This window comes from Thalassophryne amazonica, chromosome 2 (genome assembly GCF_902500255.1).
Source record: "Thalassophryne amazonica chromosome 2, fThaAma1.1, whole genome shotgun sequence".
Lineage (NCBI taxonomy): Eukaryota > Metazoa > Chordata > Actinopteri > Batrachoidiformes > Batrachoididae > Thalassophryne > Thalassophryne amazonica.
The window spans coordinates 133865953-134010131 of NC_047104.1; the positions used below are offsets into that span (position 1 = coordinate 133865953).

At 41.3% G+C, this 144179-nt stretch overlaps 2 protein-coding genes across 3 annotated transcripts; one reads left to right on the forward strand and one right to left on the reverse strand.

The window, feature by feature from the left end:
- The first annotated feature begins 29277 nt into the window (after positions 1–29277).
- On the forward strand, positions 29278–74215 carry cdhr5a (cadherin-related family member 5a). Of its 2 annotated transcripts, none has more exons than XM_034193989.1 (15): positions 29278–29447; positions 43701–43873; positions 58722–58781; positions 58924–59013; positions 59201–59287; positions 61872–61976; positions 62064–62249; positions 64549–64639; positions 65955–66052; positions 66169–66375; positions 68745–68858; positions 68974–69040; positions 70674–70831; positions 73384–73980; positions 74021–74215. In XM_034193989.1, exons 1-14 carry the CDS (start codon positions 29357–29359, stop codon positions 73960–73962), a joined length of 2106 nt encoding a protein of 701 aa, XP_034049880.1. In that variant the 5' UTR covers positions 29278–29356; the 3' UTR covers positions 73963–73980; positions 74021–74215. The 2 variants fall into 2 exon arrangements, with proteins under 2 accessions (XP_034049880.1, XP_034049873.1); XM_034193982.1 differs by having other exon boundaries at positions 29282–29447; positions 70671–70831.
- Positions 74216–76244: 2029 nt separating this feature from the next.
- ctsd (cathepsin D) lies at positions 76245–102454 on the reverse strand. Its single transcript, XM_034193997.1, has 9 exons — positions 102320–102454; positions 97272–97428; positions 94645–94768; positions 91007–91125; positions 90696–90895; positions 81136–81258; positions 80182–80326; positions 76809–76907; positions 76245–76608 (listed from the first exon to the last, which is right to left on the reverse strand). Exons 1-9 carry the CDS (start codon positions 102379–102381, stop codon positions 76447–76449), a joined length of 1191 nt encoding a protein of 396 aa, XP_034049888.1. The 5' UTR covers positions 102382–102454; the 3' UTR covers positions 76245–76446.
- Between the last annotated feature and the right edge of the window lie 41725 nt (positions 102455–144179).

Sequence of the window (144179 nt, forward strand, 5' to 3'; positions counted from 1 at the left end):
CCGATACAGCGACCACATCACTGCAGATGCTGCACCGATCCTTCTGTCGATCTCACGCTCCATCCGTCCCTCACTCGTGAACAAGACCCCGAGATACTTAAACTCCTCATAGTGCCCATAGTGATGTTGCATGAGCCAACCCAATAAGATACTGTTAATAGCTTCTTTCATGTGTATTTCTGACACCTGAGCCCATTTAATTTTAGATGGCAGCTTGTTCCTAAAGGAGCGTTTGGTAGCTTTGTGTCCCTGCAGGCAGTGACTCACAGGCACAGATGGATAGATCATATATAATCCCCCTTATTGTTCGACTCTGGTGTGATGTTTAAAAAAAGGTAAAATCTCCTTGGAAGGAATTTTATTAAAAAAACAGAGAGGTACAGGTGATTGAAACAATGGGACTAATTACTGAAGAAGTGTGTGTGTGTGTGTGGAGGGGGACCACGAGTGGAGTGGAGTGGAAATGGGACTGATGTACAGGAAAACAAACCATCTGATTAATTTTAAACCACTTGCTTTGACCTCAGAGAGAAGAAAAACAGAGACAAGAAGGCGAGTGAAAGCACAAGAAATCAACCACATATATGCATGGCACTCAAGACTAAAAGCAATTTGGATGAAAGGACTTTATTCAGGTGCCTTTGAATGAGTTTCCCGAGGAGCTGCTGGCCAGGGCACCACCTCCCTATAAATAATAATCATAAAAACAAAACACTAACTCAGGTGGTTTCTCAGCAGCATTTTGACAAATTCAGGGTAAAATTGGCTCCACTATTATTTTCAGTGTACAGAATATCTCTGAAGCAGGACTTTTCCCTCATACTTTAAATGGCCACTATGTTTGCATGTCTACTCATGAAAAGAAAGATAAAGAGACAATTAGCAGCTCTTATAGACTTCTTTTTTTAGCTTCGTTCACACTTAGTCTGAAAGATGTCCTGCTGTTACGTGTTCATGAAATGGTGCAACTGATATAAAAATGTTGTTCTGTTTTCCTCTCCAATCCTGACTTACTAGACCATGTTTTACCAAACATTTTAGGCTATGCACCCCTGTCTGCATCCTGACTAAGTCAGCGTGATCTTTGTCACCATACAACCACCATAACAGTAATTAGTGTTGTGCAGAATAGCAGGTGTGAAAGCTGCCTTGTACCATGATCCAGACCAAAGGACCAAAATTTTGTACAACCAAGAGAGGTGGTCTCAGTTTGGATCAAACTGACCCATGGTCTGATGCTTTTGCAGTATGAAAACATGTTTCGGATAGTTCAGATTTTCAGACATATTAGTGAAAGTGTGCAGGTTACTACCACCCATTAAACAGCAGAGGAAAAGAAGCGGTCAATAATTTTATTAATTCACCTGATTAAAACCAGATGTCTGTCTGTGCCATTCACTCTTTTCTTCTGGTCAAAGATAAAACATCCATTTTGTATGGTGTTTCAGCACACAGCAGTTGAAAATATTTTTCTTTTGACAGTAAGTGCTATGAAATCGCTCAGTTTGCTCCAAAAAAGAAAACAAAACTTTTGACATCCAAGGGGGTGCGGCCCAGTGACAGCCATATCAGCCAGACAAAAAAACAAACAAATAAAAAAACGCTGAGCACAGTCGCTTGACCTGAATTTATGGAGGCTTATAGCAGGCAAAAAGTGATCATTGATCCAAAATCTGTTCATTAATTTTGTGTGTGTGTGTGCGTAACTCAGCCACATGGGGTGTGCAGCCAGTACATTCTGAATGCCGGTCCCAAGCCCGGATAAATGAGGAGGGTTGCGTCAGGAAGGGCATCCGGCGTAAAACAAGCCAACCCAACTATGCAGACTCAGAATCGAATTCCCATACCGGATCGGTCGCGGCCCGGGTTAACAACGTCCGCCACCGGTGCTATTGCCCAACAGGGTGCCGGTGGAAATTGGGCTACTGCTGGGTGAAGACGATGAAGAAGAGGAGGAAAACGTTGCCACGAACAGCGGGAGAAGAAGAAAACTAGAAGGGTGGAAATGAGAGTGGGGACTTTGAATGTTGGTAGTATGACTGGTAAAGGGAGAGAGCTGGCTGATATGATGGAGAGGAGAAAGGTAGACATATTGTGTGTGCAAGAGACCAAGTGGAAGGGAAGTAAGAGCAGGAGCATCGGCGGTGGGTACAAGTTGTTGTACCATGGTGAGGACAGGAAGAGAAATGGTGTTGGGGTCATTTTAAAGGAAGAGTATGTTAAAAGTGTGTTGGAGGTTAAGCGAGTGTCTGACAGGGTGATGAGTGTGAAGTTGGAAATTGAAGGGGTGATGATGAATATCATCAGTGCATATGCCCCACAGGTAGGTTGTGAGATGAAGGAAGATTTCTGGAGTGTGTTAGATGAGGTGGTGGAGAGTGTGCCCAAGCATGAAAGAGTGGTGATAGGAGCAGACTTCAACGGGCATGTTGGTGAAGGGAACAGAGGTGATGAGGAAGTAATGGGTAGATATGGTATCAAGGATAGGAATGGGGAAGGGCAGATGGTAGTTGATTTTGCAAAAAGGATGGAAATGGCTGTGGTGAATACCTACTTTAAGAAAAGGGAGGAGCACAGGGTAACACATAAGAGTGGAGGAAGGTGCACACAGGTGGATTACATTCTTTATAGGAGATGCAAGCTAAAAGAAATCACAGACTGTAAGGTGGTAGCAGGAGAGAGTGTCACTAGACAGCATAGGATGGTTGTTTGTAGGATGACTTTTGAGGTAAAGAAGAAGAAGAGAGTGAGAGCTCAACAAAGGATCAGATGGTGGAAGCTGAAGGAGGAAGACTGTTGTGTGAAATTTAGCGAGCAGGTGAGAGAAGCACTAGTTGGAGGGGAAGCAATTTTGGACAACTGGAAGAGTACTGCAGATGTGGTGAGGGAGACAGCTAGGGCAGTACTGGGTATGAAGGAAGACAAGGAGACTTGGTGGTGGAATGAAGAGGTCCAGGAAAGCATAAGGAGAAAGAGGTTGGCGAAAAAGTTTTGGGATAGTCGGAGAGATGAAGAAAGTAGACAGGAGTACAAGGAGATGCGGTGTAAGGCGAGAAGAGAAGTGGCAAAAGCAAAGGAAAAGGCATATTGCGAGCTGTACAAGAAGTTGAATAGTAAGGAAGGAGAAAAGGATTTGTACCGATTGGCCAGACAAAGGGACAGAGCTGGAAAGGATGTGCAGCAGGTTAGGGTGGTAAAAGATGCACATGGTAATGTGCTGACAAGTGAGGAGTGTGTGCTGAGAAGGTGGAGGGAATATTTCGAAGAGTTGATGAATAAAGATAATGAGCGAGAGAAAAGGCTGGATGATGTGGTGAGAGTAAATCAGGAAGTAAAAGAGATTAGCAAGGAAGAAGTGAGGGCTGCTATGAAGAGGATGAAGAGTGGAAAGGCAGTTGGTCCAGATGACATTCCAATGGAGGCATGGAAATGTCTAGGAGAGATGGCAGTAGAGTTTCTAACCAGATTGTTTAATAAAATCTTGGAAAGTGAGAGGATGCCTGAGGAGTGGAGACGAAGTGTGCTGGTTCCTATTTTCAAGAACAAGGGTGATGTGCAGAGCTGCAGTAACTACAGAGGCATAAAGCTGATCAGCCACAGCATGAAGTTATGGGAAAGAGTAGTAGAAGCTAGGCTTAGAAAACAGGTAAAGATCTGTGAGCAGCAATATGGTTTCATGCCGAGAAAGAGCACTACAGATGCAATGTTTGCTCTGGGAATACTGTTGGAAATGTACAGAGAAGGACAGAAAGAGTTACATTGTGAGTTTGTGGACTTAGAAAAAGCTTATGATAGGGTGCCAAGAGAAGAGTTGTGGCATTGTATGAGGAAGTCTGGAGTGGCAGAGAAGTATGTTAGGGTAGTGCAGGACATGTACAAGAATAGTGTGACAGCGGTGAGATGCGCAGTCGGAATGACAGACTCATTCAAGGTGGAAGTGGGATTACACCAAGGATCAGCTCTGAGTCCTTTCTTGTTTGCAGTGGTCATGGACAGGTTGACAGGTGAGATCAGACAGGCGTCCCCATGGACTATGATGTTTGCAGATGACATTGTGATCTGTAGTGAGAGTAGAGAGCAAGTTGAGTCTAGTCTGGAGAAGTGGAGATATGCTTTGGAGAGAAGGGGAATGAAAGTAGAAGCAAGACTGACTACATGTGTGTGAATGAGAGGGAGCCCAGTGGAATAGTGCAGTTACAAGGAGTAGAAGTGGTGAAAGTAGATGAGTTTAAATATTTGGGGTCAACTGTTCAAAGTAATGGAGAGTGTGGTAGAGACGTGAAGAAGAGAGTGCAGGCAGGGTGGAGTGGGTGGAGAAAGGTGGCAGGAGTGATTTGTGACAGAAGAATATCAGCAAGAGTGAAGGGGAAAGTTTACAAAACAGTAGTGAGACCAGCTATGTTGTATGGTTTAGAGACAGTGGCACTAACAAAAAGACAGGAGGCAGAGCTGGAGGTGGCAGAGCTGAAGATGTTGAGATTCTCTTTGGGAGTGACAAGAATGGACAAGATTAGGAATGAACATATCAGAGGGACAGCTCAGGTGGGACGGTTTGGAGACAAAGTCAGAGAGGCGAGATTGAGATGGTTTGGACATTTGCATAGGAGGGAGCCAGGGTATATAGGGAGAAGGATGCTGAGGATGGAGCCACCAGGCAGGAGGAGAAGAGGGAGACCAAAGAGGAGGTTCATGGATGTGCTGAGAGAGGACATGCAGGTGGTTGGTGTGACAGAGGAAGATACAGAGGACAGGGTGAGATGGAAACGATTGATCTGCTGTGGCGACCCCTAACGGGAACAGCCGAAAGACAAAGAAGAAGAAAAGAAGCGTGCGTGTGTGTGTGTGTGTGTGTGTGTGTGTAATTGTCACTGTACACCAAATTGAAAACACACCAATGTCAGATGCACACACACCGGCAAGCCCAGTATCCGACCTTTTTATTTTTTGCAAAAACCATATGGATTTGAATCACGTGTGATTGCATCAGCCAAGCTTGAACCTTCGTGCGCATGCGTGAGTTTTTTCATGCCTGCCGGTTGTGTCATTCGCTTGTGAGCAGGCTTTGTGTGAGCAGTGGTCCACCCCACTCGTCGGATTTTTATTGTGAATAAATGTCTGAACGATTTTGAGGTTTGCTGCATCAAATATTTCCAGAAATTGTGAGAGACCTCCAGGTGGACACCATTCGGAAAATTCAAATGGCTTTCAGGGACGATTTTATGGGGATTACACAGATTAAGGAGTGCTCCAGCCGGTTTAAAGACCACCCACAGCGTCAGAGAGTGCGCCGCACTCTGAGCGCCGATCGACAGGCTGAAACAACCAGATCATTTCCAGCGTGAAGGCTTTGTTGATCCGGGACGTCGTCTGACTTACACAAAAATGGCAGAAGACGTGGACATCAAGACTTTTTCGGCACATTCCACTGTTACAGGAGTTTTTTTCATGGAAAGAGAAGCGGAGGGATGTGCCACCATGCTGCTCATGGCGCGGCACAAAACCACCTCCGTGTTGTTCTCACAGAACGGCTTTCAAATGGCTTTCAGACGGCTTTCGGTGGCTTTTCAGTTGTGTGACTATCCGAGAAATTGTGCATGAGCTGGACATGCCAGAACATGTCCTGTGAGGGTTCATCACGGCGTTGCTTTGCGCCATGCGGCTCCACCGCGACACGTGGAATTCCTCCGCTCCTCTTTCCATGACAAAAACTCCTGTAACAGTGAAATGTGCCTTTATTTCCACACTGGACGCTGTGTTGATCCGGGACGTCATCTGACTTCCACAGGAATTGCGGAAGACGTGGACATCTGCACTTTTTCGGCACATTGAGACAGACGTGCGGAGGAATTCCGCGCGTCGCGGTGGAGCCGCATGGCGCAAAGCAACGCCGTGATGAAGCCTCACAGGACATGTTCTGGCATGTCCAGCTCATGCACAATTTCTTGGATAGTCACACGACTGAAAAGCCACCGAAAGCTGTCTGAAAGCCATCTGAAAGCTGTCCTGTGAGACCAACATGGAGGTGCTTTTGTCCCGCGCCATGAGCGGCATGGTGGCGCATCCCTCCGCTTCTCTTTCCATGAAAAAAACTCCTCTAACTGGAATGTGCCAAAAAAGACTTGATGTCCACGTCTTCTGCCATTTTTGTGGAAGTCAGACGACATCCCGGATCAACAAAGCCTTCACGTTGGAAATGATCTTGTTGTTTCAGCGGGGTGTCAGCCTGTCGATCGGCGCTCGGAGTGCGCCGCGCTCTCAGACGCTGTGGGCGGTCTTTAAACCAGCTGGAGCACTCCTTAATCTGTGTAATCCCCATAAAATCGTCCCTGAAAGCCATCTGAATTTTCCGAATGGTGTCCACCTGGAGGTCTCTCACAGTTTCTGGAAAAATTTGATGCAGCAAAGCTCCAAATCGTTCGGACATTTATTCGCAATGGCATGAAAAACTCACGCATGCGCACGAAGGTTCAAGTTTGGCTGATGCAATCACACGTGATTCAAATCCATATGGTTTTTGCAAAAAATAAAAAGGTCAGATACTGGGCTTGCCAGTGTGTGTGCATCTGACATTGGTGTGTTTTCAATTTGGTGTACAGTGACAATTAAACACACACACACACACACACACACACACACACACACACACACACACTTCTTTTCTTCTTCTTTGTCTTTCGGCTGTTCCCGTTAGGGGTCGCCACAGCAGATCAATCGTTTCCATCTCACCCTGTCCTCTGTATCTTCCTCTGTCACACCAACCACCTGCATGTCCTCTCTCAGCACATCCATGAACCTCCTCTTTGGTCTCCCTCTTCTCCTCCTGCCTGGTGGCTCCATCCTCAGCATCCTTCTCCCTATATACCCTGGGTCCCTCCTCTGCACATGTCCAAACCATCTCAATCTCGCCTCTCTGACTTTGTCTCCAAACCGTCCCACCTGAGCTGTCCCTCTGATATGTTCATTCCTAATCTTGTCCATTCTTGTCACTCCTAAAGAGAATCTCAACAACAGGCCTCGTATATAGCACTTTTCCATCTGCATCAGACGTTCAAATTGCTTTACAAATAATACCCCACATTCACAACGATGTGAGGGTGCTGCCATACAAGGCGCTCACTACACACCAGGAGTGTAGTGAGTGACTTAGTGATTTTCCAGTCAGGTTGGGATTTGAACTGAGGATCTTCTGGTCTCAAGCCCAACGCCTTAACTACTAGACCATCACCTCCCCTATGTCAAATGTGGGGAGATGCTCCCCTACCCCACTGGGGTCATGGATCGCAGCACCCTAGAGGTGTTTCTCCAGTTGCTCCTCCTCTGGTGCCCGGATGTGGTTACCTCCAAAGATGCCGTAAGAAACATTGAAATAGTCTTCTGGTCTGCAGGCTTTGTGTACTGCTTGCATACATCATGATTCATGATGTAAAAAAAGAGTCAGCTGAAGTTGTTATTGTTAAATTTCAAAGTGAAAATGGGGCTTTCACCAATAACATCGCTTTATTTTTGTCTCGCAGGTAAGCGGACCAACGACACGCAAGTCTCGCACATCGAAACATCACAACATGATGCCATCTCATGAGATTTTACAGGAAAACAATGGCACTGAAGAAAATGATGCCACACAGCTGCAAACCAACACATTTTGATACATTTAAACAAAATTATCCAGGAAAACTAAATTTGAAAAACAGCATGATGGCACTGAGATCGTAACATGATGGCACAACTTCATTAATCCATAGCTTAGGGAGATTCCTGAAACATGTACAAACAGAAACTTTGGTTCAGATTTTGTTCTGGACTTGTGTGAAACTATGTACATTTAGAGCTTCATACATGTATATTTTCCCACAACATTCCAACATTCCACACACACTCTCATCTTCAATCGCTTATCCAAGATCGGGATGCGAGGGGCTGGAGTCTATCCTAGCACCAGTGCTGGGCACAGTTCAGCTAATCTGATAACCGATAATTATCGAAGCTAAATGTGTGTTGGGGGGGTGTGGCTGGACATTTTGGTGTTCTTTTCTTTTATTTGCTCTCCAGGTGGTATGAAAACTGATTTGTCTGTGGAGAAGGTGCTGGCTGAAGAGTCCTTCACCCTCATCAGCGTTATGTGCAGCACCTGTGGATGGTGCTCAAGTGCAACCTTAAAGACTTTCAGCTGAAGCAGATAATGAGATGGCGTTCTGCATTTAAGCCATGTATGATTCAAGCAGAATGGCCGGGAACTCGACCTTGTGATGTTCGTTTGTGAGACGCTGAGGACCGCGCCTGGGTTTGACACATCGTGCCTGTGAAGGAGGACGGGTGAGGGACACATGCTGTCGGCACACATCTGAGGTGATTAATTGTTTGACTAATTGTTGATAGTAACTTGGTATTTTGTTACGCAGTAGATTTGAATTGTGATGAGAATTGTGCAGCTCGCTTCTCACTGCTGTGGCGTGCGGAGTGGTAATCCTCCACCTGTTGTGAGAAGCTGCTCATTTACATAAAGCTTAAATACAGACCTGAATGTGTTGCTGATAGTGTGTGCCTTTTGAAGGATATTGGTTGTAGCTGCTGACTTACCTCACCTTTTCTATCCTTCGCAGAGAGTCGGTTTGTCGTGTCCACCTGGGGGGTGTTTGGCGGTAAAGTGAGTCCAGAAGCGCCGGGCTTCGATCCTTTTAGGCGCTGGAGAGCGTGCCAGCCTTCACTCCACCAGACTGACGCATCTTTTGTTCATACACTTTGTTATGCACCAGAGGGTGGAAAAAATAAATTGTTTTGTTAAAATAACCAGAAAGCTGTTCCACGCTTTCTGGTTATTTTAGCGCTGGGTTCCGTCAGACGCAGGTCCGCTCCTCAACCCGCGTCGACACATAACACTAATGTTTTTAGTTTGTCTGTTGTGTGTTTGTGGCTGTTGCTTGCTGATGATGTCATCATTACGCACAAAACGTGATTGGCTGGTTGGCACAGGGAGCATTGTGGGTAGTGTAGTTCAGGTTCACTTTGCGCGTTATAGCGTCGTCCGCTCGACACAAACAAAACGGACTAATTTTAATATTATTTTACTTTATTTGTTTGTGGCTGACGGCATAATTTAATCACCAAGACTTGGTGGGAGAGAAGAGATCTTACGGCGCAGCTGTGTTACAGAGGGACTTTTCTTAGACACTGTTTTGGATAATCTGGGCGCTTTATGTGGATTATTTCTTCAGAATTTAATGAACCCCACTGAAACTAACAGGTAAGAATTTATATTTATTATGTGTCTTTTACTCTTTTACTGCCAATCAATGCATTAATGGACGTATTTCAGTTGTTTAAGCCGCAGGGTTCAAAGCATGCAAAAAAGCAGCAGGTTTTAGTTCGTAAATGACCTTGTATATAATACAGAGATAAACTGTGACTTCTAATACTGTGTTTTACTGCTTTTGAAAGATAATGACAGTTTGGGATTTTTTTTTTTTTTATTCATTCATTTTTCATGCATTCTTTTTGTGTTCGTGATCCTTGAATTTACCCAGCAGCCCCTGCGGCGCTTAAAGTGAGACTGGTTTATCAGAAGCCGACAGTGTAATCTGATGTGGCTGCGTCTGAATCAATGCTAAAAATTATCGGTTATCTGTAATAAAGATAAAATTTTAGCAGTTGATCGGTTTAGCGTCATAAAAGATAACTTTTCAGTTATCAGATTAATGGTTATCGAAGCTAACTTTTTGGTGGGCTGTGCCCACCACTGCCTAGCAGTCATTGGATGTGAGGCGGGGTCCACCCTGGACAGGACGCATGTCTGTCACAGGGCCACATATAGACAAACAAACACATTCACACCCGCATGCACAACTAGAGACAATTTAAAGTTCCAATTCACCTAATCTGCATGTCTTTGAATGTGGGAGGAAGCTGGAGCACCTGGAGAGAACCCACACAAACACAGAAAGAACATCCAAATTCACACAGAAAGGCCACAGGTGGGAATTGATCCTATGACCTTCTCGCTGTGAGGCAGCAGTGCTAACTGCAATTTAGTTACAATTTAGTTTATTTAATCTGCACTGTGTTTCAGGAAAAAACTATAGTGATGATGACCTGAACACGATCTGATTATTTCAGGCACTGGAGCTGTAATATGCATGAGCAGAGAGCTTGAATGTCAAATCTCGTCTGTTGCTGGGTTGACTGTCTTCTGTAAATGTATCCAGTTATATGTGTGAAAGTGACTTTTAACAGGGAATGTGATCAGCTGAAGTGCACCTTGCTGAAGTCTTGCCTCAGACAAGCAACCTGGATGTACAATGGCACACCAGTTGTTCTATGACATCCATACCCTTTTAAATCTAATTTATTCCAAATCTTCTGTCCAAAGCATAAAAACATTTGACAGGGTAGAATGGACCAATTTGTTCTCAGTCTGGAAAATTTAGACTGGTAATTAATTTATCTCTGTAATGATTCTGACAGGCATCTCAGTGCAAAGAACCAGTAAAAACAGTTTTTATTGCTCGAGCAATATAAATAATTGAGTATAGCAGCAGAACATCAGGCAAAAGAGATGGACAACATATAGGTCCGATCCGGTGTATGTTTGTCTAAAGTTCAACTCAGCTGTTGGAGAAGAAACACAGTAGATTGTTCAACATACAAAAAGGAGTTCAAAAACCCAGAATGAGTTCACGCTAGAGCCTGACCAATATATCAATTGGCCGAGAGCATTGACAGATATGAGCCTTTCGGTATCAGCATTACTTTTGCAGATATGAAACTTTTATTTTACCCAATAAATGGTGCAGAGAAACACTTTGGATGTGCAATTACCTAGTTTGTCCATTTGGCATTGCTTACAATGCTGTCAAGCGTGGCTGGAGCTTCCCGTCACCCACTGGACACATTAGCTACAAGAGACGGAGGCAAAACAATGAGCTGTCATCCATTTTCAGTCAGACTGGGCATTTTACAGTGCCAAGAGACAAGTGGTTGCTATGCTACAAGCTAGGCAGGGCCAATATAAATGAGACGTCTGTGCAGTTGCTGAGCGATGTGACAGGGTGACTGCTAATTCCATGAGGCAGCGTGACGGTAGTATGTCGTACATTGGCTGGTATTTATAGTATATATTTATAGTTGTTTATAATAAAGTTCATGTGTAAACTGTTAACCATCAAACCTCAGTTACATTTCTTTGTCATAAGGGTTTGTTAATGAAATTTTACTAATTATTGCCATTTTTAATCTATATATCAGCAGATATACTGGTATCATAAATTGTTTTATTTTCTGATATTGGTATCATCTCAGCCCCCCAAAATACATATTGGTCAGGCTCTAGTTTATACCACAGATTACAGGAGCCTGAAGTGGCAGCAGGAGTCAGTAACTGAAGCTCAGTAACACTGTAGTTAGTGCAAAAAACAGAAATCCCAGATGGTAGAAAGAGCCAGTAACACAGAATCAGGAATACGAACCTGAGTGAGCAGGATCAAACCTACGTATTACAATCTGGCAATTAGGAGACGTTATCACAGAATATTTAACGGACGTGGAATAATTAAGGCTGGAAGTGTGTGAACACGGAAGTCATCAAACCTAATGTCCCGGTTACACAGCACACCGCGATAGAAGGACAAAGGATAAAATGCCAAAAAGTCAAAATCAACTCAACTCAAACTTTATTTTGGAAGCACATTTAAAATGACAGCAGTCGACCAAAGTGCTGCACAGTAAAAATGGGCACCTTGTTACACTCATAAATGCGAGTTAAAAACAACAATAAAAATTACAGCAGACAATAAAAAGTAAAATAAAATAAAAATGGAATAAAAGAAAATAAAAATACTCATTTGGGAAATGCTGTAGAAAAGAGGTGAGTTTTTAAAGAAGATTTATAAGTCTCAAGGGTCAGGGATGATCCAGTATGAAAGGGGAGACTATTCCAAAGCCTGCAGACAGCCGCCACAACGGCCCTGTCACCTCTTGTCTTTAATCTAGTTTTGGCAGCAACAGTTGGTCAGAGGACCGGCTCTGTACCGGAGCAGAAGTTTGGAAAGATGTCAGACGAAGGCTGCTCCCGAAGGCACGCACATGCAGGCCAGCCACCAACAGTTGGAAAGTGCGTAAATAGTTAAAGTAGTCGATAAAACGCTATTGTTTCTGTATGAAAACGTTGATTTTTCATCCCAAAAATGAACGATTCATTAGCAGTACAAGATCGTTTTGTTCAGCTCATTGAAGCTTTAGTTATTGATCCGTTCAGATATCGTTGCGTTCATTCAATGCGTCGGACTTGGGAGGTTGAACGAAGTCGGCAAAAGTCAATCGAAATGCTGATGTTACAAAGACTAAGCAAAAGATAAGAAACCGTAAAGAATGAAAGCAAAATGAAATACGGATGATTTGAGGTTGTTAGCGGCATTCGTTCACATTTTTCAACAGTTTGAAATTTTCGATGACACACCAGCTGCAGGAACGAAACTGAACAAAGGTTTGATGCCTCTGAAAGTCAGATTTCTTGTTTCGTTTGGGCTTCGTTGTTCTTTGTCAGTGCCGTTTGACCGGGGCTTAACACAGAGAGGTTGTCGTAATAGGAGTACCAATGTAAACACACTGATGTAGCACAAAGGAAGAGTATTAATAAATAATTTTGAATGACAGTAAACTAGACAAGAACAGGAACACACAACTGGAGCCAAACATGGGAGCCACGAGAATCTAATGGATATCTCTTTGATACATATATCTCTTAAGCCAGCAACAACATCCATGGAATGTAATACAATCAAATTACTCATCATATTGAAAAGGCATATCATGCAGTCTCATCCTTTCACAATGTGTGAACACTGATGTGATCACAATAATACAAGAGCAAACAGAGATTTCTTACATCCACCAGTTCGGATCCAGATCTCTTCCAAAGTTTAATGGAGTCTTTCATGGCCTAATATGTATCTGTGGTGAAAATTCCATCAAAATCCTTGCAGTAGTTTTGACGTAATCCTGCTAATAGTGATCCTTCAAAGCCTATATAAATTGAAACTTGATCCAGAATCCGGATCCGGATCACTTCCAAAATTTAATGGAGTCTTCCATGGCCTAATATGTAGCTGACAAATACATAAATAAATGCCGGTGATTTTATTACGTCCTTGGCGGATGTAATAATAAAACAAGATGTATTATATCAAAACAAATACTGATTAGTCTCCCATTTCCTGCTGCTGAAAAACATCTCCACAGCATGATGTTGCCACCACGATGCTTCACTGTAGGGATGGTTACTGGTTTCCTCCAAACATTACACCTGGCATTCACACCAAAGAGTTTGATCTTTGTCTTATGAGACCAGAGAATTTTGTTTCTCATGATCTGAGAGTCCTTCAGGTGCCTCCTGGCAAACTCCAGGTGGGCTGCCATATGCTTTTTACTAAGGAGTGGCTTCCACCTGACCACTCTACCATACAGGCCTGATTGGTGGATTGCTTACTTTAGACTGGCAGCCAGGTAGATCTGAACTTCTTCCATTTATGGATGATGGAGGCTACTGTTCCAATTGTGACCTTCAAAGCAGCAGAAATGTTTCAGTATCATTCCCCAGATTTGTGGCTCAAGACAATCCTGTCTCTGAGGTCTACAGACAATTCCTTTGGCTTCATGCTTGGTTTGTACTCTTACATGCACTGTCAACTGTGGGACCTTATATCTAGACAGATGTGTCTAGACAACTGAATTTAACCCTGGTGGACTCCAATTAAGCTGTAGAAAAATCTCAAGGGTGATCAGTGGAAACAGGATGCACCTGAGCTGAATTTTGAGCTTCATGGCAAAGGCTGTGAATATTTATGTACGTGTGATTTCTTGTGTGTTTTTTTTTTTATGTTTAATAAATTAGCAAAAATCTCATAGTTTTTTCACATTGTCATTATAGGGTGTTGTGTGTAGAATTTTAAGAAAAAAAAATGAATTAATTCCATTTTGTAATAAGGCTGTAACATAAAACAATGTGGAAAAAGTGAAGCACTGTGAATACTTTCTGGATGCATTATGTCCCATAATATTCAGTACATAATGCCACAAGGGTAACAAGTGTTCAACCAGTCAATGTCTATCCCAACCTCCAGAGATGGGGCAAAGGGTTTAAGGAGGATTTCAATAAGAGTTTGTGGACGAACAGTTATGCCCCCAATGATCTTGACGTTTGCCCTAATAAACCCTTTAAGGACAATGCTGGGGTGAAGGTAAATGTACTTTTGATTGAAATTGGCACAAGTACCTCGAAAGAGTAGTGAAATGAACATTTCTCAAATTATAGAATGATTTACATTGTCGGCAGTGGAAGGAGTACTTCGAGGATCTCCTCAATCCCATCATCATGTCTTCCAAAGAGGAAGCAGAGACTGGGGACTCAGAGGCGGACTCATCCATTACCCAGGCCGAAGTCGCCGAGGTGGTTAGAAAGCTCCTCGGTGGCAAGGCTCCTGGGGTGGATGAAATTGGTCCTGAGTACCTTAAGTCTCTGGATGTTGTGGGACTGTCTTGGCTGACACGCCTCTGCAACATCGCGTGGCGATCGGGGACAGTGCCTCTGGATTGGCAGACCGGGGTGGTGGTCCCTCTGTTTAAGAAGGGGGACCGGAGGGTGTGTTCCAACTATAGGGGGATCACACTCCTCAGCCTCCCTGGTAAGGTCTATTCCAGAGTATTGGAGAGGAGAATTCAACCGATGGTCAAACCTCGGATTCAGAAGGAGCAGTGTGGTTTTCGTCCTGGTCGCGGCACACTGGACCAGCTCTACACGCTCCATCGGGTGCTCGAGGGTTCATGGGAGTTCACCCAACCAGTCCACATGTGTTTTGTGGATCTGGAGAAGGCGTTCGACCGTGTCCCTCGGGGCACCCTGTGGGGAGTGCTCCAGGAGTACGGGGTCCAGGGTCCTTTGCTAAGGGCTATCCGGTCCCTGTACGACCGCAGCAGGAGCTTGGCTCGCATTGCCAGTAGTAAGTCAAACCTGTTTCCAGTGCACGTTGGCCTCCGCCAGGGCTGCCCTTTGTCACCGGTTCTGTTCATTATTTTTATGGACAGAATTTCTAGGTGCAGCCAGGGTGTAGAGGGGGTCTGGTTTGGGAACCACAGAATCTCGTCTCTGCTGTTTGCGGACGATGTGGTTCTGTTGGCTTTGTCAAATCAGGAACTTCAGCGTGCACTGGGGCGGTTTAAGGCCGAGTGTGAAGCGTCCGGGATGAAAATCAGCACCTCCAAATCCAAGACCACAGTTCTCGACCAGAAAAAGGCGCTTTGCCCTCTTCAGGTCGGTGGAGTGTCCTGCCTCAAGTGGAGGAGTTTAAGTATCTCGGGGTCTTGTTCACGAGTGAGGGACGGATGGAGCGTGAGATCAATAGACGGATTGGTGCAGCATCTGCAGTGATGCGGTCGCTGTATCAGACCGTCGTGGTGAAGAGAGAGCTGAGTAGGGGGGCAAAGCTCTCGATTTACCGATCGATCTACGTTCCGATCCTCACCTATGGTCATGAGATTTGGCTCATGACCGAAAGAACGAGATCGCAAGTACAAGCGGCCGAAATGAGTGTCCTCCGCAGGGTGGCTGGGCGCTCCCTTAGAGATAGGGTGAGGAGCTTGGTCACTCGGGAGGAGCTCGGAGTCGAGCCGCTGCTCCTCCATGTCGAAAGGAGTCAGTTGAGGTGGCTCGGGCATCTTTTCCGGATGCCCCCTGGACGCCTCGCTGGAGAGGTGTTCCGGGCATGTCCCATTGGGAGGAGGCCCCGGGGAAGACCCAGGACACGCTGGAGGGACTACATCTCTTGGCTGGCTTGTGAACGCCTTGGGGTTCCCCCGGAGGAACTGGGGGAGGTGTGTGTGGATCGGGAGGTCTGGGCGGCTTTGCTTGAGCTGCTGCCCCCACGACCCGACTCCGGATAAAGCGGAAGAAAATGGATGGATGGATGGATTGAATGATTTATTTACTGGTATAGTAGAGAAGCTTGAATCTTCGACTGGACTGGGTTGCTTGTCGTGAGGACATTTTGCTTCAATTCGCAGAAGCTTCCTCAGCTAAATTTTTTGCTTTGGTAGTCTGACTTCTGTCTTGGCCTTTGTAGAGAACAAACAGGAGCCACAAAAGACCCCTCCTAACCAGACCCCTCCTACAGAGAGGCAGACTGCTATTGGCTAGTGACTAAACAATTGCTTTAATTAGCACCTATTGTGCTCTAGTTAGCACCCTCCTAATGACAGGGTAGCTGTCCCTCCTAACAATGGGACTGATGCCTCTCCTGATGCCTCTCCTGACGGCTCTCCTGATGATGTGAATGACTCATTACCATGAACAAACGACTGAAACTGCTTTGACCTGAGTATCCCATTGTAAACAGGGGACAAAGCGTGTCTCAGACCTCTTCCCCGGTTAAGGCTGGGTTTCAAGTGTTTCACATACAATGCCTCCTTCACCCCTCTCTCAAACCATTTCTTCTCTCTGGCTAAGATTTTAACTTCCTTGTCCTCAAACATTTGAGGACAAGAAGGACAAGGAAGGGCTTGTCCTCAAACCTTTGAGGGCAAGCAATATAATACAATATAATCAACAAAAAACATATTAACCATATTGGGGTTACAGGGATCTGTCTTGGCCCCCCTGCTTTTTCTCTGTATATAGCACTCCTTTGGCATGTACTGTGGCATTTTGGGATTGCCTTTTATTGCTATGCTGATGATGCTCAATTGTACATGCCAATAACTTCTGGTAATCTTAATTCCATAAAATCTCTAGAGGATTGCCTTGCATCAATGAGAGGCTGGATGGGATGTCTAGTAACCTCCTACTTTTCAATTCTGATAAGACTGAAATGATGGTTCTTGGTCCAGCAAGATATCGTCATCAATTTGACCAGCTTGCGCTTGGCCTGGGTCCATGTGTCATACATCATATGGGCAAGGTGAGGAACCTTGGGGTGATTTTTGATTCTGCGTTGTCCTTTGACCTCCACACTAGGGATATTACAATGAGTGCCTTCTTTCACCTGCAAAATATAACAAGGATTCATCCCATCGTGTCTATGGCTGATGCTTAGACCCTGATCCATGCTTTTGTTACTTCCAGATTGGATTATTGCAATGTCCTATTTTCAGGGTTACCACAGTCCAGCATTAGGGGTCTCCAATTGGTTCAGAATGCTGCTGCCAGACTTTCTGGCACAAAACAGAAAGTTTGACCACATTACACCTATTCCGGCATCTCTTCATTGGCTACTTGTCTCTGTAATATCAGATTTTAAGGTTCTGCTAATAGCTTATAAAACTGTTCATGGACTGGCACCTCCCTACTTAGCCAATCTAATTACACCCTATGTACCGGCCCAGGCTTTACATTTACAGGATGCAGGACTGCTCTGTGTTCCAAGGGTGAAGGAAAAAGTCTGTGGGTGAAAGAGCCTTCTCTCATCGTGCCCCTGTGTTGTGGAATGGTCTCCTAGCATCAATAAGACAGTCGGACTCTGTGGAGACATTCAAAACCAGACTTAAGACAAATCTATTCACTTTGTCCTATGGTTAGAATATTTTGCTAGCATTCCTTTGAATTTCTTTTAAATTTTTACTCTTTTATTGAGCTTGTTTAATCTTTTATTTGTGCTTTTATTCTTTTAACTCATGCTAAACTGTTTTTGAATTGTTTTGTGTGAGGCGCCTTGAGGCGATGCTGTCGTGAGTTGGCATCCTATAAAGTGAATAAATTGAATTGAAATTAACATCTTGCAACACATGACCTTATACTGTCTCCTCTGAGCTATCTGCTCATTTATGAGCTTCATTGACAATGGAATAAACAAATATTTATATCAGTTATATTTACAAAGAGGAACTCTGTACCTCCTTCCTGAGTTGAGTTAAGTAAAATATATCCAGAGTGCAGTACATGAGAAGCATCTGATAAAATATTGTCTGCAAGTCTGAGAATTGCCTGTTCAGTGAACTCTTAGGGACTTACAGGTACCACCATACCAATGATTTTGCCAGCTATTTTTGTCAGATTTACTACTTGAGTTTTTGATTTAACTGTTAAATTATGATTCTCACCAAATTTGCACCACAGATTCATATTATGTCATGGAAGACTCCATTAAATATTGAAGGTGATTCTGGATTCTGGATCAAGTTTCACTTTATATAGGCTTTGAAAGATTACATCAAAACTACTTCTAAGATTCTCACCAAATTTCCACCACAGATAGATATTAGGGCATGGAAGACTCCACTGAATTTTGGAGTTGATCCAGATCCGGATTGGCGGGCGTCAGTAATCTCTGATTGCTCTTCTTTCACTAAGCTTTAGTTACCTACTAACGTTTCATGGTAAAATAAAATAGTCATTTTCATAAAAAATAATTACAAAACTGATAAAGACATGTGACAAGAAAAAACAGAGCTTTGAAAATAAGAAGCTAATGCTTGTATTTGTAGTGGTAGTACCATCGCGTGGTGCCACTGGTAATGGGGACAACCATGATCAATAGTGACATTTTCTCGGCGCTTACATACATACATACATATATACATACATATATCTTCAACCACTTATCTGGGATTGGGTCGCAGGCAGTGCAAACAATACAGATGTTTTTACTCAAATGTTTTTACTATCAACCCGTGTACTTTTCCCTGTAGCAGGTGGGTGGAGCCAAGTGGACCTATAATACAGTAGTTGTCTTGGCAGCCATCACTGGTGACACCACTGCACCTTTTACCTGTCTGTCCAAAAAGAGAATTCACATTAGATTAAGTGGGTGAATTGAACAATGCTGTATGGTGCAAAAGGTGAGGTTTTACAAGCAGTAGGCTGGTCATGTCACAATTCAAATTATGACCATTTTAATGTATACCTAACGTGAGTATTTGTCGTTAATACCAGTCGACAGATGAGGGTTAAACCACGTCTCTCTGTGCTGGAATGTCATTAAGTAGCTCTCTAATGAGATTAGACCTGCTAAAACCCCATTAACCCCAAATTGCAGTTACATCACCGACACAGCAAAATAACTTCATACAACGGGTCAGTAAAAGGCCAAGATTAAATATTGGAATGATTATCGCAGAAGAATCCAGTGATATGTAAATACACATCAAATGAAAACAATACAATATGCATTATTTACTTATGTACTTGCATTTACTATATTTTCCTACAAAGCAGAGAAATGTTGATTAATGATGTTGATGTTGTGATTGATTAATAAAAAATGTCTCATTGCATGGAAGAAAAGACCAGCAATAATTTCTATTTATTTATATGGTATATTTATGCCATCCACAGTTTTAAAAGGTAAACTAGAGCACCACACTCGTAAAGCTCAAACGTCCGCCAACACAAGTTTCCAATTCAGCAAAATTTTACCTTGGAAAAAAATTTGCAAGGTCAAAGTCCTGTTAGAAGTGGCTTTTCATAAGCTAAATTAGATGTGATCAAATGCCAAGAGTGCACTTGAATCTAATTTTTTGTGGTGTGGTCAGGTTTTTTTTTTTTTTTTCTCACAGAATATGCACAATTTGTCATTGCTTTTTGACACTTGGTTTCCAGCTGATAACTGGAAGACAAACAGGCATAAAACTGGAACCTCCATCCAATTTTGGTGGTGTAGGTAAATAAAAATGAGAGTGATTGAGGCACTTTTGATTGAGATACAATGTAAAATGTACACCAAATGGGCTTTTCAATATTAAATTCTAATGTCCACAAAATCCACAATTCGGATCAGATCCGGATCAAACTTTGTCAGGTGATAGTGAGTGCCAGTCTGCACCTCACTTTCAAATATGAGAGTGATTCGGGCATGTTTGATTAAGATATAATGTAAAATATACATTAAATGGGGTTTTCAATGTTAAATTCAAATGTCCACAAAATCCAAAATCAGATCCATATCATGTCCACAAAATCCACAATCCAGATCAGATCCAGATCAAACTTTGTCAGGCAATAGCTAGTGCCAGTCTGCACCTCACTATCAAACATGAGAGTGATTGGGGCACGTTTGATTAAGATATAATTAGGGAATAACCCTGTTGTGTCTAATGATTTGCGGACATTCATGCTGGTTATAAGGTCGCAAATAGAGCTTTACCAGTAAAAAAGAGTTTTACGGTAAAAATGGCTATTTGCAGCCGTATATCAGCATGAACATCCACAAATCATCAGACACAAGGGGGTTATTCCCATTCTAATTCAGTTCCATCATTCGCACAGTTTGTTTTTCGATAGGTAATTCGGTCATCGAGGCTTACAGTCGAGCCGAGGCAGCGTCAGTTCAATAGCGGTCAGGGCGTGGAGTAATCCATCAAATGTGAAAATCCATCAAATGTGAAACGGTAATTCTGTCAGAATCAACATCAATACTTTTGTATGGTAGTTTCAATTCATCCATTTCGGCGGCAGCAGCGTCGGTACGCGACTTTCTCTTGCTCACAGCTAACAGCGCTAACAGCTAGCAGCGCGTACAGCCGGTGTTCTGTCGAACTATGTGCCTCGTCGCGTTAAATCGACAGTTCCCCATTCCGACAATATTGCGCATGCGTGCACATGTGCAGTTCCGCGGAGAACAGGAACGACATCTCTTCAGAATACCAGTCAGGGCGCGGAGTATTACATCCAAATGTGAAACATTCGAATCTTTTGCCACCATTACCCCGATACTATACGGTCTGAAATCTCCCACGCTTAACCAATCAGATTCACTGAAAAAATGTAATTAGAATGTAAAATATACATTAAATGGTTTTTTCCATGTTAAATTCAAATGTCCACAAAATCCACAATCTGGATCAGATCCAGATCAAACTTCGTCAGGTGAGAGTGAATGCCAGTCTGCACCTCACTTTCAAATATGAGAGTGATTGGGGCAGGTTTGAGTAAGATATAATGTAAAATATACATTAAATGAGGTTTTCAATGTTAACTTTAAATGACCACAAAATCTGTAATCTGGATCAGATCCAGATCAAACTTTGTCAGGTGATAGTGAGTGCCAGTCTGCACCCTAGTTTCAAATATGGGAATGATTGGGGCATGTTTGATTAAGATATAATGTAAAATATAAATTAAATGGGGTTTTCAATGTTAAGTTTAAATTACCACAAACTCTGTAATCTGCATCAGATCCAGATCAAACTTAGTCAGTCGATAAAGGATACCATACTAAATAACATTCTCAAATATGAAAGAAATGTAATCTTTTTTGATAGTTATGAATTTTTGAATATTCGTTCAATGTTAAAGATAGGGATTTTTACAATTTTCCAAGATTTTTCCTGACTTTGACCTAAAAGAGCTTGAAAATTTAATCAGTTCTTGGCCTTCACGATATGAATCTTCAGTAAAAATTTCCTAATGATATGTGAAAAATTGTGGGCTCTAGTCTGTTCACAAACAAACAGACTAACAAACAGCTTATTGGCTGAGGTAATTATCATTGTGTTTGTTGCCATTATTCTATCAGCACCTCATCCCAGTGTGCATGATGACGTTGTATCAACGTTCTTTATCGGCTGTATGACATTTTGACATCAGTCAGCATGATTTCAACGTGACATCTACGTCGATCTTTTGATGTTGCAACAACGTCAAAATGTGACGATGTTGAAAGATGGTTAGTTTGAACCAGCGTCATTTTGTCTGCTGGGACACCAATTCTCTGTAACCATGGATTCCTTCTGACACGGTAAGTTCAAAAGTCAAAGACACAAACAAAGAAATCGGAAACATACAGTGTCCATTCAAAGTATGAGCTTTGAATTATTTATATTTAATTATTTATATTTCCCCACTTAACAAATAATGTATTTCCTGTGACCTCGAGGCAAACTGCTGCAACGGGGAAGAAAGCTGACTTTTACTGATCAGATGAAAGTCTGAGATCTGAGGTCCCGAGTCTCCTCCCAGTGGTCAGAGGAAACAGTGATTATTTAAAGGTCAAGTCTGACTGACCAATGAGCGTAATTAAGAAATGATTTGGAGAAAGAAAATCATTCACGAAGGTACAAAGCAGAAACAATTAGTCCATGGTTTCCTGGTTCTCTCCCTCAGCCCCAACCAGTCCCAGCAGAAGACTGCCCCTCCCTGAGCCTGGTTCTGCTGGAGGTTTCTTCCTGTTAAAAGGGAGTTTTTCCTTCCCACTGTCACCAAGTGTTTGCTCACAGGGGGTCGTTTTGACCGTTGGGGTTTTTACGTAATTATTGTATGGCCTTGCCTTACAATATAAAGCGCCTTGGGGCAACTGTTTGTTGTGATTTGGCGCTATATAAATAAAATTGATTGATTGATTGATTGATTAACTGAATTTTCATAATTTAAAAAATCCAGTTTGATTTGTTCATGTTTTTAAAATAAGGATTTGTTCAGATTCTGTCTTTTTATGTCATTGTTTCAAGACAAAACAACAACAACTTTTATTTGAGGCTGTTGCTTTGTGCATCGGAAATGTAATTAATAAAATACTCATTATATTAAGTCATAATAAAATGAATGAATTTCTGGCAAAGAGGGAAACAATTAAATAGAAGCTACAACCTAAAAGATATCACAATATCACTACAAGTAGACATGAGAATTGTATCTTCTAATAGGAGAAGCAGAGGGCATTAATAGAGAGCTGATTAATAAATAGTCAACTAATTTCACAATCTTTGTTCTTTTGATGCAAGAACACTGTCTGTATCCTGAACAGATAAATTATCAGCAGAAACAGCTAAAGGCTGTCAGCAGTCTCCAGTGATTGACAGCCAGCTCTGAATGTTCCGTTATTGAGGAGCATCTCTGCATGGAAACACAATGCAGGAGCTTCATGTGACAACAACACACCACTGTGGGCTTCTTGTTCCCACACAGACTAGTATGGGGGGAGGGCGTTACACTGTCAGCATCCATACTACAGTGCAGACGAGAGTGTATGTAAGGCCATTATGTCTTCCAGTCATCCTGCTGGTTCTGCCTTATTTTAAACATGGTTATTTTCTTTTATTCATTTCTTTTATTTTTTTTATTTTCAGCTGCACATATTCCTTGGCTTTGGAAAAGAGACATAGATGAGTCCACACCCTCAAATTTAACACAATACCTCTAAAAAACAGATAAAAGCTATCATCTCATAACTTATCAAAATAAAACGGCATAATGTAGACAAAATCTTGTGAACTTTAATGCACCAGATCAACTCAAAAACCAATCTAGTTTTGCTTATGCAATATCCCATAGACATGTCTGACACCTGCTGGATGGTTTGGGGATGCTGGCTTGAGGATGGATTAGGATCAGGTGTGGTTGTCAGTCAAAGACCATTTCCACAGAGAAGTGTATTAATTCAGATGTAAAACCGTTTCTGATTTGGCTTCAGGACACCAGACGGAAGCAGAGGACAGAAAGAGTAACACAACAGAGAGACACTGACCGATGGTGGTACTCAGTGTATTTCTTGTTGTTTTTTGTCATGCCACTGCTGTGATCACACACAAGCACCTCCATTTCTATTTCATTTCAGAATTTATTCTTTTTTTTGTTTGTTTTGTTTTTCTTGCTCTTCCTATCGGTTGCCATCATAAATACATATTTTGAGTTTCATGAGATGTTTTGCATTGACCATTTGTGGTTGAATGTGGGAGGAAAATTAGGCAGATTAATCTGCACAAAATTCAAATTAGTTTGTGATTTATAGATGTTTTTACTTGCAGGAGTGCATAGAAATGGTTTTATTTGTCAGATTTATTTTTATTATTTTTTTTTTTTTACCTCCACCAACGAAGTTACCCCTGTTTGTTAGCCTGTTTGTCTGATTGTGAACAGTCTGGAGCCCACAATTCTTCATATATTATTATGAAATTGTTACTGAAGATTCATATCCTGAAAGGCAAGAACTGATTCAATTTTCAAGCTCATAGGTCAAAGTCAGGAAAATCTCAGAAAATGGGAATAATCCCTATCTTTAACATTGTACCGATTTTCAAAAATTCATAGCTCTGTCAAAAAAGATCAGTCATATTCATATCATATTCATATTTGACAGCATTATGTAGTATGGTATCCTTTATATCCTGACAAACTTTGATCTGGATCTGATACAGATTACAGATTTTGTGGCCATTTAAATTTAACATTGAAAACTCCATTTAATGTATATTTTACATTATATCTTAATCAAACTTCCTCTGTGAGGTGCAGACTGGCACTCACTATCACCTGGATCTGATCTGGATTGTGGAATTTGTGGACATTTAAATTTAACATTGAAAACCCCGTTTAATGTATATTTTACAACCCCAATTCCAATGAAGTTGGGATGTTGTGTAAAATGTAAATAAAAACAGAATACAGTGATTTGCAAATCCTCTTCAACCAATTGAATACACCACAAAGACAAGATATTTAATGTTCAAACTGATAAACGTTGATGTTTTGGTGCAAATATTTGCTCATTTTGAAATGGATGCCTGCAACACATTTCAAAAAAGCTGGGACAGTGGTATGTTTACCACTGTGTTACATCACCTTTCCTTCTAACAACACTCAATAAGCATTTGGGAACTGAGGACACTAATTGTTGAAGCTTTGTAGGTGGAATTCTTTCCCATTCTTGCTTGATATACAACTTCAGTTGTTCAACAGTCCGGGGTTTCCGTTGTCGTATTTTGCACTTCATAATGCGCCACACATTTTCAATGGGCGACAGGTCTGGACTGCAGGCAGGCCAGTCTAGTACCCGCACTCTTTTACTATGAAGCCACACTGTTGTAACACGTGCAGAATGTGGCTTGGCATTGTCTTGCTGAAATAAGCAGTGACGTCCCTGAAAAAGACGTTGCTTGGATGACAGCATGTGTTGCTCCAAAACCTGGATGTGCCTTTTAGCATTGATGGTGCCATCACAGATGTGTAAGTTGCCCATGCCCTGGGCACTAACACACCCCCATACCATCACAGATGCTGGCTTTTGAACTTTGTGCTGGTAACAATCTGGATGGTCTTTTTCCTCTTTTGTCCAGAGGACACGACGTCCATGATTTCCAAAAACAATTTGAAATGTGGTCTCATCAGACCACAGCACACTTTTCCACTTTGCGTCTTTCAAATGAGCTCAGGTCCAGAGAAGATGGCTGCGTTTCTGGATGTTGTTGATGTATGGCTTTCACTTTGCATGGTAGAGTTTTAATTTGCACTTGTAGATGTAGCGACGAACTGTGTTAACTGACAATGCTTTTCTGAAGTGTTCCTGAGCCCATGCGGTAAGATCCTTTACACAATGATGTCAGTTTTTAATGCAGTGCCAGTCACGGGCATTCAATATTAGTTTTCAGCTTTGCTACTTACGTGTAGAAAGTTTTCCAGATTCTCTGAATCTTCTGTTTATATTATGGACTGTAGATGTTGGAATCCCTAAATTCCTTGTAATTGAACGTTGAGAAACATTGTTCTTAAACTGTTGGACTATTTTTTTTCACACAGTTGTTCACAAAGTGGTGATCCTCGCCCCATCTTTGCTTGTGAATGACTGAGCCTTTTGGGGATGCTCCTTTTACAAGGTCTGTTAGAAAAGTAACAGACCTTTTTATTTTATGCAAAAAATATATGGATTTGATTCATATGTTTTTACGTCAGCCAAGCTTGAACCTTTGTGCGCATGCTTGAGTTTTTTCACACCTGTCGGTTGCGTCATTCGCCTGTGGGCAGGCTTTGAGTGAGCACTGGTCCACCCCCAGCTCTCCACAATTTCTCTTATACTCACTCGACTGGTAAGCCACTGAAAGCCGAGCTAGGCATGTCCCAACTTGTCCTCTGACACTCCAAAACGGAGGTGTTCTTTGTGTCGCTCCATTAGCGGCTCCATCATGACGCGCGAAGCCTCCACGCGGCTTTCCATGACAAAATCTCTTGTTAAAAGTGAAATCTGCCGGAAAATGGCTGATGTCCAGCTCTTGTGATAACCAGAGAAATTGCACACAATGGTCCCGGAGCCATACAGCCATCCGTTTAGAAATGAAATGGTCGTTTCTGCCTGTCGATCTCAGCTCGGAGCGCGGCGCGCCGTGTGCCATTGTGGGCCGTCCTTAAAGTGGTAGTAACACTCCTTAATCTCTGTGAAGCCCAAAAAAAGCCAAATGAATTTTCCGAATGGTTTCCAGCTGCCTGTCTCTAACAGTTTCTGAAAAAAGTCTGATGGAGCAAAGCCCAAATCATTCCGCCATTTCCCTGACAATAAAAATCCGACGAGATGAAATGAAACGACGACGAGAGGGGTGGACCAGTGCTCACTCAAAGCCTGCCCACAGGTGAATGACGCAACCAACAGGCATGAAAAAACTCACGCAGTTCAAGCTTGGCTGACATAAAAACATATGAATCAAATCCATATATTTTTTTGCATAAAATAAAAAGGTTCGTTACTTTTCTAACAGACCTCGTATACCCAATCATGACACTCACTTGTTTTCAATTAACATGTTCAACTGTGGAATGTTCCAAACAGGTGTTCTTTGAGCATTGTGGCCACTGTCCCAGCTTTTTTGAAACGTATTGCAGGCATCCATTTCAAAATGAGCAAATATTTGCACAAAAACAATAAAGCTCATCAGTTTGAACAATAAATATGTTGTCTTTGTGGTGTATTCAATTGAATATAGGTTGAAGAGGATTTGCAAATCATTGTATTCTGTTTTTATTTACATTTTACACAACGTCCCAACTTCATTGGAATTGGGGTTGTACATTATGTTTTAATCAAGCGTACCCCGAGCACTCTCATTTGGTTCTGCTCCTTCTGCCCCAGCCTTGTTTTATTAATTGTTACTTTCATCATGTGTTTATTCTATGTTCTATTTTTGCTTTGTTACTTTCCTTTTTTGTTACTTTTATACTTCGGTCATGTTTCAGTTCTGTTCTGGTTTTGTTCAATCAGTCTGCATTTTTATGGTTTATCATTTAGTTATCATCTGCCTATTTTTGCTGTTCTGTTATAGGTAGTACTTTAGTGTCAGGTTTTGTTATCACAGTCTGTTTTATTTTTAGTTTGTTTTTCTACTCTGTTTTCTTAGTCAGTTCCAGTTAAGTGTTGTCTTGTTATTTATTTTATTTCAGTTCTCATGTTCATGCCTGATTTGTTGTAGCATTATATCCTGCCCTTGATTTCCGTTTTAGTTCTGTTTTTATCATTTGTTGCCACTCCGCACCTCCCATCATGTCTTCGTTCCTCGTCTCATGCCCAGTTATTTATTATCACTTCACGCCCTGCACCTGCCATTATGTTTTTTCCTCACTGTGATTCTGTGTTTCTATTTCGCTCCTGCTCTCACACCTGCTCACGTGTCTTTGTCTACTCGTATTTCATCACTCCACTTTGCTCACTCCCTTCCTCATGCTCTTGCCCGTCATACTCTTTAGCCAGAAGCCACACCCCCTTCTAGATTGTTCCTCACGTGCATCTCATTAACACCACCTGTTCCTCATCTCACATCCTAATTAGTCCACGTGTTTAAACCTCACAGTCCTTCACTTCTCTGCCAGATTGTTGTCTTAGTACACTTTCCAGCGCCCTTCACAGTCCTGTTTTTGTCTAGCCGTGTTCTGTGTCCTTGCTCTATTTATCTCGACCATGCCTTTTGCTTCATCCCGGATGTCTGAGTTTGCTTGTGCCTCTGAACCCTGCTCGTTTGCGAGTGCGTCTCAGCCTGATCCTGTTTGTACCTCTGCCACGCTGACTGATTACATGTGTACTGAAACCAAGCCTGGAATAAAGACCATAACTTCTCCAACACCAAAGCCTAGTCTGGGAGTTTGCATTGTGGGTCCAGCTGCTCCTGGTGATGGGCTCCCGCCCGTCCTGACACTCATATTTGAAAGTGAGGTGCAGACTGGCACTCACTATCGCATGACAAAGTTTGATCTGGATCTGATCCGGATTGTGGATTTTTTGGACATTTGAATTTAATACTGAAAAGCCCATTTGGTGTACATTTTGCATTATATCTCAATCAAAAGTGCCTCAGTTACTCTCATTTTTCTGTTATGGATTTACCCACACCACTAAAATTGAATGGAGGTTCTAAATTTTATGCCTGTTTGTTTGTCTTCCAGTTGTCAGTCAGAAACCAACTGGTGCCAAAAAGCAATGACAGATTGTGCAAAGCAGAGATAACAAATGTTCTGTGAAAATTATCTGGAAAAGAATTCAGAAATAGAAAAAGTAAAAAAAAAAAAAAAACCCTGACAACACCATAAAAAACTTTAAGTATATGAACTAAATACATACTCCTGACATTTTATCACATCTAATTTAGCTTATAAAAAAGTCACTTTTAACAATACTTTGACATTGAAAATTTTTTCCAAGGTGAAATTTTTGTGGAATTGGAAACTTAAGTTGGCGGAGGTTTGCACTCTATGAGCACTATGAGTACTATTTTATGGTCTATGCAATGATGTATAAATGAGGCCCCAGGAGAACAAAAACAAACACAGTCAAACAGACGACAGGAGACAGACAGACAGATTTACCATACAGTACCTTACTCTTATATATTTCATAATGATTGATGTAAATAAAGTCAAAGACATAATCAGTGGCTTTTAGAATTATTCATACATTCATCCCCTGACTTGTCTAAAGAAAACAAGCTGGAAAAGTGATAATTTGTATTAACAATAAATCTTAATATTTACAGCAGTTTTTGCAATTACTTACGGCCTCTGAAAATGGAGCAACCGTATATATAAATGGATGTAATTCTTAAATTATTAATGAGATATTTTAGTTAAATCTCACGAATTAAAGCTACAAGCGTGTCTTCCTTGTTCAGTTTCCACTTTGTTGAAGTGGCGAACACAAGCAAAATTACAAAATTGTGCCACTGTCCAAATACTTATGGTCCTGACTGAATATGTTATGTTGTGTTGTGTACGTGTGCCACGGTACGGTGTGATGTAAATCTACAGCTGTCGAGTGTTTGTCATTAACAGACTAACTCAGCTCCGAGCAGGTCGGTTAAACCTGCCGAGTATCCGGACACGTGAGAAAAGTTTCCTGCTGCCAACATTCCTCTGGTGGATTGTACCCAGATTGCAGCACGGCCACCGATACAGAATGACCCGTCCAGCTAAAACAGATGCAAGTATTTTTTTTGTAGGAGGCTGCAAGTCCTCTGCTGGCAACCGCTTAATGCAATATATGCCCCTAAGATGAAGTCACAAACATGGCAACTGTAGTCGACTCCCACTCTCCAGGCAGCACAGACAGGCCATTATGTGGCTGAGTACCAGCTGGTACCACGGGCTCCTCATCCTGCTCAGGACTTCATTTGTTGCTGCGTCTGAAATCGGGACATGGAACTGAAGTGGAGGAGAAAACCACTGCACGTTCTGTGTGGATGCATCCTCACTGTGTGCTTCAGCACCATTTGTCGGACTCAGAGACGTGAGTAAGATTCTGGGTTCTGTTTGTGAGGATGTGATGCTGCTGAGGGTGTGAAAGGAGGTGTGGATGATGATGCTGGCACACAATGTGTGAATGTAATTATACATGCTGTGAAGAAAGAAGTGCGTCTCCGCAGTCACTTATGGCAACAAACTAAGTATGTGAGGATTCAACAAAAGGAGGGTTCCCCATGCGATGATATTTAACTTGTGTGGTCAGTACCTCAGTACTTCTGTGGTGACTCAGTGTACTGTATGACAATGCAATATGTGGTCAAATCTTTGAGGTTTCATAGTTTAAAGGCACAGCTTAGCAATTCTTGCATCAGAAAATGCAATTAAAGGCAGTTCACGGATCGTCCTTTTTTCAATATCAGTTGTTACAGAAGAACAAGTACGTCTGACATTGGCCCCGAGGCCCACTGACGCAGGTGGTTATCACTGATTCTGTCGCTTTAAGTGGATGAGAGCCTACTGGATGGGATCCCCAGTCCAACACAGGTTACTTCCCAAGCCCGTTACCTTCACATTTGAAACTAGTTGGATTGGGGCAATGCCCATGAAGTATCTTGTCCAAGGACACAGACGTGGAAATCAAACCCAGGCCTACATGTTGATAGCCCAACTTTTATCCCCCTCAAAATCGTGCTATGATCTACAAAATATCTGTAGTAACTCCTATCCACTGTGCTGCCTAATCTATGTTGTTACATTTACAACATGGTTAACTTTTATCCATAACTTGCTTTCTGTTTGCTTTCACAATTTGAGTTTTAACATTCAAATTAGATTTTATTTGACAAGGTCAGCTAAGAAACGTCACTGTCTTTTTTATAGCCCCGTCTTCAATTTTTAGATTCAGAACTCCTTTAATAAAACAATTTACCAGAAATTAAACTACAGTGATGTGATTTTTTTTTTTTAAGAATTATTCAGTTTTCAGAGGATTAACTGCTGCTTTTTGACAGTTTTCATGGCTATGAGATGTTTTCTGCTTTGTCATTTTCCTCCATGTATTATCTTACATCCTTGTGTGTACTTACGTTTGTCACTGACAGTTCAGTCCCTGACACCACTGTCATGAGTTTTCATTTTGTGCATAAAGCACAGTGAATATGATATTCAGCAGTCAAGATATGAATTAAATGGAGGCTTTCAGTTTCAGTTTGAGGATGTTTTGCACCCAAACTGAGTTCAAGGTACAGCAATTACAATCTGCTTTATATACAACAGCTTCCATCTGCATCAGAATCTCAAAGCACTTTACAATTATGCCTCACATTCACGCATTCACACAGAAAACACACTGATGTCAGGGTGCTGCCATGCAAGGCGCTCACTACACCGGGAACAACTTGCTGAGTAAGGACCTTGCCCAAGGGCCCTTAGTGATTTTCCGGTCTAGCTGGGTTTCGAACTGAAGATCCTCTGGTTTGAAGCCCAACACAACCACTAGACCATCACTGTGTAATTACACTGGATAGAATATTTCCGTCAGTGGGCGTCTTTATTATTTGGTTGCACAAACGTTTGAGTCAAAAGCCTTCTTCAGATGGGATTAATTTGATATGGGAGGTGACGTACTGTGGACATGAGGCTTTTCCCTTCTGAAAATGATCTGTAGGTTTCTCTGGAGTCATTTAAGTCCTGATTAAAGACCCATCTCTTTTCCCTTTCATCCGTCTTATTTGTGTCATTAACAGCAGAGCAGGTCTCAGCCTCTTTATATCTAAATTGTGGGTCTGTTAGTGAAGCTAAGGGCTAGTTGCCGGCGGGGACATTCGTAACCTCTGTCTTACTCTGTTGGTTATTGCTGGGAATTAGTGCCCTTAGTTCTGGCTGATTTGAGTCTGCTTTCTTTCTCTATTACATGTGCTGTTACCGCAAATGGCGTCTTATGTTTAGCGCCACTTGCTGGACCCCAGTTGAGGATGTAACTTATTTACCTGTGACTCCGTCATTCAGGATAATGACATGGATAATTACAGCAATCTGTAATTGGACTTTTTATTCCTAAATCCATAACAGAAAAATTAGAGTGATTGAGGCACTTTTGTTTGAGATATAATGCAAAATATCGACCAAATGGGCTTTTAAATGTTAAATTCAAATGTCCACAAAATCCACAATCTGGATCAAACTTTGTCAGGCAATAGTATGTACCTCTCTCTCAAATATGAGAGTGACTGGGTCATGTTTGATTAAGATATAATATAATATATACATTAAATGAGGTTTTCAATGTTAAATTAAATGGCCACAAAATCTGTAATCTGGACTTTCTCAGTGAACAAAGGACACCATCCTACAAAATGATCTCACATATGAAATAAATGTGATCTTTTCTGACAGTTATGAATTTTCGAAAATTCGTTCAATGTTAAAGATCAGGATTTTTCCAATAATTTTCCTTACTTTGACCTTTGACCATGAAAAGTGAATCAGTTCTTGCTTATCAGGATATGAATCGTCAGTAAAAATTTCATAATGATATATGAAAACTAGTGGACTCCAGGTTGTTCACAAACAGACAAACAAACAAACGGGGGCGAGAACATAACCTCCAACTTTATTGGCGGAGGTAACAAACAAGCAAACAAAACAATAAATGTAAAGCAGAGAGGTAACTAGACAGAAGTCAGACAATAGAAAATGGACTTTAGAGACAAACTGTTGTATTCAACAAAGTTTTTCTTCCCTTTTTGTAATAGCCATACATAGGGTCTGTTTATTAAGTAGCCCATCCCATCTCTGTCATTTATATGGAGTCTTCTTATTCCATGCAAAGTGACCATAAATATTACAGATGTTTGTGGTAACATTACATCGCTTCACTTCCCCATATAAAATTAACCCCATCTGAATATGGCTAAAGACTGACTGAATTCTAGAGCTCACAGACATTAATTGTAATGAAAGTCCTTCCAGCGAGTTTTATAGAGTTTGACTGAATGTGAACAGAAAATTATGTACTTTAGATTTCACGCTGTTGATTTTGTTAATTTTTATTTTGTTATTTAACTTTAGAATTTTCAAGCGGCTCTGATTAAAGGTAAAATATTAGCAAATTCTGTAACAATATTTTGTCACTGTAGAATTGCATAGTTTAAATCAGTGGTTCTCAACCTTTTTTTCTGGGAGAACACTATTCTAACAAAAGCACACAGCAACATTTAACACAAAAAGGTTTGAGAGGACGATGAAGAAATTTGTTGAGCAGATTCGGGATCCAGAAGAGATTTTTTGAGCAATAGGTGGTGTTGTAAGAAGATGCGCTCTCGGACGGCCTTCTACACTGTGCGAGCAATTATTAGGCAAGTTCTGTTCCCGATGATTAGTTTTATTGTGAACAAATACAGTGCTCTCAGTCAATACTTGATATTAATGAACCTTAAACCTGAATGTTTTCCAAGGAAAAGTGAGTTTTGTCTTTCTCAGTGTGCACAATGATTGAGTACTTGGATGAATGTGATGGATCACTGTCCTGCATAAATATCATGGCCTTCTTGAATCATGCAGACTTTTTCTGTCCCACTGCTTGAAAAAAGTATCTTCTAAAAAATTGGCATTAAGTTTGTGAGCTAAGTCCATCTTCAACCTGAAAGCATCCAGCAAGATCATAGTTAATAATAGCGGCACATACCAGTCCATGCCAGTACCCCTCCTCCACCTTGCTCTAGTCTGACTCAAAGAAGTGCTGTGTGGTCATTGGTAATCCAGCCACGGGACCATCCATTTGGTCCATCAAGTATCACTGTCATTTCATCTGTCCCAAAAAAAACCACTGAAAAATTTGTCTTCAGATATTTCTTGAAGTTTCTTCAATTTGCAAGACTTATTCTGTGGTGGTCATGTTTCAACCTTGCTTACCTTAGCCATGTCTCTGAGCACTCAACATCTTGCACTTCTGGACACTCCAGGTTGGGTGCAGTTCTGGAATATGGTGGCACTAAAGGATTATGTGCTCCTGGTAGTGTCACGTTTAATTCTTCTGACATTTTTTGCAGTTAACTTGCATCTTTTCTTCTTTACACGTTTCTTGTGACCCTGTTGCAACAAAAACCTATATTCGCAACAAAATGTTTGATTGTTGGGTGTTATGGTGGCTTAGTGGTTAGCTCTGTTGCCTCACAGCAAGAAGGTCCTAGATTTGCTTCCGACATGGTCCTTTCTGTGTGAAGTTTGCATGTTCTCCCCGTGTTCACCTCTCCGGGTGCTGCGGCTTCCTCCTACTATCAAAGACACGTGGGTTAGGTGACTTGGAAACGTTCAGTTGACCATATGTATGTGAATGAGTTTGTCTGTCTACATGTGTCTCCAGCATAGACTGGCATCCTGTCTATGGTGTACCCCTCCTCTCACCCTATGATTGAGGGGGTAGGATCCGTACCGGATTACCCTTGATTGGAGTAAGTGGGTGTAGAAAATGAATGAATGTTGCATCCCTCTGCATGAGGCAAAGAAGCTGCCTCATAGTTATGCACACCTTGATATGTGGTGCCAATCACTTTAAGCCACACACTCCCTCACAAATTGCACAAATACATATCACCTGAGACTTCAATCCAATAAGTATTCAGGTTTATATTGCTTTGAGTTGGAAATTCAATTCAATTTATCACAACAAAGCAGCCACAAGGTGCTTCACATGAGTAAGGTCTAAAACTTACCAACCCCTGGAGCAAGCACACAGGCAACACTGGTAAGGAAAAACTCCCTCTGATGATTTGAGGAAGAAACCTCAAGCAGACCAGACACAAAGGGGTGACCCACTGCTTAGGCCATTCTACCAGTTACACGGTTTTTACAAATGATCAAATATTTGCACAAAAACAGTAAAGTCTATCAGTTTGAACATTAAATATCTTGTGTTTGTGGTGTATTCAATTGAATATAGGTTGAAGAGGATTTACAAATCATTGTATTCTGTTTTTAATTTACATTTCACACAACGTCCCAACTTCATTGGAATTGGGATTGTAAATATAGAACTCTTCAATTGCCAAAAAAAAAAAAAAAGCAATCTAGCTTTACCTTGCCTTAAGAGCTATTACCAAGCTGCTCAGTTGAAGGTCCTGCTGGGTTTATGTGATCCAGAATATGTTGCGAAATGGAAAGACATTGAGGGGAAAACTGCCCCACCAGTACAAGCTTTAATGTGTGATGTGCAATTACAGAAAATCTGTAGACAAAATCAATCAATCAATCAATCAATCAATTTTTTTATATAGCGCCAAATCACAACAAACAGTTGCCCCAAGGTGCTTTATATTGTAAGGCAAGGCCATACAATAATTATGTAAAACCCCAACGGTCAAAACGACCCCCTGTGAGCAAGCACTTGGCTACAGTGGGAAGGAAAAACTCCCTTTTAACAGGAAGAAACCTCCAGCAGAACCAGGCTCAGGGAGGGGCAGTCTTCTGCTGGGACTGGTTGGGCTGAGGGAGAGAACCAAGAAAAAGACATGCTGTGGAGGGGAGCAGAGATCGATCACTAATGATTAAATGCAGAGTGGTGCATACAGAGCAAAAAGAGAAAGAAACAGTGCATCATGGGAAACCCCCCAGCAGTCTACGTCTATAGCAGCATAACTAAGGGATGGTTCAGGGTCACCTGATCCAGCCCTAACTATAAGCTTTAGCAAAAAGGAAAGTTTTAAGCCTAATCTTAAAAGTAGAGAGGGTGTCTGTCTCCCTGATCTGAATTGGGAGCTGGTTCCACAGGAGAGGAGCCTGAAAGCTGAAGGCTCTGCCTCCCATTCTACTCTTACAAACCCTAGGAACTACAAGTAAGCCTGCAGTCTGAGAGCGAAGCGCTCTATTGGGGTGATATGGTACTACGAGGTCCCTAAGATAAGATGGGACCTGATTATTCAAAACCTTATAAGTAAGAAGAAGAATTTTAAATTCTATTCTAGAATTAACAGGAAGCCAATGAAGAGAGGCCAATATGGGTGAGATATGCTCTCTCCTTCTAGTCCCCGTCAGTACTCTAGCTGCAGCATTTTGAATTAACTGAAGGCTTTTTAGGGAACTTTTAGGACAACCTGATAATAATGAATTACAATAGTCCAGCCTAGAGGAAATAAATGCATGAATTAGTTTTTCAGCATCACTCTGAGACAAGACCTTTCTGATTTTAGAGATATTGCGTAAATGCAAAAAAGCAGTCCTACATATTTGTTTAATATGCGCTTTGAATGACATATCCTGATTAAAAATGACTCCAAGATTTCTCACAGTATTACTAGAGGTCAGGGTAATGCCATCCAGAGTAAGGATCTGGTTAGACACCATGTTTCTAAGATTTGTGGGGCCAAGTACAATAACTTCAGTTTCATCTGAGTTTAAAAGCAGGAAATTAGAGGTCATCCATGTCTTTATGTCTGTAAGACAATCCTGCAGTTTAGCTAATTGGTGTGTGTCCTCTGGCTTCATGGATAGATAAAGCTGGGTATCATCTGCGTAACAATGAAAATTTAAGCAATACCGTCTAATAATACTGCCTAAGGGAAGCATGTATAAAGTAAATAAAATTGGTCCTAGCACAGAACCTTGTGGAACTCCATAATTAACTTTAGTCTGTGAAGAAGATTCCCCATTTACATGAACAAATTGTAATCTATTAGACAAATATGATTCAAACCACCGCAGCGCAGTGCCTTTAATACCTATGGCATACTCTAATCTCTGTAATAAAATTTTATGGTCAACAGTATCAAAAGCAGCACTGAGGTCTAACAGAACAAGCACAGAGATGAGTCCACTGTCCGAGGCCATAAGAAGATCATTTGTAACCTTCACTAATGCTGTTTCTGTACTATGATGAATTCTAAAACCTGACTGAAACTCTTCAAATAGACCATTCCTCTGCAGATGATCAGTTAGCTGTTTTACAACTACCCTTTCAAGAATTTGAAAATGTGAATCCTTGGCTGTGGGTATGTTTGAGGTTGTCGTCCAAAATCCTGAAAAACTACAACTTGATAGAAAAATGCAGGCTATTGAGATGGATCGCGTATGATACTGATTTTGCACCAAATGCAGTGGACAGCACCTTTAAAATGTGGGAAAATGGTCCAAAAATGTATTGGGAGATAATTAAAAGATGAGTTTTCAGCAAGTAAAAGAATTTTTGGGTCTCGGCAATTGGGATTTTCATAGATGCCTACAGCTAAGGTATTGTATACAACAAAAAATAAAAAATAGGAATGTTAATATTTCTCAATTGAACATACTTAAAATTGTTCTATAAATCAGACTTAAGTAGTAAAGTTATTTCAAAATTATATGCAGCTCTAGGGGAGTTAAAAGGGGATGCCACAGGATATGTAAAAGAAAGGTGGGAGAGGGAAACAAACATTGAAACTTTGGAAGGGGATTGGGAACAAATGATTTCATATCAATGGAAAATAACTAGTTGCTTGTTTTGGAGAGAATATGGGTGGGAAAATGTAATGTTTTTCATTACTCCTGTGCAAAGAAAATATTCGGATACTAAGTGTTGGAGGTTCTGTGGTGAGGATAAAGCAGATCACTTCCACATCTTCTGTGGTTGACCCTTAATAATTCAATATTGGACTGAAATTAATAAATTATAGATGAAGTACTAAATTAAAATTCTATTAAGGTTTGAAATTGTGTATTTGGGTAAAATTGAAATGTTGAACTTAAGAAGAAAAGATTACAAAATTATGAGAATCATGCTCTTGGCTAGCAAAAGGGCAATCACCAGAAGATGGTGAACAGATCTGGTCCCCAAGGTGGAAGAAAGAGTTGATGTCATGTTGAATATATACACTATGGAGAAAGTGACCGCATCTGTTAAACTAGAGGTAGATAAATTCAATAATACTAGGAAGGGATGGCTACAATACATTAGGCAATACAGGTCAGATTTTGTATAGGACTCTACCGCACATGTCAGGAATATTTCTATATATAATTTTTCCCCCTCTTTCTTCTGCTTTGAGTGGACTTTAATGTGACGTTAAGTGGACTTTTGGATACATAAATACTTTGAATGATGATTCTGGTTCAAAGCTACAGTGTTCTTGTTTTTAGGCTGAATAAAATATAAATTTAAAAAAACAAAACATGACCTAATAACAAAAAAACATGTATTTGATGACAAGCCAAGCAGGTGGTTATGCCACTGGCAGGAGTCATCCAGCATTTCTATGCATGGAAAACATGTATAGAAATGCTGGCAAGGTTAGAATAATCACTTGCTTAATAATTGTGCACACAATGTAGTTTTCTTCATTATATTCACGGGGAATCAGTTTTGTTTGACCAAAGCGCTATACATTAGGATTAACTGTCATATTTTTGATATTGCATGTCATGTTTTGGTATGTACCTTCTACAAATTCAAAATATAACTGTTCAGACAGCTGTTTATATCATGATTTGGTTTGTAGTTGTCTGAGATCAAAACTCTGATCCAGGATTTCAGGGAATACCTGGATTCGTTCATCAGGAGTGTAGTACCTCTGTAGAGACAGTCACTTATCTTGGTATTGTCTCTGGGTGAAAATCATAACAGAAAATCATCTTTGACATGGCTCAGCCATTGAGATCAAGAGATGCCTGGGAAGAGATTACTGTATGAAGTCATGAGGTCGCTAGACGGAGGTGTTTGGTGATGTTGATATCTTTGGAGGATAACAAAGATCCAAGTTTTTAGAGTCCTTGTGCTTCCTGTCTTGGATGGTAACCAGTGATCGAATGGATGTCTTTAGCACTAGGTCTCCATGGAAGACCCTGTGCCACTGCTGGAATGACTATGAGTCAAATGAACATAGACTTAGGTGAGGCGTATCAGCTACAGTATCAGCGTGATGGTCAGCTACCACATTTTGGACATGTGGCACATTTCAGTTTCTGTGATCCAGCATGTAGGTGTTTCAGTGTTGAGGGCCCCAGTTGGTGTAGAAGGCCAAAGAGATAACCATGTTTCACATGGCTGTGGCAGGTAGATAGTTACCTCCAAGAGGTGGTGATGGATTTATTTTCTGACTGGGTGGTTGCCACACAGGACCGAAGAGATTTCCACAGTGTGGTGGATACATCAACACCCAGCCTCCCTCTTCTGGTAGGAGATGATAACTCAAAAGCAGTAAATGTTGTCGTCTTCTAACTCCCCAAATTAAAAAAGAGCACATAAGGATGAACCACTTAGTTTGTGGTGAACTTTGATGCACGCAATCAAAATCCAAAAACCATCTCTGCTTTGCCTTTATAATATCCCATATTTGGGATTGAATATGGGCAGATTTGCCAGCTAACAAGCCTGCAAATATTCGAAGAAAGATGATGCCCACTGTGTAGTCAAATATGTGATGAAGTATTGAAAAGAACTGGAAAATAAAACCAAAATTAAAGAATGCAGAGAATGTGTGGCTGGAAATGATACCAGACCTTTTTGTTGATACTCCACATGAGTGATGGTCAACTAGAAACATTGAACGGAACATTTTGGAATGTTTGCAACAGCTGTTTTCAAAACCTTGTTATAGAATTGATTTAAAAATGACGACACCAATGGTGCTCATGGTTCAAAATATTTGATTGATTTGTCCCCTCTGGTACTCAAACACACTCATCTTTAACCGCTTAGTCCAATTGAGGGTTGCGGGGGGCTGGAGCCTATCCCAACAGTCATAGAACGCGAGGTGGAGTACACCCTGGACAGGACACCAGTCTGTCGCAGGGCCACACATAGACAAACAAAATCCACACCCGCATACACACCTATGGACAATTTAACGTTTCCAATCCACCTAACCTTTGTGTCTTTGGCTGTGGGAGGAAGCCGGAGCACCCGGAGAGAACCCATGAAAACATACAAACTCCACACAGAAAGGCCACAGGCAGGAATCGAACCCATGACCTTCTCGCTGTGAGGCAACAGTGCTAACCACTAAGTCACCCTGCTGCCCCCCGTGGTACTGAAACATCATAATTTAACACAAGTAAATGAAATAATAATGTTCATTATTTTTGGCGAGGTTACTGTCAGTGCACATTGTTTATTTCTCAGGAAACTAAGCCATGCAAAGTAGATTCATAGTTTGGCAGCGAGCTAACACAATTAGTTATCTATGAAGTGGACAATAAGGAGATCGCAATTTCTTCATCTGTATTATGGAAGCACTGGATGAGATAAATGAACAATGATCCTGCTCTGACAGAACCATTCATTCATTCATTCATTGTCTAATACCCACTTACTCCAGTCAAAGTGTCACAGGACCTGACAGAATACATTTAAATTTTCTAACTCTAACATCGAGTGAACCTTTTCTCCATTCAGTCACAATGTATTTATTTATCCCGTGAAAATTTTAGATCCAAGGTAAAACCATGTTTCTTTGACTTGTTCAGATTGTATAAGTTTAATGTTGTCATCATTGTTGAATTATCAGTTTTAATCTATTATATCTTCTGTCTCACCTTTAGTGAACAACTTATTTATTGTTTGACACTGATTTTAACTCTTTATTTAAGATGGAACTAAGTTCATTGTTAGTAAATTGATGAGTCATCAGCAAACATTGAGCTTTCTTTAAGAACAGTGAAGATTCATTGGTAAAGACAAAATACAATCATTTGCCTAAGCAGCTACCTTGACATGTTAAGGTAGCTTTTCTTCACACATATGTGAGGTGGAGATGTTTTCACTGTTCATACAGCAGAAAGTACAACCACATTACACCCATTTTCGCATCTTCACTGGCTTCCTGTCCCAGTGAGATCAGATTTTAAGGTTCTGCTACTAACCTAGAAAATTGTTCATGGACTGGCATCTCCCTACCTAGCTGACCTAATTAAACCTTACGTACCGGCCCGGGCTTTACGTTCTCAGGGTGCAGGACTACTTTGTGTCCCTAGGGTGAATAAGAATTCTGCGGGTCACAGTGCTTTCTTTTATCATGCCCCTGTTCTCTGGAATGATCTCCCTGCGTCAATAAAACAGTCAGATTCTGTGGAGATTTTCAAGTCCAGACTTAAGACACACTTATTTTCCCTTTCATATGGCTAGCATACTGGTACAGTTTTGTTTTATGCTTTTTACTCTTTTAATTCATTTTATTAGTAATTGGAGCGGGCTGCGGCCTCAACTTTACCTAAATTCTGGGTCTTTTAGTGAAATTTAGGGCTAGCGGCCGGCGATCACCTTAGTATTTCTCTGTTTTTCTTGTTGTTTAATGCTGGCAAATTATACAGTATTTTTTTGTCTTTCTGATGCCTGATTCTGTTTTTCTTTTTCTCTCTGTTTAAGGCGTTGTATTCATGTTGGCGATCCTCTTGTCCTGTGCGCCAATAGCATTTCTTGTATATTCGTCCGTGAATTGTTCTGTGAATTGTTCTGTAATTTATGTTTGTAGCATGGCCCAAGCAGAGGGTCACCCCTTTGAGTCTGGTCTGCTTGAGGTTTCTTCCTCAGAGGGAGTTTTTCCTTACCACTGTTGCTCTGGGGGTTGGTAAGGTTAGACCTTACCTGTGTGAAGCACTTTGAGGCAACTCTGTTGTGATTTGGTGCTATATAAATGAAAATAAATTGAAATTGAAAAATACCATGAATGGGAGCAACCCAAAGAAAGAAGAAAGAAAAACTTTGCACCCATTAATGCTGTAAATTACCTTTGCCAAGGACACGGACACAAAAGGAATCCATTTCTTAAAAAAAGGTCTCAAATACTGAAGTGTCTGACCACACACACACACACACATTTTCACTGAGTGTTAGTAACAACACTGTGTGTTAACCCAGAAGCCTCCGAACCCAAAGACGGTGATGCCACTTCTGTACAAGGTTAACACAACTACTTGTTTTTGCACAGCGATGATTTAAGTGGCATTTGTGGAGGCAACTCCATTTTGTAGTACTTGACAAAGGTTTCCCAAAGTAATCCCTTACCAGTGTGGTTATATCAGCTATTGATGAATGATAGCTCTTGATGCAGTGCCACCGGAGGGATCAGAGATCATGGGTGTTTAGCTTGGGTTTGTTCTCTTGCCCCTTGATTACTGAAATTCCTTCATATTCCTTGAATTGTTTGATAATATTATATATGGTGGAGAAAGAAATGTGAAAATCCTTTCCAATCCTTCTTTAAAGCTAGAGGGGCACCAAAAATTCACAAAACTGACAACATTTAGTTTCTACTGAAATACAAGTATTATGATGTAGGTTTGTTTTGGAAATGTCTTATAAAACTGCAGATCATTTTAATCAAGAGAACATATTTATCTGGGGGGAATTCCATAATAAATATTTTATTTAGGCATCTGCAGGAGGGCATCCGTGTGCGCATGCATGAGCTTTTAAAAAGACCAGAGGTTGCATTTGTCCAGATGTCTTGGAAATCCCTTCAGAGATGTTATCAAGGTTACAAGTGCAGCGTTTTTAGTTTTACAAGTGTTTCATTTCCTGCTAACTTTTACATATGAGAAACATTTACACAGATTTACACAGAAACGCAGCGGTTTCGTAGTGTTTCTCGTCATGTTGGATTAGCAGCCAGAGAGAGACCAGCCAGTGATGTCATGATGCCTCTCTACTCTGATTGGATGTAACCATGTCCATCCCAGAATACCTTGCGCAAGTCTAGGGAAGCACCTGCGAGATCTGTGATGTCACTGACATCGACTGTGTTGGTCTGAACCATCTCTGCCGTCAGCAGTTTAAGGCCGTCTGTTTTTTTTAAATTTGGAACTTTGTATTAATTTTTTTCGAGACAATGCAAATTTTAATTTCATTGGTCATGTCAGATTATGAATCCCCTACTTAACAGCGAATAAATAAAATTATAGTGGTGCCAAAGAAAATTATTTTAATGCCTTAAATCTTAAAAAGCTTAGTGCCGCTATTCTTTTAATGATTATTGGTTTTAAACATTTCTGTATAACTTTCTAATGTATTTGTTGATAAACTGGATATCCTCTGCCATCTTTGCCCCTCAGACTCGGCCTCTCATGGATACTGCTATAACAAATCATGGTTCCAATCAGCTGTTGACATGATAATATCATTATTCATTGTTTTTTACCTCATAACTAGCGCTAAATTGCCATGTCCCATTTTAATTTTTTGGTTGTTATTGTTGTTGTCATTTTTAAAGTGTGTTGCAGGCCTTAAATATAGAAATGGATCTGTAGTAATATTTCATACTGACTGTAATGAAATAGAAGTCAAAATAAATGGAAGTAAATCACTGCGTGTTTTATGCATTCATGTATGTAAGTATGTATTTATTTGCATTTTCCATACTGACCAAACCTTTTTCTGATTTGGGATTGTAAATGATAATTGCACTGTATTGTGTTGATGCGGGGGACACTTTACATTGTTGCGGTACTACTTTACGCCAGTGTGGTACTACTATACATTGATGCAGCACTTTTTGCTTTGATGTAGCACTGTGTTACGCTGATGTGTTACTGTGTTACTTTGATGTGGCACTGTGTTACGCTGATGCATTACTGCGTTACTTTGATGTGGCACTGCATTACTTTGATGTGGCACTGTGTTACTTTGATGCGGCACTGCATTACTTTGATGCGGCACTGCGTTACATTTATGTGGCACTGCATTTCTTTGATGCGGTGTTGTGTTACATTGATGTGGCACTGGTGTTACATTGATGATGTGCTGCTTTCTGTTGATGTGGCACTGCGTTACTTTGATGTGGCACTGGTGTTATGCTGATGTGGCACTGCATTACTTTGATGTGTCACTGGTGTTATGTTGATGTGGCACTGCATTACTTTGATGTGGCACTGGTGTTATGTTGATGCTGTGCTGCTTTCTGTTGATGTGGCACTGTGTTACTTTGATGTGGCACTGGTGTTATGTTGATGTGGCACTGCATTACTTTGATGTGGCACTGGTGTTATGTTGATGATGTGCTGCTTTCTGTTGATGTGGCACTGCGTTACTTTGATGTGGCACTGGTTTTATGTTGATGTGGCACTGCGTTACTTTGATGTGGCACTGGTGTTATGTTGATGCTGTGCTGCTTTCTGTTGATGTGGCACTGTGTTACTTTGTAATTTCAAGGTAAATGATAGTCTACAGTCCTTTTGCACTCTGCAGTTTTGGATACCTTGCACTTGTAGTATTAAGATTGTTTTTTTCCGGCAGTGCAGATCTGTTTTCGGTTTGTCTTTTTCTTAACTCTAAACACTTCAAATATTTATCGACCTGTCATGAACTATTTGTTTTGTTGACTCTTGCCTTCCTCAGTGTGCACAGTCCCAAGCGGTCCTGTATCAGTACCAGAAAATAACACCGCTGATGTCCCCGTGGTCAAAATCGCCTCCAGCGGTGATGTGAAACTGACCGTCGTGGTCAACCCTGAAGATCTGTTCTTCCTTAAGGGGAATGTCCTGATGATAAAGAGAGGACTGGACTATGAGGTGATGCCTTTTCATCACACACAAAAACTAAACTTGTTGTTCTATGTTGTGAATGTTGTCACTGACTGAGGCTCAGAATGTGCTTCGTACTGTGTGCTGCCGTGAGTCACGTACAGTTTCTAAAACGTGAAGTCTGCTGTCAGAATAAATAAGACGAAAGCCGCACTGAGCTGAAACAGTTTGGCCGACAGCAGTAGCTCCTTTGATTTGTCTGTCGTAAACACGCTGAAAGGAACATTTGAAATTCTTTTAATTGGACTGGACAGTGATCAAAGCAGCTGTCCAGTCTAGTCGCTATGGTTTAAAACATTTTGAAGAATTTTTTTTTACGTATCGTATCCATTCAAGTGACATCTCATTTAAAAATAGCCTTCATTTCTGTAATTATGTTTTATAAGTGCATGATGAATTGAATCATTATAGCACAAGGCGTTTAAAATATTGTGGTTGTTGTTGGGAAAGTGTAGTGACACGGACCCACAACAAGGGGCGTTAATGAATGGACAATGGATAAGCCAAAAAGTAACAATTTAATGTTGTGAATTGCACAACGGAATACAGACAATTGTAGTTGAGGAGTACAGTCAATCGTACACAAGGTGACATGTGGGCAGGCTCGAGGATAGAAGACGTCAGTCCAGAGAAGAGCCGGATCCCACACGGCTTCCACCGCCAACAGATCTGAAGAACACCGGAGCCGCCAAGTCCTGCATCCCCAGGTGGCCACCGTCTCCAGCTGTCAGACCTGGTACTGCTGGCAGAAACAGAAACAGTTAATGGTGGGTACTCAGTATTCAGTTCCTCCAGGAGGGTGAACCTCCACCTCCAAAATAGGAACACCCGTGCAGCTCCTGTCAGTCGCTTCTCTGGATGGAGTGAGAGGCGAAGACGTCGCAAACCCACACTATGCGCCAATCCAGCAGAAGACTGTATCCACAGGAACAACGGCTGCACACAGAACAATATTCAGTCACGGTAAGGCACAGCAGAGAAGGTTACCTGTGTGGTAGCTGATTTCTCGGCGGGGAGGTGGAGTTGCAGTCCGGCTTTTATGGTGATGTGGATGATGATAGTTGAATGAGTGACAGCTGGTGCTGTTAATGAGTGACAGCTGTCACTCTCTGTTGCTCCGACGCCCTCTCGTGCTTGAAGCCCACACTTCAAGCAGGGCGCCCTCTGGTGGTGGATGGCCAGCAGTACCTCTTCTTCAGCGGCCCACACAACAGGACCCCCCCCCCCTCAACGGGCGCCTCCTGGCGCCCGAACAGGCTTGTCCGGATGCCGTCGGTAGAAGTCGGCCAGGAGGGCCGGATCCAGGATGAAGCTCCTCTTCACCCAGGAGCATTCTTCAGGTCCATACCCCTCCCAGTCCACCAGGTACTGGAACCCCTGGCCCTTCCGACGGACGTCCAGGAGCCGACGCACGGTCCATGCCGGCTCCCCGTCGATGATCCGGGCAGGAGGCGGCGCAGGTCCGGGGGTGCAGAGCGGTGAAATGTGGTAGGGCTTGAGACGTGACACATGGAAAACAGGATGAATCTGCAGTGAAGCTGAAGCTGCCAGCATCACTGCGGCCGGACGGAGGACTTTCAGGATGGGGAATGGTCCGATAAATCTGTCCTTGAGTTTTTGGGATTCCACTTGAAGAGGGATGTCCTTGGTCGATAGCCAAACCTCCTGCCCGGGCTTATATGCAGGGGCCGGGAATGCCGGCGGTCTGTATGGGCCTTGGCCCTCGTCCGGGCTTTGAGCAGGGCAGAACGGGCGGTACGCCACACCCGACGGCACCTTCTGAGGTGGGCCTGGACCGAGGGCACCCCGACCTCTCCCTCCACGAGCGGGAACAATGGGGGCTGGTACCCCAAACACACCTCAAACGGGGAGAGGCCGGTGGTTGATGACACTTGGCTATTGTGGGCGTACTCGATCCAGGCCAGATGGTGGCTCCAGGCTGTCGGGTGCATAGAGGTCACGCAGCGGAGGGCCTGCTCCAAGTCCTGGTTCGCCCGTTCTGCCTGTCCGTTCGTCTGAGGATGGTACCCGGACGAGAGACTCACGGTGGCCCCAGTTCCCTGCAGAAACTCCTCCAGACTTGAGAGGAGAACTGAGGACCACGATCCGAGATGATGTCCGACGGAATCCCATGCAGACGCATGACGTGGTGGACCAGGAGGTCTGCAGTCTCCTGGGCCGTTGGGAGCTTCGGGAGGGCCACGAAGTGGGCCGCCTTGGAGAACCGGTCCACTATCGTGAGGATGGTGGTCATGCCCTGGGACGGCGGGAGGCCCATGACAAAGTCCAGGCCGATGTGGGACCAGGGGCGATGAGGCACGGGTAAAGGCTGGAGGAGACCTTGGGTCTTATGGTGGTTCGCCTTGCCTCTGGCGCAGGTGGTACAGGCCTGGACGTATTCCCAGACGTCGGCTTCCATAGACGCCCACCAGAAGCGCTGCCGGACCACTGCCACAGTTCTTCGCACCCCCGGGTGGCAGGAGAGCTTGGAACCGTGACAGAAGTCCAACACCGCAGCTCTGGCCTCTGGTGGGACGTACAGTCTGTCCTTCGGGCCGGTCCCTGGGTCCGGGTTCCGCGCCAGAGCCTCCTGGACGGTCTTCTCCACGTCCCAGGTGAGGGTGGCCACGATAGTGGACTCGGAGATGATGGTTTCCGTTGGGTCCGACAACTCGGCCTTGACTTCCTCTTCGTGCACCCGGGACAGAGCGTCAGATCGTTGGTTCTTAGTCCCGGGGCGGTATGTGATCTGGAAGTCAAAACGCCCGAAGAACAGTGACCAGCGGGCTTGCCTGGGGTTCAGACGCTTGGCGGTCCGAATGTACTCCAGGTTCCGATGGTCCATGAAAACCGTAAACGGTACCGATGCTCCCTCCAACAGGTGTCTCCACTCCTCAAGAGCCTCTTTCACCGCCAGAAGTTCCCGATTGCCGACGTCATAGTTCCTTTCAGCCGGGGTCAACCTGCGGGAAAAGTAGGCACAAGGATGGAGAACCTTATCGGACTCCCTGCTCTGGGACAGCACGGCTCCTATCCCTGAGTCAGAGGCATCCACTTCAACTATGAACTGGCGATTTGGATCAGGCTGCACCAGGACTGGTGCAGTCGAGAACCGGCATTTCAACTCCCTAAACGTGGCTTCGCACCGATCCGACCAGGTGAAGGGAACTTTAGTGGAGGTCAGGGCTGTCAGGGGGCTAACTACCTGACTGTAGCCCTTAATGAACTTCCGATAGAAATTTGCAAAGCAGAGGAACTGTTGCAGTTTCCTACGGCTTGTTGGTTGGGGCCAGTCTCTCACCGCCGCAACCTTGGCCGGATCAGGGGCGACGGAGTTGGAGGAGATTATGAACCCCAGGAAGGACAAAGACGTGCAGTGGAACTCGCACTTCTCGCCCTTCACAAACAGCCGGTTCTCCAATAACCGCTGTAGGACCTGACGTACATGCTTGACATGTGTCTCAGGATCCGGAGAAAAGACGAGTATATCGTCTAGATATACGAAGACAAATCGATGCAGGAAGTCCCGCAAGACGTCATTTACCAAGGCCTGGAACATCGCGGGCGCATTGGTGAGGCCGAACGGCATGACCAGGTACTCAAAGTGACCTAACGGGGTGTTAAATGCCGTCTTCCACTCGTCTCCCTTCCGGATCCAAACTAGGTGGTACGCATTTCTAAGATCGAATTTGGTGAATATTTGGGCTCCATGCAGGGGCGTGAACACTGAATCCAACAGAGGTAACGGGTATCGGTTGCGAACCGTTATGTCGTTCAGCCCTCTGTAATCGATGCATGGATGGAGTCCGCCGTCTTTCTTACCCACAAAAAAGAAACCTGCACCCATCGGGGAGGTGGAGTTCCGGATCAACCCGGCAGCTAAAGAGTCCAGGATGTAGGTCTCCATTGATTCGCGCTCCGGGCGAGAGAGATTGTACAGCCTGCTGGACGGGTACTCAACGCTCGGGATCAAATCGATGGCGCAATCATACGGTTGGTGTGGGGGAAGAATGAGTGTCAGATCTTTGCTGAAGACGTCAGCAAGATCGTGGTACTCCTCAGGCACCACCGTCAGATTGGGGGGGACTTTGACCTCCTCATTAGCTGTCACACCGGGTGGAACCGAGGATCCTAAACATTCCCGGTGGCAGGTTTCGCTCCACTGCGTCACAACCCCAGACGGCAAATCAATCCGGGGATTGTGCTTTACCATCCATGGAAAACCCAAAATCACTCGGGAGGTAGAAGGTGTTACATAAAACACAATCTCCTCCCTGTGATTACCAGACACAACCAATGTTACCGGCTGGGTCTGGTGTGTGATCAGTGGAAGAAGGGTGCCATCTAGTGCCCGTACCTTCAAAGGTGAAGGCAGAGCCACCAGAGGGAGCCCTACTTTCCTAGCCCATCTGCTGTCCAGCAGATTCCCTTCGACCCCGTGTCTACTAGTGCTGGGGCGTGAAGGGTTAGATCCCCACTTAGGATCATAACTGGGATTCGTGCGGATCTACGGGGTTTCCCCATGTGTGTGTTATGGCCCACCCTCAGCCCAGCGTCTAAGGGCGGGCGTTGTAGTTTGACCGCTTCTGTATGTGCTCGCTCGAGCTACAGAAAAAACACTCCCCGCGGGCCAGCCTCCGTTGTCTGTTATTTGATTTGACTATGGCCCTGCTCGTGTCCATAGCTTTGTCAGCAGGGGGAGCTGTTGCCACACGGAGCTCTCTGGCTGTGGAGCGTGGGGATGGCGGCACCCTTTCGGACCCGGAAGGAAGAGGGATGGCTCATGTCCGGCTACGCCCCCCGCCCTGCTCCCGACAGTGTTCCTCTAATCGGTTATCTAATCGTATAACCAGGTCGACAAGCCCGTCAAAATCCCGCGGTTCTTCTTTAGCCAGCAGATGCTCCTTCAGGACCGGAGACAGTCTGTTTATGAAGGCGGCGTGGAGTGCAACAGTATTCCAGCCGGACCTCGCTGCCGCGATGCAGAAGTCGACTGCATACTCCGCTGCACTCCGATGCCCCTGTCTCATTGACAGCAGCATGTTCGAAGCGGTCTCGCCTCTATTGGGGTGATCAAAAACCTGTTTGAACTCCCTCACAAACCCGGTATATGTCGTTAGGAGCCGTGAATTTTGCTCCCAGAGCACCGTAGCCCAAGCGCGTGCCTCTCCTCGAAGCAAATTAACTGGCGTCTGACACGTACATGACGGGACGCTGTGCAAAGATGAGCGAACACTACATTAAGAAGTCCGCGCACGTCTCGACACAGCCTCTGTACAGCTCCGGAGGGCTTATGTAAGCTTCAGGGGATGGAGGGGGGGTCGTTGAATGACCAGTGGAACGTCTGTATCGGGCATATGACCAGCAGGAGGAGGTGCTGCAGCAGCGCCCTGAGCGTGCGCTTCCACCCTGGTGGTGAGAGCCTCCATCCTCCGATTGAGAATAACGTTCTGCTCGGTTACCAAGTCCAACCGAGCAGTGAAAGCGGTTAAAATGTGCTGCAGCTCACCTAACATGCCTCCTGCTGGCGCCTGTGCACCATGCTCTTCCATTGGCTGTTCAAGCCATGGTTGACGCCCCTCGGGATCCATGACGCTGGCCGAGAAATCCTGTTGGGAAAGTGTAGTGACACGGACCCACCACAGGGGGTGTTAATGAACGGACAATGAATAAGCCAAAAAGTAACAATTTAATGTTGTGAATTGCACAACGGAATACAGACAATTGCAGTTGAGGAGTACAGTCAATCGTACACAAGGTGACGTGTGGGCAGGCTCGAGGATAGAAGACGTCAGTCCAGAGAAGAGCCGGATCCCACACGGCTTCCACCGGCAACGGATTTGAAGAACACCGGAGCCGCCAAGTCCTGGGTCCCCAGGTGGCCACCGTCTCCAGCTGTCAGACCTGGTACTGCTGGCAGAAACAGAAACAGTTAATGGTGGGTGTGTGAATACACACCCAGTAATCTCTCAGTACTCAGTTCCTCCAGGAGGGTGAACCTCCACCTCCAAAATAGGAACACCCGTGCAGCTCCTGTTAGTCGCTTCTCTGGATGGAGTGAGAGACGAAGACGTCGCAAACCCACACTATGCGCCAATCCAGCAGAAGACTGTATCCACAGGAACAACGGCTGCACACAGAACAATATTCAGTCATGGTGAGGCACAGCAGAGAAGGTTACCTGAGTGGTAGCTGATTTCTCGGCGGGGAGGTGGAGTTGCAGTCTGGCTTTTATGGTGATGTGGATGATGATAGTTGAATGAGTGACAGCTGGTGCTGTTAATGAGTGACAGCTGTCACTCTCTGTTGCTCCTACGCCCTCGTGCTTGAAGCCCGCACTTCAAGCAGGGCGCCCTCTGGTGGTGGATGGCCAGCAGTACCTCCTCTTCAGCGGCCCACACAACAGTTGTTACTGCAAGCATGACTGCAATATGAGCCCCCCCCCCCACACACACACACACACACATCAGGGATTTGTGCTGCCTGTCTGTCGACAGAATGCTTCTTATATACGAGGTCTATTAGAAAAGTATACGACCTTATTATTTTTTTCAAAAACCATATGGATTTGAATCACGTGTGATTACATCAGACATGCTTGAACCCTCGTGGGCATGCGAGAGTTTTTTCACGCCTGTCGGTTACGTCATTCGCCTGTGGGCAGTCTTTGAGTGAGGAGTCGCCCACCCTCTCGTCGATTTTTTTCATTGTTTAGGAATGGCTCAGAGACTGCTGCTTTGTTTGATCAAAATTTTTCAAAACTGTAAGGAACAACTGAGTGGACACCATTCGATAAATTCAGCTGGTTTTCGGTAAAAAGTTTAACGGCTGATGAGAGATTTTGGTCTGGTAGTGTCCCTTTAAGGACGGCCCACGGTGCCTGATGGCGATCTGCGCTTCGAGGCGGCAGCGTCTCGCCGTTTCAAGTTGAAAACTTCCACATTTCAGGCTCTGTTGACCCAGTAAGTCGTCAGAGAACAGAGAACTTTCAGAAGAAGTCGGCATGAGGAGTTTATTCGGACATTCCATTGTTAGCGGACATTTTGTAATGAAAGAACGTGCGGGCAGAGTCGCATGTCGGGCCGGACCCGACCACGGGGGGTCGCGACAGGAAAAACACCTCCGTTGGAAACCTTAACGGGCAAGTTGGAACATGCCCAAGCTGTTAAACAATTTCTCAGTTACTCACTTGTTGAAAGCCATCAAAAGCCGCCTGAATTTTGCAAATGGTTTTCAACACGGCGGTGTTTTTCCTGTCGCGGCGCACACAGATTTGCCAAGTCGTCACGGAAATGACTCAGTGAATTTGCGCGCACGTCTTTCATTAAAAAATGTCCGCATAATGGAATGTCCGCATAAAGTCCTCATGCCGGCCTCTTCTGAATCTTCTCTGTTCTCTCACAACGTCATGGGTGAATTAAGCCTTAAATTAGGATGTTTTCAGCTCGAAACAGGCCGACGACGGCGCCTGGAAGCGCTGCAGGAGGTCCCGCTCCATGGGAAGTCCTTACAGCAACAGAAACACCCCATAATCTCTCATCATCATCACTGAAAACCAGCTTAATTTCTCGAATAGTGTAAACTCGGATATTCCTCACAGGTCCAGAAAAAATTTTGATAAAGCAACGCGCGCCGTCTCGAGCAGAGTGTGAAACAAAGGAATTCAGCCGAGAGGGCGGGACCACATCTCACTCAAGGCCTGCCCACAGGGAAATGACGTCACCGACACGTGTGAAAAAACTCACGCACGCGCACGAGGGTTCAAGCATGATTGGTGCAATCGCACGTCATTCAAATCCATATAGTTAAAAAAAAATAAAAGGGTCGGTTTATTATCTAAGAGACCTCATATATATAGACTAACATCTCTTCAGCTCCCTTATTTTCATTCAGGGTCACCACAACGGATCCGAGGTGGGCCTGCATGTTGATTTGGCACAAGTTTTACACCGGATGCCTTTCCTGACGCAACTCAACATTACATGGAGAAATGTGGCAGGGATGGGGCTTGAACTGGGAACCTTCTGCACTTGGCCATCTGCCTGTCTTAAAAGTATAGACTGATGGCTGTGAATTTTGTTGACTTAAAAATACTGTAGAATGTAAAGTGTCATCCTTGGTGTGGACAGTCTTCAAAATCAGCTCAGTCTGGACTCACAGTATCCACAATATCAACTAGAGCACTGCATTTGTAGAGCGCAAACCTCTGCCAAAGTGAGTTTCCAATTCCACAAAATTTTTACCATGGAAAACATTTTCAAGGTCAAAGTCCTGTTAGAAGTGGCTTTTCATAAATTTGTCATCTAATAAATGCTAAATTAGATCAAATGTCAGGAGTATATATTTAATTCATGCACTTGAATCTAATTTGTTGTGGTATTGTCAGTTTTTTTCACAGAACATTGGTTATCTCTGCTATGCACAATTTGTCATTGCTTTTTGGCACTTGGTTTCCGACCGATAACTGGAAGACAAACAGGCATAAAATTGGAACCCTCCGTCCAATTTTGGTGGTGTAGGTAAATCTATAACAGAAAAATGAGAGTGATTGAGGCACTTTTGATTGAGATATAATGCAAAATGTACACCAAATGGGCTTTTCAATATTAAATTTATAAGTCCACAAAATCCACAGTCTGGATCAGATCCTGATCAAACTTTGTCATGCGATAGTGAGTGCCAGTCTGCACCTCATTTTCAAATATGAGTGTGATCGGGGCATGTTTGATTAAGATATAATGTAAAATATACATTAAACGGGCTTTTCAATATTAAATTTATAAGTCCACAAAATCCACAGTCTGGATCAGATCCTGATCAAACTTTGTCAGGTGATAGTGAGTGCCAGTCTGCACCTCACTTTCAAATATGAGTGTGATTGGGGCATGTTTTATTAAATATAATGTAAAATATACATTAAATTGGATTTTTAATATTAAATTTAAATGGCAGAAAATCTGTAATCTGGACCAGATCCGGATCCAACTTTGTCAGGTGATAGTGAGTGGCAGTCTGCACCTCACTGTAAAATATGAGAGTGATTTGGGCACATTTGTTTAAGATATAAAGTAAAATATACATTAAATGGGGTTTTCAATGTTAAATTTAAGTGGCCACAAAATCTGTAATCTGGATCAGATCCGAATCAAACTTGTCAATCAATAAAGAACACCATCCTACATAACACTCTCAAATATGAAAGAAATTTGATCCTTTTTGACAGAGTTGTGACTTCTTGAAAACTCGTTCACTGTTAAAGATAGAGATTTTTCCAATTTTCCAAGATTTTTCTTGACTTTGACCTGTGATCTTGAAAATTGAATCAGCTCTTGCCTGTCAGGATATGTATCTCCAGTAAAAATTTCATAACGATATATGAAAAATTTTGGGCTTCAGGCTGTTCACAAACAGACAGACAAACAAACAAACAGGGGCGAAAACATATAACTTCCTCCAACTTAGTTGGCGGAGGGAAAAAATAGATATTAGGCAATTAGAAACATTGTGTTTCATGTCAAAATTGCAGGGAATCAGTGTTGCCCCTTTCATTAGTGTTCACTATGACCCTGTCAAAGCACATATGTCGAGGGTGAGATTTGGCTGATCTTTGGGCGTTTTGTCGGTGTACTTTCTGACTGTTGTGAGCGAAATCAGTCAGAGAGACTTTTTACCCACATCTACACTTTTTGCCAATCTGTCCTCTAGGACATCCTGAGAATTCATGGGATCCCCAAGAAGCTAATGGACATTATGAGAGAGAGATACTGGGAGTTCTGACCAGAGTGGAGACAAAGACTAAGTTTTTCCCAGCGAAAACTGGCATTCATCAGGGATGTGTTCTAGCTCCTACATTGTTCAGTGCTTGCATGGACTGAGTGTTGGATAGGGTTATGGAAACCAATGAATTGGGAGGCTTCTGTTGGGAAGGAAAGGTTTACTGACCATGACTTCGTGGAGGTTGCTGTGAGCTTTGCGGAGTTGATGGTTGCAATGATTGCAGCGCTTGAGAATCTGAATGAGGAATCAGAGCTTCTGAGTTGGAGATTGTCCTGGATCAAGACTAAGATTCAAGCTTGTAATGCTACCTGGACTCAGTCATCAGAAGTGTATCTGTATGTGGTGAAAAAGTTGAACTTGTAGAGACATTCACTTATCTCAGCAGTGACATTCATGTCTCTGGGTCCTCAGCCTTTGAGATTGAGGGGCACCTAGGAAGAGCTTATGGAGTCATGAGGTCACTGGACAGAGGTGTAGGGAGATGCCAATAGTTTTGCAGGCTACGGAACGTCCAAGTCTTTAGGGTCCTGGTGCTGCCTGATTTGCTGTATGGTTGTGAGTCTTGGACACTAACCAGACTCAGACTCAGACTCACTTTTATTGTCACTCGACCCTTACAGGCAGAACGAAATGCAGTTTCTCCAGGTCTTGGTGTAGTTAACTGGGACAATGTTTTTTAAATTTAACCTAACCTATTGTATAAACATTTGCAATATAAACTTTTGCAATGTACAATATGTGCACCCCTGTGGCCATAGAATATATATACAAGGCACAGGGTCAGCAGCAGCATTAGAGTATTAACAAGGTGACAATGTGCATGTAGTGCAATGTTAACAGTTTGATGGTGGATGCTGAACTGTTCAACAGTCTGACAGCATTCGGGTAGAAGCTGTTTTTCATTCTGGACGTTTTTGCCCGGATGCTGCACAGCCTCCATCCAGAGGGAAGGGGTGTGAACAGACTGTGCGCAGGGTGGGTGGAGTCTCGGAGGATGCAGGTGGCTTTGTCTCTACATCTGGAGATGTAGATGTAGATGGGTGGTAAGCTGCATCCGATGGTCCTCTGTGCAGACTTCACCACCCGCCGCAGTGCTTTCTTCTCTGCCACCATGCAGCCACCATACCACACAGGGAGGCAGCAGGACAGGACACTCTCCACTGCACAGCTGTAGAAGGCCCTGAGGACCTCGGTGTTCAGTCTAGCTCTTCCTAATTTCCTCAAAAAATAGAGACATTGGTGGGCTTTCTTGATGACAGCCGTGGTGTTGGTGTGCCAGGTGAGAGTGTTGAAGAGGTGGACTCCAAGATACCTGATGGAGGAGACGATCTCCACTGCTGCTCCGTTGATGTAGAGGGGGTGGTGGGGGCTGACCTGCGGAAGTCAACAACTATCTCCTTGGTCTTCTGGGTGTTGAGGATGAGGTTGTTGTCTGTGCACCACCGTGTCAGGTTCTCCACTTCTTGCCTGTACGCTGTCTCGTCCCCTTGGCTAATGAGACCGATCACTGCTGTATCGTCTGCAAACTTAACAAGATTATTCTTGTGCTAACCAGTGACCTAAGGCGATGACTAAATGTCTTTGATACTCGGTGTCTTTGAATGATCCTTGGGTACCACTAGAGTGACTTTGTATCAAATGAAAGGTTAAGATTCAGATTTGTCACATGCACAGTACTAAGGCAGTACTACGATACGACTTATCCAAATTGTGCAAAAATGAAGATTGTGCAAAAAATAAACCAAAATAATAATAATAAAGCAAAATAAATAAAATAAAGTACAGTGCTTAAAAACAAAAAAGTATTCTGGAAGGTATAGGGGAGGGACAGCAATAGACATATTGTACAGTACACTGGTGCAAAGCAGAGTGATGGTAGTGCAGTAGTACTGCAATAACAGCAGATGTGTGATATAGATGTGTAATACAAATGTGTGTGATTGAGTATATGTGGGGTGTGTGTTTGCATGTGAGGTGTGTGTATATCAGTGGCGGCTGCTGGTCTGTCAAAGAGGGGAACCTCATTGTCAGCTTACATCATAAAATTTGTCAATGTATTTATATGTAAATTCAGATATGTAAAATGGTCATAACAGTCCCTAGTTGCACAAGCATTTCATTTATTATTAATGTTTGTAAACAAAAATATCATCAAAAATTTCAAGAAGCACATAGAACTTTTATTATTAACCCCTTAACGCCCGAATTTATATAGCTGTATATAAAAAAAATGTTTTGTGTGTTTTTGCCTTTAAGTAGATGGTAAATAATGTTGAGATTATTAATTTCACTTTTGCACAAAAACTAAATAGTAATATTGGGTATTCTGGTAATGACTTTATGTTATAATGTTATAATAATAATGATGGTATGTTGCAAATTTGCGACAACAGGCATACAGGTCAATTTGGTAAGTTGCATATTTGAGTCAGAGATTGTAGCATATATGCGACGATGGGCGTTAAGGGGTTAAACATACATAACAGAGCCCGAATGTTTCCTGACAGTTTCATGCATCTGTTGCCAAGGACCTAGACAGTCGCCTTGCCAAGGCCAGCAGTTCTTTTGGTCGACTCTCTAAGAAAGTCTGGCAGAATCATGCACTGCGCCTTTCCACAAAAGTGCAGGCCTACAGAGCCATTGTGATCCCTACCCTCCTGTATGGAGCTGAAACCTGGGTTCTGTATCGCCAGCAGATCAGATTACTGGAACGCTTTCATCAGCGTTGTCTCCGAAACATCTTCGGGTTCAAGTGGCAGGACTACGTCTCAAATGACAGCCAAATTGCCCAGCATGGAGTCTATTATACTCAAACAACAGCTTCGTTGGGCAGGTCACGTAGCCAGGATGGATGATACACGCATGCCGAAATTAATTCTCTTTGGCGAGCTCAAGGAAGGGAGACGAAACCAAGGGGCCCCCAAAAAGCGCTATAAGGACCAGCTGAAGAAACAGCTCTCCCTTGCAGGCATTCAGCATCAGTCATGGCAGCATCTAGCTACAGATAGACTCAGCTGGTGTTCCAGCATCAAATCCGCCAGCCTGAAGTTTGAGGCAGAAAGAAGTGAGGCCTCACGCCAGAAGCGTCAAAGACAGAAAGAGCGGGCAGCAACACAAGCCCAGCCTACTCAAGTGTTCATTTGCCCCAAGTGTAACAGGTCTTGTGCATCCCGCATCTGACTTTTCAGCCACCAGAGGGCTTGTAGAAAATAAACTTAAAAAAAAAAAAAAAAAAGGCCTTCCCACTATCCTCGCAAGTGAGGAAACTGCCAACAACAACAATTGTAAAGTGCATTGAACATCTGATGCAGATGGAAAAGTGCTATATAAATGCAGTCCATTTACCATAGTTATCGCCAGTTAGGGTCAACGAAGAATTACACAGACGTGAAAAATTGGAAAAATGCTCCAATCATGTTGAGAAATATACTCCATTATTATCACTTTACCAAGGTGTTGTGATAATAATGCAAATAACATGCTGTTGTCGTGCGGTATTCATTTTCTGAGTCCTTCCATCCATGCCGTCGCCCGCAATGACAGATATTCGCCCTCGTCTAACTCAGGCGAATATCTGTCATTTTGGGTGACTGGACATGAACGTCGGGCCTCTGAAAATAAATACCGCCCTCCAAAAGATGTTATTGTATTATTATTTGTCTGATTGTAACGGTTCCAAAAAGGTAAAAACAGCAAAAATATGGTGATGAAGGTCAGTTTCAGTTTGTAGAGGGGTCAAAAGTTAAAGTTGCTCCAATTTTGGTAAGAAGTGATGGAAATTATTGGATGAGTTAATAGGGTTTTAAAAAGAAATAGTTTTTACCATTTGTCATGATTAATTATCACATTACAGGGTAACATGTATCATATATAATAGAATCCAATTAACCTTATCTGACCTTTACTTTGGAGACCAAGCGTCCAGTCAGTAGTTGCCCGTTCACTATCAGGGAATTCATATGTATGAGTCCATCAGCAGCTAGAGGTTCTGATATGTTTCATTTACAGCAGGCACTGTGTGAAGCATTTAGCACACAATGTGACAGTAAATTACTCTGTTAAATTTGCATTGCAGTAAATGAAAAATATTCATGTCATACATTATCATGTCATCATCTATGTCATACATAGATGTGTCCTACAACAATAAGATGTAGCAGCAGTAATTTTTCTTTGAGCAGTAGGCCGTTCCTTCTCTTATAGGTTTTACGTCATACATATTGCTCTCTGAGAAGCACTCGAGACTTTGTAGAGTTTCACTTTCTGCCCAAAGACCATCATTGCATCTGGATAATGTGATAATACCCGGTTTACACCGAGCCCACAACCAAGTTGCGATCGGAAAAGGGCCTCTTCTCACAGTCACTCTCACTGACTCCCACTGGGGTTGCAGGCTGGTCACACTGGGTCTCCATGGTCGGACAAAAGATCCCTCTTGGTCACCATCACTCCCCATTGGTCTCCAACAGGTGTGCGAGTGTATTGAACTGTTGAAAACACTTGCACAAGTTGTACGACCAGTTACCAGATACATGGGTCTCATAATCAGTCTTGATACACTGTTACATCTCGACTCACTCTGAAGTTGATCCTGTGGGTCATCATAGACTCTCAATTGATTCTGCATGGGGCTGGATTAATGATCACGGATATTAACATATTTTACACTTGCACAATTTGGTCGCAATGCAAGCTAAGATATGTCATCTGGTTGCAAACTGGCATTGTTTAATTGAAAAGATGTTCCTACTAGTTTGGCTAGCGGGGAATTCTCCTTTGGCTGACCACATAGAGTCTTGGTCTCGAGTGCGAGCAATCTCATGTTTGAAACCCACCGCCATCGCTGCCTTAAAGATATGTCATCTGGTTACAAACTGGCGTTGTTTAATTGAAAAGATGTTCCTACTAGCTTGGCTAGTGGGGAATTCTCCTTTGGCTGACCAGATAGAGTCTTGGTCTCGAGTGCGAGCAATCTGGTGTTTGAATCCCACCGCTGCCATAAAGATAAGTCACCCGGTTGCATATGCAACAGCTAAAATATCTGCGATGTGCTTGTCAGTCTTTGCAGAGTGGTACTCTGGTGGTGTGGGTGCAGTGCAGCAAACCAGGATCCAGATCTGTGAGTAGGACAGTGACACCAACGAGACACTACTCCGCCGACCTGAGAGTCGTCAGAACATTAATTCTTCATCTCTGTGCTTTGCAGACTTGAAAGAAGAGTGCAAATACCTAGTTGACTCACTGTTTTTGTTCTCTTCGAGGTGAACGAGTCTGTTGAGGTTTTGATAGAAAATGTCAATGACAACCCTCCAAACTTTGCACAAAACCACTACATTCTAGAAGTAAATGAGGTGAGCAGCACCTATGTGCACAACTGCAGTTTTAATTTATGTGACAAGTTATTATTATTTGCCAGTAATACTTTTCATGTATTATAGCTGGTCTGTTCAGACACCTACATTCAAATAAAATAACGTATTACAACTTTGCATGTTTAAAGTTTGAGAGGATGATGAATATGCGTTTTGTCTCCTGCAGCTTTTGCCACTGAACTCCAGTGTTGGACTGATAGCAGCTACAGACGTTGATTCAGAGCCACTGTATTATCGCTTGGAGCCTCCAACAGTAAGATCCTGTTTAATTAACAGCAACAGCAATGTTGCTGACGTTGGCACCAGGATAGTTTGACTATTGCTTTATTTTGTGTCCTACAGTTACCATAATTTGTTTTGTAAATTCATTAGATTTCCTGGAGTTGACTGTGCAATTTGGTACCAAGTAGTACTTACAATTAAATGTTATTTCCAGCATCCAATAATGTCTTTTTAAATTGTAAAGTTTATCAAATATTTGATTTAAACGGCACTCGCTGGAGCCCATATTGTACTTCTACTGAGGTTCAACAATCCTTTCAACAATGTATACTTATCTGGTGCTCCTTAGTAAAAGGCACATGGCAGCCCACCTGGAGTTTGCCAAAATGCACCTGGAGGACTCTCAGACCGTGAGAAATAAAATTCTCTGGTCTGATGATACAAAGACAGAACTTTGTGGTGTGAATGCCAGGCATCATGTTTGGAGGAAACCAGGCACCATCCCTACAGTGAACCATGTTGGTGGCAGTATGTCCAGAAGGACAACCATCTCTGCAGCAATCCACCAATCAGGCCTGTATAGTAAAGTGGTTAGAAGGAAGCTAATTTTGAACTTCTCGAAATTAGCGCCACGCTCAGAGATCAACTTCAACTCAACTTTCAACTTTTTTTTTTATATAGCGCCAAATCACAACAAACAGTTGCCCCAAGGCGCTTTATATTGTAAGGCAAGGCCATACAATAATTATGAAAAACCCCAACGGTCAAAACGACCCCCTGTGAGCAAGCACTTGGCTACAGTGGGAAGGAAAAACTCCCTTTTAACAGGAAGAAACCTCCAGCAGAACCAGGCTCAGGGAGGGGCAGTCTTCTGCTGAGACTGGTTGGGGCTGAGGGAAAGAACCAGGAAAAAGACATGCTGTGGAGGGGAGCAGAGATCGATCACTAATGATTAAATGCAGAGTGATGCATACAGAGCAAAAAGAGAAAGAAACAGTGCATCATGGGAACCCCCCCACAGTCTACGTCTAAAGCAGCATAACCAAGGGATGGTCCAGGGTCACCTGATCCAGCCCTAACTATAAGCCTTAGCGAAAAGGAAAGTTTTAAGCCTAATCTTAAAAGTAGAGAGGGTATCTGTCTCCCTGATCTGAATTGGGAGCTGGTTCCACAGGAGAGGAGCCTGAAAGCTGAAGGCTCTGCCTCCCATTCTACTCTTACAAACCCTAGGAACTACAAGTAAGCCTGCAGTCTGAGAGCGAAGCGCTCTATTGGGGTGATATGGTACTACGAGGTCCCTAAGATAAGATGGGACCTGATTATTCAAAACCTTATAAGTAAGAAGAAGAATTTTAAATTCTATTCTAGAATTAACAGGAAGCCAATGAAGAGAGGCCAACACGGGTGAGATATGCTCTCTCCTGCTAGTCCCCGTCAGTACTCTAGCTGCAGCATTTTGAATTAACTGAAGGCTTTTTAGGGAACTTTTAGGACAACCTGATAATAATGAATTACAATAGTCCAGCCTAGAGGAAATAAATGCATGAATTAGTTTTTCAGCATCACTCTGAGACAAGACCTTTCTGATTTTAGAGATATTGCGTAAATGCAAAAAGGCAGTCCTACATATTTGTTTAATATGCGCTTTGAATGACATATCCTGATCAAAAATGACTCCAAGATTTCTCACAGTATTACTAGAGGTCAGGGTAATGCCATCCAGAGTAAGGATCTGGTTAGACACCATGCTTCTAAGATTTGTGGGGCCAAGTACAATAACTTCAGTTTTATCTGAGTTTAAAAGCAGGAAATTAGAGGTCATCCATGTCTTTATGTCTGTAAGAGAATCCTGCAGTTTAGCTAGTTTAGTTTAGATGAGCCTCGTTAGCCAAATAGTCTGCCTCTAAGAGCCACTATTCTCCCACGTTTGTTGAATACCTCAACTCATACCCCCCCACCACCACCACCACCAAAAAAAAAAAAAACATGCTACGTGGCTCATTATTCATTGTTCATTATTCGGTGGAAGCAGGCCTTTACTTACTATGCCAGCAAAAAAATGTTAGTGGACTGAAAGTTGGCGGAACTAAATTTAGTGGAAGCTAATTGGTCCGCTGATGGTTTTCAAAGTTAGCTGAAAAGCTAATCTGCTAACAGAAAGCTAGTTTTGCTAATTAGTGGTTAGCAAATTAGCAAAACTGTTCCCACCATTGTTTTTACCAAAACTGGGTCAACTTTAACTTTTTACCCTGTACAAACTGAAATGGACCTTTCTCCCCATTTTTGCTATTTTTTTTTTTTACCTCAGAATTCAGTCATAGATGGTCTAAACTATACCTTTTTGAAATCTTTATGATCAGACAAATAATATGGAATACCTTTCAATATGATTGGAGCATTTTTACATTTTCACCCGGGTAATTCAACTGGCTGCCAATTGAAAATTCCAGTGGACACTCTGCTTTTTCAAACGAGTGATGTCTAAGGAGTATTTGTGTCAAATTTGGTGCTTGCATCACCATTTGAGGTATTCCTCTGTAAACATTCTTTTATCTGCTGCACTAATTGTCATTCTGTATATATAATATCTTTAAATTTTGTCCGTTTGTTGTCAGGAAAAATATTTTCGACTGGAAAGCATGAACTCCCCAAACTTACTTGTAAAAAGCATTTTGGACTATGATGTTGTACAAAAGATTTCACTGGTTTTACACGTACAGGTACAGACATAACTTAAAAACATTTCTCATACACACTCCAGGCTGGGAGGAGCTGTTGTTGTATTTGAAATGTGTCACATGTTCCAGGACACGTTCAATGGGTCAGCCTCCAACAAACCCTTCTTCACGTCTGTGGCCACCATCACAGTGCACGTGAAGGATATTGATAACCGACCACCGTGGTTTCAGCCTTGTATGAGGACAAACCTTGGACTTGCCAAACTTTGTGTCAGCACAGGCTACAGGGGCAAAGTCAATCTGACCGAGAAAGAGGTGAGTCTTTATGCCACGCCTAGAAGAACCCGTCTGTGAGATAAAACCACTTGTATTTGGGTTTGACTGACCATCTGGAAATCTAAACAACCACTGAGTTCATTTCATTCCTATTTGATGTGGTGGAATTCCATTTCAGACATGACTGAATAAGAATATGACATCATTAAGTTCCTCGGACGCCCATCATATCAGATTCTTCAGATTTCTGAAGATGGCTCTCAGAAAATGATTTTTTTTTTTCAGCTGTTTGGACTATATCTGAAGAAATGTTTGGTCAATTTCTTAGATATTTGTTATGATAGTAAATAACTGTGACATGATGTGTATTTTGAAAGAGGCCAGAGTGTAATTTTTATTTTGCCTCTGTACGCCACTACACCAGGGGTGACATGAAGCAATCAAACTTTTGAAAAACAGAGACAAAAACTGAAATTGAATATAAATGAAATGCACCAGAGGGCTGAGTCACACTCGACACACCACAATATAAACATACAAGCAAATATATTCATGTCTGTAGTGGTGTTTTGTTGACCATGTGCGACTTCATCATATGACTTATGGGTGAGTTCATGTTAAAGTCATTCATACCAATCAATCATAAATATTTTGCTAATCAATATATGTTTGCAATCATTCATCTAGTCTTCTTTGTTGTTGAGATATACGAAAAAGTGTATTTTTGACCATGTTTTCCTTCACTTTGATCTTTGAGCAAACAACTCCAAAATCTAATGATCCATGAAGCTTCTTGTTTGTTGAAATGTACAACAAAAAAAGTGTTTCTGACCATTTTTCTTGACCTTCACCTTGGACCAAACTCCTCCAAATTCTAATGACCTCTAGATATCTATCTGAGTAACATACCCACCAAGTTTGATGGAAATCCATCCAGCCATTTTTTTTTTTTTTTTTATCTTGTTATCTTGCATGTTAGGGTAGTGCAAGACATGTACAAGAATAGTGTGACAGTGGTGAGCTGCGCAGTAGGACGAATGACAGACTCATTCAAGGTGGGATAACACCAAGGATCAGCTCTGAGTCCTTTTTTGTTCGCAATGGTGATGGACAGGTTGACAGATGAGATAAGACAGGAGTCCCCATGGACTATGATGTTTGCAGTTGACATTGTGATCTGAGAGCAAGTTGAGTCTAGTTTGGAGAGGTGGAGATATGCTCTGGAGAGAAGGGGAATGAAAGTCAGTAGGAGCAAGACTGAGTACATGTGTGTGAATGAGGGGGAACCCAGTGGAATAGTGCAGTTACAAGGAGTAGAAGTGGTGAAAGTAGATGAGTTTAAATACTTGGGGTCAACTGTTCAAAGTAATGGAGAGTGTGGTAGAGAGGTGAAGAAGAGAGTGCAGGCAGGGTGGAGTGGGTGGAGAAAGGTGGTAGGAGTGATTTGTGACTGAAGAATAACAGCAAGAGTGAAGGGGAAAGTTTACAAGACAGTAGTGAGACCAGCTATGCTGTACAGCTTAGAGATGGTGGCACTAACAAAAAGACAGGAGGCGGAGCTGAAGATGTTGAGAATCTCTTTGGGAGTGACGAGGATGGACAGAATCAGGAATGAAAATATCAGAGGGACAGCTCAGGTGGGACGGTTTGGAGACAAAGCCAGAGAGGCGAGATTGAGATGGTTTGGACATGTGTAGAGGAGGGACCCAGGGTATATAGGGAGAAGGATGCTGAGGATGGAGCCACCAAGCAGGAGAAGAAGAGGGAGGCCAAAGAGGAGGTTTATGGATGTGCTGAGGGAGGACATGCAGGTGGTTGGTGTGACAGAGGAAGATACAGAGGACAGGTTGAGATGGATACGATTGATCTGCTGTGGCGACACCTAACGGGAGCAGCCGAAAGAAAAAGAAGAATCTTGTCCAGACATATAGACACACACACACACACACACACACACACACACACACACACACACACACACACACACACACACACACACACACACACACACACACACACACACACACACACACACACACACACACCAGTGAAAACTAGTTGCCACTTCTTCAACATGCAGGCTAGTATGTGCAATTTTAAATACGTGCTATTTTTCACACACTGTTGCATTGTCATTATGTGCAGGTGATGGACATCATCTCCTGATTTGCAGATTGTGTTGCCTCTTAAATACTGCAGATGGTGTCAAGAATTTGAGTTAATATTTCACCCTGTGTGTAGTTTTCCCTGCAACTACAAGCCTGTCTGTGGCAAATGTCATGTTCTGATTTATACAAATGTTTGTGGAGAATTGATGCATGATGATTTAAATCTACAGGAAGGTCCGTTAGCTCTGGAGCCAGGCCCCGTGTTTGCAAGAGACGGCGACAAGAACAGGAGCGAGCAGATCAGCTACAGAATCCTCAGAGGTTTGAACCCGTTTGTTTATGTGTATGCAGTGACTGTTTAATTGTCATTCAGGGCATTAAAGGAATCTTATTTTAAATTGATTTATTTATTTATCAGAAAACCTGTCCCTGTTACTGTTAAATATATTTTGAGTTTCATGGAAATTCAGTAAGGTATATCTTATATATTATATTCCAGTTCTAAGGTGGAACTATGCCAGTATACAAAGGTAAAGTATATCTAAATATCTAAAAAGGAAGAGTAAAATAGGAGAGTAGAAAAGAGTAGAGTAGAACTGCTTAGGTGCCTGGTCTTGAGAACCAGGGATGGTAGGTTTTTTCATTATAAAAATCCTCAAACTGCTATCATTCTATGTATGTGCACATAGAAATCCTCCTATAAGCAACATTTCAGTACAGAACAGAGTTTGTTTTAGATGTATGTGACATATGTTACAGAAGTGAGTATCTATGCTCCTGCTGAGACAAACCACAAGAGTCTCTGAGAGAAAGATGGAGATGCGCCATTTCTAAAGAAAGAAGGGGCGTAGCCATCAGTACGCCTTTCTATGTAATGTAACAGGAACAAAAAAGGATCTTTTTTTGGAACAATGTTTTCCTTAAGAATACATTACTTGAGTGTCTGAAGAATTTTTTTTTTCGACAAGCAATAATATCTATTTTGAAGGCACCTGCTAATCTACAGTACTGTGCAAAAGGGTGCACAGTACAAGGTTACTTATTACTTAAAGTTACTTATTGGGTGCTGAGCACGAGGGTGCTTAAGACTATATATATACAGTGGTCCTTTGTTTATCACGGGAGTTACGTTCTAAAAATAACCCGCGATAAGCGAAATCTGCGAAGTAGTCAGCGTTATTTTTTACAATTATCATAGACGTTTTAAGGCTATAAAACCCCTCACTACACACTTTATACACTTTTCTCAAACAGGCATTAACATTTTCTCACTTTTCTGTTGTGTGTAAACACTCTCAAAGTTCAAACCTTAGTAGAAAATAAGACCAACCTGTTTTCAGGCCCAAACATTTGTTTGAGAAATAAAAATAGAACATTTTCCTTTAAATAATTATGATGGTTTTTAAATTTATATATATATATATATATATATATATATATATATATATATATATATGAAATTTCTCAAATTAAAAATAAACTAAAAGTTACAAACAATAATGGATGGCTGAAGTAAATAATAAATACTGGAAGTTAGTGAGTGTGGTATGTGCAACAAGATATGTAAATTTCCTGTAATCTAAAGCCTGTGTGACTGATGCCTCATTTAAAAAATATATCATTGTTTTATTTCCAGGCAATGAAGGTAATATTTTACATATTGATGAAGAAACTGGCAACATCACCATGACCAAGGCTGCTGATGTTATTGGCCCCATAACTCTGACTGTCCTGGTAAAATAAATAATCGACTTTGTCCTGTCATTTTTATGCAAAATACATAAAGAAAAAAGTTGTGATGTCAACAGATCTAAAATTAAAATTATGTAAATAGTTTTTGGTCTCTTCAGGCATCACAGGTGACCAACAGGGATCAGTTTGCAGTGACGCTGGTGACCATCGAGGTGATGAAGAAGAGCAGGAACCCCCCTCGCTTTGAGAAGGAGCGTTACGAGGGTTTTATCTACACTAACTCTGTACCTGAGAGCATGATCCTCCGGGACCACAGCTCCAACCGACCCTTCAGGGTCCGAGCACGCGATGAAGACTTTGCAAATGTGAGAGTGGAAACTTCCCCCGTCATCCATTTCCCCTGTTTTACTTTGAACACGTACAGACAGGCCCGACGAGAACAATATCAGCACTTTCTCAGTGAAGACAGCCAATAGGAACAAAGTGTGATGGGGGGGGAGGGGGGCAAAATGATCAGAAGTGCTGAAAAAGCAAAACTTTACTGTCTATGAAAGAAATGTGTCATAGATCAAAAGAGTGAGTCACTGTTTTTCATATTATATTTCATGTCGCCGTCATTAAATGGCAAAGCTCCTCACCATCTCACCATGTCATTTAGGTCCTTCAGACTTTTTCAGTATCAGTTTTGATTATTCAGGGTAGAGCAGTTTTCTTCTTTTCAAAGATCCAAATATTTTTACATGTAATTTACACATTAAATAGTCACCGACTGACCTCAAGGGCTGTCAAGGTGCACGCCACCTCTCAGGTTAGCGCTTCCGGTTTCAGTGTCAGCCGTCCACTGAACTCGCGCGAGATCTCATTTATTAGTGTGAGATCTCCTCTATTAGCACGAGATTTCCTCTATTGTCACTCCAGGAAGAGTTCAACATTTGGCATTTCCAGTTTCAGTATCAACCGTCCACTGAATTCGTGCGAGATCTCCTTTATTCGTGTGAGATCTCCTTTATTAGCGTGAAATCTCCTCTACTGTCACTCCAGGAAGAGTTCAACATTTGCCATTTCCGGTTTCAATATCAACTGTCCACTGAACTGCATGGTGCTCCATAAATTACAGTAGTGCTCATTTAGAGGTTAAGCCCAAAATATCATACCAAAAAAAAAAAAAAAAAGAGACAGAGAGAAGGTGATGTTGTTCAAAACAATAATAACTTTCCTGTTTGCTATTTGCTTCAGTTTAGAAGTCCCACAGGCCCTGAGGCCCGTTGGTGCCAGTGGTTATGCCTGTATTCCATCCTGTGAAGTGGGCAAGATCCAGACTCAAGCTGAACTGACTTCCCCATCCAAGGCTGATCCCCATTTACAGCTGGGTGGACTGACACAGTGTAGATTAAGTGTCCTATCTAAGCACCCACACAGGTAGTGCGTGTGGGAATTGAACCCAGGTCGACATATTGGTTGCCCAGCTACTTAACCACTGAGCTACCTGCTCTTTGAGTATTGCAAAAATAAATATGCACCCCTCTAAACCCTTTCACAAAGTTTACTCATGCACTGATCAGCAGTCACAGTAAATACAGACGGTAAATAGTCAGGATTTGATGAGTGTGTTTGTAAAACACACTCACCTTGCTCAGTCTGGAGCTGAGGAGATGCGGTGTTCTCCTGTCAGGTGGTGTTAGGCTCTCTGGAAATTCTCAGCAGTAGAATCCATTCTTGAACTCTGTTATAGTAATCATCCCACTTAAAGTACGTATTTACTATAAATGACCGCCTGTACACTCCACCTCACTGACTGACCACATTTGTGCTTTTGTGCACAGCTTATTAAAAGTGTGCATTGTCCAGATTCTTTCTTTTTTGTGGCACATGACAACATTTTCCATTGTCATTTGTTCAAATTATGGCCTGGCCAATAAACAATCCATGCTGGTCTGCACGTGTGTCATTGCATGTGTCGATGTAAGTCACGTGATCACAGCGAAAATGGCTTGTTCCCAGAACACCTTGCAGTATTAAAAGTGAAGTTATGAATTAAAAATAGAAATACACAGTTGATTCCAGTGAAATCATAAGAGATTAGTGTTAGGTTAATTATGACAGGTTTCTTTGTTTATACTCGTTTACGACTGGGTTTAATCAGTGAAGTGTCCTTTTAAAACAGACAAAGAAAGTTACTTATTGACTTTGACGATGACTTCACAAAGGTTCCTTTGGATTAGTTCACCTGTTCTTACCACCTACTGCCTGTCAGTAATAAAAATAATAATAATAGCAATAATAAAAAGAACATGAGCCGCTGCAGAAAATAAATTTGGGACTTTGCGTTTCTCTGTATCCGCGAGGTGCTTCAGTGTTGACATCAGTGCAGAATGTTTTATTGGTACATGGGTGAAGGTACTTCTGACAACACTCTGCATTTGCCTGATAATATTTGAGAAGGTGAAAGTTATTATTCTTGTGCAATGTTGAGTTTCAGACACACTGAGGGGAAAAAAGCTCATTAAATGTGATGAATTACTGTTGCCATTTGACAAAAACTGTGTTATCACAGACCTGAAAAGGTGCAGCATTGTAGTCTGTCGTTGCAGTCGCAGAAGACTGAAAGTAGTGCTGATATGCTGATATATTCATTGCTGTGTGTGTGTGTGTGTGTGTGTGTGTGTGTGGTGTGTGTGTGTGGTGTGTGTGTGTGTGTGTGTGTGTGTGTGTGTGTGTGTGTGTGTGAGATCAGGGTGTGAATCCAGATGTGAAGTATGACGTCCAGTACAGCAGTTATGTCAACGTGACCTCAGAGGGTTTTGTAATCCTTAAGAGAGCTGTGAAGACGGAGTCGTTCGCACTTCAGGTGCCTGACATTCATACATTTGGCTTCCATCACATACAGTGTCAACATGTTTTTACTGTCAGTTCTTGAAGTTTCCACAGCTGTAAAATGTACATATTTTAAATTCTGTGTGCAGCTCAGAGCAGTGGACACGACAACGGGAGAGATCGGCACAGCAGCGCTCTCTGTTCAGGTCATACCTGGTAAATATCTATGGACCTGACTGTGATCACTCATATTTCCAGTGACTGTAGATAAATGAAATAGGGGGAAAAGTAAGTTTTTCTAAGGATTTTCTTCAAGAGGTGACATTTCACCTGGAGTTTGCCATTGGAGACTTGAGCCTAAATCTGATCTGTTTTCTTGCATTAAAATCATTCTCATTTCCACATTGGGGGAGGTGATGGTCTAGTGGTTAAGGCGTTGGGTTTGAGACCAGAAGATCCTCGGTTCAAATCCCCACCTGACTGGAAAATCACTAAGGGCCCTTGGGCAAGGTCCTTAATCCCCTAGTTGCTCCCGGTGTGTAGTGAGTACCCCTGACATCAGGGTGAATGTGAGGCATAATTGTAATATAATAAGCGCTTTGAGTGTCTGATGCAGATGGAAAAGCGCTATATAAATGCAGTCCATTTACCATTTCACAGTGGAAACAGTGTCTGATGGTGCAACAGACAAACGTTTACAGCCACAGAAGCCTGTAACTGCAGTCACTTTGCTTTTGATAACTGCCTACTTCAGATTTACCATACAGTACCATACTGTTTTTACCTGAGGCCATCAAATATGGCCATCGGGTATTGCGAAGGCTTTGCTTCCGTCCATCCGTCTGTCTGTGCTCAGTATAACTCCAGTCCTGTTACTGCCAAAGTCTTCAAATTCACAGGGGACATTCTTGGGACACAGACCTTGAACAAGTTCAAAGATGGCTAACCTTGACCTATTTTAAGAGGTTAAAAAGTCACATTCTGTTTCAATTTTTTCCGTTTTGTTTTGGAGTAGCGGGACTGACAGCCAACTGTGACATCAGTGGCTGGTCTCTCCAAAACCTGCTTTGTTTTGTGTGTTTATATATGTCTCTCATATATTATGTAAAGTTAGTGAGAAATAAACATTTCTAAAACCCAAAATGCCGCTTTTGGAACCTAATAACACCTCTGAACTTATTTAGAAGACATTTTGCAGACGTTAGCGTGGAGACGTCACAGACTGGTAGCTAGCCGCAAAACTACATTTCATTTGTGTGTAAATATAACCTCTTTGTCATATATTATGTAAAAGCTAGTGATAAATAGACACTGAAAAACTGAAAATGCTGTTTTTGTAACCTGATAACACCTCTGGAGTCACTTACAAGACATTTTACAGCATTAGCGTGCATGCCAACTTCCACTAACTCAAAGCTAACTTTCTATGGAGTTAAATTTGTGTCATTAATACCAGCAGATGCACAGAGAGTGATCTGCAAATATTCCTTGGTTTGCACCACTTTCGCTCTTGTCAAAAGCTCATGTACACGCACACGCAAAACCTCCTGCAGACGCCATTAAAAGGTAAATGTTATTTTTGATTGATTGATTGATAGAGAGGCTTTGTTGAACATGGACAAATTGTAGATAAGACAAGAGGATCATAATCATTAATTAAACAACTGCAAATTATAAAGAACACAATGCTCATACGGCCAAGGGTATTTTAGCATTGCTTTATATTTTTATTTCTTAATTATTGATGTAAAGTTCACGACATGTTCAGCAACTTGGAAATGTTCATATATGCGTCTCCTGACTTTGTCCATTCATGTTTGAACAGAAATGTGTGTCTTTTCTGCAGCAGTGAGCAGCCCGTCAACCACAAACGTGGGCTACCGTGCAGGTGACATGGCGCTGCTGGGACTGGTCATGGCAGCGCTGTTGGTCCTTTGTCTCATTGTGATTGGCTTCCTGATTTCCCACATGTGGAAGGGAAACAGCAGCATGGCCAAAGTGTGTGAGGTCAGTATTCAGTGTGAACCCAAAACCTAATGCTTGGCAAAATTGATTTGCGATATGAAAGTAAAACTGCTTGCATCCAAAAAAGTGTGGTCAGTCAATCAGTATTCATCCTGTCAGTTCTTACAGTGAGATACTTACTTTTTCATTACTGTCATTGTGTGCAGTTTTGTTGTGTGTGTGTGTGTGGGGGGGGGGGGGGGGGGGGGGGTGTAATAGAACAAGAGATGATGCAAGAGTATAATCTTAAAATAATCAATTTTGAAATAAATAAATCAGATTTAACTTCAGGATCTATATTCAAATGTATGGATTCACCATAATCATGACGTACATGTGTCAATTAACTCCAAGCTCTCAACTTTTTTTGTAATTATGAAACATCATGTTTACAAATCAGTCACTAAGTAAGAATTGTAAGATACAGTATAGCAAATATCAGGAAAATATAGAAAAAAGTGTGTTTTTCTTTGGTGAATGCACTTTTTTGTAAAAATTTGAGAATTATTTTTTGTTTAGCTGGATAATTAAGTGCATTAGGGCAACACGTGGATTAGTGGTTAGCACTGTTGCCTCACAGCAAGAAGGTCACAGGCCGGAGTGGAGTTAGTATGTTCTCCCCGTGTTTGCGTGGGTTCCCTCCGGCTGCTCCGGCTTCCTTCCACATCCAAAGACATGCAGGTTCAGTGAATTGGAAACTCTGAATTGACCGTAGGTATGAATGTGTTTGTCTATACTGTATCACTTATTGCATGAATTAATAAGTGACTTTATTTTGAAAGAAAATTAAATTATTGCAAAATGATTGACGTGAGTTTAGATAAGGTAAAACACCAAGGAAAAAATATATGATTTCAGATGCAAAAAAACCCCAAAAACCTTCAAAATTCATTTGCATTCATTCATAAGCATTCTTTTATCATGCTCTTATGTACAGGTTCAGTAAGTTCATTGTAATTGCATTGAAAAGATTATAATGAAAAAAAAGTTTTTTTTTGGTTGCTTAAAAGTATATTCCAGTTTTTCATTAAACATTTCTTGGTTTGATGAAAGATGCAGCAGGTTCTCCATAATCTAATGATTTAAATGCCAGAGGTTGTTACTTAGCTTACTTTAAAAAAAAAAAGCTTCTGAATATTTCCACTGAAGTCTTCTGAAATTGGTCTGAAAAAATGAAGAAATTCTGCTGTTAATGTTAAAAAAGATGGTCTAAAAAATATTTACTTCATACCTTCTTGCAGATAGAAAACAGTCGTACCTCATTATGGATGGATGGATGGATGGATGGATGGGATTTATTGTCATTGTCATTACAAGTGCAACAACGAGATTACGTCCACACTCATGTTTCCACAGACAAACAGCAATTAATCCACAATTATTACTTGTTTACCATAATAATGGCACACATCAGAATTAAGACAACACATATACATTTGACATTGTTTATGTGCACTAAACTTGAAACAGTCCGTTTTCCAAATTGAGGCGATGTGAGTGTGTCCATGTGTGAGTCTGTCTGTCCTTGTGTACTGGATTAAGAGAGATAAGGAGGCAGCCAATCTTCCTTCCCAAGGCCGAAGAAATTCTTCTGGAGGAAAAACAATGGGCATTTTATCCTGGAGAGGCTGATAAGCCTGCCGTGTTTGTGGTTGAGCAGTGAAAAACACTTTTCCAGCTTCACATGAACAAACCAAATCCCAATTATGAAAATTCCCTGGCCTGTGAAATCTTCACCTTCTCCTGCAAGGCACACATTTGCTCCAAGATGTTATCCAATTTGCGTCTGAGTTCAAGGGTTAACGCAGTCTGAGAATGCATCACCTTGCCCAACTCATTAATCATGACGGACAAGTGAGGGGTCGTGGTTTTGGGGGCAGCCATCTTGCCAATCTTCCGGTAGGTCAGGGCAGCACATAAGCCAATAAATACCAGTCCCCCTACTATGAATCCAAATATTAATAAATCCTCGACGTCCTCCACAGAGAAAGGCGCAAAGCATGCGACCCGCCAAGTCTCCCAGGTGTCGAGAACATAGCACGCAGGGTAGGTTCCATCCGGGCACGCAGGGTCCCCCGGCCCTGATCTTCTTGTAAAAAAAATGGTGTCAATAGCGTTCAGAGACCAGTTGATCAATTCCATGATTAATGCAATATAGTTTGAATAATTCACAGCCTGGTTAAGTAGGGACTTTGAAGGTTGAAACAGACATAGAGGAGAGAGGAGGAGATGCGACCGCCCTCGCCGGAGTCCCAAACTGATTTATGTTTAATGTACCTATTAGTGTACATAATGTCTCATTACTTTTTCTAGCTAAGACACAATTTCAACAGGTTTCAAGTCCATTACTGCTCTATTTTATTAACAAGATGGTGGATCAGCCCCCCAAATTTTACCCATCTTGTAAACAAGTTTCATAAAACAAACTGGTTTATTCACATTTGTGTAATCCTGAACACATCATCCTTGGAAGAGTTGATGAAGTGAGAGATCACTAACCAATGCCTTGATATCCTCTATGGTGTGTAAGGAGCATGTTTTTCTCCTCCCTGCAGTGTTTGGGTCCCTGCCTGGGGTCTGGCCGGCTCCGGACTAGCCACAGGGACTCCTTGGAGTACACCAACGATGGCTTCCAAATTGAAGGTGACCAGAGCCGTGAAGGGTCAAGGCGTTGGAACAACACTTTCCTCAGAAGGACTGCCGGTATCCGGGCTCGGGGCAGGGTCATCCCCTTAATCAGCAGAAGCCGCCACTGTGTCTCCTGCGGTGTCTTTACCAACCACGTGCCAAAGGGGAGCCCGTCATTGAGGAGAAAGAGAGGAGATGAAGACTACTACAACACAAAGCCAACCCTGACCAAGCCGAGGAGAGAGGGGCAGAAGTCAGTGTGGTTCAAACAGAGCGCCGACTCCTCAGAGATCGAAGTGGAGATTATCCCAGACACTATAGGCCGGGTGGAGGAAGAAACTGAAGAGGAGCTGGAAGGGGAGGAGGTGGAGATGGAGGGGGTCACCAGAGATGGTGCTGCCCCCCAGAGAGAGTCTGAGGACAGCCAGGGTAGAAAACCCAGCGAGGACGAGGAGAACCACAGTATAACCAAACCAGTTAAAGATACAAGCCAGGAGCAGGACTGACACCATGGAAAACCAGAGGTCAGAGGTCACAGCCTTGCCTGCCAGGTTAGGATGGCAGTTGGAGAAAAGGTTTGTAAAACGGAGCACAATGGATATTTGGGATAAACCTTCACGATGGTTTAAGAACTGCCTGACAGACCTCCAGAACTGATTCAAGAATCCAACAAGAACAATTCTGACATCAATATTTTCAAAAATGGAGTGCCACAGATCATTTTCAAAAACATTTACTATGTATAGGCAGAAGAAGCAGCAAGTCTAATACAGGAACCGAAGCCGGTGCTTGTCCTCGAATACCAGAGTGTGAAGCAAAAGTCTGTAACTCCACCTAGATGGGACGCCAGTCCATCACAGGTTACTTCCCCACCATTTATAGCTGGGTGGACTGGCACAATGCACATGAAGTGTACGGTCCAAGGACACAGGCAACACCTGGAATGTAACCCTGGTCTATATATCGATAGTCAACCTGCTCCACTACATCCACACTCAAAACATGGCTCTTTGGATGAAATCAATTCAATTATGTGCAGGATTTCCATCAAATATATGTAGCCCCAACTCAAATAAAGCACATCGATGCAATGTAATGTAATTTAATGTAGTTGGGACTATATATATATATATATATATATATACACATATATATATATATATATACACATATATATATATACACACACACACAATCCATTGAGTCAGTTTTTGAGTGTATCACTCAAACAGATGACTCATTGGATGAACTCAATTCAATTACGGGCAGGATTTCCATCTAATACTAATATGTAGTCCCAACTAAATTAAACAATCTTACATGGATGTCCTTTATGAGTTGGGGCAACATATATGTATTAGATGGAATTCTTGCTCATAATTTGAGTTCATCCAATGCATCAGTTTTTTTTTTAGTGCAGGCCGTGAGTGAAGAAAAGACTCATCACCGATTCTCAGGCACGTGTTTATTATCACATCAAACTGTGCTTCAGAATTACAGCCTGTGTTCTGCAACATTAAATCAGCTCATTAAGGACACACCTGGTTCATTTACTGTTTAAGAATCTCGGTCACATCTCTGAAGATACTTAAAAGTGGAGTCAAAAACAAAGTTTTGTTTGCCCAAACACCCCCCCCCCAACTGAGTGGTGACTTATTTTACCCAGAAGGTGGCAGTATTGGACTATACCTGTGTTAGTTTGTTTCACAAACTGAGAAGCAGGAGCGTGTAGCTGGAATGTTTTCATGAGATCATTTTGCAGCCAAGATGCCTTCTGTTAATATGAACTCCATCTGATATTTCACTTTATTAAAATACAGCTCTTGCAAGAGTACTGGTTCATCTTATGAATATACTTTAATTGTAAAGTAGGAGGTCTTCAAGGGTCAGATTAAAAAAAATGGTAAGATTGATCATAAATTACAGCAAATCTAATCTGGTCTGATTCTTTGGCCAAGTTTGTCCAGTATGTGGCAGAGTCCAAGCAGACCTCTCAGCTGATCATGTGCGACATCAGTTGAAGAATTTTTGTCTCATCTGAAGTTTTGGCACATCACACTTCTGTCCCTTTGGATGTTCCTGCACTTTCACAGATGTTTGAGTCAAATAACGTGGGTGAGTTCCATTTATTGCCAGGTCTTTTTTTTTTTTCTTAAACCCTTTTGCATGTTAGGGCCAGCATTCAACAGCTCTGTTTTGGGTCAAGACTAAAATTTAGACCCCTGAAGTCCCCTACAGTTAAGCCTGTATCAGGTTATTCATTGTCTCATAGCTGATGTGTTGTTTCCATGATCCTGTTGCATCCTTTTTCTATCAGCCTTACTAAATTAAACCATTTTCTGGTGAGCAAACAATGGGATGGCAAACTCTCTCTCTCTCTCACACACACACACACACACACACACACTAAGTGGACTGTATTTTACTGAGCACATTCCATAAAATAACTGTTGTGTATATAGCTGATGTTTTGTACATTAGAGTGATGTGTAGCGTTTGAGGGAATAATAAAGTGATATATTTGTCACATCCAGAGATTAATTTGCTGTTTGTGTATACAAGACAAATGTTACACACTTGCCGGCATCTGCAAACTCTTATAACTACAGTAAAATTAGTTGGTAAAAGCAGAAATGCAAAACATACTGGTTAAAAACTGTTTATTCACTACATATAGCAGCATAAAACCAACATACCCCTAAAATGCCACTTAAAAAAACAGTTAAAAAAAACCCAAAACAAAAAAACAAAGCCCCTGATTATTTTTTAAAACATTAACAAGCAACACCTGTGCATTCAGCAGATTCTTGATGATACATTACAATAAATCAAGTCTCCAACCTGTAAGATGTCTTGCATTGTAAAATATTGAACATTGCTCCATCAGTGCATTTTGGGTCTATTGCTAAATAGTGAATGATTGAAAAGCAACAGGCATGTGCAACACCGGCGACTTGGCCATCCAACTTGGCTCCTTTTGCTACTTCTGATTATTTGGACTTGGCAAAGCCGACCCTGTTGTTTTCTCTGTCAAAGATGGTGTAATACTGGCCAATGAACACGTCTCCTAGAATCCACAGGGGGCCGGCCGGGGCAGGGATGTCCAGGCCAATGAAGCCACTCAGACAAATGGTCTGTCCACCCTGGGACTCCTGGATGTGTAGTAGGAGAATCACATTCAAAAATACTGATGCTTACATTGACAGTCTTCAAGTAATTATTACCAATTTAACAATACTCGGTGTGCAGGACTTAACGAGTTGCTGTTCCACGCTGTGCCAAATCAAACAAAGCTGCACTTGTTTTATGAGAAAACAGGGTGTTATTGTTCCTTCAGGATCTGACTGCTCACCTTGAGGATGTACTGCTCTCCGGTCAGAGTGTAGGCCTGTCCATCCATGTTGAAGGTGATGATGGGCAGCGTTGGAACCTTGTCACACTTCACCATATACTGCAACACAACCAGAGGCACTTCTTATAACTAATTCAAATTCAAAAAAACTTTGTCCCCAAGGGGCAATTCAAACGCCAAGAGCAGCAATATTTCAAACAACCAACAACAACAAAAAAAATGTATGAATAAATAAAAATAAAACAATACCACAATAAATAAATATCAATACAAATTAGTGCTTCAGAAGTAAAATAGTTATATCATAAGCAAATTAATACGGGAATGCAAACAAAATTCAGGGAAAAAGGGAGAAGGAGTAAGAGGAGTTAGCATGCAGCTGTTGAATTATTGTAACTAGGTGAGAGTCTTGTGCTGCACATTAATCCAGCAAATAAAGGTTTGCTCCAAAAATGAAGTGATGTTTTCCCTCGATCCAAAGCAGGTCATTCATAACACCTGAATGAATGTTTTACGAAAGAAAGGTTTCAATAACAGATTTGCACAAAATGTAAGCAATATTTTCAGAACTTGTCAAAAACACTGGCATTTATGTATTTATTTGTCTGTCTTTTAGCAGGATTACATCAAAACTACTCAGATTTTCACAAAAGTTTCACCACAGATACATATTGGGCCATGGAAGAACCCATTAAATTTTGAAGGTGATCTGGATCCAAATCTGGATCATGTTTCACTTTATATAGGCTTTGAAGGATTATATTAAAACTATTTCATGGATTCTCAAGAAATTTTCACCATGGATACATATAATGGCTCGGTCACACGGCACACAATGATTCCTGAATGAAGGAAAAAAAGTAAAAAAGTCACAATTCATTGAGAAATGGTGCACGAAAGAGTTTTAGCACTGAACAGCTTGCGAAACAAGAGCGCAAAAGGGACGAAAGAGGAAGTAATTGAAACCGAAGCTAACGTTGATCTTGACAATTTAAACGAAACACGCCTGGAGCCACTGCTGGAGCAGTGTGTGTCTGCATCTCTGAGTTCCAGGACTCAGCGCTTTGCCAGAGCTCATAGCGCCTGAGTCCTGGAGAAACTGCAAACAGAAGCTGTGGAGATCTTTGCGCATGTCGGTGGGACCACCTCCTCTGGTTCCTCATCCAGAACAAAAGAGGGATCATGTCCATCATCAGAATCCTCACTGTCTGACGACACGCTGCATGCTTTGTCTTGCTCCAAAAAAACTGGTGTGTTGTGGTCACTACTGTATCACTGTATTATGTTACTAACCTACATGGGAAACATACCTTACATGGGAAACAAGGTACCAGTAGATTCTCACAAATCCAACAAGACCAAGCATTCATGATATGCACACTCTTAAGGTTATGAAATTGGGCTATTAGTAAAAAAAAAAAGTAGAAAAGGGGGTGTTCACAATAATCACATAGCACTATTATTCTGAACACTACTGTGTGTGTGTGTATATATATATATATATATATATATATAAAAAACAAAAAACTGTCAAAATGGGGAATAAATAAGTGTAAAGTGTGAACAGTAAATTGATCAGTCCGTGTGAACGCGCATTGACTCGTGCGGTTATTTCAACTAGCTGCAGCTGATCCACAAAGTGAATTCTGCCTTCCAGAACAGCTCTTTACATTATCTTTTGAATTATCTACCTGTTGCCACATGTACATAAGGGCTGGATTGTCATTCCTACACTCATATTGTTATATTCAATAAAAAAATAATAAACGCACGCAGGAGCTGCTGCTGCCACTGTGTTCAAGTACTGTTGGAAATTATACAACTTTTTTGTTGTTTCAAATTCAGCAGTTGCTTGTGGCAAAATAATTAACTGTATCCACACAAAAGATTAATTCCGTCCTATATAACCCCCCACCCAGATTAAAAAACCCAACCAAACAGGTTGAGTTTTCCCTGTAATTTCTGACGGGACATGAACGCAGTGGTGGCAGCAGCGCTCAGAAACGGCTTCTGTACTGTGTGTAAACATTCAACTGGTCCAACAAAGTCAAACTAAACACTAACATTACAAAAACTAAGCAAACAATAAAAAAATATTAAGAACGACAGCAAAACAAAATACGGACGAACTGAGGTTTTCTGTGGCATTCCTTCAAATTTTTCGACAGTTTAAAAATCCTGACGAAGTGCCAGCTGCAGGAACGAAGCTGTGCGAAGGTTAAACAATGCCAACGAAAGTCAATGAAAGTCCAGATTTCTTGTTTTGTTTGGGCTTCGTTGCCCTTCATTAAATGCCGTGTGACTGGGCCATTAGAGCATGGATGACCACAGAATTTTGGAGGTGATCTAAATCCGGATTCTGGATCAAGATTTCCCTTTATATAGGCTTTGAAGGATTACTTCAAAACTCCCTCATGGATTCTGACCAAATTTACACCACAGGTAAGATATTAGGGCACTGAATTTTGGAGGTGATCTGGATCCGGATTGGCGGACATCAGAAATCTCTGACTGCTCTTGTTGAGTGATGTTATAGGACAATTGGGTTTTGTCCCCTCGCAATAACCATCATTCCAATAGTCGTGACTATGGATGGGTGAGTCCCCTAAAAACATAGGCATTTAGTTGTTATTTTTTCTTCTATTCCTTCCAAATATTGCCATAACATTTGTCTCATTATAACCTTTGAGAAGCCCTTGGTCTCTCCCTCTGTGCACACGTACTGCTCCATTATTATAGAATGACATGGTTCTTTGGAGGCCATGTGACCTATAACTGCACAAAAAAGAAATTTTGTGAAATGGAAAAACCACCTCACAAGGGCATAAAAAACCTTTTTTTGCGATATTTCAGGTTTTCATAATACAGGTGTTTAAATTAAAAAAAAAAAAAAAGCCCAATTTTTAATTCATTAAGGTAATGTAAACCCACTACTCTGAAAGAACTGCACTCTTCAGTGTCAGTTATTACAGACTACTTTCACAACCTTCGTCTGTTGCCTCACCAGTAAAGCTACAGTCAAGTCTCCTCCAAGACTTCTGGAAAACTCAAGCCTACATTTCATTTTGTCTTCTTTCAAGTATTTCTCTGTGAAATTACTATAAAGCATCATTGTTGAAGCAAGAGATAAAAGTTGTTGTAGCAAACAATGTGTGCTTTGAACAAACATGACTTCCTTTTATGACACCACTTATACCAATCAATAACAACTATTTTGCTGATCAATACAAATTTAGATCTCTCTAGCCCTATTGGTTATGGAGATAAAGGAAAAAAAAAAAGGTTTCTTGCTCTGTGTTTTATTATTATTACTTAAAATGGACAAAAGATGCTCAACTGAACAATGTGTAAACAGATGATGGGCTCATCTCACCTGTCCCTGGATGAGTGGGATGGCTCCGATGGCCTTCTGGAGGGCAGTGACCTCAGCAGAGGGCCCAGCGATCAGAGACGTCCCAGTATCCACAATGGCCTCACAGCCTCCTTTACACAGGCTCAACTGACTGCCCACCACCATCCTGTAAAACACACACACACACACACACACCTTCAACCGCTTACCCAAGATCAGGACACAGGGGGCTGGATCCTACCCCAGCAGTCACAGGGCGTGAGTCGGGGTACACCCTTGACAGGACGCCAGCCTGTCACAGGGCTACATACAGACAAACACCTTCACACCTTCACGCACACCTACGGACAATTAAAAGTTTCCAAACCATTTTAACCTGCTTCTCTTTGGATGTGGGAGGAAGCTGAACACCTGGAGAGAACCCACGCAAACACTGGAAGAACAGGCAACCTCCACACAGAAAAGTCACAGGTGGGAATCAATCCCATGACCTCGCTGTGAAACAACACTGCTAACCATTAAGTCACCGTGGCGCCCCCTTGTGAGACACATGCACTTCAAAATCATAATGTCTGAAACAGATTTTTATAGTGTGTATACTGAAGAAAGTGCACTTATGAAGTGCTGCATCTGGAGACGTGAATGTGTCGTGTCATGGTGTGCATACAAGTCTGTGTCACAAATTGCAAACATGTTTGCACACAGCACCTTATGACACACCTCATACTAAAATTATGGCACAGAGTGCACGACAAAAGTCTCAAACATGCAGTTCCTCATGATATGACATCATCTCACCATCATACAGGATTGTGTTGCAGTTACAACGCACACACATGCACAGCAGAATGGAGTGCATTTAGGTACAATTTACACTCAATGTGTCCAGCATCTTAAATGTTGGATTTTATGAAAATGCAGTATCCTGATCCCAGTCTTGAGTAAATGCGGGCTCGTTGACACTTGAGCACTCACCCATGCATGTGGATCTGCCAGTATGCCTGCCGGGTGACGCTGACGTAGTGGATGTCACCAGTGTAGTACTTTGGATCCATTCCTCCCAGCAGAAGTTCACCACCAGGCTCAGATTCTGGGTCCCTGCATAATAAATGAATACAAACGGTGTCATCTCAACTGGAATCAAGACTTCAACCCGAGATGGACACGGCACTGGAAACTGTCAGATCAACTTTCACTTCACCCCTCTGACAACAGATGCAGGTAGAACATCTACAAGTACTGTAAGCTCGATACAAACACTTCCAAATTTGAAGCATTTCTTTCAAAACAGTTTAAAACATTTCAAGTTTCCAATTGACTTTAAACACAAAAGTTAACTCACCTCTATAACTCAGAGCAGAAAGAAATCTTAGGGCCCCTTCACACATAGTGCGAATTTGGTCGAAGTGCGCATGAAGCGCGCATAAAGCAGGAATCGTATGCAAAATGTGTTCATTTGTAGCTGCCTCAAACGCCTCGTACACCTGTTGCTACAACTATTTGCGCACACCAGTGGCTGAAAGACGGAGTGTGCGCTATGCGAGGCCATTCAAACCCTCTTATGGCAGGTGTCGGCCAAATTCCAGCTGACACACACGAACATCACACCGCTCGTTCGGCACTTAGAAAATGTGTGGCCAATCGTACTATCCTCACGAAAACCGTCAGCAGACGATCACTGTTGAGCTGAATGTGAAATCTGTCTAAGTGTCCTACGACTGTGAAGTTGAGCTGAGTGCACGTGACGTGCCAGTGTGTCGGCTGCCCCCACAACACGTCGTACGCTCCCCCACCCCCCAGCATGCGCGTGGTTCATGCGCTCCCACGCAGGTGAGGCACCTCTCATCTGATCACAGAGTGACACCTTGGTCTGTGCGCTGAACGGACAGGGGCGTGGCAGCTGTTGACAACTCTGGTCCTGGACATCAGAGCTGCAGAACACACACACACACACACACACACCATGTTTTGACAGACACACGCATGTGTATGCTTGCTGTCCTCACATTGAAATACATAAAAACATATGTCGCTTCTGCAATGGGCTGGAGAGCGTGCACATTGACAGGCTATTTCAGCTGGACTGGACCGCCAGTTCATGTGGACATGCAGCAGGTGATCTGAACGTCACATCTGTCTGTCTGACAGGACAGTGAGCGGCGCGCTGCAGGACTACATGAAAGGTCAACAGTATGACAAAGACACCACTTTCAGGCACATATCAGCAGAAATACACCATACCAAATGCAGTTTTTTTTTTCTCTTTTTTTTTTAGAAAATAAGTTTATCTGCTTGATGATTTTAACCATTTCATGCTCCTGTTATGAGACAGTGATTGTGGCTCAGTGGTAAAGTTTCCATCTGGTAATCAGAGTGTGTGGGTTCGAATCCCGTGAGTTTTTTTTATTTAACCACACGGTTCTGTATTGTGCCCCCTTTTATGTATTATTTATATCAACCCAGTGGTATTCACTAATTATACAGTTGGCTTTCATTTTATTTTCTTCCACATCACCAGCGCTGATGTGCAGTGTGAGCTGCTGCAGCTCCCACTATGTTCCTGCTCGAAAGACACCACTGCGTGCACGAACCATCGCGCCAGGATCATGCAGGCCTGCCCGTCGGTGCGATGTTTCGATGGTGTGCTGTTTCGCTGTAATTTGACCAAATTCACACTGTGTGTGTGAAGGGGCCCTTACAGATGTACAGAAAATTTGCATAATTACACATCACCATGTCTAAGCAGAAAAATGTTCAGTTTCAGTGAACTGACAAAAAAAAAGAAAAGAAATCTCTCTCTCTCTCTCTCATATATATATATATATATATACACACATATACACACAAACACTCAACAAAAATATAAACGCAACACTTTTGGTTTTGCTCCTATTTTGTATGAGATGAACTCAAAGATCTAAAACTTTTTCCACATACACAATATCACCATTTCCCTCAAATATTGTTCATAAACCAGTCTAAATCTGTGATAGTGAGCACTTCTCCTTTGCTGAGATAATCCATCCCACCTCACAGGTGTGCCATATCAAGATGCTGATTAGACGCCATGATTAGTGCACAAGTGTGCCTTAGACTGTCCACAATAAAAGGCCACTCTGAAAGGTGCAGTTTTGTTTTATTGGGGGGGATACCAGTCAGTATCTGGTGTGACCATCATTTGCCTCATGCAGTGCAACACATCTCCTTCGCATAGAGTTGATCAGGTTGTCAATTGTGGCCTGTGGAATGTTGGTCCACTCCTCTTCAATGGCTGTGTGAAGTTGCTAGATATTGGCAGGAACTGGTACACGCTGTCGTATACGCCGGTCCAGAGCATCCCAAACATGCTCAATGGGTGACATGTCCGGTGAGTATGCCGGCCATGCAAGAACTGGGACATGTTCAGCTTCCAAGAATTGTGAACAGATCCTTGCAACATGGGGCCATGCATTATCCTGCTGCAACATGAGGTGATGTTCTTGGATGTATGGCACAACAATGGGCCTCAGGATCTCATCACGGTATCTCTGTGCATTCAAAATGCCATCAATAAAATGCACCTGTGTTCTTCGTCCATAACAGACACCTGCCCATACCATAACCCCACCGCCACCATGGGCCACTCGATCCACAACATTGACATCAGAAAACCGCTCACCCACACGACGCCACACACGCTGTCTGCCATCTGCCCTGAACAGTGTGAACCGGGATTCATCCGTGAAGAGAACACCTCTCCAACGTGCCAAACGCCAGCGAATGTAAGCATTTGCCCACTCAAGTCGGTTACGACGACGAACTGGAGTCAGGTCAAGACCCCAATGAGGACGACGAGCATGCAGATGAGCTTCCCTGAGACAGTTTCTGACAGTTTGTGCAGAAATTCTTTGGTTATGCAAACCGATTTTTTCAGCAGCTGTCCGAGTGGCTCGTCTCAGACGATCTTGGAGGTGAACATGCTGGATGTGGAGGTCCTGGGCTGGTGTGGTTACACGTGGTCTGCGGTTGTGAGGCTGGTAGGATGTACTACCAAATTCTCTGAAACGCCTTTGGAGACGGCTTATGGTAGCGAAATGAACATTCAATACACGAGCAACAGCTCTGGTTGACATTCCTGCTGTCAGCATGCCAATTGCGCGCTCCCTCAAATCTTGCGACATCTGTGGCATTGTGCTGTGTGATAAAACTGCACCTTTCAGAGTGGCCTTTTATTGTGGACAGTCTAAGGCACACCTGTGGACTAATCATGGTGTCTAATCAGCATCTTGATATGGCACACCTGTGAGGTGGGATGGATTATCTCAGCAAAGGAGAAGTGCTCACTATCACAGATTTAGACTGGTTTGTGAACAATATTTGAGGGAAATGATGATATTGGAAATGTGATATAAAACATTTTAGATCTTTGAGTTCATCTCATACAAAATGGGAGCAAAACCAAGTGTTGCGTTTATATTTTTGTTGAGAGTGTGTGTGTGTGTGTGTGTGTGTGTGTATATATATATATATATTTGTCTCCTAGATCATATTTGTCTAATAGATTACAATTTGTTCATGTAAATGGGGAATCTTCTTCACAGACTAAAGTTAATTATGGAGTTCCACAAGGTTCTGTGCTAGGACCAATTTTATTCACTTTATATATGCTTCCCTTAGGCAGTATTATTAGACGGTATTGCTTAAATTTTCATTGTTACGCAGATGATACCCAGCTTTATCTATCCATGAAGCCAGACGACACACACCAATTAGCTAAACTGCAGGATTGTCTTACAGACATAAAGACATGGATGACCTCTAATTTCCTGCTTTTAAACTCAGATAAAACTGAAGTTATTGTACTTGGCCCCACAAATCTTAGAAAACATGGTGTCTAACCAGATCCTTACTCTGGATGGCATTACCCTGACCTCTAGTAATACTGTGAGAAATCTTGGAGTCATTTTTGATCAGGATATGTCATTCAAAGCGCATATTAAACAAATATGTAGGACTGCTTTTTTGCATTTACGCAATATCTCTAAAATCAGAAAGGTCTTGTCTCAGAGTGATGCTGAAAAACTAATTCATGCATTTATTTCCTCTAGGCTGGACTATTGTAATTCATTATTATCAGGTTGTCCTAAAAGTTCCCTAAAAAGCCTTCAGTTAATTCAAAATGCTGCAGCTAGAGTGCTGACGGGGACTAGAAGGAGAGAGCATATCTCACCCATATTGGCCTCTCTTCATTGGCTTCCTGTTAATTCTAGAATAGAATTTAAAATTCTTCTTCTTACTTATAAGGTTTTGAATAATCAGGTCCCATCTTATCTTAGGGACCTCGTAGTACTATATCACCCCAATAGAGCGCTTCGCTCTCAGACTGCAGGCTTACTTGTAGTTCCTAGGGTTTGTAAGAGTAGAATGGGAGGCAGAGCCTTCAGCTTTCAGGCTCCTCTCCTGTGGAACCAGCTCCCAATTCAGATCAGGGAGACAGACACCCTCTCTACTTTTAAGATTAGGCTTAAAACTTTCCTTTTTGCTAAAGCTTATAGTTAGGGCTGGATCAGGTGACCCTGAACCATCCCTTAGTTATGCTGCTATAGACGTAGACTGCTGGGGGGTTCCATGATGCACTGTTTCTTTCTCTTTTTGCTCTGTATGCACCACTCTGCATTTAATCATTAGTGATCGATCTCTGCTCCCCTCCACAGCATGTCTTTTTCCTGGTTCTCTCCCTCAGCCCCAACCAGTCCCAGCAGAAGACTGCCCCTCCCTGAGCCTGGTTCTGCTGGAGGTTTCTTCCTGTTAAAAGGGAGTTTTTCCTTCCCACTGTAGCCAAGTGCTTGCTCACAGGGGGTCGTTTTGACCGTTGGGGTTTTACATCATTATTGTATGGCCTTGCCTTACAATATAAAGCGCCTTGGGGCAACTGTTTGTTGTGATTTGGCGCTATATAAAAAAAAAAATTGATTGATTGATTGATATACACACACACACAGTGGGAAAAATAAGTATTTGACCCCCTTTCAGTTTTGCAGGTTTTCCCACCTACAAAGAACGGAGAGGTCTGTAATTTTTATCGTAGGTACACATCAACTGTGAGAGACAGAATCTTTAAAAAAAAAAAAAAAAAAAATTCCAGAAAATCACACTGTATGATTTTTAAATTATTAATTTGCATTTTATTGCATAAAATAAGTATTTGATCCCCTACCAACCAGCAAGAATTCTGGCTCACACAGACCTGTTAATTTTTCTTTAAGAAGCCCTCTTATTCTGCACTCTTTACCTGTATTAACTGCACCTGTTTGAACTTGTTACCTGTATAAAAGACACCTGTTCACACACTCAATCAATCACACTCCAACCTGTCCACCATAGCCAAGACCAAAGAGCTGTCTAAGGACACCAGGGACAAAACTGTAGACCTGCACAAGGCTGGGATTGACTACAGGACAACAAGCAAGCAGCTTGGTAGAAGACAACTGTTATGATTATTTATTAGAAAGTGGAAGAAACACAAGATGACTGTCAATCTCCCTCGGTCTGGGATTCCATGCAAGATCTCACTTTGTGGTGTAAGGATGATTCTGAGAAAGCTCAGAACTACACAGGAGGACCTGGTCAATGACCTGAAGAGAGCTGGGACCACAGTCACAAAGATTACATTAGTAACACATGATGCTGTCATGGTTTAAAATCCTGCAGGGCAGCAAGGTCCCCCAGCTCAAGCCAGCACATGTCCAGGCCTGTTTGAAGTTCACCAGTGACCATCTGGATGATCCAGAGGAGGCATGGGAGAAGGTCATGTGGTCAGATGAGACCAAAATAGAGCTTTTTGGAATCAACTCCACTTACCATGTTTAGAGGATGAGAACAACCCCAAGAAAAGCATCCCAACCGTGAATCATCGGGGTGGAAACATCATAATCTGGGGGTGCTCTTCTGCAAAGGGGACAGCATGACTGCACCGTATTGAAGGGAGGATGGATGGGGTCATGTATTGCGAGATTTGGCAAGCAACCTCCTTCCCTCAGTAAGAGCATTGAAGATGGGTCATAGCTGGGTCTTCCAGCATGACAATGACCCCAAACACAAAGCCAGGGCAACTAAGGAGGGGCTCCGTAAGAAGCATTTAAAAAGGTCCTGGAGTGGCCTGGCCAGTCTCCAGACCTGAACTCAAAAGAAAATCTTTGGAGGGAGCTGAAACTCCAAACCTGAAAGATTTGGAGAAGATCTGTATGGAGGAGTGGACCAAAATCCCTGCTGCAGTGTGTGAAAACTTGGTCCCTACAGGAAACGTCTGACCTCTGTAATGGTAGACAAATGTTTCTGTACCAAATGTTAAGCTCTGTTTTTCTAGGGGGTCAAATACTTATTTTATGCAATAAAATGCAAATTAATTATTTAAAAATCATACAATGTGATTTTCTGGATTTTTTTTTTTTAGATTCTGTGTCTCACAGTTGAAGTGCACCTACAATAAAAATGACAGATCTCTCCATTCTTTGTAGGTGGGAAAACCTGCAAAACTGACAGGGGGTCAAATACTTATTTTCCCCACTGTGTGTGTGTGTGTATATATATATATATATATATACACACTCAACAAAAATATAAATGCAACACTTTTGGTTTTGCTCCCATTTTGTATGAGATGAACTCAAAGATCTAAAACTTTTTCCACATACACAATATCACCATTTCCCTCAAATATTGTTCACAAACCAGTCTAAATCTGTGATAGTGAGCACTTCTCCTTTGCTGAGATAATCCATCCCACCTCACAGGTGTGCCATATCAAGATGCTGATAAGACACCATGATTAGTGCACAGGTGTGCCTTAGACTGCCCACAATAAAAGGCCACTCTGAAAGGTGCAGTTTTGTTTTATTGGGGGGGATACCAGTCAGTATCTGGTGTGACCACCATTTGCCTCATGCAGTGCAACACATCTCCTTCCCATAGAGTTGATCAGGTTGTCAGTTGTGGCCTGTGGAATGTTGGTCCACTCCTCTTCAGTGGCTGTGCGAAGTTGCTGGATATTGGCAGGAACTGGTACATGCTGTCGTATACGCCGGTCCAGAGCATCCCAAACATGCTCAATGGGTGACATGTCCGGTGAGTATGCCGGCCATGCAAGAACTGGGACATTTTCAGCTTCCAAGAGTTGTGTACAGATCCTTGCAACATGGGGCCGTGCATTATCCTGCTGCAACATGAGGTGATGTTCTTGGATGTTGGCACAACAATGGGCCTCAGGATCTCGTCACGGTATCTCTGTGCATTCAAAATGCCATCAATAAAATGCACCTGTGTTCTTCGTCCATAACAGACGCCTGCCCATACCATAACCCCACCGCCACCATGGGCCACTCGATCCACAACATTGACATCAGAAAACCGCTCACCCACACGACGCCACACACGCTGTTTGCCATCTGCCCTGAACAGTGTGAACCGGGATTCATCCGTGAAGAGAACACCTCTCCAACATGCCAAACGCCAGCAAATGTGAGCATTTGCCCACTCAAGCCGGTTACAACGACGAACTGGAGTCAGGTCGAGACCCCGATGAGGATGACGAGCATGCAGATGAGCTTCCCTGAGACAGTTTCTGACAGTTTGTGCAGAAATCTTTGGTTATGCAAACCGATTGTTTCAGCAGCTGTCCGAGTGGCTGGTCTCAGACGATCTTGGAGGTGAACATGCTGGATGTGGAGGTCCTGGGCTGGTGTGGTTACACGTGGTCTGCGGTTGTGAGGCTGGTTGGATGTACTGCCAAATTCTCTGAAAAGCCTTTGGAGATGGCTTATGGTAGAGAAATGAACATTCAATACACGAGCAACAGCTCTGGTTGACATTCCTGCTGTCAGCATGCCAATTGCACGCTCCCTCAAATCTTGTGACATCTGTGGCATTGTGCTGTGTGATAAAACTGCACCTTTCAGAGTGGCCTTTTATTGTGGGCAGTCTAAGGCACACCTGTGCACTAATCATGGTGTCTAATCAGCATCTTGATATGGCACACCTGTGAGGTGGGATGGATTATCTCAGCAAAGGAGAAGTGCTCACTATCACAGATTTAGACTGGTTTGTGAACAATATTTGAGGGAAATGGTGATATTGTGTATGTGGAAAAAGTTTTAGATCTTTGAGTTCATCTCATACAAAATGGGAGCAAAATCAAAAGTGTTGCGTTTATATTTTTGTTGAGTGTATATACACACATACATACATCTCATCATTCATCTTCAACCGCTTTTCCGGGTTCGGGTCGTGGGGGTAACAGCTCCAGCAGGGGACCCCAGACTTCCCTCTCGCGTGCCACGTTGACCACCTCTGACTGGGGTATCCTGAGGTGTTCCCAGGCCAGTGTGGAGATATAATCTCTCCAGCTAGTCCTGGGTGTTCCCCGCGGTCTCCTCCCAGATGGATGTGCCTGGAACACCTCCCTAGGGAGGCACCCAGGGGCATCCTTACCAGATGCCTGAACCACCTCAGCTGGCTCCTTTCAACGTGAAGGAGCAGCAGCTCTACTCCAAGCTCCCCACGGTTGACTAAACTTCTCACCATATCGCTAAGGGAGGTATATATATATATATATATATATATATATATATATATATATATATACATACACACACACGTCACTAAATCATGACAGGCCCTTGGGCAAGGTCCTTAATCCCAGTGTGTATTCAGAACCTTGGTTAGCAGCACCCAGACATCTGTGTGTGTGTGTGAGAGAGAGAGAATGGGTGAACGCGAGGCATTACTGTAAAGCGCATTGAGCTTCTACTGTAATATAGAAAAGCGTGTAAGGAAAATAAAACATGACTAAATAAAAATGTATGTCTATATGAGTGACTAAACATGACTAAAAAGGACCTTTGACAGACTAAATTAAAAAACAGGTGACAAAATTAACACTAGCGCATACAGGCCATGGTGGCTGAATGCATTACTTACTGTTTTCTTTGAAACAGTTATTCAGTTGTTCTACTGTGTGATCAGATTTTAAGATTCTGCTATTAACCTATAAAATTATTCAGGGACTGGCACCTCCCTACTTAGCTGATCTAATTAAACCCTACATACCGGCCCGGGCTTTGCATTCTCAGGGTGCAGGACTACTTTGTGTGCCTAGGGTGAATAAAAAGTCTATGGGTCACAGAGCTTTCTCTTATTGTGCCCCTGTTTTGTGGAATGATCTCCCTGCGTCAATAAAATAGTCAGATTCTGTATATATATATATATATATATACATACATATATACACACACACACACACATCCAGCGTAACATCACCCATGTTTTTTTTTGGACACCTGAAAAAGCAGTTTTGAAGCTCAAAACCTGCTGCTGCTCAGGGTGTTGTCATGTTGGTTGTACTGCTGTGTTATTTTCAGCATGTGTGCAGTAACTATGCCTGTGAGAATATTCCACTTGTATTCTATTCTTAACTGGTACTGCTTTAACAGTGACCCTGTTCTTATGCGATTATTCAGAGCAGGTCCTACATGGAAGTGGCTTTATGTCAACCTCTGCACCTGTTCAGGTAGAAGGAGAATAGGTTCTTCTCAACCAGCTTCTGGCGCATGATGTTGTCAAACACTGGTTCCACCCCATCCACGGAAATGCTTGGGTAGGCCATGCCGAGAATGCCATCAAACTTGGCTGCAATGAACACCACTCCTGGCTGCTTGATGGCCTCCCCGAAAGTTTGTTTATCTACTGCAAGGTCTCCAATCTGACAGAAAAGGAGGGTGGGGGTGCAGGGGGAAGACCATGTCATGGAGTTTTATGACAAGACAACAGTGAAACTACAGTTTAGTTCAGTGTGTGTGTGTGGTAAGCTTACTGTGCATGTGTCTTGACTGAGGTACCCCGACAAACTCCCCGTTCCATATTGGATGGAAAAGTCAGTACCATTCTTCACATATGTGCTCGATTTGGCAGAATTATATTTATGGTGCAACACTGTAGGGGCAAAAACAAACAAACAAAAAAAATCATAACAAAAGTGGAAGATGTTCAATACTGTAAAACTTGCTATTTGTTTTTTGTTTATTTTTTAAAACAACAAAACAAGCGTGTATACCAGGTGAAACAGTTGCATTATCAGGCGTGATAACCTAAGTCACAATCAATCATTGGTAGAATCACCAACTTTTACAGTGATCACAACTTGCTCAAATTAGCGCACACACACACACACACGAATCCATTCTAAATCTTTTCAACCCTGAGTGTAAATTAATTGTGACATAAAAGGACAAATTTGGATTAGCTGTATGTCTTAATTATACTGGCTGTACATAAAATTAGTTAGAGTCAAACATGACCACCAATAACCTGTGGTTCAGCTGGTCTGAGGAGGTTTTTGTCTACGTATCTGAACACTTTGTGAGGATCAGGTACATTTGCATTTTGGCAGTGACAGTTTTTGTAATTTTGTCTTTGCACACAATCACAGTGGACTTGAAAGAAACAATCAAGATGTGCTTGTCATGTAGCCTTTCAGCTTAAATTCAAGGAGTCTAAATGTAGCTAAACCCTGGTCAGACAATGGTGAAGCAGACTGATGTTTCCAGAAGCCTTTAATTATATTCACCTTTCAGCATTATTTGAACATAATTCACTTTGCTTGCTCCAACGAAGTTGGTGCCTTGATCAGACTTGATTTGTTGTACAGCTCCACGAATGGCAATGAAACATCGAAGGCCACTGATGAGAGAGTCTGTGGACATGTTAGTGAGCATCTCAATATGAATGGCATGTGAGCTAAAGTAGATGAAACGAAGACCCTAATGCTTGTTCTCCTTTCTTCCTTGTTTGGTAATGAATGGCCAGAAGCAGTCCATACCACAGAATGTAAAGGGAGGTCAAGGTTCAACACATTCAAGAGGTAGATCAGCCATCCTTTGCTCTTGTGTTGGTTTCCTGTGCCGCCTGCAGATGACGCATTGGTGAATGCATGATGCTACTGCACGGTTAAGTCCTGGAATCCAGTAGCCACTGGACCTGATTTCATTGATGGTTATGCCTTTACCTTAATGCGTCATCCTTTTGTGGAAATGAGCAATCACCGTCTTCATGATGTGATGATTCTTAGGAACACTTGCTTTGTGCTATTGGGAAGAGAAGAGTGGCACAGTCTTCCTCCCACCCTGAGAGCACCATCTTCATCAAGGAAAACATTGAATTAATATAGCTGATTGTGAGATGGTAGTGGAATTCCTTTGCTCAGCAAGCTCAACTCTTACCGATATACAATTTTCTGTAGATCATTGATTATGCATTGTTCTCCCTAAACTTCAATCACATCAGTTTCATTTCACTTCCCTTGTGGTGGAGTAAAAAGGCAAAATTACACAAAACTGTCAGTTTTTCCGCTTGACACTGTCCAAATACTTATGAACCCAATTGTATGCTTCACAAAACAATGTAAAAACATCTTGATGTAATTAATGTTGTGCATGGTGCAAATATCGACAAATATCCTGAGTCACAGAGTGAATGTCCATGTCCAATGTCCAGTGCTTTTTATTAGCTATAATGAAAAGAAGGTGATTACAATACATATTAATTAAAACAAGAGCTAACTGACATTTGCTGGGTAATAGAAAGGTCACTCCAGAATGACAACTCTTCAGTGCAAAGTTCAGAATTAACAGAAAGAAACAAAAGACAAACAGCGCAGTTTCACAACTTTCTTAAGGCCCGGTAACACGGCACACAGCGATTGCCTAATGAACGGAAAAAAGTCAAAGTCACAAATCGTCGAAAAAAGTGGTTGAATGAGCCTGGACTTCTCCCATTATGGAAAAGCGTGCGAATCCAGAGCGCATAAAAGAACAAAACAAAACCGAAACTAACAAAAGAAAAAAACGAAGCGAACGGTGACCTTGACGCTTTAAACAAAAATCAAAACAAAACATTCATGATGACGTGACTTGACAGTGGGTATCAGACTGAGCGCCAGCCTGTGATCATTTCTGCAGCCACCCTGTGCTCTCCACAGCACTTGCAGCTGCGGGATCTGGCTGTCTTGACAACAGGTTTGTCTTCACAAAAACGTGTGTGCACATGCACGTTCACGCACACATTCCAACCACAAATGCCCTGCGAACGTGTGCACAGCCATTTGTGGTGCACAGCCTGTCCAGCTAGAGATGGCTGGAAGGTGCATAAATAGTTAAAGTAGTTGATAAAACGTTCTTGCCGCTACTGTTTCTGTATGACAACACTGCTTTTCATCCCACACATGGATGAGTCACATTCAGCTCGTCAGATCTTTAGTTATTGAGCCGTTCAGATATCATCAATGTTCGTGCAAGATGTCAGACTTGGGAGGTTGGTTGAAGTTGGACGACAATCAAACGGAATGCTGACAGTATGGGAACTACGCAAACGATGAGGAACCATCAAGACAGAAAGCAAAACAGAATACGGAAGAATTGAAGTTGCCGTCAAGATGCGTTCAAATTTTTCAACAGTTTGAAAATTCTGACGAAGTGCCAGCTACACCAATGAAGCTGGACGACGGCTAAACAATGTCTTTGAAAGTCAACGTAAGCCCAGATTTCTTGTTTTGTTTTGGCTTTGGTGTCCTTCATTAGTACTGTGTGACCGGGGCTTAACCAAACACTACCCTAATTTCTCTCAGAGAAAAAAAAATACCCGTTCTTCCATCAGAGGGCATGGGCTCTCCACGCGAAATTCTGCCTGAAGAGTGGGTGGGCCAATATCATGTATATCAGAGTGCCAATGACGATAAAATGTTCAATTTCATCACAAATAAAAAACGTATCATAAATAACTCACCTGATTGTGTTTATTGTTTGTCCTTTTCTCATTCATTAAATGTATTCCATGTAATTTCATTTAATGTCAAGTGGGCCTTTTTAACCACCTTTCTTCAAAAAAGGGGCTGGGTTGATGCTTGGCCCTAGGCCCTCCAACCGGCAACTATGTAAATAAATAAATAACATGTTCCTGCATGTGAACAGCATAGTGCACAGAACACACGAAAGATGTGGAACGGCGTCACGCCTCATTGCTGCTTCAGTGCCAATGAGAAGACAGATCCTTAAAGTAAAAAAGTAAAAAAGAAAGTAAAGTGGTTTATTATGTAACGGGGTAGGAATATATAAGTTTGCACTTCCACCTACTCCATTTTGAACATTTTCGGAGAACGAAATGTGAAATGTAAATGTTTGGACATGTTTGAAATAAATAAATAAATCATGGAACACCTCCATAGGGAGCCGCCCAGGAGACATCCTTAACCAGATGGCGAACAACCTCAGCTGGCTCCTTTCAACACGAAGGAGCAGCGGCTCTACTCCGAGCTCCTCACCCTATCTCTAAGGGAGACACCAGCCACTCTCCTAAGGAAACCCATTTCGGCCGCTTGTACCCGCGATCTAGTTGTTTTGGTCATGACCCAAACCTCATGACCATCTGTGCAAATATGTAACAACTATTTGGACTTACAGCATGCAATGTCTGACAAGGAGCAGTGAATGGAAGGAACCCACAGGTTGGAGGAACCTGTGTCAAACACCACAGTGAAGGGCTGAGGAGGAGTACCAAGACCAATCTCTCCATAATACTGGGCCTGTTAAAATCAGAATGAAACAAGATTATTAAAATCAGCATGCAACATTTTCATATTGAAGACTATATTTCATATTATCATACTGTAGACTTCTGTTTCTGCAGAAGTACAAGCACCATGAAAACATCAGGTCTCTGAATCAAAGGTCTAAAAAAAAAGATTATGATAATCTCTCATTCCATTCTAAGCCTGCGGGAAAACAGAACAGGCTTACTGATTGCAGCTAATAAAGTGACAACAATATAAACAAGCAAACAGGACTAACACATTTCAGTAACATGCAAAATGAATCACGTAGGGTCACTGCAGGCAGGACACCTCACAGCTGTTTGTGTCAGCAAATGTTAGTAGGACCTGAGTCAAATGGTTTGTCAGAATCTTCATTACAAATGCGTTCTTGTTTCAAGATTACTTTGCAAAAATGGTTTGTGTGATGACTACCAGTGGAGAAGCTGAGGTTGACTTTCTTTTTATGTGACCAGTATCCGCTTTGTGCCATTGCAAAATTTTCTCCTGAAATCAGTTCAGCCTCATGCAATGTCCTTATTAGCAAATGACACAATCATGCATACACTGTATTTAAAGTGCAAACTTGTGTTTTACTATTGATCAGTTACAGCTTGTGCAAAATGCAGCTGCACTCTGATAAAAAACACTATCACCCAAACATAAGCTGTGCATTTGGTACATATTCCTCACAGAACTGCAAGATCTTTTTATTGATTCCCCCCCAAGTCAATGTAATTATTCTGATATTTGAATGAAGCATGTTCTCAAACTCCAACCACCTGGCTGATGCAAAAGGACACAGTGAAAAGAAGAACAGTGAAGCAGCATTTGTGGGTCAGATGATTTACCACAGCAGTTTTCAACTGGTTTGACCTATGATGCAATAAAACACAATCCCAACTCGTGACATCTGCATTATCACCAGGTCAGCCAGAATTGACTGTGTTAATACTGTTAGTGCATGTGGCGAAATGTTTAAAATCTATTTTCATGTCTGTTAGATCTTTCACACACACACCCCCCCCCCCCCCTTATTTACACTATTGATTACTGAAGGTCCTCTTCACTCTCATTGATCCCAGTGTTCTGACTGAACACCTCTGGTATATGTGGGTGAAGCACTTGACTTAATATGGTATTTTTGGGGCATTATTTACGCAAAGCCATGCCTCCTGAACTTGCAATGTTTTGCACAAAGGCGCCAGTCACAATGTTCACGCACATTAGTTACGCAATTTTCTGGCTGAATGAGTTTCTTCAGTCTGACCTGTCACACATGTACAAGCTTGTATTACCAAAAAAGTATTAGAAATTTCAGTGAGATTTATAAAAATGTTAATGCATGAGGCCCAATGTGACTGACATTACAGAGAGGCACAGCACCATTATATGGACTCGATTGTTTAACAGACTAACATCTTGGCTAACCCAATAAGTCACTGTAACCTTAACATGTAAAATATTATCAAAAAGTCCATTTCGATTTGACAATGTGCTTACGTTTAAAAACTATTTTCATGTCTAACTGTTACATCTTTCACCCCTGCCCACCAGCCCCCACTTATTTACACTATTGATTACTGAAGGTCCTCTTCACTCTCATCGATCCCAGTGTTCTGACTGAACACCTCTGGTATATGTGGGTGGGGCACTTAACTAAAAAAAAAAAACAACAACAACAACAACAACAACACATGGTGAAAGAGTGGACAGAAGGGCAAAAGCTCGCTTGATCTTGATTTTCAGTATGAATACAGACGGTGAAAGTGGGGCCTCATGATCCTTCTGACTTTTTGGGTTTTTAAAATTAAAATGGTTAATAAAACAAAACAAAGACATTCCATCACCATTTCAGCAAAATGTCAATACTTTGGTGCAGCAACATTGTGCCATTGCTTACTAGGGAGAGCCCTAGACTATTGATGATGTTTAAAAATGCAAAAGTACTTTTTATCCAATTACTCGACAGAATAATCAATAGAATTCTCGATTACTAAAATAATCGATAGCTGCAGCCCTAGTATAGATAAACTGACCTGAAATAGATTATGAACACACAAACAGGAGGAAAGATTGTGTGTTGCAACCATTAAGTGAAAGACATTTATTTCTGCAACCACTTAACCACTTGCAAAAGTAAGTTCACAAGGCTTGAGCTTCATGTCAGCTGATCAGAATTGAGACATTTACAAATCAGGTGCCAGATCTGAGTCAGCTGTCACACGCTAGGTTCCTGCTTTTAGTTTCTTTGCTCATATTAGGATGAATCAGGGCAGTGGATTTTAGTTTTTTTTTGTTGTTGTTGAAGGGGCACAGTGGGACGGCTAGCTTTCAATTCAGACGGGATTAGGAGAAAAGAGCCAAGGTGGTCACCAAACAAGAGAGCATTTGTTGTAGCTCTCCCCTCACTTGGCTTTTATAAAGGGAACAGTGCATAATAGGAAAATGCAGACTCAAGAGTCTTCAGCTCATTGGGTTATGGTGCAATACTTACATCAAGATAGTTCTTTAGGGTTTCTGGAGTGGGATCATTACTGGATGGGAAGCCAAGGTTGTACTTAATAGAGTGTTTGTCACCAAGAAGCTCCTCTATTCTTTTCCCAGAGTCCGTCAACTCGCGTCTGATGGAACGGAATTTCTTTAAGGGAATCCTAGTTGGAAAAACAAAGCAAAATTCAACATGGCCCGTTGGGTTTTCACACGGTTACATGATTACACATGTATTGCATAAATTCTTGTCAACAGAATTTCACTTATTTTGCACAAAGCATCTATAAAATGTCACTAATTCACTTTATATAATGCCTGAACAGATCCCTGTCATTTGATTGGTGGTTTGTACATCATGTGACATGGATTAACACCATTTGCCATTGTGTTCCATTTACCATGCAAGAGTATTAAATAATGAATGTTTGAGTTCCATTGAAAGAATGTAAAAACGGCTGAAATAGATCCTTGTCATTTGATATTATATTAATTTATAAACAACAGAAAAGGGACTTACATTTTGGTGTGTGTCAGCACTGGTGCTTTGACTTCCAACACGAATTTTAAACAGTTATTTTCATTAGTTACTTCCTCCAAACCATCAACATGTCTATTAGACCCCATTCCTACCAGGCTGCTCAAGGAAGCCCTACCATTATTTAATGCTTCGATCTTAAATATGATCAATCTATCTTATTAGTTGGCTATGTACCACAGGCTTTTTAAGATGGCAGTAATTAAACCATTACTTAAAAAGCCATCACTTGACCCAGCTATCTTAGCTAATTATAGGCCAATCTCCAACCTTCCTTTTCTCTCAAAAATTCTTGAAAGGGTAGTTGTAAAACAGCTAACTGATCATCTGCAGAGGAATGGTCTATTTGAAGAGTTTCAGTCAGGTTTTAGAATTCATCATAGTACAGAAACAGCATTAATGAGGTTACAAATGATCTTATGGCCTCAGACAGAGGACTCATCTCTGTGCTTGTTCTGTTAGACCTCAGTGCTGCTTTTGATACTGCTGACCATAAAATTTTATTACAGAGATTAGAGCATGCCATAGGTATTAAAGGCACTGCGCTGCGGTGGTTTGAATCATATTTATCTAATAGATTACAATTTGTTCATGTAAATGGGGAATCTTCTTCACAGACTAAGGTTAATTATGGAGTTCCACAAGGTTCTGTGCTAGGACCAATTTTATTCACTTTATACATGCTTCCCTTAGGCAGTATTATTAGACAGCATTGCTTAAATTTTCATTGTTACGCAGATGATACCCAGCTTTATCTATCCATGAAGCCAGAGGACACACACCAATTAGCTAAACTGCAGGATTGTCTTACAGACATAAAGACATGGATGACCTCTAATTTCCTGCTTTTAAACTCAGATAAAACTGAAGTTATTGTACTTGGCCCCACAAATCTTAGAAACATGGTTGTCTAACCAGATCCTTACTCTGGATGGCATTACCCTGACCTCTAGTAATACTGTGAGAAATCTTGGAGTCATTTTTGATCAGGATATGTCATTCAATGCGCATATTAAACAAATATGTAGGACTGCTTTTTTGCATTTGCGCAGTATCTCTAAAATTAGAAAGGTCTTGTCTCAGAGTGATGCTGAAAAACTAATTCATGCATTTATTTCCTCTAGGCTGGACTATTGTAATTCATTATTATCAGGTTGTCCTAAAAGTTCCCTGAAAAGCCTTCAGTTAATTCAAAATGCTGCAGCTAGAGTACTGACAGGGACTAGAAGGAGAGAGCATATCTCACCCATATTGGCCTCTCTTCATTGGCTTCCTGTTAATTCTAGAATAGAATTTAAAATTCTTCTTCTTACTTATAAGGTTTTGAATAATCAGGTCCCATCTTATCTTAGGGACCTCATAGTACCATATCACCCCAATAGAGCGCTTCGCTCTCAGACTGCAGGCTTACTTGTAGTTCCTAGGGTTTGTAAGAGTAGAACGGGAGGCAGAGCCTTCAGCTTTCAGGCTCCTCCCCTCTGGAACCAGGTCCCAATTCGGATCAGGGAGACAGACACCCTCTCTACTTTTAAGATTAGGCTTAAAACTTTCCTTTTTGCTAAAGCTTATAGTTAGGGCTGGATCAGGTGACCCTGAACCATCCCTTAGTTATGCTGCTATAGACTTAGACTGCTGGGGGGTTCCCATGATGCACTGAGTGTTTCTTTCTCTTTTTGCTCTGTATGCACCACTCTGCATTTAATCATTAGTGATTGATCTCTGCTCCCCTCCACAGCATGTCTTTTTCCTGGTTCTCTCCCTCAGCCCCAACCAGTCCCAGCAGAAGACTGCCCCTCCCTGAGCCTGGTTCTGTTGGAGGTTTCTTCCTGTTAAAAGGTAGTATTTCCTTCCCACTGTCGCCAAGTGCTTGCTCACAGGGGGTCGTTTTGACCGTTGGGGTTTTTCTGTAATTATTGTGTGGCTTTGCCTTACAATATAAAGCGCCTTGGGGCAACTGTTTGTTGTGATTTGGCGCTATATAAATAAAATGTATTTGATTTGATTTAAACAGGAGCCCAACTGTTCTCAGTCAACTTGGAAAAACAGTTAGATTGTTCAAAACATATTCTGATGATGTAGTCTGTTATACTTTCACAAAAAAAAAAAAAAAAAAAAAAAAAAAAAAAATCGCGTCAGAAATTTGTCCAGGTTTTCATCCTAACAGCTCTTCATGCTTCCATACTGCGTATGGCGTAATGGATTTGTTAGAAGAACTACCACCGTCGATTAGTTCGTTCAAATCATCGTCCTTCAGCAAAACAAAACCGGCCATGGTTAGCTAAACGCCTCTTCCACTAGTGTGTGTGTGTGTGTGTGTGTGGGCGGGGTTCGCAGCGTGCAATGGTACAAAACATATGGAACCAAAATGCGCAAAATGGAATGAGTAATCCAATGTCATGTGACATACAAAGCACCAATCAAATGACAAGAATCTACTCAGCCGTTATATAATGCTATTTAGTATGCAATTTTTGCACTATGCGATTCGTACTATTGCATGCCCGACCACAGTGCATGCTCACAATTGCGGCAATGGCACTTAGCTTTAAAACAAACATGGTGGGAGCTTATTGACGGTGCTCATTCTTCTAAAACACACACACACACACAAAACCAAATCCACAACGCTGTAAGCCATCCGAAGGCATTTGCAGTACCCGCTGGGCATCTCGGTGAAGTGGAACTGCTGTCAGATCAAGAGCTCAACACATTTCTGTCGCGATTTTTCGCTGTACTGAGAAAAGCAAATAACAAAGATCTATTTTAGCCATTATTTAAAACAAATAATCAATGTTTTTTTTCCATTCATTCAATGGAAAGAATATTTCAGTGAAAAATGGAACATTTGCCGTTTCGCAGATGTAAATCTCGCGCCATCTCACGGTCCATGACTCACGCGAGAGGTCAGTTTCAGCAAAGTTCCAGTTTGGGGCACACTGTAAACACACCCCATGAAGTATGGACAACAAGACAACATCGGGGCACAGCAGAAGTTCATCACAGGTGCTACACCTCTTAACTTGAGAGAATGTGTCATCATCATCATAATCGCTTGTGAACTCGCTGAATCGACGTCATCCACATCCTCCCTAGTCATTGATTACATAGCTTTGAAATGCCAGAACTCTGCTGGTGTTGCGGTGCATTCTGGGAAGCGCAGGGGGTTGCCAGTGGGATTATGGGAAACTTTAGAAGTACCAAATTCCATCTTTCACCTCATGACATATTCATACCATTGCGCTTGTAAACATTATTTGTATGTTATACCATGGTCAGTGAGAATTCCATGTCTAACTGGCATGCATTATTTTTGTGTATACACACATGTAGTTCAGCGAGTTAAGTCACTGTAATATCACTCAGCTCAGGTAGTCACCATAGCAACATGCAAATCAGTTGGCGTGGATCAGCTGTGTTTTGACAGGTGAATGAGAGAAACGCGATAAAACATGGATTTCCAAGTGAATTTAATATTTTTGACCAAAATATAACATTTGAGGAATGGGAAGAGGAGGAGAGCAAACGAGAACAGCAAAAGCAGCGGCATAAAGATTTAACATCGGACGAACTGGACAACACTGAAGACGGGAAAGAAGAGAACGGTTACCAAGGATGAAAATATCTTGAGACTGGCATAAAATAGTCCCAAATACTCACGCATTTTTATCAAGTTCTGTTAACTTAAATAAATATTTGTGTGTTAGTTCACTGTGTGGGACCATGGTACAAGTGGATTAAACAACTCGAAGCCGTGCATTATACGGTTGAATGCACTTCGCAGAGTAACACCACTCCGCTTCACGTCGTGGTGTTTTTAGACTCCGCATCATGCGTTCAAACCGTATAATGCACGGCTTGTTGTTGTTTAATCTTTCCATATCTTTTACACGAGGTGCAACTTGTACATTAAGGACCTTGCTCAAGGACACTTTAGTGAGTTTTTCTGTCTGATGAAGAAACAAACAGAAGATACTCTGGTCAGAAGTGTAGCTATGTAATCTCCAGAACCCACTTTAAAGTGCAGTGCAAACACATGAACATAACTGCAGGAAAACAACCAGTATGACTGACTGCGAATACCTGACAAACCACACATTTCTCTTTTACAGTGATGACAAGACAGACAAAAAAAAAAAGGCATACAGCACAACAACATAATACTAACTCGTTAATTATATGCATGCAACTAAGAATATCGTCATTTCCTAATCAAATCAATTACTTTTTGTTTGAACTAAATAAGTTGGTTTTGAACATGTTACAGTTCAAGGTGACATACGCAACGACAATTTAAATACAAAACAAACAACTTCATGAACCAAACAAAGACGAAATAAACGGTTAACACGACCAAAGATAATGTCGATGGAACAAGTGCTCTGACCGTGACTGTTATCAGATCGGCCCAAAGAGGCCACAGTGTGGCTGTTCACTACCTCCGACAGACGCCACAGCCACGAACAAGCGAACCAACACAGCGTTAGATAAACACTTAAAAAATATTAATGTTCTCTCACCGAACCAGAGCGTCGCTGGTGAGCGACAACGCCGCGAAAATAAATAAAAACAAAACCCTCATTTCACAGCCGAATGGTTCTCACGGAATAACAGAATGACTGAGCAATTTGAGCCGCTAGCGACAACACACCGATTATATCAGTGACCGGAGCGCCGCGGTCACGTGGCCACGTGACGTCACAGACCGCGCAGTGATTTTAAGGTTTCATGAAACACAACGAGGACGCGCCTGTGCGTGTGATGTTCTGTTTAGACAAATTTTGATATATTCGATATTACATTAATGATTGTGTTTTACTTTGTGTCAATTCATTGTCTGCATTATATGCGTGTTTATTCTTGTATTTGAAATGTCAAATAAAGTTTTGGAGAAAAAAAAAGCTTTTTTAAGGTCTTTAGCATGTTAGCAGTGGCTAACATTTTTTTTCCCAAAACATTTATTTGGCATTTCAAGATACAAAAATGAAGAAGTATATAAATGCAGACAAATGACACAAAATAGAACACATAAGCATCAATGTAACATAGAATATAAAATTTTGATGTATTCGATAATACATGATTTTTGTTTTACTTTGTGTCAATTTATTGTCTGCGTGTTTATAATTGTATTTGGATTGTCAAATAAAGTTTTGGGGAAAAAAAGAAGCTTTTTAAGCTCTTTACACACGTTAGCAGTGGCTAGCATTTTATTTTTTTCCAAAAATTTTTATTTGGCATTTCAAGATACAAAATGAAGTATATAAATACAGACAATTTACACAAAATAGAACACATAAACATCAATGTAACATAGAATATAAAATTTTGATATATTCGATATTACATGATTGTGTTTTACTTTGTGTCAATTCATTGTCTGCTTGTATATGCACGTTTATTCTTGTATTTTGAAATGTCAAATAAAGTTTTGGAAAAAATAAGCTTTTTTAAAGCTCTTTAGCACACGCTAGCAGCGGCTAACATTTTTTTCCCTAAAATTTTTATTTGGCATTTCAAGATACAAAATGAACAAGTATATAAATGCAGACAGTTATCACAAAATAGAACACATAAACCTCAGTGTAACATAGAATATATAAAACCTTGTCAGTAAAAAAGAAAAAGAAAAAACAAAACAAAGAAATGTATAAGGGTGTTAAGCACAACAGACTCACCCAAGGTCTATAAAAGTCACCAAGGTATTGCAGTGTATATTCAGTTGTGCTACGAAACAAGTTCAGACTTGTATTGCTGCCAGCAAACAGACTAGAAAGAAAGACAAACTCACCTTCATTTCTAAAATCATTGTGCTGTGATAAATATAGTCAAAAGAAAAACAAAAAAATAAGTTGGTTGGTTATCTATTTATTCATTCATTTATTTTATGTTATTCGCCCTACTGAAGTATCCCATAATCCCTTGTGTGCCAGAGAGTCGCTACAGTCAAACAACATAGAGAATCCACATGATGACAATTGTAAATGAATATTATACTACAAAAATGTAATTTTTTATGCTTTTCATCACGTTAAAAAGAGACTGCATGCATGATACCCTGAAAACTTGCTAAAACAATTATAACAAATAATCCATGTCTGCTGCGTTTAATTTGCGTGGAATTTAATAAAAGCAAACCGAATTTCATACATATTATATATATTAGTCTGGAACAAAGAGGACAAACAGTGTTGTAAAGAAAAATAATCATGACGTTACAGAGCAAACTTCACTTTCCCCCAAGCGAACGTAGCTCACAGCAGCTCCCACTGAAAATAATGGAGAGACAGCCTGTGATTCTCGCATGTTTACATAAAACAAATGCAAATAACAACGTCTATAAACCCAGAGAATATATTCATGAGAGTTTTAGGACACAATATAAAAATAGTTTTATGTTGTGATGTTAATAGTGTTATCCGTGTGCAGCGGTTAAAGTGCAGGGTGATCAGAGCGTCTCAATGCAGTTCTCAATGTTACTGAGCTCTCACAGAGCGGCGACCCTCTCCGAGGTTTTGCAGGATTTGAAACATCAATAGGGTGACTTGCATGAGTGTGCTGATTGGAATAAAATAAATCAAATCAAAAATCAGAAAAGACATGCATCCAAGTGAACAACTGTTTTAATGACTCAAAAGATCTTTCAAACTCATGTGACCACTGGTTTTGTTTCTGTGCATCATCCTCGTATTTGTTCACTCTGGTTCCTTAAGTGGCCTGTAGTTAGTTTAGTTCTGTTTATCACATTTATGTATTATACTTTTGGCACAAGTTTTGGTTATTACTTACCTTCAAGTGTTTCCTGTCTGGTTATGTTCCTTAGTGATGTATTGCACTTTGTGTTATCATTTATTTTGTGTGCTTTATTATGGTTTAGTCACTGGTTTTGGTTGGTATTTATCTTCAGTGTTTTTATCCAGTTGTGTTCCTATTTATTGCATCTCTGTCTATCATTTATTTGTGTTGTCTGGTCACTGGTTTTGGTTTATGTTATTTATTTTCTGCTCATCAGTTGTTGCATTTATTTTTATACTTTGGTCTGGGTCAGTCCAGTTCTAGTCTCTATTATAATCTTTGATCCTCTTGTTTTCCACTATTTTGATTTGTCATATCATTTTCCAGTTTTCCCTTTTTGTTTTGTTCATGTTAATTATTGTTTGTTGAGCACGTCACATTTCTTCACCGTTGTTTTTTGTCAATGATTATCTTGCCCCAGTTTGCTTCGCTTTCCGTCCCACTGCACTATCTTGCACCCGCTTTGTGTTTGTCAGCCACACCCCTTCCAGAAGCCCCACTGACACCTGTGTCTTGTTCCACTAACTACACCACCAGTTATTTAAGCCCTCACAGTGTCACAGCTCACTGCCAGATTGTTTAATGTATTTCACTTACCAGCCCTCTTGCCTTTTTCCTTTTTGTCTTCGTATCAGCCTGCTGGGTTATCTTGACCTAGTTCTGTCCACGACCACGTTTTTTGCCTTTGCCTCGAATGTTGTAATGATAATTTTTACATGCATATATATGTTGTGGGTGCCTGGCACCCTCTGGTGGTGAGAATAAAACAATACTGTTCAAAAAAAAAAACATTTTCAAAAGAAGAAAACTGATTACCAGTTGCTGAAAAAATGTCAGTGTCATGACAAAATTAAGTGGGAGTATTGTAATGATAATTTACATGCATACATATGTTGTGGGTGCATTGCCGACCTCTAGTGGTGAGAATAAAATAATACTGTTCAATAAAAAAAACGTGAAATGAATGACACCAAACGCCACCACGCCTTGTGTTTTGACCTCAGCCTGTGTATTCGACTTAGCCTCAGCCTGCGTCTGTCTGTACCTTTGCTTCACTGCTGGACCACCTGTGTACCGAATCCCTGCCTCTTATAATGATTAAACCTAATTCTAACTGCAGCTGCTGTGAGAGTTTGCATTTGTGTCCACCCGGTTTGTACCATGCCCTGACAATGGGAACTCAGTGGCAAGCTCACACTCAACAGGAAGTGCCAAATTTTCAGTCACAGTGAAACAGGAAATGTCAAATGTTGAACACTTCCTGGCATGGGTGGAGCTAAAGTGGAGGCCAGTGTTTCACTGGACTCCCCTGAAATCTGATTGGACACAGATGATTGACATGTAATGGCACCGTACATCTGGTTGAAAGAGCTGCATTTTGAAATTAGTGAGTCACATTGACTGCTAGGTTCCTCCTGTCCATTAGTTAGTGCTGTGTACTACAAAAGTTCTAATCCACCTTAGTAGAAGAAGAAAAATGTTTACTTCAGATTTGAACTCAACACATCGTTTGAACTGTGGACTTCTAATGACACCAAACTTCTATTGGTGAGTAAATGGCCAATGGTCCAGGTTGTTAAAAGCAGCATTTCTGCCTTATATGCACATGTTTAAGCTAACAGACAGCAGCTGGTTCATGCTCTGTTGGCTTATTAGTGCAGCAGATAACTGAAACAATCCTTCAAATGGTGATGCAAGCATCAAATTCAGCACAAATACAGCTTAGACACTACACTTAAAAAAAAAAAATTACTGGCTACTTGAATTTTCAATAGGCGGCCAGGTAGTGGTCAATTGAAGAATTACACAGGGGTCAAAATTTAAAAATGCTTCAATCAAATTAAAAATTACATCAAGTTACTTGCCTGATTCTAAAGATCCCAAAAAGGTATAGTTGGGCTATCTATGACTGAACGTTTTGGGGTAAAAATGGCAAGAATGGTGACAAAGGTCAATTTCAGTTTGTACAAGGGTCAAAAGGTAAAGAGTTGCTCTAATTTTGGTTGAGTTAATAGGATTAATAAATGGAATAGTTTTGACAGTGCTGAATGCTTGGTCTCCGAAGTAAAGGTCAAACAAGGTCAATGTGCTTTGGATTCTATGACATGTGACGTATGTTACCCTGTAACATGAACTAATCATGACACATGATGCACACTATGACTTTTTAAAACCCGATTAACTGAACCAATAATTTGCATCATTTTTTGACCAAAATTGGAGCAACTTTAACTTTTGACCCCTGTACAAACTGAAACTGACCTTTCACCATTCTTGCTGCTTTACCTTATAACTCCATAACATTCAGTCACAGATTGTCCAAACTATACCTTTTTGGAATCTTTATGATAAGGCAAATAATGCGGTGTAGTTTTTTATATGATTGGAGCATCTTTTAATTTTGACCCCTTCTTCTTCAGTTGACCCCTACCTGGCTGCCTATTGAAAATTCAAGTGGCCAATCAGTTTTTTTCAAAAGGGTTCATGTCTGTGGATTATTTGTGCTAAATCTGATGCTTGTATCACCATTTGCAGGATTCCACTCTAAATATTCTCTTATCTGTTGCACTATACAAGGTCTGTTAGAAAAGTATCAGACCTTTTTCTTTTTTCAAAAAACCATATGGATTTGAATCATGTGTGATTGCATCAGCCAAGCTTGAACTTCGTGCGCATGCGTGAGTTTTTTCACGCCTGTCGGTTGCATCATTCGCCTTTGAGCAGGCTTTGTGTGAGCACTGTCCCAACCTCTCGTCGTTTTTTTTATTGCCCGAATAAATGTCTGAACGATTTGGAGCTTTGCTGCATCAATTTTTTTCCAGAAACTGTGAGAGACCTCCAGGTGGACACCGTTCAGAAAATTAATATGGCTTTCAGGGACGATTTTATGGGGATTACACAGATTAAGGAGTGATCCAGCCGGTTTAAAGACCGCCCACAACTGCTGAGAGCGCGCCGCGCTCTGAGCGCCGATCGACAGGCTCAAACCCCGCTGAAACAACCAGATCATTTCCAACGTGAAGGCTTTGTTGATCCGGGACGTCGTCTGACTTTCACAAAAAGGCAGAAGGCTGTGGACATCAGCACTTTTTCGGGCACATTCCACTGTTACAGGAGTTTTTTTCATGGAAGAAAAGCGGACAGATGCGCCACCGTGCCATTCATGGCGCGGCACAAAACCACCTCCGTGTTGGTCTCACAGGACGGCTTTGAGATGGCTTTCAGACGGCTGTCGGTGGGTTTTCAGTCGTGTGACTATCCGAGAAATTGTGGATGAGCCTGGACATGCCAGAACATGTCCTGTGAGGCTTCATCACGGTGTTGCTTTGCGTCATGTGGCTCTACCGCGATGCGCGGAACTCCTCCGCACATCGTGGTCTCAATGTGCCGAAAAAACTGCTGATGTCCACGGTCTTCCGCAATTCCTGTGTAGTCAGACGACATACCGGATCAAGGCAGTGTCCAGTTTAGAAATGAACGGCACATTCCACTGTTACAGGAGTTTTTTCATGGAAAGAAAAGTGGACAGATGCGCCACCGTGCCGTTCTGGCGCGGCACAAAACCACCCTCCGTGTTGGTCTCACAGGACGGCTTTGAGATGGCTTTCAGACGGCTGTCGGTGGGTTTTCAGTCGTGTGACTATCCAAGAAATTGTGGATGAGCCTGGACATGCCAGAACAGTGTCCTGTGAGGCTTCATCACGGTGTTGCTTTGCGTCATGTGGCTCCACCGCGATGCGCGGAACTCCTCCGCACATCGCGGTCTCAATGTGCCGAAAAAACTGCTTGATGTCCACGTCTCCGCAATTCTGTGCTAGTCAGACGACATACCGGATCAAGACAGCGTCCAGTTTAGAAATGAACGGCACATTCCACTGTTACAGGAGTTTTGTCATGGAAAGAGGAGCGGAGTTCCTGTCGGTTGCGAATGACGCAACCGACAGGCGTTAAAAAACTCAAGCATGCGCAAGAAGGTTCAAGCTTGGCTGATGCAATCACACATGATTCAAATCCATATGGTTTTTGAAAAAATAAAAAGGTCTGATACTTTCTAACAGACCTCGTATATGAGATGTAAGATGCTGCTTCTCAGTGTTTCTCAGTGCTCTCAAAAGTATTGGAACACTTGGTATTTCACATCTTTTAATGTTATTCCATTTGAAATACAATTTTTTTCTAAAATTATCTTCCTTAACTCAAACTGAAAGCAAATCTCTACACCTTGATATAATTAATTAAAAATATAAAATCCAGCTTCCTGATGAAGTGGTTGTAGCGGAGGATTTCGTTTAAAAGAAGACCTGAAAGTTCAGCTACAATTTGACAGAAAGTACATTTGAGATGAAAGCCAAGATTTGATGTTTTGGGTGAAAGAAACTTTTGTATTTCTTCATAATTGATATAAAGCCAAGACATATTCAGTGGACTTGGAAATGTTCATGTTCCATCCCCTGACTTGTCTGACGAAAACTGGCAATAAAACATAATTATTTACAGGTTTTATCAAGTTTTAGAGATTTGCTTTCAGTTTGAGTTGAGGAAGATAATTTTAGAAATTTGTATTCTTTATTTTTTTTTGTATTTTTTGTATTTAAAATGGCCTAAACAAATTAAAATGTGTGAAATTCCAAGTGTTCCAATACTTTTGGAGGCACAGTATCCTAACCTTATGATGAGTGCAGAATGAGTGTGGTATTATTACTGTTTTGTTTAAGAATGTTTAATTTTCACTGTTGCTGCACTTTGTGTCAAATCATAGTCATAAATATCATATTGATATGAAAATATTGAGATACGATAATTTGGCCACATTGTACAGCCCTACTGTTAACTAGCTGAAAACTTTGAATATTAATTTACATCTACATTAAGAAAAATGCTTAAAGTGGCAGGGGTTAAGAGGGCTATAATTAGGGGGGTCAGCTGAAAGGCAAAAAAGAAAAATGCTTAAAAAGGTGGGGGGTACGGGGGGTGGAGCTCCCCCAGAAGCTGAAAGGTTTCATGCTCATGCTCCCAAGAACCATTTTACTGAAAAAAGTCTGAAGGACCTAAAGGGCATGATTAGATGGTTCCGTTCCAGGCATGAGAGAGGCAAATAAAGCAAAATCCTTAAAAGGTGGGGGTCAGAAGCTGAAAGGTTTTTGCCATGCATTTACCCAAAAAAATTTGAAGGACCTCACTCATGTCCGCAACATATGCATATTAAATCATTGGTTGTCTGGATCAGAAATTTCAGGTAAATATATCAAACAGCAGATGAACACACTGATATTTGAGAAGTGGAATGAAGTTTCTCGTATTTACGGAAAGTGTGCTATAGTTATTGAAACAAAATTGGGTGCTGTGTTCTTTTTCTGCCATGCATACCACCCCTAACTACAACCCTGGCAAAAATTATGGAATCACCGGCCTCGGAGGATGTTCATTCAGTTGTTTAATTTTGTAGAAAAAAAGCAGATCACAGACATGACACAAAACTAAAGTAATTTCAAATGGCAACTTTCTGGCTTTAAGAAACACTATAAGAAATCAAGAAAAAAAGATTGTGGCAGTCAGTAACGGTTACTTTTTTAGACCAATCAGAGGAAAAAAATATGGAATCACTCAATTCTGAGGAAAAAATTATGGAATCACCCTGTAAATTTTCATCCCCAAAACTAACACCTGCATCAAATCAGATCTGCTCGTTGATATTGACCCTATGCCATGACATTGACCCTATGTGTCTTTTTGCAAGGAATGTTTTCACAGTTTTTGCTCTATGGCAAGATGCATTATCATCTTGAAAAATGATTTCATCCCCAAACATCCTTTCAATTGTCCAAAATATCAACGTAAACTTGTGCATTTATTGATGATGTAATGACAGCCATCTCCCCAGTGCCTTTACCTGACATGCAGCCCCATATCATCAATGACTGTGGAAATTTACATGTTCTCTTCAGGCAGTCATCTTTATAAATCCCATTGGAACGGCACCAAACAAAAGTTCCAGCATCATCACCTTGCCCAATGCAGATTCGAGATTCATCACTGAATATGACTTTCATCCAGTCATCCACAGTCCACGATTGCTTTTCCTTAGCCCATTGTAACCTTGTTTTTTTCTGTTTAGGTGTTAATGGTGCCTTTCGTTTAGCTTTTCTGTATGTAAATCCCATTTCCTTTATGCGGTTTCTTACAGTTCGGTGACAGACGTTGACTCCAGTTTCCTCCCATTCGTTCCTCATTTGTTTTGTTGTGCATTTTTCGATTTTTGAGACATATTGCTTTAAGTTTTCTGTCTTGACGCTTTGATGTCTTCCTTGGTCTACCAGTATGTTTGCCTTTAACAACCTTCCCATGTTATTTTGTATTTGGTCCAGAGTTTAGACACAGCTGACTGAACAACCAATATCTTTTGCAACATTGCGTGATGATTTACCCTCTTTTAAGAGTTTGATAATCCTCTCCTTTGTTTCAATCGACATCTCTTGTGTTGGAGCCATGATTCATGTCAGTCCACTTCATTCATGTCGCAACAGCTCTCCAAGGTGTGATCACTCCTTTTTAGATGCAGACTAACGAGCAGATCTGATTTGATGCAGGTGTTAGTTTTGGGGATGAAAATTTACAGGGTGATTCCATAATTTATTCCTCAGAATTGAGTGATTCCATATTTTTTTCCTCTGCTTGGTCTAAAAAAGTAACCGTTACTGACTGCCACAATCTTTTTTTCTTGATTTCTTATAGTGTTTCTTAAAGCCAGAAAGTTGCCATTTGAAATGACTTTAGTTTTGTGTCATGTCTGTGATCTGCTTTTTTTCTACAAAATTAAACAACTGAATGAACATCCTCTGAGGCCGGTGATGCCATAATTTTTGCCAGGGGTTGTAGTACTGTGCCTGTGGTCTTCCATTTCCTCACTATGTTCCTCACAGTGGAAACTGACAGCTGAAATCTCTGAGATACCTTTTTGTATCCTTCCCCTAAAGTTTAGGGGTGGGCAATCATGTGCCATGAAGGGCCAAAACACTGCAGGTTTTCCTTTCTACCAATCACCTCAGCAGGTGATTTCATTAAAGATCAGGTGTCTCAGCAGGTGATTTCATTGACTATCAGGTGTTTATGTTCAGAGGAGAAGCTCATCAGCACCCACCTGCTGAGGTGACTGGTTGCAATGAAAACCTGCACTGTCTCGGCCCTCGTTGCCCACCCCTGCCCTAAACCATGATGTTGACCAAGCTTTGTTTTCAGAGTTGTTTAGAGGCTCCCATGTTGCTACTCACTAGAAGAGATGCAAAGAGGGGAAACATTTGAAAATGGCTACCTTAAACACCCTTTCTCATGATTAGATTCACCTGTGTAAGGAGGTCAAGGGTCAGTGAGCTTACCAAACCAATTTTGTGTTCCAGTAATTAGTGCTAAATGTATTCAAATCAATAAAATGACAAGGGTGCCCAAATTTATGCACCTGCCTAATTTTGTTTATGAATTATTGCATACTTCATCAGGGGTGCCCAAACCTTTACATACAACTGTAGATAGGCTCCAACTCCTCGTTACCTTTAAGTGGAATTAAGAGGTTAAAAAAATGAATGTGGATTTTAATCCAGTTACATTTTTACCACAAATGTGATTGGTTAAACCTGTGAGATTTCAGACCATAAAATATCACATGAACGGTGGCAAAATATTAAAACTGTTTCACATTTGATGTGTTACTCCGCCCCTGACCATGTTGCTGTGCAGGTGTCAACAATGATGCTGTCGCCTCAGACCGACAGAAACTAGTGCAGCAACGACAATCCCGAAATGCGTGGATTTGATAGATTTAACTGGATTGATTGATGGATTTACTGTGGATTTTTACTCAATGCAGCTGATGAGATGGAGAAATCTATGGGTCTGCTGACACAGAATTTCCAGTTTGGCATGAAGACACTGTTGCAACGGTAAGCTTTGACGAGCCGACCACACCCTTTCATAACGATTCCGCGACCGAACTACTTAGAGAAAAATAAACAGTGAAAATGATCGAATTGGATTAGAATGGGAATAATTCTGTTGTGTCCGATGATTTGTGGATGATCATGCTGGATTTTGCAGTCGCAAATTGAGTTTTACCGGCGATGCGTTATCAGAGCCGGTAAACAGATATTTTGTGTCTAATATTGTGTCTTTTTTGTGTCTTTTTTTAAGCATATCATAGTTTTTGCAATAGTTCCATCAATTTATAAAAAATAAAATAAATGACATCCTAAAGAAACCTTTCATTCACAACCTTTAAATATACCTTGCAGTGCAAACATCACTTATGTGCATCTGGAATATCAGTAAAAAGCTGAGCTGTAATGATGAGAACTGAACAGTTGGTGGCTGTTTCAGCTCATGAATCAAACATCACCAAAAGCTATTATGGGTCACACCATTATGAATAATTAGATGTTATCTAATATGATTTAAAGTGATTGTTTCAGGCTGTAGTCTGTAGGAGGAGGGTACTGTACTGTATACAGTGCATCTGGAAAGCATTCAAAGCACTTCACCATTTCCACATTTTGTTCTGTTACAGCCTTTATTCCAAAATAGATGTGGAGCCAAGGCTTTCATCGTATCACCTTTTCTATAAAGAAGCACACAGGATAAAATAAGAAGGCTTCAGTTCTCACAAAATCCACTTTATTTCACACTCTCCACTGTCAAATCAACCACACCACACTGCATACAACACTTCCGCACTAAGCCTTCAAAATAAAAGCTGTCAGCTTATAACAGGAACTTAAAAACCCTCTAGGAGGTAAGTCTGGATAAATAGGTTACATACCTCCCTTCCACCAAAAAGAAACGTCCCCATTTCAAAACAGCAACAGTAGAAATGCAAAATAAACCAACACAATCATGGTAGTTTGTGAGAGGATACAGAGAGGACCTTTAACTATGGATACTTAATATATTCAGAGCTTGAACAGTTGAGTTGGCATGAATAGTGCTGGGCAACATGGTGGATTAGTGGTTAGCACTGTTGCCTCACAGCAAGAAGGTCCTGGGATCACTTCCTGCCTGGGCCTTTCTGCATGGAGTTTGCATGTTCTCCCCATGTTTGTGTGAGTTTTCTCCGGGTGTTCCGACTTCCTCCCGCTACCAAAGACATGCAGAATAGATATGCGCAAGAGTGTGAATGTGTTTGTTTATAGGTAGCCCCATGTTGACTGGTGTCTTGTCCAGGGTGCACCCTTCCTCTCAGCCTATGCATGCTGGGATAGTCTCCAGCACCTCCGTGACCAATAATTGGAGTAAAGAGGTATAGAGAATGAATGAAGTGGGCTGGAAGGCCTGAGGCCTGTAGCACTTTCATTGTGGTACAGACAGAGAGTCACAAGAAACATCTCCATGTCTAAGAAACAGGCAGTCATTGGATGGTTTTCTGAGTATGAAAATGATGTGAATTATATGCTGTGGCACTTGTCCTCATTACATCTTGGACTGATGGGGAGGGGGGGGGGGCAGTTTCAGTGGCACAAGGGCTTTGTGTTCAAGGGTGATAAGGAATTCAGTGGGATTAATTGCAATAAAAGAAATACTGCAATGTATGCTGCACAATAAAAAAAAAAAAAAAAAAAAAAAAAAAAAAAAAAAATATATATATATATATATATATATATATATATATATATATATATATCAAGAAGCTCAAGACCAGGTACAATAGATTTTTGTATTCTGAACCCAACTGAAACTTTCACCAATGATTTTTATTCTTGTAACTTACTTTTCTTTTCAACTCAATCCAGTATCCAGCTCTTTCATGGCATGACAGCAGAAACAGTCTCCTATTCCATTCAGATTGTGTCTGTATCTGCAAGTCCTCCTGCCACATTGCTTGCACATTCCTGAGAAACACTCTGATCTTGAAGTCTGGCCTGATTTTACCTTGGACACTGTGCAGGCAGTTCTGGTGGTCGCTATCTTGCTGTATGGTTATGAGACTTGGATGCTAACCAGTGACTTTGACTTTTCTACTTGGCCTTGTCAGGGGATCCATGGGTACTGTTGGAATGACATTATATCAAATGAGCAGTTAAAAAATGAGACTAAGATGAGTGAGTGTTAGCTTCAACATTGTGGCTATGTGCTGCGTTTCAGTGTGCATGATCCAGCAGGTGCCTGAGTGTTGAGTAGCTGGAGAAGGCCAAGGGGACACCCATGTTTCACCTGGTAATGGCAGATTGATTTTTTAAACTCTAGAATCAGAGGTGGGATGAAGTCACTGTCATTTCATTCTCAAGTCATCAATCTGCATGTCCCAAGTCAAGTCTCAAGTCAGCTTGCAAACAGTTGGTGGTCATTATGACTTGAGAGTTGACTTTGGACTTGCTGATTCGTGACTTGATGGTGACTTTGTCCCATCTCTGTCTAGAATCAATATAATTCAGTTTTAATTGTTAATAGACTAGGTGGAAGGAATGTAGTACTGATTCTATTCAGCAGAAGGTGCAATGTAATACAGATCTAATCTGAGTATTATGTGATGTCACGTCCATTTCACACAGACACAAGATGATGAGGAATATTTACTTAAAGGGCAGCACGAGTGCGCAAAAAAAAATAAGGATGGAGCCATGAGGGAGACATGCGTCGTGTGCAGATGAGTTAAGTTTCTGTCCGTGTGTGTGTGAAGTCTAACGTTGCAGGCTGGGGGGGTAGATAGATAAGAAAGGGGTTGCTGAATTCCTTCACCAAGGCCGTAGATCCGTCTGGGGGAAAAGCAGGGTATTTGGCCTTCAGGAGTTGATAAGGCTGCCATGTTGATGTTAGGTGGAGAGATACAGAATTCTATTTACTACACCTCTGACTGTCTAGAGTCCAAATTTATGAAGAATATACTCTGGTCCTCAACAGCACATTCCTTTGCAATGCAGCGTATATGCTCCAAGATGGTATCCATTTTGCATTTGAGTTCAAGAGTTCACGCAGTCTGAGATTACACAGCATTGCCCAACTCATTAATCATGACGGACAGATGAAGGGACAAGATTCTGGAAGCAGCCGTCTTACTAATATTCCTGTGGGTCAGGGCAGCACACAAACCAATCAGTGCCAAACCTCCAACCATTTTTTTTCTCAATATTTATTTCATTCATTTAAAAGAAAAACAGAAAACAAAGACACTGAATGAAAAAGAGCAGAGGCAAGAACAAGTCTTATATTTTCTGCCCCTTTTTACAATACAATCTTTCAATTTTAAGCATCATTATTCAACATTATTTAACAGATTACATTTTTTGACTTTGTTACATACCACTGACTTATTTCATAATTTTAGCCATTATTTAAAAGATTACATTTTAAACTTTGTCACAACCCACTGACTTATTTCATAGTTTCATACTTACTTAATACATCTAGTTTGATACTTTTTAAAAATAATTTAAGCGACCTTGATTCTTTGATTTCTTTGTGGAGGTTGTTCCACAATTTTACACCATTCACTGCAATACTCCGTTCCTTTGCTTTGGTTCTGAATCTTGGTTTTTTAAAGACTTCTATTCCTTTCAAATTATAACTACTTACTCTTTTATCAAACATATTTTGAATGTTTATTGGTAAGGTATTTTTATTAGCTTGGTGTATTGTTTGTAATATTTTCAAATCAACTAAATCATGAAATTTAAGTACCCTATACTTAATGAATAATGGATTAGATGTTGTGGCTGGCGTGCCTGGCTGGCTTTTGTTTGTCTTCTGTTTCTGTCTTTTGGTTTTCCTTCCAGGTGGTGCGCATTTGGGACTGAGTAGCTGTGTGGCTGAGTTACCAGGACCTCACCCTGATCACCTGAGGCTGATCAGGTGCGGCTCGTCAGGACTCACAGCTGTGGTGCATCTACACGGATTGGAACATGGTGGCATTTAAGTCTGGAGTACACAGTGTGTATTTGCCAGAGACTCGACCTTGTGACCAGACGGGTGAGATCATCGTCTCGAGAGCCATCTCATCATCAGTGGATGCAGAGAACGTCCAGGTTTGATGCATGGTCTGTGAAAGAGGAGGGGGTGAGGTCTCACGCTCGCAACACTTCCTGAGGTACGTTAGGTTTTGTGACTAACATTTATACAGTCAGTAAATGTGGTGTCCCTCACACCTTATTATATTGAGCTGTATGTTAGTCGTTTAATCAGCTTCCACTGCAGTTGGAGTTTGTGAACAGGGTGTTACATGCCTGCAGGGTGGGTGTTGTATGGCTGGGGGGCCTGGCTGCCTTTTTGTTTCTGTCTTTGTTTTTCCTTCCAGGTGGCTTGCATTTGGGACTGAGTGGCTGTGTAGCTGAGTTTATCAGGACCTCACCCTGATCACCTGCGGCTCGTCAGGACTCACAGCTGTGGTGCATCTACATGGATTGGAACATGGTGGCATTTAAGACTGGAGTACACAGTGTGTATTTGCCAGAGACTCGACCTTGTGACCAGGCGGGTGAGATCGTCGTCTCGGGAGCCATCTCATCATCAGTGGATGCAGAGAACGTCCAGGTTTGATGCATGGTCTGTGAAAGAGGAGAGGGTGAGGTCTCACGCTCGTCAGCACACTTCCTGAGGTACGTTAGATTTTGTGACTAACATTTATACAGTCAGTAAATGTGGTGTCCCTCACCCCTTATTATATTGAGCTGTATGTTGGTCGTTTAAATCAGCTTCCGCTGCAGTGAGTTTGTGAACTGGATGTTCCATGCCTGCAGGGTGGGAAGCTGATTAGTAATTAAGCCAGGAAGTGTTTGCTGTTTGTGCACCTTTGAGCGTTCTCTCTGTGTGTTGAGTGTGGACTCACATAATGATTCTTTCACAGACTCGGTTTGTCGCGGCCACCTGGGGGGTGTCGGCGGGGTCCTTGGGTCCGAACCAGTTCTGGCTCCGGACCGTTAGCGCTGCTGGGAGCGCACCGCAATCCACCACGCCAGACCGCGCACTTTTATATTTTTCACAGCACTGTTATGTTCATTAAACTCTGTTATCCTTTGTACTGTGCTCTGCTTATTTTATACTGGGTCCTTCAAACGCTGGTCGGTTCTCCGGGCTGCGTCCGACACATAACAGTGGGAAGCTGATTAGTAATTAAGCCAGGAAGTGTTTGCTGTTTGTACACCTTTGAGCGGTCTCTCTGTGTGTGGAGTGTGAACTCACATAATGATTTCTTCTTTCACAGACGCGGTTTGTCGCGGCCACCTGGGGGGTGTCAGCGGGGTCCTTGGGTCCGAACTGGTTCTGGCTCTGGACCGTTAGTGCTGCTGGGAGCGCACCGCTTTTCTACCACGCCAGACCGCGCACTTATTTGTTTATCTTTTATCACATCACTATGTATTAAATTCAGTTATCCTTTGTACCGTGCTCTGCTTATTTCATACTGGGTCCTTCAAACGCTGGCCGGTTCTCCGGGCTGCGTCCGACACATAACATTAGATGGATCTCTAAAACGACTATTGCTAATCATTTTTAAAGCTCTTTTCTGCAGAATAAATAATGGTTGTGTATACATTTTACATGTTGATCCCCAGATTTCTACACAATAAGTTAAATATGGGACAATCAATAAATTGTACAATGTTAATAAACCATAACTATTTAACGAAAATTTTACTTTATGCAAAACAGCAATGGCTTTCGCTATTTTTCCTTTTGTGTAATTTATGTGTGACTTCCATGTAAGATCTTCATCAATCATGACTCCTAGAAATTTCTTTTCTTTTACCCTTTGTATGTCCATTCCATCTATTTTTAATGACATCATTTTTTTCCACTCTGTCATTAAACAATATGAAATTTGTCTTATTAAGATTTAGTGACAATCTGTTTATATCAAACCAATGTTTAACTTTTTCCAACTCTGTATTTATCACTTGTACTACTTCCTGTATATCTGATCCGGGGTAAAATAATGTTGGATCATCAGCAAATAAAATGCTGCCAAGTACTTTAGATACATTCACAAAGTCATTGATATACAAAATAAACAGTTTGGGTCCAAGTACCGACCCTTATGGTACTCCATAAATAATGTTACACAATTCTGATTTAGTATTATTTATCTGAACAAACTGTTTCTATTTTCTAAGTAGCTTTTTACCCACTGATGTGCAATACCTCTAATTCCATATTGTTGTAACTTATGAAGCAATCTTGAGTGGTCGATAACACCAAAAACTTTTTCAAGTTGATAAAAATACTTACAAAATAATCCTTATTATCTATTGTAGTTGATATTTTCTCTGTTAATTCCATAATTGCCATAGCTGTCGAATGTTTTGTTCTGAATCCATACTGAGCATTATTTAAAATATGATGTTTCTCAATGAATGTGTCCAACCTTGTCACAAAAACTTTTTCCATAATTTTAGAAAACTGTGGAAGCAATGACACTTGCCTGTAATTTGAAAAATTATGTTTGTCTCCATTTTTATATAATGGGACTACCTTGGCAATTTTCATTTCGTCTGGGAAAATTCCTGTTGACAGAGACAGATTACAAATGTAAGTGAATGGTTCAATAACAGTTTCTATTATACTTTTTACAGTCATCATGTCTAAATCTTCATAGTCAGTTGATCTTTTGCTTACAGAGTTTTTTTTACAATATTTCTTATTTCATGTTTTTCCACATTGTCAAGGGAAATACTATTGACCGTATTTATCTTCTACTATTAGTTTATTTCCCACCAGACTTGATCCCACATTTGAAAAATAATCATTAAACTTTGCAACTTCTTTTATGTCATATATCTCTTTATTTTCCTTGATAAAGTAATTTGGAAAGGTTGATTTCGCTCCATCACTTTCAATCACACTATTTATAATTCCCCATGTTGCCTTTATATTATCTTTACTCTTATTTAATTGTTCACTATAATAATCTTTTGTTTCCTAATTATTGTCAATAGTTATTTTAATATTTTTTGTATCGGTGTTCTGTTTCCTTTGTTTGCATTTTTAAAAAGCACCTATATAAATAGTTTTTCTTTACACAAGCATTTTTTATTCCCTTAGTCAGCTTACTAATTTTAATTAATTTACAGTTTTTATTATATGATTTCATCAGTATTTTCATAAATGAATTATATGCTACATTAATGTCGCTGACATAAACTTCTTCACAATTTTGATTTTTAAGGTCATAATTTAATGCCTCTAAAGCTTTTACTGACTTATCTCTTTTAAAATTTATAACAGTTATTTCTTGTACCAATTTTTGTATTTAAATATTGAAAAAAACTGGTAAATAATCACTAAGATCTGTCATCAAGATCCCATTCTTAATAATTCATCTGTTCTGTTTGTGAAATATTGTCAATTACAGTTGCACTTTACGATGTAATTCTGGTTGGTTTGTTATCAAGGGGAATAAACCCAAACTATACATTGAATTCACAAAATCACTTGTTCTTTGGCAACTGGAGCTTTCTATATTAATGTTAAAGTCTCCACACATAAAAAGCGTTTTGTTTTTGATTTGATGGAATAATTCTATTATTTTATCTGTAAATTTCACAATGCAAGAGTCTGGTGCTCTGTATACACAACTGATTAGAATATTCTTAGATGTTTCATGTACAATTTCCACTGTTACAGTTTCTATGACATCATCTATAATTGTCATTTCTTCTACAATTGTACGTCAGATCTGTTTTTGTGTACAAAGCAATACCTCCGCCTTTTTATCTCTTCTGTTTACAAAATACAGCTCATATCCCTCCATTTGAACATCAGCCATGAGGTCATCTTTAAGCCAAGATTCTGTGATTGCAACAATGCTGAATCTATTTTTAAACTGATTTAAATAATCTTTTATTTTTGACATTTTACAATACAAGTTTCGGCTGTTATATGTATGAGTGACAGGGTATCTTCTGTAATTTTTCCACTATTTAGCTGTTCTTCAATATAATACTCACAACCAATTGTTTTTAAGTCAAATATACTTTCATCAATGTTGGTGTCTATGTCATTATTTTATCATCTGTTTCCATTTGATCTGATTTTTGTTGATCATATTACCAACTGGTGTCATACTTAATTGTCTATTCATGTCTGTATTTTGTAAGGTCATCCATGTTTTTGATTTGTATACCTTTGTTCCTTCTTTCACTCTAATCCACACCTACAGTTCCAGACCCATGTAGCAACAATGTGTTTGTTTTTTAGTAGTCTTGCTTCCCTAGCAATATCTGCATTTTTTTTTCGTTAGATGCTCATTTATATAGACACTTGTTCCTTTCAGATTCTTTGCCTGTTAATAATTTATTTTTGTATTTTCTGCTTGTAAATCGTATAACAATGTTAGTTATTTTTACTATCTTTGGATGGAATAGTATGACAGTCTGATATAGTGTCTTCATGTGTGACAACACCTTTTTGATATAAAAAGTTTGTAACTTGTTCCAATGTTTGAAGTTCTTCAGGTGGTGCATCCTCCCCATTGGCTCCACTTGAATCCACTACCCTTGCATAAGACCGATGTTTTGTTTCTAAACCAGATTTAACATCGTCTTTTCTAGAGTATTGTTCAAGTTCATCCACACGTTGTTCAAGCTTCTTAATAATCTTGTCCTTCTCTTTAACAAGATTTTTGAGCTCTTAATCTCCTCCGTCAACTTGTCTAGATTAGACATGTCTTTTGATATACGGTTTAATGAGGTCTTTATCTGCTCTATGTCTTCCTCAAATTTATCCGTTTTCTTAGGTGGTGCCATGTTGACTATTGTGGTTTAATACTGGCCACTATTAATTGTGAAACAATTCTCACTTATAGTCTCCACCACCACAGGTCCGGTCGCTGCACACCAACCCCCCCGATGTTAATCTCGGATATAGCCACCACCAGCCTCAGTCGTAGCCGCCGTTAGCCTCGGATGTAGCCGCCGCTAGCCTCAAATGTAGCCGCCGCCAACCTCGGATGTAGCTGCCGGTAGCCTCAGATGTAGCCGTCGCCAGCCTCGGATGTAGCCGCTGCCAGCCTCGGATGTAGCGGCCATTAGCCTCGGATGTAGCCGGCGCTAGCCTCGGTTGTAGCGGCCATTAGCCTCGGATGTAGCCGGCGCTAGCCTCGGTTGTAGCGTTCATTAGCCTCGGATGTAGCCGCCGCCAGCCTCGGTTGTAGCAGCCATTAGCCTCGGATGTAGCCGACGCCAGCCTCGGTTGTAGCAGCCATTAGCCTCGGATGTAGCCGACGCCAGCCTCGGTTGTAGCGGCCATTAGCCTCGGATGTAGCCGGCGCCAGCCTCGGTTGTAGCGGCCATTAGCCTCGGATGTAGCCGGCGCCAGCTCGGTTGTAGCGGCCATTAGCCTCGGATGTAGCCGGTGCCAGCCTCGGTTGTAGCGGCCATTAGCCTCAGATGTAGCCGGCGCTAGCCTCGGATGTAGCCGGCGCTAGCCTTGGTTGTAGCGGCCATTAGCCTCGGATGTAGCTGGCGCTAGCCTCGGTTGTAGCGGCCATTAGCCTCGGATGTAGCCGGCGCTAGCCTCGGTTGTAGCGGCCATTAGCCTCGGATGTAGCCGCCGCACTTGCAGTACATGCGAGACGCAGTTGAAATCCTCCAGGCGAAAAGCTGCTCTTTTTACTCTCCAGGAAAGTTGTGTGCTGCAGACTGAACTTCAAGCAGTTTGGATTCTGTGTCTCTGAGTCTGTCTCATTTCATTCTGTGTCTCATTTAAGCGAACAGAAATAAGTCCTCAACGTCTTCCACAGAGAGTGGAGCTAAGCATGTAACACTCCATCTCTCAGGTGTCGAGAGCATAGCCCGCTGGGTAGGTTCCATCAGGGCACACAGGGTCCCCCAGCACTGATTCCTTGTCGAAAAAAATAATGAATGTTTGAGTTCCATTGAAAGAATGTAAAAACGGCTGAAATAGATCCTTGTCATTGATATTATATTAATTTATAAACAACAGAAAAGGGACTTACATTTTGGGTGTGTCAGCACTGGTGCTTTGACTTCCAACACGAATTTTAAACAGTTATTTTCATTAGTTACTTCCTCCAAACCATCAACATGTCTATTAGACCCCATTCCTACCAGGCTGCTCAAGGAAGCCCTACCATTATTTAATGCTTCGATCTTAAATATGATCAATCTATCTTTATTAGTTGGCTATGTACCACAGGCTTTTAAGATGGCAGTAATTAAACCATTACTTAAAAAGCCATCACTTGACCCAGCTATCTTAGCTAATTATAGGCCAATCTCCAACCTTCCTTTTCTCTCAAAAATTCTTGAAAGGGTAGTTGTAAAACAGCTAACTGATCATCTGCAGAGGAATGGTCTATTTGAAGAGTTTCAGTCAGGTTTTAGAATTCATCATAGTACAGAAACAGCATTAATGAAGGTTACAAATGATCTTATGGCCTCAGACAGAGGACTCATCTCTGTGCTTGTTCTGTTAGACCTCAGTGCTGCTTTTGATACTGCTGACCATAAAATTTTATTACAGAGATTAGAGCATGCCATAGGTATTAAAGGCACTGCGCTGCGGTGGTTTGAATCATATTTATCTAATAGATTACAATTTGTTCATGTAAATGGGGAATCTTCTTCACAGACTAAGGTTAATTATGGAGTTCCACAAGGTTCTGTGCTAGGACCATTTTATTCACTTTATACATGCTTCCCTTAGGCAGTATTATTAGACAGCATTGCTTAAATTTTCATTGTTACGCAGATGATACCCAGCTTTATCCATCCATGAAGCCAGAGGACACACACCAATTAGCTAAACTGCAGGATTGTCTTACAGACATAAAGACATGGATGACCTCTAATTTCCTGCTTTTAAACTCAGATAAAACTGAAGTTATTGTACTTGGCCCCACAAATCTTAGAAACATGGTGTCTAACCAGATCCTTACTCTGGATGGCATTACCCTGACCTCTAGTAATACTGTGAGAAATCTTGGAGTCATTTTTGATCAGGATATGTCATTCAATGCGCATATTAAACAAATATGTAGGACTGCTTTTTGCATTTGCGCAGTATCTCTAAAATTAGAAAGGTCTTGTCTCAGAGTGATGCTGAAAAACTAATTCATGCATTTATTTCCTCTAGGCTGGACTATTGTAATTCATTATTATCAGGTTGTCCTAAAAGTTCCCTGAAAAGCCTTCAGTTAATTCAAAATGCTGCAGCTAGAGTACTGACAGGGACTAGAAGGAGAGAGCATATCTCACCCATATTGGCCTCTCTTCATTGGCTTCCTGTTAATTCTAGAATAGAATTTAAAATTCTTCTTCTTACTTATAAGGTTTTGAATAATCAGGTCCCATCTTATCTTAGGGACCTCATAGTACCATATCACCCCAATAGAGCGCTTCGCTCTCAGACTGCAGGCTTACTTGTAGTTCCTAGGGTTTGTAAGAGTAGAACGGGAGGCAGAGCCTTCAGCTTTCAGGCTCCTCCCCTCTGGAACCAGGTCCCAATTCGGATCAGGGAGACAGACACCCTCTCTACTTTTAAGATTAGGCTTAAAACTTTCCTTTTTGCTAAAGCTTATAGTTAGGGCTGGATCAGGTGACCCTGAACCATCCCTTAGTTATGCTGCTATAGACTTAGACTGCTGGGGGGTTCCCATGATGCACTGAGTGTTTCTTTCTCTTTTTGCTCTGTATGCACCACTCTGCATTTAATCATTAGTGATTGATCTCTGCTCCCCTCCACAGCATGTCTTTTCCTGGTTCTCTCCCTCAGCCCCAACCAGTCCCAGCAGAAGACTGCCCCTCCCTGAGCCTGGTTCTGTTGGAGGTTTCTTCCTGTTAAAAGGTAGTATTTCCTTCCCACTGTCGCCAAGTGCTTGCTCACAGGGGTCGTTTTGACCGTTGGGGTTTTTCTGTAATTATTGTGTGGCTTTGCCTTACAATATAAAGCGCCTTGGGGCAACTGTTTGTTGTGATTTGGCGCTATAAATAAAATGTATTTGATTTGATTTAAACAGGAGCCCAACTGTTCTCAGTCAACTTGGAAAAACAGTTAGATTGTTCAAAACATATTCTGATGATGTAGTCTGTTATACTTTCACAAAAAAAAAAAAAAAAAAAAAAAAAAAAAAAATCGCGTCAGAAATTTTTCCAGGTTTTCATCCTAACAGCTCTTCATGCTTCCATACTGCGTATGGCGTAATGGATTTGTTAGAAGAACTACCACCGTCGATTAGTTCGTTCAAATCATCGTCCTTCAGCAAAACAAAACCGGCCATGGTTAGCTAAACGCCTCTTCCACTAGTGTGTGTGTGTGTGTGTGTGTGGGCGGGGTTCGCAGCGTGCAATGGTACAAAACATATGGAACCAAAATGCGCAAAATGGAATGAGTAATCCAATGTCATGTGACATACAAAGCACCAATCAAATGACAAGAATCTACTCAGCCGTTATTAATGCTATTTAGTATGCAATTTTTGCACTATGCGATTCGTACTATTGCATGCCCGACCACAGTGCATGCTCACAATTGCGGCAATGGCACTTAGCTTTAAAACAAACATGGTGGGAGCTTATTGACGGTGCTCATTCTTCTAAAACACACACACACACACAAAACCAAATCCACAACGCTGTAAGCCATCCGAAGGCATTTGCAGTACCGCTGGGCATCTCGGTGAAGTGGAACTGCTGTCAGATCAAGAGCTCAACACATTTCTGTCGCGATTTTTCGCTGTACTGAGAAAAGCAAATAACAAAGATCTATTTTAGCCATTATTTAAAACAAATAATCAATGTTTTTTTTCCATTCATTCAATGGAAAGAATATTTCAGTGAAAAATGGAACATTTGCCGTTTCGCAGATGTAAATCTCGCGCCATCTCACGGTCCATGACTCACGCGAGAGGTCAGTTTCAGCAAAGTTCCAGTTTGGGGCACACTGTAAACACACCCCATGAAGTATGGACAACAAGACAACATCGGGGCACAGCAGAAGTTCATCACAGGTGCTACACCTCTTAACTTGAGAGAATGTGTCATCATAATCGCTTGTGAACTCGCTGAATCGACGTCATCCACATCCTCCCTAGTCATTGATTACATAGCTTTGAAATGCCAGAACTCTGCTGGTGTTGCGGTGCATTCTGGGAAGCGCAGGGGGTTGCCAGTGGGATTATGGGAAACTTTAGAAGTACCAAATTCCATCTTTCACCTCATGACATATTCATACCATTGCGCTTGTAAACATTATTTGTATGTTATACCATGGTCAGTGAGAATTCCATGTCTAACTGGCATGCATTATTTTTGTGTATACACACATGTAGTTCAGCGAGTTAAGTCACTGTAATATCACTCAGCTCAGGTAGTCACCATAGCAACATGCAAATCAGTTGGCGTGGATCAGCTGTGTTTTGACAGGTGAATGAGAGAAACGCGATAAAACATGGATTTCCAAGTGAATTTTAATATTTTTGACCAAAATATAACATTTGAGGAATGGGAAGAGGAGGAGAGCAAACGAGAACAGCAAAAGCAGCGGCATAAAGATTTAACATCGGACGAACTGGACAACACTGAAGACGGGAAAGAAGAGAACGGTTACCAAGGATGAAAATATCTTGAGACTGGCATAAAATAGTCCCAAATACTCACGCATTTTTATCAAGTTCTGTTAACTTAAATAAATATTTGTGTGTTAGTTCACTGTGTGGGACCATGGTACAAGTGGATTAAACAACTCGAAGCCGTGCATTATACGGTTTGAATGCACTTCGCAGAGTAACACCACTCCGCTTCACGTCGTGGTGTTTTAGACTCCGCATCATGCGTTCAAACCGTATAATGCACGGCTTGTTGTTGTTTAATCTTTCCATATCTTTTACACGAGGTGCAACTTGTACATTAAGGACCTTGCTCAAGGACACTTTAGTGAGTTTTCTGTCTGATGAAGAAACAAACAGAAGATACTCTGGTCAGAAGTGTAGCTATGTAATCTCCAGAACCCCACTTTAAAGTGCAGTGCAAACACATGAACATAACTGCAGGAAAACAACCAGTATGACTGACTGCGAATACCTGACAAACCACACATTTCTCTTTTACAGTGATGACAAGACAGACAAAAAAAAAAAGGCATACAGCACAACAACATAATACTAACTCGTTAATTATATGCATGCAACTAAGAAATATCGTCATTTCCTAATCAAATCAATTACTTTTTGTTTGAACTAAATAAGTTGGTTTTGAACATGTTACAGTTCAAGGTGACATACGCAACGACAATTTAAATACAAAACAAACAACTTCCATGAACCAAACAAAGACGAAATAAACGGTTAACACGACCAAAGATAATGTCGATGGAACAAGTGCTCTGACCGTGACTGTTATCAGATCGGCCCAAAGAGGCCACAGTGTGGCTGTTCACTACCTCCGACAGACGCCACAGCCACGAACAAGCGAACCAACACAGCGTTAGATAAACACTTAAAAAATATTAATGTTCTCTCACCGAACCAGAGCGTCGCTGGTGAGCGACAACGCCGCGAAAATAAATAAAAACAAAACCCTCATTTCACAGCCGAATGGTTCTCACGGAATAACAGAATGACTGAGCAATTTGAGCCGCTAGCGACAACACACCGATTATATCAGTTGACCGGAGCGCCGCGGTCACGTGGCCACGTGACGTCACAGACCGCGCAGTGATTTTAAGGTTTCATGAAACACAACGAGGACGCGCCTGTGCGTGTGATGTTCTGTTTAGACAAATTTTGATATATTCGATATTACATTAATGATTGTGTTTTACTTTGTGTCAATTCATTGTCTGCATTTATATGCGTGTTTATTCTTGTATTTTGAAATGTCAAATAAAGTTTTGGAGAAAAAAAAAGCTTTTTTAAGGTCTTTAGCATGTTAGCAGTGGCTAACATTTTTTTTCCCCAAAACATTTATTTGGCATTTCAAGATACAAAAATGAAGAAGTATATAAATGCAGACAAATGACACAAAATAGAACACATAAGCATCAATGTAACATAGAATATAAAATTTTGATGTATTCGATAATACATGATTTTGTTTTACTTTGTGTCAATTTATTGTCTGCGTGTTTATAATTGTATTTTGGATTGTCAAATAAAGTTTTGGGGAAAAAAAGAAGCTTTTTAAAGCTCTTTACCACACGTTAGCAGTGGCTAGCATTTTATTTTTTCCAAAAATTTTTATTTGGCATTTCAAGATACAAAAATGAAGTATATAAATACAGACAATTTACACAAAATAGAACACATAAACATCAATGTAACATAGAATATAAAATTTTGATATATTCGATATTACATGATTGTGTTTTACTTTGTGTCAATTCATTGTCTGCTTGTATATGCACGTTTATTCTTGTATTTTGAAATGTCAAATAAAGTTTTGGAAAAAATAAGCTTTTTTAAAGCTCTTTAGCACACGCTAGCAGCGGCTAACATTTTTTTCCCTAAAATTTTTATTTGGCATTTCAAGATACAAAAATGAACAAGTATATAAATGCAGACAGTTATCACAAAATAGAACACATAAACCTCAGTGTAACATAGAATATATAAAACCTTGTCAGTAAAAAAGAAAAAGAAAAAACAAAACAAAGAAATGTATAAGGGTGTTAAGCACAACAGACTCACCCAAGGTCTATAAAAGTCACCAAGGTATTGCAGTGTATATTCAGTTGTGCTACGAAACAAGTTCAGACTTGTATTGCTGCCAGCAAACAGACTAGAAAGAAAGACAAACTCACCTTCATTTCTAAAATCATTGTGCTGTGATAAATATAGTCAAAAGAAAAACAAAAAATAAGTTGGTTGGTTATCTATTTATTCATTCATTTATTTTATGTTATTCGCCCTACTGAAGTATCCCATAATCCCTTGTGTGCCAGAGAGTCGCTACAGTCAAACAACATAGAGAATCCACATGATGACAATTGTAAATGAATATTATACTACAAAAATGTAATTTTTATGCTTTTCATCACGTTAAAAAGAGACTGCATGCATGATACCCTGAAAACTTGCTAAAACAATTATAACAAATAATCCATGTCTGCTGCGTTTAATTTGCGTGGAATTTAATAAAAGCAAACCGAATTTCATACATATTATATATATTAGTCTGGAACAAAGAGGACAAACAGTGTTGTAAAGAAAAATAATCATGACGTTACAGAGCAAACTTCACTTTCCCCCAAGCGAACGTAGCTCACAGCAGCTCCCACTGAAAATAATGGAGAGACAGCCTGTGATTCTCGCATGTTTACATAAAACAAATGCAATAACAACGTCTATAAACCCAGAGAATATATTCATGAGAGTTTTAGACACAATATAAAAATAGTTTTATGTTGTGATGTTAATAGTGTTATCCGTGTGCAGCGGTTAAAGTGCAGGGTGATCAGAGCGTCTCAATGCAGTTCTCAATGTTACTGAGCTCTCACAGAGCGGCGACCTCTCCGAGGTTTTGCAGGATTTGAAACATCAATAGGGTGACTTGCATGAGTGTGCTGATTGGAATAAAATAAATCAAATCAAAAATCAGAAAAGACATGCATCCAAGTGAACAACTGTTTTAAATGACTCAAAAGATCTTTCAAACTCATGTGACCACTGGTTTTGTTTCTGTGCATCATCCTCGTATTTGTTCACTCTGGTTCCTTAAGTTGCTGTAGTTAGTTTAGTTCTGTTTATCACATTTTATGTATTATACTTTTGGCACAAGTTTTGGTTATTACTTACCTTCAAGTGTTTCCTGTCTGGTTATGTTCCTTTAGTGATGTATTGCACTTTGTGTTTATCATTTATTTTGTGTTGCTTTATTATGGTTTAGTCACTGGTTTTGGTTGGTATTTATCTTCAGTGTTTTTATCCAGTTGTGTTCCTATTTATTGCATTCTCTGTCTATCATTTATTTTGTGTTGTCTGGTCACTGGTTTTGGTTTATGTTATTTATTTTCTGCTCATCAGTTGTTGCATTTATTTTTATACTTTGGTCTGGGTCAGTCCAGTTCTAGTATTATTAATCTTTGATCCTCTTGTTTTCCACTATTTTGATTTGTCATATCATTTTCCAGTTTTCCCTTTTTGTTTTGTTCATGTTAATTATTGTTTGTTGAGCACGTCACATTTCTTCACCGTTGTTTTTTGTCAATGATTATCTTGCCCCAGTTTGCTTCGCTTTCCGTCCCACTGCACTATCTTGCACCCGCTTTGTGTTTGTCAGCCACACCCCTTCCAGAAGCCCCACTGACACCTGTGTCTTGTTCCACTAACTACACCACCAGTTATTTAAGCCCTCACAGTGTCACAGCTCACTGCCAGATTGTTTAATGTATTTCACTTACCAGCCTCTTGCCTTTTCCTGTTTTGTCTTCGTATCAGCCTGCTGGTATTTGACCTAGTTCTGTCCACGACCACGTTTTTTGCCTTTGCCTCCGAATGTTGTAATGATAATTTTACATGCATATATATGTTGTGGGTGCATTGGCACCCTCTGGTGGTGAGAATAAAACAATACTGTTCAAAAAAAAAAACATTTTCAAAAGAAGAAAAATGATTACCAGTTGCTGAAAAAATGTCAGTGTCATGACAAAATTAAGTGGGAGTATTGTAATGATAATTTTACATGCATACATATGTTGTGGGTGCATTGCCGACCTCTAGTGGTGAGAATAAAATAATACTGTTCAATAAAAAAAACGTGAAATGAATGACACCAAACGCCACCACGCCTTGTGTTTTGACCTCAGCCTGTGTATTCGACTTAGCCTCAGCCTGCGTCTGTCTGTACCTTTGCTTCACTGCTGGACCACCTGTGTACCGAATCCCTGCCTCTTATAATGATTAAACCTAATTCTAACTGCAGCTGCTGTGAGAGTTTGCATTTGTGTCCACCCGGTTTGTACCATGCCCTGACAATGGGAACTCAGTGGCAAGCTCACACTCAACAGGAAGTGCCAAATTTTCAGTCACAGTGAAACAGGAAATGTCAAATGTTGAACACTTCCTGGCATGGGTGGAGCTAAAGTGGAGGCCAGTGTTTCACTGGACTCCCCTGAAATCTGATTGGACACAGATGATTGACATGTAATGGCACCGTACATCTGGTTGAAAGAGCTGCATTTTGAAATTAGTGAGTCACATTGACTGCTAGGTTCCTCCTGTCCATTAGTTAGTGCTGTGTACTACAAAAAGTTCTAATCCACCTTAGTAGAAGAAGAAAAATGTTTACTTCAGATTTGAACTCAACACATCGTTTGAACTGTGGACTTCTAATGACACCAAACTTCTATTGGTGAGTAAATGGCCAATGGTCCAGGTTGTTAAAAGCAGCATTTCTGCCTTATATGCACATGTTTAAGCTAACAGACAGCAGCTGGTTCATGCTCTGTTGGCTTATTAGTGCAGCAGATAACTGAAACAATCCTTCAAATGGTGATGCAAGCATCAAATTCAGCACAAATACAGCTTAGACACTACACTTAAAAAAAAAAAATTACTGGCTACTTGAATTTTCAATAGGCGGCCAGGTAGTGGTCAATTGAAGAATTACACAGGGGTCAAAATTTAAAAATGCTTCAATCAAATTAAAAATTACATCAAGTTACTTGCCTGATTCTAAAGATCCCAAAAAGGTATAGTTGGGCTATCTATGACTGAACGTTTTGGGGTAAAAATGGCAAGAATGGTGACAAAGGTCAATTTCAGTTTGTACAAGGGTCAAAAGGTAAAGAGTTGCTCTAATTTTGGTTGAGTTAATAGGATTAATAAATGGAATAGTTTTGACAGTGCTGAATGCTTGGTCTCCGAAGTAAAGGTCAAACAAGGTCAATGTGCTTTGGATTCTATGACATGTGACGTATGTTACCCTGTAACATGAACTAATCATGACACATGATGCACACTATGACTTTTTAAAACCCGATTAACTGAACCAATAATTTGCATCATTTTTGACCAAAATTGGAGCAACTTTAACTTTTGACCCCTGTACAAACTGAAACTGACCTTTCACCATTCTTGCTGCTTTTACCTTATAACTCCATAACATTCAGTCACAGATTGTCCAAACTATACCTTTTTGGAATCTTTATGATAAGGCAAATAATGCGGTGTAGTTTTTTATATGATTGGAGCATCTTTTAATTTTGACCCCTTCTTCTTCAGTTGACCCCTACCTGGCTGCCTATTGAAAATTCAAGTGGCCAATCAGTTTTTTTCAAAAGGGTTCATGTCTGTGGATTATTTGTGCTAAATCTGATGCTTGTATCACCATTTGCAGGATTCCACTCTAAATATTCTCTTATCTGTTGCACTATACAAGGTCTGTTAGAAAAGTATCAGACCTTTTTCTTTTTTCAAAAACCATATGGATTTGAATCATGTGTGATTGCATCAGCCAAGCTTGAACCTTCGTGCGCATGCGTGAGTTTTTTCACGCCTGTCGGTTGCATCATTCGCCTTTGAGCAGGCTTTGTGTGAGCACTGGTCCACCCTCTCGTCGTTTTTTTATTGCGAATAAATGTCTGAACGATTTGGAGCTTTGCTGCATCAATTTTTTTCCAGAAACTGTGAGAGACCTCCAGGTGGACACCGTTCAGAAAATTAATATGGCTTTCAGGGACGATTTTATGGGGATTACACAGATTAAGGAGTGATCCAGCCGGTTTAAAGACCGCCCACAACTGCTGAGAGCGCGCCGCGCTCTGAGCGCCGATCGACAGGCTCAAACCCCGCTGAAACAACCAGATCATTTCCAACGTGAAGGCTTTGTTGATCCGGGACGTCGTCTGACTTTCACAAAAAGGCAGAAGGCGTGGACATCAGCACTTTTTCGGCACATTCCACTGTTACAGGAGTTTTTTTCATGGAAAGAAAAGCGGACAGATGCGCCACCGTGCCATTCATGGCGCGGCACAAAACCACCTCCGTGTTGGTCTCACAGGACGGCTTTGAGATGGCTTTCAGACGGCTGTCGGTGGGTTTTCAGTCGTGTGACTATCCGAGAAATTGTGGATGAGCCTGGACATGCCAGAACATGTCCTGTGAGGCTTCATCACGGTGTTGCTTTGCGTCATGTGGCTCTACCGCGATGCGCGGAACTCCTCCGCACATCGTGGTCTCAATGTGCCGAAAAACTGCTGATGTCCACGTCTTCCGCAATTCCTGTGCTAGTCAGACGACATACCGGATCAAGACAGTGTCCAGTTTAGAAATGAACGGCACATTCCACTGTTACAGGAGTTTTTTTCATGGAAAGAAAAGTGGACAGATGCGCCACCGTGCCGTTCATGGCGCGGCACAAAACCACCTCCGTGTTGGTCTCACAGGACGGCTTTGAGATGGCTTTCAGACGGCTGTCGGTGGGTTTTCAGTCGTGTGACTATCCAAGAAATTGTGGATGAGCCTGGACATGCCAGAACATGTCCTGTGAGGCTTCATCACGGTGTTGCTTTGCGTCATGTGGCTCCACCGCGATGCGCGGAACTCCTCCGCACATCGCGGTCTCAATGTGCCGAAAAACTGCTGATGTCCACGTCTTCCGCAATTCCTGTGCTAGTCAGACGACATACCGGATCAAGACAGCGTCCAGTTTAGAAATGAACGGCACATTCCACTGTTACAGGAGTTTTGTCATGGAAAGAGGAGCGGAGTTCCTGTCGGTTGCGAATGACGCAACCGACAGGCGTTAAAAAACTCAAGCATGCGCAAGAAGGTTCAAGCTTGGCTGATGCAATCACACATGATTCAAATCCATATGGTTTTTGAAAAAAATAAAAAGGTCTGATACTTTTCTAACAGACCTCGTATATGAGATGTAAGATGCTGCTTCTCAGTGTTTCTCAGTTGCTCTCAAAAGTATTGGAACACTTGGTATTTCACATCTTTTAATGTTTATTCCATTTGAAATACATTTTTTTCCTAAAATTATCTTCCTTAACTCAAACTGAAAGCAAATCTCTACAACTTGATATAAATTAATTAAAAATATAAAATCCAGCTTCCTGATGAAGTGGTGTAGCGGAGGATTTTCGTTAAAAGAAGACCTGAAAGTTCAGCTACAATTTGACAGAAAGTACATTTGAGATGAAAGCCAAGATTTGATGTTTTGGTGAAAGAAACTTTTGTATTTCTTCATAATTGATATAAAGTCCAAGACATATTCAGTGACTTGGAAATGTTCATGTTTCCATCCCCTGACTTGTCTGACGAAAACTGGCAATAAAACATAATTATTTACAGGTTTTATCAAGTTTTAGAGATTTGCTTTCAGTTTGAGTTTGAGGAAGATAATTTTAGAAATTTGTATTCTTTATTTTTTTTTGTATTTTTTGTATTTAAAATGGCCTAAACAAATTAAAATGTGTGAAATTCCAAGTGTTCCAATACTTTTGGAGGCACAGTATCCTAACCTTATGATGAGTGCAGAATGAGTGTGGTATTATTACTGTTTTGTTTAAGAATGTTTAATTTTCACTGTTGCTGCACTTTGTGTCAAATCATAGTCATATAATATATCATATTGATATGAAAATATTGAGATACGATAATTTGGCCACATTGTACAGCCCTACTGTTAACTAGCTGAAAACTTTGAATATTAATTTACATCTACATTAAGAAAAATGCTTAAAGTGGCAGGGGTTAAGAGGGCTATAATTAGGGGGGTCAGCTGAAAGGCAAAAAAGAAAAATGCTTAAAAAGGTGGGGGGTACGGGGGGTGGAGCTCCCCCAGAAGCTGAAAGGTTTCATGCTCATGCTCCCAAGAACCATTTTACTGAAAAAAGTCTGAAGGACCTAAAGGGCATGATTAGATGGTTCCGTTCCAGGCATGAGAGAGGCAAATAAAGCAAAATCCTTAAAAAGGTGGGGGGTCAGAAGCTGAAAGGTTTTTGCCATGCATTTACCCAAAATAAAATTTGAAGGACCTCACTCATGTCCGCAACATATGCATATTAAATCATTGGTTGTCTGGATCAGAAATTTCAGGTAAATATATCAAACAGCAGATGAACACACTGATATTTGAGAAGTGGAATGAAGTTTCTCGTATTTACGGAAAGTGTGCTATAGTTATTGAAACAAAATTGGGTGCTGTGTTCTTTTTCTGCCATGCATACCACCCCTAACTACAACCCCTGGCAAAAATTATGGAATCACCGGCCTCGGAGGATGTTCATTCAGTTGTTTAATTTTGTAGAAAAAAAGCAGATCACAGACATGACACAAAACTAAAGTAATTTCAAATGGCAACTTTCTGGCTTTAAGAAACACTATAAGAAATCAAGAAAAAAAGATTGTGGCAGTCAGTAACGGTTACTTTTTTAGACCAATCAGAGGAAAAAAATATGGAATCACTCAATTCTGAGGAAAAAATTATGGAATCACCCTGTAAATTTTCATCCCCAAAACTAACACCTGCATCAAATCAGATCTGCTCGTTGATATTGACCCTATGCCATGACATTGACCCTATGTGTCTTTTTGCAAGGAATGTTTTCACAGTTTTTGCTCTATGGCAAGATGCATTATCATCTTGAAAAATGATTTCATCATCCCCAAACATCCTTTCAATTGTCCAAAATATCAACGTAAACTTGTGCATTTATTGATGATGTAATGACAGCCATCTCCCCAGTGCCTTTACCTGACATGCAGCCCCATATCATCAATGACTGTGGAAATTTACATGTTCTCTTCAGGCAGTCATCTTTATAAATCCCATTGGAACGGCACCAAACAAAGTTCCAGCATCATCACCTTGCCCAATGCAGATTCGAGATTCATCACTGAATATGACTTTCATCCAGTCATCCACAGTCCACGATTGCTTTTCCTTAGCCCATTGTAACCTTGTTTTTTTCTGTTTAGGTGTTAATGGTGCCTTTCGTTTAGCTTTTCTGTATGTAAATCCCATTTCCTTTATGCGGTTTCTTACAGTTCGGTGACAGACGTTGACTCCAGTTTCCTCCCATTCGTTCCTCATTTGTTTTGTTGTGCATTTTTCGATTTTTGAGACATATTGCTTTAAGTTTTCTGTCTTGACGCTTTGATGTCTTCTTTGGTCTACCAGTATGTTTGCCTTTAACAACCTTCCATGTTATTTTGTATTTGGTCCAGAGTTTAGACACAGCTGAACAACCAATATCTTTTGCAACATTGCGTGATGATTTACCCTCTTTTAAGAGTTTGATAATCCTCTCCTTTGTTTCAATGACATCTCTGTGTTGGAGCCATGATTCATGTCAGTCCACTTCATTCATGTCGCAACAGCTCTCCAAGGTGTGATCACTCCTTTTTAGATGCAGACTAACGAGCAGATCTGATTTGATGCAGGTGTTAGTTTTGGGGATGAAAATTTACAGGGTGATTCCATAATTTATTCCTCAGAATTGAGTGATTCCATATTTTTTTCCTCTGCTTGGTCTAAAAAAGTAACCGTTACTGACTGCCACAATCTTTTTTTCTTGATTTCTTATAGTGTTTCTTAAAGCCAGAAAGTTGCCATTTGAAATGACTTTAGTTTTGTGTCATGTCTGTGATCTGCTTTTTTCTACAAAATTAAACAACTGAATGAACATCCTCTGAGGCCGGTGATGCCATAATTTTTGCCAGGGGTTGTAGTACTGTGCCTGTGGTCTTCCATTTCCTCACTATGTTCCTCACAGTGGAAACTGACAGCTGAAATCTCTGAGATACCTTTTTGTATCCTTCCCCTAAAGTTTAGGGGTGGGCAATCATGTGCCATGAAGGGCCAAAACACTGCAGGTTTTCCTTTCTACCAATCACCTCAGCAGGTGATTTCATTAAAGATCAGGTGTCTCAGCAGGTGATTTCATTGACTATCAGGTGTTTATGTTCAGAGGAGAAGCTCAGCACCCACCTGCTGAGGTGACTGGTTGCAATGAAAACCTGCACTGTCTCGGCCCTCGTTGCCCACCCTGCCCTAAACCATGATGTTGACCAAGCTTGTTTTCAGAGTTGTTTAGAGGCTCCCATGTTGCTACTCACTAGAAGAGATGCAAAGAGGGGAAACATTTGAAAATGGCTACCTTAAACACCCTTTCTCATGATTAGATTCACCTGTGTAAGGAGGTCAAGGGTCAGTGAGCTTACCAAACCAATTTTGTGTTCCAGTAATTAGTGCTAAATGTATTCAAATCAATAAAATGACAAGGGTGCCCAAATTTATGCACCTGCCTAATTTTGTTTATGAATTATTGCATACTTCATCAGGGGTGCCCAAACCTTTACATACAACTGTAGATAGGCTCCAACTCCTCGTTACCTTTAAGTGGAATTAAGAGGTTAAAAAAATGAATGTGGATTTTAATCCAGTTACATTTTTACCACAAATGTGATTGGTTAAACCTGTGAGATTTCAGACCATAAAATATCACATGAACGGTGGCAAAATATTAAAACTGTTTCACATTTGATGTGTTACTCCGCCCCTGACCATGTTGCTGTGCAGGTGTCAACAATGATGCTGTCGCCTCAGACCGACAGAAACTAGTGCAGCAACGACAATCCCGAAATGCGTGGATTTGATAGATTTAACTGGATTGATTGATGGATTTACTGTGGATTTTTACTCAATGCAGCTGATGAGATGGAGAAATCTATGGGTCTGCTGACACAGAATTCCAGTTTGGCATGAAGACACTGTTTGCAACGGTAAGCTTTGACGAGCCGACCACACCCTTTCATAACGATTCCGCTATCCGAACTACTTAGAGAAAAATAAACAGTGAAATGATCGAATTGGATTAGAATGGGAATAATTCTGTGTGTCCGATGATTTGTGGATGATCATGCTGGATTTTGCAGTCGCAAATTGAGTTTTTACCGGCGATGCGTTATCAGAGCGGTAAACAGATATTTTGTGTCTAATATGTGTCTTTTTTGTGTCTTTTTTTTAAGCATATCATAGTTTTTGCAATAGTTCCATCAATTTATAAAAAATAAATAAATGACATCCTAAAGAAACCTTTCATTCACAACCTTTAAATATACCTTGCAGTGCAAACATCACTTATGTGCATCTGGAATATCAGTAAAAAGCTGAGCTGTAATGATGAGAAACGAACAGTTGGTGGCTGTTTCAGCTCATGAATCAACATCACCAAAAGCTATTATGGGTCACACCATTATGAATAATTAGATGTTATCTAATATGATTTAAAGTGATTGTTTCAGCGTGTAGTCTGTAGGAGGAGGGTACTGTACTGTATACAGTGCATCTGGAAAGCATTCAAAGCACTTCACCATTTCCACATTTTGTTCTGTTACAGCCTTATTCCAAAATAGATGTGGAGCCAAGGCTTTCATCGTATCACCTTTTCTATAAAGAAGCACACAGGATAAAATAAGAAGGCTTCAGTTCTCACAAAATCCACTTTATTTCACACTCTCCACTGTCAAATCAACCACACCACACTGCATACAACACTTCCGCACTAAGCCTTCACAAATAAAAGCTGTCAGCTATAACAGGAACTTAAAAACCCTCTAGGAGGTAAGTCTGGATAAATAGGTTACATACCTCCTTCCACCAAAAAGAAACGTCACCATTTCAAAACAGCAACAGTAGAAATGCAAAATAAACCAACACAATCATGGTAGTTTGTGAGAGGATACAGAGAGGACCTTTAACTATGGATACTTAATATATTCAGAGCTTGAACAGTTGAGTTGGCATGAATAGTGCTGGGCAACATGGTGGATTAGTGGTTAGCACTGTTGCCTCACAGCAAGAAGGTCCTGGGATCACTTCCTGCCTGGGCCTTTCTGCATGGAGTTTGCATGTTCTCACCCATGTTTGTGTGAGTTTTCTCGGGTGTTCCGACTTCCTCCCGCTACCAAAGACATGCAGAATAGATATGCGCAAGAGTGTGAATGTGTTTGTTTATAGGTAGCCCCATGTTGACTGGTGTCTTGTCCAGGGTGCACCCTTCCTCTCAGCCTATGCATGCTGGGATAGTCTCCAGCACCTCCGTGACCAATAATTGGAGTAAAGAGGTATAGAGAATGAATGAAGTGGGCTGGAAGGCCTGAGGCCTGTAGCACTTTCATTGTGTACAGACAGAGAGTCACAAGAACATCTCCATGTCTAAGAAACAGGCAGTCATTGGATGGTTTTCTGAGTATGAAATGATGTGAATTATATGCTGTGGCACTGTCCTCATTACATCTTGGACTGATGGGGAGGGGGGGGGGGCAGTTTCAGTGGCACAAGGTGCTTTGTGTTCAAGGGTGATAAGGAATCAGTGGGATTAATTGCAATAAAAGAAATACTGCAATGTATGCTGCACAATAAAAAAAAAAAAAAAAAAAAAAAAAAAAAAAAAATATATATATATATATATATAATATATATATATATATATATATATATATATTACTATATCAAGAAGCTCAAGACCAGGTACAATAGATTTTTGTATTCTGAACCCAACTGAACTTTTCACCAATGATTTTTATTCTTGTAACTTACTTTCTTTTCAACTCAATCCAGTATCCAGCTCTTTCATGGCATGACAGCAGAAACAGTCTCCTATCCATTCAGATTGTGTCTGTATCTGCAAGTCCTCCTGCCACATTGCTTGCACATTCCTGAGAAACACTCTGATCTTGAAGTCTGGCCTGATTTTACCTTGGACACTGTGCAGGCAGTTCTGGTGGTCGCTATCCTTGCTGTATGGTTATGAGACTTGGATGCTAACCAGTGACTTTGACTTTTCTACTTGGCCTTGTCAGGGGATCCATGGGTACTGTTGGAATGACATTATATCAAATGAGCAGTTAAAAAATGAAGACTAGATGAGTGAGTGTTAGCTTCAACATTGTGGCTATGTGCTGCGTTTCAGTGTGCATGAATCCAGCAGGTGCCTGAGTGTTGAGTAGCTGGAGAAGGCCAAGGGGACACCCATGTTTCACCTGGTAATGGCAGATTGATTTTTTAAACTCTAGAATCAGAGGTGGGATGAAGTCACTGTCATTTCATTCTCAAGTCATCAATCTGCATGTCCCAAGTCAAGTCTCAAGTCAGCTTGCAAACAGTTGGTGGTCATTATGACTTGAGAGTTGACTTTGGACTTGCTGATTCGTGACTTGATGGTGACTTTGTCCCATCTCTGTCTAGAATCACTATAATTCAGTTTTTAATTGTTAATAGACTAGGTGGAAGGAATGTAGTACTGATTCTATTCAGCAGAAGGTGCAATGTAATACAGATCTAATCTGAGTATTATGTGATGTCACGTCCATTTTCACACAGACACAAGATGATGAGGAATATTTACTTAAAGGGCAGCACGAGTGCGCAAAAAAAAAATAAGGATGGAGCCATGAGGGAGACATGCGTCGTGTGCAGATGAGTTAAGTTTCTGTCCGTGTGTGTGTGAAGTCTAACGTTGCAGGCTGGGGGGGTAGATAGATAAGAAAGGGGTTGCTGAATTCCTTCACCAAGGCCGTAGATCCGTCTGGGGGAAAAGCAGGGTATTTGGCCTTCAGGAGTTGATAAGGCTGCCATGTTGATGTTAGGTGGAGAGATACAGAATTCTATTTACTACACCTCTGACTGTCTAGAGTCCAAATTTATGAAGAATATACTCTGGTCCTCAACAGCACATTCCTTTGCAATGCAGCGTATATGCTCCAAGATGGTATCCATTTTGCATTTGAGTTCAAGAGTTCACGCAGTCTGAGATTACACAGCATTGCCCAACTCATTAATCATGACGGACAGATGAAGGGACAAGATTCTGGAAGCAGCCGTCTTACTAATATTCCTGTGGGTCAGGGCAGACACACAACCAATCAGTGCCAAACCTCCAACCATTTTTTTTCTCAATATTTATTCATTCATTTAAAAGAAAAACAGAAAACAAAGACACTGAATGAAAAGAGCAGAGGCAAGAACAAGTCTTATATTTTCTGCCCCTTTTTACAATACAATCTTTCAATTTTAAGCATCATTATTCAACATTATTTAACAGATTACATTTTTTTTTGACTTTGTTACATACCACTGACTTATTTCATATTTTAGCCATTATTTAAAAGATTACATTTTAAACCTTGTCACAACCCACTGACTTATTTCATAGTTTCATACTTACTTAATACATCTAGTTTGATACTTTTTAAAAATAATTTAAGCGACCTTGATTCTTTGATTTCTTTGTGGAGGTTGTTCCACAATTTTACACCATTCACTGCAATACTCCGTTCCTTTGCTTTGGTTCTGAATCTTGGTTTTTTAAAGACTTCTATCCTTTCAAATTATAACTACTTACTCTTTTATCAAACATATTTTGAATGTTTATTGGTAAGGTATTTTTATTAGCTTGGTGTATTGTTTGTAATATTTTCAAATCAACTAATCATGAAATTTAAGTACCCTATACTTAATGAATAATGGATTAGATGTTGTGGCTGGCGTGCCTGGCTGGCTTTGTTTGTCTTCTGTTTCTGTCTTTTGGTTTTCCTTCCAGGTGGTGCGCATTTGGGACTGAGTAGCTGTGTGGCTGAGTTACCAGGACCTCACCCTGATCACCTGAGGCTGATCAGGTGCGGCTCGTCAGGACTCACAGCTGTGGTGCATCTACACGGATTGGAACATGGTGGCATTTAAGTCTGGAGTACACAGTGTGTATTGCCAGAGACTCGACCTTGTGACCAGACGGGTGAGATCATCGTCTCGAGAGCCATCTCATCATCAGTGGATTGCAGAGAACGTCCAGGTTTGATGCATGGTCTGTGAAGAGGAGGGGGTGAGGTCTCACGCTCATCAGCACACTTCCTGAGGTACGTTAGGTTTTGTGACTAACATTTATACAGTCAGTAAATGTGGTGTCCCTCACACCTTATTATATTGAGCTGTATGTTAGTCGTTTAATCAGCTTCCACTGCAGTTGGAGTTTGTGAACAGGGTGTTACATGCCTGCAGGGTGGGTGTTGTATGGCTGGGGGGCCTGGCTGCCTTTTTGTTTCTGTCTTTTGTTTTTCCTTCCAGGTGGCTTGCATTTGGGACTGAGTGGCTGTGTAGCTGAGTTTATCAGGACCTCACCCTGATCACCTGCGGCTCGTCAGGACTCACAGCTGTGGTGCATCTACATGGATTGGAACATGGTGGCATTTAAGACTGGAGTACACAGTGTGTATTTGCCAGAGACTCGACCTTGTGACCAGGCGGGTGAGATCGTCGTCTCGGGAGCCATCTCATCATCAGTGGATGCAGAGAACGTCCAGGTTTGATGCATGGTCTGTGAAAGAGGAGAGGGTGAGGTCTCACGCTCGTCAGCACACTTCCTGAGGTACGTTAGATTTTGTGACTAACATTTATACAGTCAGTAAATGTGGTGTCCCTCACACCTTATTGTATTGAGCTGTATGTTGGTCGTTTAAATCAGCTTCCGCTGCAGTGAGTTTGTGAACTGGATGTTCCATGCCTGCAGGGTGGGAAGCTGATTAGTAATTAAGCCAGGAAGTGTTTGCTGTTTGTGCACCTTTGAGCGTTCTCTCTGTGTGTTGAGTGTGGACTCACATAATGATTCCTTCTTTCACAGACTCGGTTTGTCGCGGCCACCTGGGGGGTGTCGGCGGGGTCCTTGGGTCCGAACCAGTTCTGGCTCCGGACCGTTAGCGCTGCTGGGAGCGCACCGCAATCCACCACGCCAGACCGCGCACTTTTATATTTTTCACAGCACTGTTATGTTCATTAAACTCTGTTATCCTTTGTACTGTGCTCTGCTTATTTTATACTGGGTCCTTCAAACGCTGGTCGGTTCTCCGGGCTGCGTCCGACACATAACAGTGGGAAGCTGATTAGTAATTAAGCCAGGAAGTGTTTGCTGTTTGTACACCTTTGAGCGGTCTCTCTGTGTGTGGAGTGTGAACTCACATAATGATTTCTTCTTTCACAGACGCGGTTTGTCGCGGCCACCTGGGGGGTGTCGGCGGGGTCCTTGGGTCCGAACTGGTTCTGGCTCTGGACCGTTAGTGCTGCTGGGAGCGCACCGCTTTTCTACCACGCCAGACCGCGCACTTATTTGTTATATCTTTTATCACATCACTATGTATTAAATTCAGTTATCCTTTGTACCGTGCTCTGCTTATTTCATACTGGGTCCTTCAAACGCTGGCCGGTTCTCCGGGCTGCGTCCGACACATAACATTAGATGGATCTCTAAAACGACTATTGCTAATCATTTTTAAAGCTCTTTTCTGCAGAATAAATAATGGTTGTGTATACATTTTACATGTTGATCCCCAGATTTCTACACAATAAGTTAAATATGGGACAATCAATAAATTGTACAATGTTAATAAACCATAACTATTTAACGAAAATTTTACTTTATGCAAAACAGCAATGGCTTTCGCTATTTTTCCTTTTGTGTAATTTATGTGTGACTTCCATGTAAGATCTTCATCAATCATGACTCCTAGAAATTTCTTTTCTTTTACCCTTTGTATGTCCATTCCATCTATTTTTAATGACATCATTTTTTTCCACTCTGTCATTAAACAATATGAAATTTGTCTTATTAAGATTTAGTGACAATCTGTTTATATCAAACCAATGTTTAACTTTTCCAACTCTGTATTTATCACTTGTACTACTTCCTGTATATCTGATCCGGGGTAAATAATGTTGGATCATCAGCAAATAAAATGCTGCCAAGTACTTTAGATACATTCACAAAGTCATTGATATACAAAATAACAGTTTGGGTCCAAGTACCGACCCTTATGGTACTCCATAAATAATGTTACACAATTCTGATTTAGTATTATTTATCTGAACAAACTGTTTCTATTTTCTAAGTAGCTTTTTACCCACTGATGTGCAATACCTCTAATTCCATATTGTTGTAACTTATGAAGCAATCTTGAGTGGTCGATAACACCAAAAACTTTTTCAAGTTGATAAAAATACTTACAAAATAATCCTTATTATCTATTGTAGTTGATATTTTCTCTGTTAATTCCATAATTGCCATAGCTGTCGAATGTTTTGTTCTGAATCCATACTGAGCATTATTTAAAATATGATGTTTCTCAATGAATGTGTCCAACCTTGTCACAAAAACTTTTTCCATAATTTTAGAAAACTGTGGAAGCAATGACACTTGCCTGTAATTTGAAAAATTATGTTTGTCTCCATTTTTATATAATGGGACTACCTTGGCAATTTTCATTTCGTCTGGGAAAATTCCTGTTGACAGAGACAGATTACAAATGTAAGTGAATGGTTCAATAACAGTTTCTATTATACTTTTTACAGTCATCATGTCTAAATCTTCATAGTCAGTTGATCTTTTGCTTACAGAGTTTTTTTTACAATATTTCTTATTTCATGTTTTTCCACATTGTCAAGGGAAATACTATTGACCGTATTTATCTTCTACTATTAGTTTATTTCCCACCAGACTTGATCCCACATTTGAAAAATAATCATTAAACTCATTTGCAACTTCTTTTATGTCATATATCTCTTTATTTTCCTTGATAAAGTAATTTGGAAAGGTTGATTTCGCTCCATCACTTTCAATCACACTATTTATAATTCCCCATGTTGCCTTTATATTATCTTT

Excerpts from the sequence above, each read along its gene's own strand:
- cdhr5a (XM_034193982.1), top strand. The coding sequence starts at position 29,357 with ATGGAACTGAAGTGGAGGAGAAAACCACTGCACGTTCTGTGTGGATGC. Across the intron at positions 66,053-66,168 it reads CCATAACTCTGACTGTCCTG|GCATCACAGGTGACCAACAG; the intron begins GTAAAATAAATA and ends TGGTCTCTTCAG. Across the intron at positions 70,832-73,383 it reads GCATGGCCAAAGTGTGTGAG|TGTTTGGGTCCCTGCCTGGG; the intron begins GTCAGTATTCAG and ends TCCTCCCTGCAG.
- ctsd (XM_034193997.1), bottom strand. The coding sequence starts at position 102,381 with ATGAGGGTTTTGTTTTTATTTATTTTCGCGGCGTTGTCGCTCACCAGC. Across the intron at positions 97,429-102,319 it reads ACCAGCGACGCTCTGGTTCG|GATTCCCTTAAAGAAATTCC; the intron begins GTGAGAGAACAT and ends TTTTCCAACTAG. Across the intron at positions 94,769-97,271 it reads CCCTAAAGAACTATCTTGAT|GCCCAGTATTATGGAGAGAT; the intron begins GTAAGTATTGCA and ends TGATTTTAACAG.